The sequence below is a fragment of the Bombus affinis genome, unplaced genomic scaffold, assembly GCF_024516045.1.
Source record: "Bombus affinis isolate iyBomAffi1 unplaced genomic scaffold, iyBomAffi1.2 ctg00000080.1, whole genome shotgun sequence".
Lineage (NCBI taxonomy): Eukaryota > Metazoa > Arthropoda > Insecta > Hymenoptera > Apidae > Bombus > Bombus affinis.
In genome coordinates this window covers 240,852-385,030 of record NW_026108828.1, presented here as the reverse complement: position 1 = coordinate 385,030, position 144,179 = coordinate 240,852, and the positions used below count along the sequence as shown (strand labels likewise).

Sequence of the window (144,179 nt, the reverse complement as noted above, 5' to 3'; positions counted from 1 at the left end):
AGACACGTCTCGTTACATTGAAGTGAAGTGAAGAGAAACACTAACACACATAATATATATTCGCAAAAATCTTCTATCTAATATTTTCGTCAACTACTGTATACACATTTATTAGATATTTGTGTGAGATTAAAATCGACAGATACGATAAAAGAATATTGTAGAGGTATAGCAATAAGAAAATACAAGGAAAGTATAGCTCGTTAATTTGAATTACACCAGATTGTCAGTCATCTATTAGGTCGTGTTAATCTCTGAATAAATTCTTAAATAAATAAGTGTTAATAAAGATAAAGATAAAGAAGTGTTAATTAAACTAGAGACACTTAACATTTATTAGCATTTGTTCTTCCCCATTACTTCTTGAATAGGTCCTTTAGGGAAGAACAGAGAGACGGTTCGCTGGATTCCGTCTGATTCCGATTTTGATTCTTGGTATTTGAAAACCAATTTGTCACTTTGCCTGACATTGGTTTGTTCGGAGATACCGAGGGCTTTCCGCTCGACCCGGAAGCCCCCGTATCGTTTCCCTTTTCCGCCGTTAACATCTTCTCAATTGCGCTACCAAATACCTACGGACAAAATTGTTCTTATAAATTTATGAATATTATGTATTTACGTATTTGAATGAAAATTTTTATGAAACGAGATTTCGCGTTAAAATACGTAATAGTAAATACGATAATTTACACGTTCTTTTTACCAAGATGAAAATGTACATGTAAATTTACTTGATGTATATGTAAATAGAAATATTTATATGTAATATTTATATGCTTGTATTTAAAATATTTTCATGCTTAAAGAATAAAGGTCATAATGTTATAAATATTTAAATCCTTGCACCTCTCCTTTATCGCGTAAGAAAGAGAAACTAAAGGTTTCACTCCAGAGAATGAGCTTCGTTCTAAAACAAATCAAATAACATATATTTAAGTATTTAACTGTTATTTAATATTCCTAATATTCAAAATAATATTTAACATTTCTATATTATTAATATAGATGAGAAGTCGATAAGATAGTTTACAATCATTAAGTACAGTATCGCAGATCCACCATCAGAGGTCAGTAATATTAAAATAAAATTCATGTTGGATTAAAAGTGTGGTTAAGTTGGGGCTAACCCCAAATTTGCAAATTTTGACCTAAGTCAAAAAGTGGCCATTTTTGCACCTCCTCGCGAACGAAAAATTCTTGTGCGACGTTTAAGAGAATTTATCAAAAAAAAAACAAAGAATTATTAGCATTTATACGAAATGTGACATGGAAGTTGAAAAAGATGAGTGTATAGATGAAAAAATTAAGCAGAGGTAAAACTTACGCGCTACACTTGATCTTCATTTTCTTTAAATTTTGATCCAGCTGATAAATCAGTAATTAAACCAAAGGAACTAAGTTTGAAATCAAGCGAATCTGAAATACTATCAGACTGTTGCTACTGGAGAACAATAGCCATCTTGTACTTCGTACTTGCTCGATTCCAAACTCTAATCGATATACCAACAGAATTTACCAGCAAAATAATTATTCAGAGATTCTGTCGGTAAAACAATTGAAGTTTAAAATCGAACGAATCCGAATTACTGCGAGATCGTTGGTGACTATTGTTCTCGTAGCAACAAACTGATGGTACTTCAGATTCGTTTGATTTCAAACTACAATTGATTTATCAATAGAGTTGTCGAAGAATTATTTTGTCGATATCGGTGTAGAACAATAGTCAACAACGATCTCGCTGTACTTCATATTTCCTCTATTACAAACGTCGATTCATTTACCAGCAGAGCATCTGAAGAATTATTTCACATGGATCATGTAGAAAAAAAACGAACACGAAAATGGAACTGTAATAACATTTTTTATTCCTTGCTGAGAGCCGTTCTTAAACATTTTTCCCTTCGCAAGAAGATCGGAAAATAACCACTTTTGACGCTCTGTTTTCATCCCATATGAATTTTATCTTTAATATTACCGATTGATAATAATGTCACTGCGATATTGTCCGCAATGATTGCAAATTATCTTCTCCACGTTTCACCTATATCGATAATACAGAATATCAAACAACAATTATTTAATTTCACGTTGTTGTTGACTTTATTAATTTTTACGATAAAGTGCATTCTCTGGAAGAGATTTTACGATTTACGATTTTCTTTTTCATTCCCCCTTTCACCTACGATGGCTCTTAAACAAGAAACGATATCGTAACGAGAAATACAACTTACCTGAGCGTCCACTTTGGTTCCACTAGTGTTGTCCCATACGACTTTGTGTTTGACCTCGCTATTAGGGGACTTTTTACCCAACGTTTCCTTCACCGCCTTCACTACCTTCGATTTATCGAACTTGAGACTTAAACTGGCCGTTACTAAATCTTCCGGCTTCTTCGACATCGGTTGGTGTCTCTTCGTGAACCAATTCGACGGTGCCATAAAGGTCGAAATAGCGGCTTTCGAGGATCCGCTAAGCTTACTTTTAGCTCCGTGCAATGTCGACACGTCGAAGCTGTTGGAACGGAAGCTCTTCGATCGACTTCCTTTCTGTTCGGTCGTTTTTCCGGGCCAGTTTGAAGAAATTCCCTTCAGATCTCCGGTTACCGTTATCCACTTCATATATAGAGTTTGAAATCTTTCTCAAAATTTTGAAAGGTCCTTTCCTAATTTCTTCCAGCTTATTTCTATTCATTCTGTTTCCGTTGTGGGTGAAGACCGTATCACCAATTTTAAACTCGTGTTCTCGTCTTTTTTTGTCATATTTTTGTTTGTTGATTTCGAAATTTCTTGCTGAGATTTTAAATGCTTCTTCTCTGTCTCTTTTTAAGTTTATCTTCTTCTCTGTTATTCCCTTAGAGATGATTTCGATCATTTTCCCATACAGTAAGTGATTTGGGGCAAATCCCGTTACACTGTGTCTGGTGTGATTGTATTCTTCTACGCTTTTTTCTGCGATCTTTGTCCAGTTTCTTTTTTTTTTTCGAATTGATCTTGCATCTGATTCTGTTTACTAATGTTTGATTTACCCTCTCGTTTAGTCCATTGGAGGATGGACAGTCTGTCGAGGTGAAAATTAATTTAATGTTTTTCTCTCTCGCGTACTCTTGAATTTCCTTGGATGTCATCGCTGGGTATCGGTCTGCAAGGATAATTTTTATGGAGTCAGTTTCTCCTGTCGAGTTTATAAGTTTTATGATATCTTCCGCGCGTTGTGTTTTCGATGTGGACATAAAAACAGCCCTTGAAAAGTGATTTATGAGTATATGCATATACTTCTTTGGTGAGTTGTTGTTGGAAAAACCTCGGACCGTATCGAATGACATTATTTCAAACGGTTTCCTCGCTGGTCCTAGTCTCCACATAAGCCCGATCGGTCTTCTCGTTCTGCTTTTATTCCTAATGCAGGTTTCGCATTGTTTGCAGAATTTGTCGACAATTCGGTCCATATTTTTGAAATAATAAAAGGGTCGGATTTTTTTCAATATGTGATTCCTTCCAACATGGCCAAAGAAATCATGCACCGTCTTTATGATATGCTCGCCTAAACTAAACTCTTGTGAGACGAATATACGTTGGCGTCCTTTAATATTTTTAAAAAAAATCTCTGATTTTTTTATAAGGTCTTTCGTATTTTTAATATCTTCTCTGTTTTCTTTCTGATCTCGGATTATGTCTTGTTTTTTTATAATATTCGCTACTTTCAAAACCTCTTCTTCGTTCTCAAAACTTTCTAAGACGGGGTTCCTGGATAGTGCGACTGCCTCTATGTTGTGTTTTCCTGGTGAGTAGATGATTTTGAAGTCGTACTGCGATAAGTAGTGCATCAGGTCTCCTAAAGTTTCATCGGTTCTTGCTTTGATTCTCATTGATTCCAACGGTTTATGGTCTGAAAGGACAGTGAAGTATCTACCGATTAACCAATGCTGCCAGTACTGAATCGCCTCTTTGACCAGAACGCCGAATTAATGTCAAACGTTGAGAAGAAATAGCAATTTCCCGCTTTGACTATGATATCTTCAATTCTTGGGAATGGTTGTGGTTCCGGAACTACAATTTTGTTTATCTCTCTGAAATCAATACATAGTCTATCTCTACGATTCGACTCTTTTTTAAAGGCTAGTGTCACTGGTGCTGCAAATGGTGAACTTGATTCCTCTATGAGATCGTGTTCTAGTAGTTTCGTAATCTGGAATTCTATTTCTCTCTGATCTGGAATGCTACGTCTGTATGGTTTCTTTGATATGTATTTATTTTCGATTAGCTTAATAGAAGCTTCTTGTGATTTCCTGGTTCCCACATTGTGTTTAGCAAATACATCTCTCTATAAGTTGGCTTACCTCTATTTTTTGTAGGTTATTTAGGTGTTCTAGGTTGTCCATAGGCTTACCCGTCTCCTTGTGTTCGGTAACGTTTACCTTTCTTCTCTGGTTATTTCTTCTTTCTTCTTTTCTATTAAATATTACTTCCTCTTTGTCGTCTACTTTTTGGCTAACCCTCAAATTCTCGTCTTGTCTTAGTTTGAATTCCCTTATGGCGTCCAGCCCTAAGATGAGATCATATGTGAAGTTATTATTGCGTACTATATACACATCTATCTCTTTCTCTATCTTGTTTATCCTCATTTTTAGTCTTGCCCGGCTACTCGTGAAGTCTTCCCCATTGATGGTTTTGAACATGCTCTTGTCTTCTTTTATCTGATCAATGATCCTTTGATCGATAAAACTTGCATTCGCTCCCGTAAACACCTTTAATCTCTTTTTGATCGTTGACTTTAACTCGCAGTTTTATCAATGGTTCGTACTTCTCCGGGCATTTTAGTGTTTTTCTTCCTTCCCATCCGATGTTCCTGCTATTTCATTTTCTGATGTGAGCGCCTCCAGTGAATTTATTTGTTTGGGTTTCTTCTGGGGGTTTCTGTCTCTATTTCTACATAATTCCACTGGGTGGAATCGGCCCGGGAAGTTCAGTGCTTCACAGATTGTGCACGGTTTTTTTTTTGAATGGTGGATTTACCTTTCTAACCATGTCTATCTTTCTTTCTTGTGTTTCTTTCCTTTTTCTCCAGTCTTCATATTGTCCCAAAATTCCTATTAGGTCATTTGTTGTCTGTATATTATCGCTTTCGATTTTGTCTTGGACTTCGATAGGTAATCCAATGACAATCAGGTGTATCCTCACCTCTTCATCCATTTCCCTTTTTACTTCCAATATTAGTCGTTCTTTCTCTATTGCATATTCTACGAACGAACCTGAAAGGTATTTAAAGTTGTAAGCATATCGTATTGCAGGCCAACCTTTATTCTTAAAGGCGTTGAGAAATGCTTCTTTCCAATCTTCCCAGTTGTGTCCTCCAGCTTTCAGTAGATTTGTTTGGTACCACCTTTTTGCTGTTTTTCCTAGGTACTTTCTCAAACCTTTGACTTTTCCTCATCGCTTTTTATTTTGTATTTTTTGCATTCCTCTTCATACTCTGATATTCAGTTTGTGGCTTTCTGAGTTCCTTCTAATCGTTCTATATTGTTGTTTGTTTCAACTATTTCCCTCTTATCTCGTCTTTAAAGGGTCTCTAGAAGTTTTTCCATTTCCACGTTGAGTTCCTCGATTTCCGTCTTTGTTTTTCTTGTGGGTGTTCTTTATGCTTCCTCTAAGACAATGTCTCGGAAAACGAAGTTTGAATCCGTATCGGTATCAGTGCTGCTGTCTCATCGTCTGTTGTGAATTTAATATTTCCATATTGGCCTACCTTGGTTGGGATCGATGCTGAAGTCTGAAAATCGAGTTTTTTTTATTATGAAATGATTTGATAAAATACAAAAATGAACAACAATTAATATGCGTCTATAACAATCAATAACGATGATTATCTAAACGGGAAATTATAAGTCTTTGGTGCAATGTTTACCTGAAAATCGAGAATCGATTCCCCGCATACTTTGTTTTTTAATAATTTGTTATATATTATTATTTTTTTACAGTTGACGTTTGAAAACGATGAACGTTTTTGATATTAATTAATGAAGCTTCGCATTATGCAGCTGTATCGATTATATTAAATATATATGTTTTGAATAAATAGAATTAAAAAGTGAGAAGAAATTAAGAAATAAGAAATTAATCAAACTTACGAAAAAAGATCAATGTCTCTGTTAAATTATATACGTTGTTTATATTAAATAATATTACACCTGTATTGTTGATAGAATTTGTTTACTACACACACATATATATATATATGTAGTATCGTGGGCAAAAGGCCTAAGATATCTGCCGAATCGTAAACAATGTCGCGAGAGCCGCGGCATCGTCGGGTACATCAATGTGTCGTCGATCCTTTTTAAGTGGATAGTTTCGTGGAAAGAGCGCGCGTGACCCTGGCCACGGGCGTTTCGGGACGTGTCTCGAACGGCGGGAAAAGACAAAGAGACGTTAAAGTGAGTATTAGTTGAGAAGCCGGAGAGAACGGATGCAAAAGGTGTGCAGAGTGTGAATTGAGAAGCGAGAGCGAGCGAGTGTAGAAGCCGAAGAGTGTGAATCGGGAAGTCGAAAGCCGCGTCTGAAAATAAGACGTACGACAGCATTGTAATTATTTCGTTGCTTCGAATATTATTAATTAAAAATATTATTAATTAAATCAAAACATCATTACTTGTCCTTTCCTCTAAGACCCATTAAGATACTACATAATTTTGGGGGCTCAGCCGGGATCTAGAGCGCTAAGTGGCAAGTGAAAGTGATATTTCGGAACGATGAGTAACTACATTGCAGGAGAAGCATATTTGACTGACGAGCAGGTGGCTCAGATGCGAATACCTGAGTTAAAAGACGAGCTGAGAAAACGACGGCTGAGATTAACGGGTAGAATGCGCGAGCTGGTAGCGCGATTGCTGGCTGCGGTACGTTTAGATCGGTAACATGGTGCACGAGAAGAAGACGATGATGACGACGATGTTTTAGAAGACGACGACGACGACGAGATGGGCGTGATTGGGGACCGTTTAGACGGCAACGGTCCAGGGAATCACGATCTCAGTATTCATGACGGCGGAGTTCGGGTGACTCCAGTGGTAAGACGACGAGGGCAAGACGAGCCTAAGTGCACGGTGTTAACGTTTGAAGACGTAAAAGACTCGTTAGGAAAATTCAGCGGAGATGACCTACCGAATGTGAGCCAATGGATAAGGGATTTCGAGGAAATGGCGGAAGTGTGTGGCTGGTCGGACATCCACATGGTGGTTTTCGCCAGAAAGCTTCTCACAGGCTCTGCTCAAGCTTTCGCACGCCAAGAACGATGCACGAAGTCCTGGGCGAAGTTTAAAAAGGCGTTGGTAGATGAATTCCCAGACATAGTGAGTGACCGGGAGGTACATCAAGAATTAGCACATAGAACGAAAAGAACAGACGAGAGTCTGCTTCAGTATATGTATAATATGCGTGAGATTGCGGGACAAGGAAGAGTCGATACACAGTCGGTAATCGACTATATTATCCAGGGTATTCCCGATGAGGTCGCGAATAAAGCCATACTATACGGGGCCAGGAATATGCAGCAGCTGAAGGAACGCTTCAAGCGGTATGAAGCGATGAAAAGTGAGATGAGGACGAAAACAAAATTTGGGGAATGCAAGGACGATGAAGCGGAACGATCAGCAATACGGAAGCAGTCGAGGCAAACGAGCAGTGATCCCAAAAGGTGCTTCAATTGCGGCGGTGACGATCACTTAAGTGTTACGTGTCCAAAGAAAGAGAAAGGTGTGAAGTGCTTTAGCTGCAACGAATTTGGACATGTTGCGGCGAAGTGTACTGCACGACCAAAGGAGACTTACGTCATCTCGAGGCCCGAGAAGAAGGAGTACGTGAAAGAAGTGTCGATAGATGACTGTAAGATTACATCGTTAGTAGATACGGGTAGTGATCTCACGTTCATACGATCAGACGAGTATGCGAGGTTAGGATCACCACCGCTAGGAAATTGTAAACTTAAGTTTGATGGTTTGGGTTCCGCTGACAATGAGACCTCGGGTGAATTTACGAAGGTAATGACGGCCGACGGGCAGGCTGACGGTCACGAAGACGCGTCGGATATATTGAGGGTCAACGTGATAGAACAGTTTGACGAGATAGATGTAGCGCACATAGAGGAACCTCACTACCGTGAAGCGATTCGCGATATCTTTAGGGGGTATAAGCCAGAGAAGACGCGGGATGTCGGGATAACCGCGAAAATCGTGTTGAAAAGCGACAAACCCGTAGTACAAAGACCGCGAAGACTGGCGCCGTCTGAGAAAAGAGAAATAGACGACTTGGTGAAGTTGCGAAAAAACGAAGGCGATTTTAAATGTCAGGTATGTCATAGGCCGGGCAAAAATATGGAGTACGCGGATACCCCGAGTAGAAATTCACTGTCGGGTGCTGTGTATGTGGCTGAGTGTGAGGACGGGCTGATTGCACGGTTGAGAAGCGCACAGAAGAAGGGCATTGAAGTCCGTAAGATTTTAGATGCCGCAACGTGTAGTCAGGCCGATAGATATGTAACCAGAAGATTAATCGACGAAGAGTGGGGCGTGAATTTCGAAAAACAGCGTCGTGAGTTACGTGAGGACGCGAAAAGGAAGATCGCTGCGACGCAAGAAGAAAACAAAAGGAATTTCGACAAAAGACGGAAGAGTGCGAAGCAGTACCTAAGGGGAGATCTGGTAGCCATTAAGAGAACTCAATTTGGCCCAGGTTTAAAATTCGGGGGCAAATTTTTAGGTCCGTACCGGGTATTGCGAACAATGTGGAATGACCGATACATGGTGGAGAAAGTAGGGGAGCATGAGGGGCCTACGCACACGTCGGCGACCGCCGACTTCATGAAGCCTTGGGTCCTCAACGCCGAAGACGACGCATCCGACGATAGCGAAATTGAAGACCACATCTGAGGGCAGATGTTATTGCAGGATGGCCGAATGTAGTATCGTGGGCAAAAGGCCTAAGATATCTGCCAAATCGTAAATAATGTCGCGAGAGCCGCGGCATCGTCGGGTACATCAATGTGTCGTCGATCCTTTTTAAGTGGATAGTTTCGTGGAAAGGGCCCGCGTGACCCTGGCCATGGGCGTTTCGGGACACGTGTCTCGAACGGCGGGAAAAGACAAAGAGACGTTAAAGTGAGTATTAGTTGAGAAGCCGGAGAGAACGGATGCAAAAGGTGTGCAGAGTGTGAATTGAGAAGCGAGAGCGAGCGAGTGTAGAAGCCGAAGAGTGTGAATCGGGAAGTCGAAAGCCGCGTCTGAAAATAAGACGTACGACAGCATTGTAATTATTTCGTTGCTTCGAATATTATTAATTAAATCAAAACATCATTACTTGTCCTTTCCTCTAAGACCCATTAAGATACTACATATATATATATATATATAAATTATATATAATAACAATTGTACAGTGTATAAGTATAGCAAATGAAGATACAGTGTAGCCTGAAAAGTAGTATTAGACAGTAACTAGTCAGACGCGAGTGTTTCAATGATCGTTCGATGTTTCTTATTACTAAGGTGGATAGTTTCATAAATTTTTCCAAAGTAAATTAATATTTCTTTGTTATTTAGTAAAAAAATGGATCAGTGTTCCATCAATGATTAAGGAAAAGAATTAAATATTAATAAATTATGATATATATTAAATTAATTAAGAGTTAATTATTGTACTTTAATTACGATATGTAAAATAACGAATTAAAATTCACAATTTGTCCAATTTGGACATTTGGTAGAATTTTTTAACGGTTAAATTAGCATGTTGGTGGCTACCCCCAGCGGGGTACCATCCTCGTGTTTGTTAGGTTATGTCCTTTATAAGGTCTGCTGGGTGCTTCCTTTTTAGCTTTTTAGCTTCCTTTTTATATCATAATTTATTAATATTTAATTCTTTTCCTTAATCATTGATGGAACACTGATCCATTTTTTTACTAAATAACAAAGAAATATTAATTTACTTTGGAAAAATTTATGAAACTATCCACCTTAGTAATAAGAAACATCGAACGATCATTGAAACACTCGCGTCTGACTAGTTACTGCCTAATACTACTTTTCAGGCTACACTGTATCTTCATTTGCTATACTTATACACTGTACAATTGTTATTATATATAATTTATATATATATATATATGTAGTATCTTAATGGGTCTTAGAGGAAAGGACAAGTAATGATGTTTTGATTTAATTAATAATATTCGAAGCAACGAAATAATTACAATGCTGTCGTACGTCTTATTTTCAGACGCGGCTTTCGACTTCCCGATTCACACTCTTCGGCTTCTACACTCGCTCGCTCTCGCTTCTCAATTCACACTCTGCACACCTTTTGCATCCGTTCTCTCCGGCTTCTCAACTAATACTCACTTTAACGTCTCTTTGTCTTTTCCCGCCGTTCGAGACACGTGTCCCGAAACGCCCATGGCCAGGGTCACGCGGGCCCTTTCCACGAAACTATCCACTTAAAAAGGATCGACGACACATTGATGTACCCGACGATGCCGCGGCTCTCGCGACATTATTTACGATTCGGCAGATATCTTAGGCCTTTTGCCCACGATACTACATTCGGCCATCCTGCAATAACATCTGCCCTCAGATGTGGTCTTCAATTTCGCTATCGTCGGATGCGTCGTCTTCGGCGTTGAGGACCCAAGGCTTCATGAAGTCGGCGGTCGCCGACGTGTGCGTAGGCCCCTCATGCTCCCCTACTTTCTCCACCATGTATCGGTCATTCCACATTGTTCGCAATACCCGGTACGGACCTAAAAATTTGCCCCCGAATTTTAAACCTGGGCCAAATTGAGTTCTCTTAATGGCTACCAGATCTCCCCTTAGGTACTGCTTCGCACTCTTCCGTCTTTTGTCGAAATTCCTTTTGTTTTCTTCTTGCGTCGCAGCGATCTTCCTTTTCGCGTCCTCACGTAACTCACGACGCTGTTTTTCGAAATTCACGCCCCACTCTTCGTCGATTAATCTTCTGGTTACATATCTATCGGCCTGACTACACGTTGAGGCATCTAAAATCTTACGGACTTCAATGCCCTTCTTCTGTGCGCTTCTCAACCGTGCAATCAGCCCGTCCTCACACTCAGCCACATACACAGCACCCGGCAGTGAATTTCTACTCGGGGTATCCGCGTACTCCATATTTTTGCCCGGCCTATGACATACCTGACACTTAAAATCGCCTTCGTTTTTTCGCAACTTCACCAAGTCGTCTATTTCTCTTTTCTCAGACGGCGCCAGTCTTCGCGGTCTTTGTACTACGGGTTTGTCGCTTTTCAACACGATTTTCGCGGTTATCCCGACATCCCGCGTCTTCTCTGGCTTATACCCCCTAAAGATATCGCGAATCGCTTCACGGTAGTGAGGTTCCTCTATGTGCGCTACATCTATCTCGTCAAACTGTTCTATCACGTTGACCCTCAATATATCCGACGCGTCTTCGTGACCGTCAGCCTGCCCGTCGGCCGTCATTACCTTCGTAAATTCACCCGAGGTCTCAATGTCAGCGGAACCCAAACCATCAAACTTAAGTTTACAATTTCCTAGCGGTGGTGATCCTAACCTCGCATACTCTGATCGTATGAACGTGAGATCACTACCCGTATCTACTAACGATGTAATCTTACAGTCATCTACCGACACTTCTTTCACGTACTCCTTCTTCTCGGGCCTCGAGATGACGTAAGTCTCCTTTGGTCGTGTAGTACACTTCGCCGCAACATGTCCAAATTCGTTGCAGCTAAAGCACTTCACACCTTTCTCTTTCTTTGGACACGTAACACTTAAGTGATCGTCACCGCCGCAATTGAAGCACCATTTGGGATCACTGCTCGTTTGCCTCGATTGCTTCCGTATTGCTGATCGTTCCGCTTCATCGTCCTTGCATTCCCCAAATTTTGTTTTCGTCCTCATCTCACTTTTCATCGCTTCATACCGCTTGAAGCGTTCCTTCAGCTGCTGCATATTCCTGGCCCCGTATAGTATGGCTTTATTCGCGACCTCATCGGGAATACCCTGGATAATATAGTCGATTACCGACTGTGTATCGACTCTTCCTTGTCCCGCAATCTCACGCATATTATACATATACTGAAGCAGACTCTCGTCTGTTCTTTTCGTTCTATGTGCTAATTCTTGATGTACCTCCCGGTCACTCACTATGTCTGGGAATTCATCTACCAACGCCTTTTTAAACTTCGCCCAGGACTTCGTGCATCGTTCTTGGCGTGCGAAAGCTTGAGCAGAGCCTGTGAGAAGCTTTCTGGCGAAAACCACCATGTGGATGTCCGACCAGCCACACACTTCCGCCATTTCCTCGAAATCCCTTATCCATTGGCTCACATTCGGTAGGTCATCTCCGCTGAATTTTCCTAACGAGTCTTTTACGTCTTCAAACGTTAACACCGTGCACTTAGGCTCGTCTTGCCCTCGTCGTCTTACCACTGGAGTCACCCGAACTCCGCCGTCTTGACTACTGAGATCGTGATTCCCTGGACCGTTGCCGTCTAAACGGTCCCCAATCACGCCCATCTCATCGTCGTCGTCGTCTTCTAAAACATCGTCGTCATCGTCGTCTTCTTCTCGTGCACCATGTTACCGATCTAAACGTACCGCAGCCAGCAATCGCGCTACCAGCTCGCGCTTTCTACCCGTTAATCTCAGCCGTCGTTTTCTCAGCTCGTCTTTTAACTCAGGTATTCGCATCTGAGCCACCTGCTCGTCAGTCAAATATGCTTCTCCTGCAATGTAGTTACTCATCGTTCCGAAATATCACTTTCACTTGTCACTTAGCGCTCTAGATCCCGGCTGAGCCCCCAAAATTATGTAGTATCTTAATGGGTCTTAGAGGAAAGGACAAGTAATGATGTTTTGATTTAATTAATAATATTCGAAGCAACGAAATAATTACAATGCTGTCGTACGTCTTATTTTCAGACGCGGCTTTCGACTTCCCGATTCACACTCTTCGGCTTCTACACTCGCTCGCTCTCGCTTCTCAATTCACACTCTGCACACCTTTTGCATCCGTTCTCTCCGGCTTCTCAACTAATACTCACTTTAACGTCTCTTTGTCTTTTCCCGCCGTTCGAGACACGTGTCCCGAAACGCCCGTGGCCAGGGTCACGCGGGCCCTTTCCACGAAACTATCCACTTAAAAAGGATCGACGACACATTGATGTACCCGACGATGCCGCGGCTCTCGCGACATTGTTTACGATTCTGCAGATATCTTAGGCCTTTTGCCCACGATACTACATATATATATATATGTGTGTGTAGTAAACAAATTCTATCAACAATACAGGAGTAATATTATTTAATATAAACAACGTATATAATTTAACAGAGACATTGATCTTTTTTCGTAAGTTTGATTAATTTCTTATTTCTTAATTTCTTCTCACTTTTTAATTCTATTTATTCAAAACATATATATTTGTCGGAGATGGAAAAACACCGGAACCTCTCCTTGGATTCTTGGAATACCGTAATGTCGTAATTTAGATTAAACAAATGTTGCTCCGATTGTTCGAGGTTTATGATAGTGAGCTTGGGCTCGAGGCGACAACCAGTCGCCGAACGTAGCCGCGGTCAAGGGATGAACGTTTTATCTAACAAAGGCACAGAGTAACTCTATACCTCTCCTTTAAAGAAATAGCCGTAGCGACACGTGGCAGTAAATATTTCAAAGGTTTCTGTTCCGTGGCTCGCCACACGCAGATCCTATCCTTCGGGTAAGATGATCTCCAGATGTCAATATACCTCCGCAGTATGTTTAGCTAACTTGAGGACCCGCAATAAATCTTAAGATTTAGTCAAGCAAAGTTCTTCATTTAGACAAACAGTCCTTGTTGCAACTACGGGACGATAGGAGAAGCCTATCTTCCACGAACGATGCCCCCGTCAACAACCTCCCCTCAAGGGCGGCCAGCATCTCTTTCAAAACGCCGATATGGAGATCGACCAATTAGCAACAGCGCTAATTTCCCTCACCTTTGGAACGAAAGCTTTCTTTGACGAATCCGAGGATCTCATGTCCTTAGACCCACCCATTATAGTTTTCCTCGACGGCATCGTCGAGACGGAGAGTTACTATCCGGTACGATCTCGACGACGATTCAAGTAACTCTCGGATACATAGTGATGGCCCCATGCATTAACATTGAGTACAACTTAGACGCTAAAGAAGAGTAGAGTTCGTCATCCCGTTGACCGTGGATTCGTTATTGAGCCTAAGATCATTGTCATTAGCTTCTCGAGTATCAAATTATCGCGATTACTTGTCCAATTCCAACATGGTCATGTTTGCACTAGTAAATATCTCCTCTATTGCATAGTGATCACGTCTAGTGTCAATAGGGATTCGTTTACGCCCTTAACCCTAACTCTAATCGTAACGCCAACCCGACATCAGAAGTGGGATCAGTGCCGATTATAACAGTGCTAGAACTTACGACCATCGTGCGCGAGTAACCCAGTCGCTAGTGCAGAATCGAGTGTGAAACCGGAATCGAGTGAAAATGGAAAAACTTCTAGAGACCCTTTAAAGACGAGATAAGAGGGAAATAGTTGAAACAAACAACAATATAGAACGATTAGAAGGAACTCAGAAAGCCACAAACTGGATATCAGAGTATGAAGAGGAATGCAAAAAATACAAAATAAAAAGCGATGAGGAAAAGTCAAAGGTTTGAGAAAGTACCTAGGAAAAACAGCAAAAAGGTGGTACCAAACAAATCTACTGAAAGCTGGAGGACACAACTGGGAAGATTGGAAAGAAGCATTTCTCAAAGCCTTTAAGAATAAAGGTTGGCCTGCAATACGATATGCTTACAACTTTAAATACCTTTCAGGTTCGTTCGTAGAATATGCAATAGAGAAAGAACGACTAATATTGGAAGTAAAAAGGGAAATGGATGAAGAGGTGAGGATACACCTGATTGTCATTGGATTACCTATCGAAGTCCAAGACAAAATCGAAAGCGATAATATACAGACAATAAATGACCTAATAGGAATTTTGGGACAATATGAAGACTGGAGAAAAAGGAAAGAAACACAAGAAAGAAAGATAGACATGGTTAGAAAGGTAAATCCACCATTCAAAAAAAAAACCGTGCACAATCTGTGAAGCACTGAACTTCCCGGGCCGATTCCACCCAGTGGAATTATGTAGAAATAGAGACAGAAACCCCCAGAAGAAACCCAAACAAATAAATTCACTGGAGGCGCTCACATCAGAAAATGAAATAGCAGGAACATCGGATGGGAAGGAAGAAAAACACTAAAATGCCCGGAGAAGTACGAATCTTTTTCTTTAAATATATTATGCAAACGTTGAACAAAGTTATGTTTTGTTAAGCTAACAGGATACACTAAAAATACATTATCACATACATTATCCAGTTCGTTCGTGAGTGCCGAGGCGTGCAGACGTGTGTCCAGTGCCCGGCAATGTTCACAAAGCAGCACGTGAGCATCCAGTTGCTGCTGAGTGCCGAGACGTGCAGACGTGTGTCCAGTGCCCTGTGAAGTTCACAAAACTCCACGTGACGCCCATCTGTCGAAAGCGAATCCAACTAACCTAGCCAGGGGTTAACAGCCTCTCGACTAGTTCTTTCACACTGAATTAACTAGCTCGATGATGGCTCTATCATTCCCAACAGGCTCCCCGGAGCTAAATTATAACACCGCCATTTTTCCTCCCCCGTGGCAAGAGGGCAACACATCTATCCTGGTAAACGACCATCACACGAAAAAACGAAAGCTCGAACCAACCAAGACAAATGTAAACAAGAGTCAAACTAAACCATCAGCCAGCCAGGTGACCACCTACAATAGATTTTCAATACTGGAGTCCACGGAAGACTCCATGATTACAACCGAAAAGGTAAATAATCTCCATACTCAAAGAATTCCCCCTCCCCCACCGATATTCATTAACGACGTAATCGACATACAGTCAATGATTAAGACTATCGAAAAAGACATCAGCAAAGAGGACTACAAGTTAAAGATTAACAACAACCACGTGAAAATACTGCCGACCCACCCAAACGCCTATAGAAAGTTAACCAAGCTATTAAAAACGTTAAACGCTAAATTCCACACATACCAGCTCAAACAAGAAAGACCATTTCGAGTGGTGCTACGCAACATCCACCACTCAGTCGATCTAGACGAACTAAAGTGCGAACTGTTAAATCACGGCCACGAAGTAACTAACATCAGCAACATTAGGCATAGAATCACAAAAAACCCACTATCCTTATTTTTTATAGACTTAAAACAAAAAACAAACAACAAAGAAATCTACAACATCAATCGGCTGATGAACTCCATAGTTAAGTTCGAGCCACCTCTTGTAAAGAAAGAAATAATACAATGCAAAAGGTGCCAAAGGTACGGCCACACGCAGAAATACTGCAATCACAACTTCCGGTGCGTAAAATGTGCAGGTAATCACCGCACTGACCAATGCACTAAATCCCCGGAAACCCCCGCCAAGTGTATCCACTGTCAAGGAGAGCATCCTGCGAACTACAAAGGATGCTCAGCCTACAAAACACTACATAATATAAAGTATCCAAAACTGAGACCCAAGGACATAACCATACAAGAACCTAAACCCCAAAAACTCACCACACCAACAGTATCCTATGCGCAGGCAACGCAAGGAAACGTAAACAACTCGAAAACACACAGTGTACACACAGAAAATAGAATTCCCACCCCACAAAGCACAGACAACTTTACCAGACTCGAAAAACTTATCGAGAAGCAAACTGAGCAAATTAACAACTTGCTGTCACTACTCACACTCTTCATGGACAAATTCATACGCACAGAAGCAAAATAAAACCAATGCGAATAGCTCTGTGGAACGCCAACGGTCTAGCTCAGCACAAATCTGAACTAGAACTATTCTTAAAACAACAGCAAATCGATGTGATGCTCATATGCGAAACCCACTTCACCGACAAAAACTACCTCAAAATACACGTCTACAACTTCTACCACACCCAACACCCCAGCGGAAAGGCCCACGGCGGCACCGAAATCATAATCAAATCAAACATCAAGCACTACGAACTTCAACCATTCCAGAAAGACTACCTCCAAGCAACAAACGTAGCAATAGAAGACTGTCATGGTACAATCACCACTTCAGCTGTATACTGCCCTCCCAGACACTCCATCGCCAAAGAAGACTTTGACCACTTCCTGGACACCCTGGGCAACAGATACATAGCCGGAGGAGACTACAACGCTAAACACACCCAATGGGGTAGCAGACTGGTTACAGTAAGAGGCAAAAACCTCCTCAACAGCATAATAACCAACAACCTCAACTACCTTATCACATACGAACCCACACACTGGCCCACCGACACAAACAAAATACCCGATCTCCTTGATTTCTTCATAACTAAAAATATCTCGTCAAGACACGTCCAAATCAATTCCTCGGCTGATCTCTCCTCTGATCATTCCCTCGTGATAGTAACAGTCAGTTCAACTATCATCGAGAATACACCTAATGGCTCCATTCATAACCAACACACCAACTGGCAGCTCTTTAGAGAAGTCTTTACCCACACAACTTCAGCCTCATCCTCACTAAAAACCAATGATGAAATCGAAGCAGCCACGGAATACCTAAATGCGAGCATAATAAACGCTATCCGCGTCTCCACACCGGCAAATACGAGAACGGAATGTAGCATTAACTTGGTACATAAAATCCCACCCCACTTTGTCTCCAGCATATTGCTTGTACGGTTCTGCAACCATGTAACATTTGCCCCTAATGCGATACAAGTATGAGAGGAGCTTCGGTATGTTGCAGCCTAAGTATCGTGAATTACGAGCGCAATAAAAATGTTACACAAGGTACAATTGCTACAACAAGGAAAACAACGTTCCGATTTGTTTAATTCTTTTAATTCGAATCACGAAAAAAGCACATTGTTACGTCGCCTAAACATCTGCATGCCAGCCCTCGCGACCGGACAGCCAGCGGCCTGCGTAACGTCACTCCGACCCTCAATAAACCTAAGGACCCAATATATTCTTTCGCTGTCACTGTATTGTATCAACAGGCGTCTTCAGTCAACCCCTTTGTCCTGAAGAATTTCTTAAGCCAAAAAATATTTGTCGAAGCACATCTGGTTTTTAGAGAGGTCCTTGGGTTTATCAGGCGCGCTGAAAAAATACGGAGAAAGCAAACACGCACCCATCGGGAAGAATCGAATAGCTAGCTAATAAATCAATCAGGTTTTTCCATGAACAAGGTCTCCTATCAACCACGATGGTAGGAGGCCTTCTACCCATCCCTTCAAGCATCAGCGTAGGGCATAACCAATCGACATCGCGGATCATTACCCTCACTTTTCTTAACGAAAAGTGTGAACAACGAATCCGCGTTCGTCATGCAAAAGGGCACACCCACACTGAACTTTCTTCCATCTCAACGCAAGAGCGACCAATTAGTCAAAATTCTAACGCCTAACGTCTAACTCTGAACAGAACACCAATTCAAGTCGATCCGGGACATTGCCAAACATTCGCTTATTCTATTAAGTATCATATCGTGCTACGTCCACCAAGAGACTAAGTTCAATTGTAAGAGCCTTGCTCTATATTGTATACATCTACATTATCTGCGTGCGATAAAGTTGTTAATTGTTTATCTCTTCTCAATCGTGTAGACTAATTGTTGGAAATATACATTATTATAATTCTGTGACTCTCAGTGTTATACCGCATCAACCACCCCGATTATCCTAACCGAAATACGGGGATCGAACTATTCGTGGTGTCGATTATTCTAATCGTAACGGGAATTTACGACTCTCGTTGACGCGTATTCTAACGACCGCGTCTCCCCGCGATAGCTCGAAATTTACACACATGTTCATTCAAAATGATAGTAATCCGTGTTATGAAAGAAGCAAGGACGAGCATATAAATTGATTTGAATTTTTCAAAATATTTGTTCAGATGGCGAATCGAAGAGATGAAAGGCGAATCGAAAGTTGAAAGATTTCGGAATAAATTATTTTTTTAACGTTCTGTACGTGTGCGAATCTTCGAAAGATGTTCCAATTTCCGTTGCTCTAAACCCAGATAAAGAAAGCTTGAAAAATAAACCTCTACCTTGTTCATCGCAAAAACTCAAGTCGTTTGATCTGACCTTACGAAGAAATTATTCAATTGCGAAGGATGTTGCGATAGTATCGCCGTTCACTGTACATGACCATTCTATGGCAAATCGATCATTTTTTCGCGTCGCGATGTCAGGGATTCTTTTTTTTTTCCAACTTGCCAACTCGAGAAAGCGAAAAAACTTTCGACAGATCTAACTCACGAAGATGGAAGAGATCGATTTACGTAAATGGAAAGATGCGTAGCTATCTTTAAATAAATAAAAAACTTACATATTATTTAAACGAAAAAGGTCGTTTCAACAAAGATCCATTTTGAGACCAAAACAAAGATCCAAAATTTCTCCCTATCGCGCTCTCTTTTCTCTCATCTTTACACACTCATTGTGTAATATCATGGTCATATAGCAGTTTCAACAATGTTTCGACCATGTAACGAGCTATCCTAATCACATCGAACTACCACGGAAAATGCAGTCGAACAAGCAGACTAACGCCAATGATTCATAGACTCGTGGCAAACGAAAATTAATCGCTGCGAGTCTTTTTCCTGTCGTTGCTATATACTATGTATGTATGTATGTATGTATGTATATATGTACGTACATTTATATATGTAGCTTGCTCCGGACATACAGACTAACAGATAATAACCGAAGAGAAATATCCAGGCTGTGTCACACGACAAAAGCCACTAGCATGATTTAGGATGCCACCAGTGATAAAGGATATGCATCTATTATTTATAGTGATAAAAATTCTATTACTTTCTTCTCACAGTACTGTGTCTAACTAGACTGTGAATATTTATTGCGCGCTCATATTTCCACGAAAATAATTAAGAGAGACACTTGAACCGGAAGTTGCCGTTATTTGTTAAATATTATATTAGATCGTGGCAAAAGTTTCTTTCGTTCTATAAGGAAATCATAGACGCGCAACATTTTTCTGTTTTCTATTATTTTATCGAATTACGTACGATCCATTTTGTCCTATTAAGATGAAGATCGCATTGTTTGACTGAATTTTCGTGTTTGTATAAAGATGCGTTGTCGTAAAAGATATGTTTGTAAAACAAAGACGATTAGGGGACAACCTGCTGGTGTTACAAGCAACAGGTACTACGATATACATATTCCAACGAAAATAAATAAAAACGCGCTTCATTAACCAGGCACACGTCAACGCGTAAATTCAACAAATTGTGGAACTTTGAAATTGCACGCAGACAATACGTGGATGCGTATGGCGCAATTTTTATTTTCTGCCACAATTCACCCTCGGAGAGTGAAATCTACCTCTGACAATTTCCCGCTATTGCTGTAACATTGACGGATACTTTTATCGAACGATAGGCGCTGATCGAAAGATGTAACTCTCGTCCGAAAAGTTTCTTTCTATGTATACTTGTGGCTTGAAAGCTATAACGGAAAATCGGAAAGTAGGCCGATTCTCGGAGGTGAATTTCATCCCCTTAGAGCAACTTTGGACAGCGAAAGAATGTCCTGTACGCGTCTCGGAAGTTTCATAATTTTTCGAAACTTGTCTTGTAAGTAGAAAATTTGCTTATATCTGTTTTGAATATTTTATACGCTTCTGCATTATTTCGTACACTCTGTGTACTCGTTTTCGAATTTCTCATAAACGCAGAGAAAACGTACGCGACGACTGTTCAATGCATCTCGTTTTTTGAAAATGAACGATAATCGCAAGAACTTGTAACGTTGAAGAACGAGCCACTGACTGTCGTCGTTGATCTTTCAGATCATCCTCGCTTTTATTTAATTACAGCTAAGTGGAAGACATCGGTAGCGAACACAACGTCGTCGATATCCCGTACAATACGTCGTGTTACGATATTACGGTGAACATCATTTGTCAGCATCGGATTCCCGTTGCCTTCGGCTTGCGATCTGATCTTTACAATTCTTGCGAATACGCCTTTCAACGACGCTTTAAACTCGTGGCCGTTTTCCAGGACAACGCACACCGCGCCCGATAGAAATATCGAAAGCGAAAGCTTTCTCTTGTTGGCGGATAAATGCCCGTGAAAGCTCCGGATCGATAAGGGACACGGTATGTTAAATTCTTTTTCTTCGAAACAGGTCTGATGCAGCTTTCGATATCTCGGAGTAGCGATTCACGCGATAATCGTTTCCCTTTGCGACGATTCTGTGAAAAGCTTCACACGCTTTTCCGCTACACACAACAGATCGTCACTCTTTCTATCGAATAATCCAAGCCGAATCCAAGTTCGACAAGACCAATTCCGCAAAATTCCTGTCTCTCGCTATTCCTCGTGTAAAAGATTTACTAAGTTGAAATTTCACAGATTGAAATTTCACGTAGCTGCTAAGCTACTCGTAAGTTACTCGCAAATCCTCTCGTAACTTGTATCTCGTCCTTGCATCGTGTTTCTGCATATTCTTCCCAATAAATTCTGATTAAACCGCGGATCCATATTTTGGAGAATGTAAAAAGGTAGAATCTCGGTTGAAAATTGCCTTACCAACCAATTGCTGTAGAAAACGCTACTTTATATATTTTATATATTTTTTCGTGTTCCATTTCGAATTTCCTATGAATGGAATTCAGGAATCCTAGGAATGGAATAAATGGAGTATTAAAATCTTTCCGTTTAATTACAAGGTGGTCACAAAGCGGAAAGGTCAATGAAAATATTCTTGTTGCGCTTTTTCTCCTCTGCGATCTTCCGAGACGTTAAGAAAATCGAAATTGTAGGATTTTAAAAACGAACGTAAGACTTTGACGTTATTGAGAAAAATATTTTGACGTGAAACGATATCGCGATAAAGCCCGCTTAAGCTCGGTATTATCTTCGACGTAGAATAAACTTCTGCCCTTTTTTTAACTCGTCGAAGTTGCCTTAAGTTGTTTTAGCTGTCATCCTGCGCTACTTTCACTATCACTAAAAATTTCTCTCAGAAATTCCAACGAGAAGCAAAATTAAATAAATCGGCGTGCATAGTAATTGCGTTTTGTTATCACGACAAGAATCGCGTTAGTAGGAACGCAGTTTCAGCTTTTTTATTCGCCGCCAAAACGTTCATTTTTGATACTGTCAGTTTCGTTTGGATAGACAAAGGGAAAAAAGAAAGGGAGATAATTCGGACGTCTTACTCGGCAACTTTGTCTTCTTAATTAGCAGCGAGTCAACGACTTGTACGAAATTCTCCGCATTAGTCGGCGGCAGCTAATCGCGACAAATGGCGTGCAACGATGTGCAACTTGTCGTACAGCTGCGAAAAAAGCTATTCAGCTCGTTCGAGCAGGTTCAGTAATTTTAACGGCATAAGACATGTCCAACGTTTCGTGGAAAATTTTATCTGCGCTCTGTTTTTCTTTTATCGTTTTATTTCCGTGACTTGGAGATCACTTCCAGGCTGAGCAAAGGGAATATTTTAATACCAGATCAAAAAGGGAAACAGCCTATCAAATCGAACGATGGAAGGTTTTTTAAAATAGATGACAAATCTGCCAAGTTCTGGGTCCCGTTAAGAGCATAACTAACTTACAACTGCGTGATAACTAGATCGCTGGTGTTCACGCGTAAATTCATTCGTACCTTCATCGAAGCGATAAAAAATATTTTTTAATAACATTTCGGATCGATGGAATTACGAATTTCCATAAAAATATGCGAGCCAAATTAAAATTTGTTTCGTCCACTATCGATATTGCCACATCTACAATGTGTTTTCCGCTTCTCACGTTTCGCGTATATATATATATATTTTTTTTTTTTTTTTTTTTTCATGCTACGCGAATTTCCATAAATATATAAACATCGGCAGTCTAATTGAAACCCTGAAACCCTCGAACCGATGTATTTCGTTCGAAAATCAATTAAAGCGATGTTTTTCGATAATTCGAGAAATTAATTAACAACGAATTCGATTTGATATGTTTTCATTGGACGCGTTCGCTTTAATTGCCCTTTCATCGAACGCTTTGCCTCGGTCCCCTGTCTTAAACATTTCCTCGGAGGATGAACTTCTTAACGGACTTGATGAACGGTGTGGACTTAACGAAGGTAATTTTTTATACTCGCGGAATGATCTTTTTCAGAGAATCTTAACGATGGTCGAGCTGATAGAAGGAGCAATGCATGTCTTTTAAACGTCTTCGTTTAAATCATTACGAGATATTCGAATGAGTTGTAATCGACCATAAGCGTATCGTAATTGAATTATTAATTATTTATTAGAACAAACGATAATTAATATATATTTCTCGATGATACGTTTCTACGTGATATATCTCTTTTTCGTGAAAATTATCTCCTGAATTTTCCACCGTTTTGTACACCATGGTAAATATGTTCGTGAAATAGCTTTCACGATAAAAGTCTCTCGTACCTGCACGATAATAAAACTGTTTTTATTAAATCTCTTTCATTGTTTTCGAACAGAAAATCTATTCTCTGTTGTTTCTTATACGACGCGAAATACGTTCTACGACAGTGCGTTACCGTATAAAGGTTAAACTGTGTACCGTAAAAGGTCAGGCTACAAATGTTGAGAAAGTTGTTTTGAAAATAATGGAAAACGTCAAGATAAAATCAGCATTTCTATCGGTTTAATATCTTTGCATGGAATACAAATTTTATTAATTTTAAAACAATTGACGTTATTTTCAGCAAGTTATTCGGTAAAAAATTCAATCGATATTTCACAAACTGGTTGTTCAACGGATATTCCTTTCTCCGTGGTTGCACAGAATACACATTATTTTTTCATTTTTCTTTTTTTTCCTTATCGAACCTCTGAATTCGTATCACAGTTGCGCATAAATATGCACGACGTAAAATTGCGTTAGACGCTTAATTTGCAATTCTTTCGAAGAATAAAAACACGCGAGTAATCTCTGCAGTAAATTAATAAATTTACTTGAAGGGTACTTGCGCGAAGAAAACATTGTAAATTGCAAAATTGAATAATTTTGATGTTTTACCGGAGAACGTTCTACGTACCGATAAAAATACCGTATTATGAAATTTAACTGTGATTTCACTTACCAAATAAGCTACCACTAACACTGGAAGATTGTGTCGCAACGTCGTTTCTCTGAAAAAAGAATATAAATTTCAATAAACATTGGTCGATCGTTTCTTAGCTTTCGTCTATGCCATCGATCTCGACGAATAGAATTTCCTTTGCAAGTAACAGCCGACACACACACACGCCTCTCTACCCGTACGCTTCCCTCGTTCGTGAATCTGGATGTTATGTTAAGGCTGAACTACATCAAGTTTTCTCCTGCTGGCGAAAAAACTTGTTTCTTGGCACTCGAGGTGATTTCTACGAGAACTCTTAGCTTGGTACGTTAAGAGCTGTACAGGCTACGCCGCCAAACTATACGTCGCTTGATAACTCGAATCACTTTGAATCGCAAACAACTGCAACAACACGAGCCAGAGAAGCGTTAATGGATTGCCGATCCCCGAACCGAGTGCCAAAACGCACTCAACGCGCACTGTTTTTATTCTGCTCAAACCGAGGAGGAAAAAAAAAAAAGAAATAAAGGCACCTCATCCTCGTTGATCGATAGAATCGTTCTGTTTTGTGTCTGTTGGGGTAAACGAAGTAGCACAAGGTACGTTCCATCACGTTGCGAAACTCGTTCGCACATCGAAGGTAAATGAAGATACGTTTGAAGGAATGAATCCAATTAATTCCGCGAATTGGATGTGAATTCGAACAAAGCCAATAGGAAGCTGCGTCGATTCTCGAATTCTTCCAATAATTGGACAATAATGCCGGCCGCGGGTCAAAGATTGCCGCGCCGGGTTGAACGATAATCGATACTCGGCAATTTTATCAACGAACAATACGCAAACTGTTGTTTCGCGACGGACGCTATCGATAGAGCTGACGGTCGATGACGCCGCTCGAGAATCGTGCAAGGGACAGCAGTTATTTCTTTGCTATTTTTCGGATTAAAGGTTTCCATGCACTTCACCACATTCGAATTGTTAAATTGCACTGCTGTTGACGAACTTGCGTCCTCTGCTCCCATTGCCACGCGCTCGAGCGTCGCATCGAATTTTTGTTGTTCGCTGTTATTCAAAGTCACGTCAATCACAAAGGCTTTCGGCTGCTATTTCGCGTTAATTCAATTCGAGGATCAAAAAGCGGAATAACCGCGTACCAATGGCGACATTGACGCGAACGAGGCGAGTTATTGTTCCCTCGAGTTTGCCAGCAACCTATATGTTTGTTTTATATTCGCTTCTCATCATCCTCGCTCTCCTGGGTAGCACAGAATTTCAGTTACGTTTCTCCTTGGTTTACGTCCATGGTCTACTCTTTCAACCAACGACCTTCGCGTCTCTCCTACTGAACATCTACGCTCGAAGCTTGAAACTTGAACTTCACCTTCGAACGTACCTCTAACTACTTGTACTATCGCTGCGCCTAAACTTTGACAACGTACAGACGTACAAGATGTGAAACTCAGTGTGAGAATATGCAAAAGACGTATCAACACGACGGACCACGGACAGGCCACGGAGGTCTATTACGAAACTTCAAGACACAAACGGAAGTTGTGTAATTAAAAGAAAATAGTTCGACGTATTACTACGAAGTAGCTCACTCAATTTCCTTAACACTTTGACTGACACGCCGAAATCACATGTTTCACTCAGCACGCCACGGGAATATTTTTATTGTTCCAAGCATATAATGGCAAAATAATAATAAAATGACGATGTAAGACAACATTTTTCCCCAATGGACCATTTATCTTATTGGTGGTCAGGGGAGGCCACTGTGGCGCAATTGATAGCGACGCATTATAACAAGGCTTCGTTTATTTCAACAAACCAGTCGCATTCGTTATTTCGTCGCAAGCAAAACGTCCAGAATATATCGTTGAAACGTGTAGAAGATATTAGTAAACAGTATTTGCTCATTCTATATATAATAGTAAGGTATGTGCACACTTCTAACTTGAATTATATGATTATAAAGCAGCATTTACGATTATTTTCTAGTAATCTTAACTTAATGAAGAACGAAAAAGATTTCAATTTGAACGTTGAATCGCGAAAATGTTAAATATAATATAAATTAATATAAATTTTAAATCGCGAATTTGAAAAAGCAGGGAGGGCAGGGACACGGCGCAGCACGCGCTGGAGCTTTGTCCGGCGTGGGAGCTACACAGCTACTCCCTGCGGCACGTCATAGGTGAAAGATTGACACACCCTCGGCGATTCTAGAAACGATGTTGAGAGCGAACCATAGGAATACGAGGCTGTCCGCCTCTTTTGCGAGCGAGCAGAAAGGGAGAGAAAGAAGAACTCTCACCCTTGTAGGATCACGCATGCAGGGGGATGGCGTTCAGGCGGCCCTAGAACCGCTTCATCGCCGTCCCAACGGACCCACGACTAAAACAGGGGATAACGCTAGGGGCAATGCCCCCCTCCCTAGCATCAAATTCAACAGTCGGAGAATTGTTAGGATTGGCTCGAACAAGAGGACGACGGAAAAGGGTGCAACTGAAGACAATTCATGAGAGGTTCCTGGAGCACTCCTGTCGTACGCGTAGAATGATCATCGTGAAATTTTAGTCGGTAAGAGTCCGACACTACTCTACTGTTACCGATTATTAGCAGCAGCGGAGTGTTCATGAGGATTTCTTCACGTACAAAAAGAAAAAAAAGGTGGAAGAGTAATAAATAGCAAGAAGAAAAATACCGACTAAACAGTCGCAAATTCTTTTCATAGTTGCAACGTAAATCCCATAGAATTGGATAAAGTAGATTGATCGAAAAAATGACGAATGTTAATGTTACGCATCAACGCAACTATCCTGTTATCGGGTTCAAGAATGCGCATGGGTCGTGGCTTATTAACGCGTATATCGTCAGGCATATAGCTGTGCTGTGGTACTCCGGGGCGCAAGGACCTCTGTTTTCGTGTTACCTAAGGGTAGTTACGGTACAAACGGGTCGATTGAGCGGTCGATGAGAAATTTGAGTAAGTCTCTCCCTGCGGAAACGCGAGTTTGGCCGACTACTAGTCTGGGTCAAGGGTCGAGCGACGGATAAAATTTTCGCGTGCAAACGCAAAAATTTAATTGCGTAGATTGGTAAAACCTCGGTTCGGTAATAAATAGAGTTCGCTTAAAAATAAAGAGACCTCGTTTCAAACGAATCAATGTGCACAGTGCACGACGTCGTAGTAATGATCAGTGGCTTCATCTTTGCAACTTGTAGCGAGTTAGACAATGAGTTTCCACTATATCTCGTTTATCTCACGAGTAACCCGCGCATCTCGCGAATTAGAAACGTAGTTTAAAGTATCGATATGCAGTAAACCACTCGTGGCCATCAGCGACGTGTTTTTAACATTTTAGATCTTGTTTAGCAGATTCGCTTGTTTATGAGACTCTGTTGTCCTCTTTGATTTGTTCGCGCAGTATCGCCCGACGGAACGGAAATTGCAAGCTGCAAGCTGCTCTTGGCTTTATTTGCAAATTTATTCGTGCGCACATATTTCTAATTACGATTAACATCACCAAGCAAGAGCAACGCAATCGATTGTCACACGAATCTCTTGACACGTGCGTTTTATGGCGAGAAAGAGGCAAAACCGTGTCGGCGGATTTGGCACGACTTGCAAATTGCCAGCGTTACACGGTCAAGTGAATAAATATTCGCGTGTCTATTTCGTTCGTCGATGGAAAAATTTTATCAGCTCTGTAACTGATACGTTTTACGGCACGACGAACGATTTATAGCAAATTCTTAATGCTTACGATATAATTTACCAAGAGTTTATACCATCGAGTTTATAGGAGCTTGATCACCGGTCGAATATCCTGTCAAGGTATTTGATATTTCGAATTTACGTCTATATCGATAAAATCAGCAACACGGTAAAATGATACAGCAGTTGCCCTACGCGTTATTTTATATATTTCTATCAATTGCGTAGCATCGTTTTAGAAAATTACTGTAAGAAACTACTAGAATTATTTTCTGTTTATTATTTTACGTTTTTCTCTAATTTCAAACACCACGATCAAGTTGGAATAAAGTTAAATTGAAATATATCGATAAGGAGTGAAATTGCATGGCATATGTGAAAAAATAGACGAAATAGATTTTCATGATCTTGATGGCGTAAAGCGTCAAGCGTAATACTAGCAATGTCAATACTAATGTCGATACCGGCAGTAAATTGATCTTGGTGGTTTAACGCACGGACAATCAAGTGCAACCGTGCAACATGCGGATTTAATCAAATTACATTAGAAAATTATGTATGTACACGAACGATACATGGCATATTTAACCCTTTGTATTCCTGTGTGGAGTGTGACTCGACATCAGTTTTTACCTCAGAAACTCCTTTGTCGAGTCCCACTAGACATTCTTTCAGACCCACCTTTTTGTGAAACGCGCGAAAAAAAATCCAGGATTGCATCCTGGAAGTTGTTCCAAGATATACCATACACTTAAAAATTACAAGGTACGACAATAGTGTGAATAAAACTGGTATTTAAATGAATTTGTTTCTTCCTTTGTTTATTTAAATTGTCTTCTTTTTTAGTTAAAGTAAATTTCAAATTGAATTTAAAAGCGTTGCGAGCTGCTGGTAACGAAATTGAAATAAAATTCGGAGTGGAAAGGGTTAATATCAAAGTCACCTAAAGAAATCGAAGTACCCGATATGATTGAAACTTAAAGACAGCCTCTCGTTTGACAAAACAATATTTTACCACTAAGTTCTTTTCTATCAGGTAAAAGCTAATTCTTGGATTATCGAAATCCACAATTACAAATATTAATTTCGACAAACGTTCTCGAGATCGAGCCTCCGTTCATCGATTAAAATATAAACTGTGTTTATCTGAAATTGCTCGTACATGCTGCGACGTAGAATTTTTTTTCAACGATGCTCGACAATTTCACTTTCAATTGTAAAAAATGTTACGCATCGAGCGGAAACGCCTGACTCGAAACGATAACGTTTCATCAGAAAAATCGGAATGTTTCTATTTTTCTATGTTTCGTAGAACTGGCGTTTCTCGTTCGTCGTTTAATTCGTGTTTTGAATGATGTTGAGTTTGACGTTGACTGATCGAAGAACGAGTGGATGAATTTGTAATAGAAAAGTATACTGAAATGATTAAAGGTATAAATATAAGGTATAAATTAAAGGTATAAATAAATATAAAGGTATAAATATAATATAATACTGATTCAGATCCTTAATTTTTTAGTATTACTAGAAAATGGAAGGATAGGGAGCACGTTCATAAATTTATGCAAAAGAATAGTACCAAAAAAGGTAAGCTTCTGGCTTTGGCTAGAGGCTACAGGGAACATAAAGAGAAATCTGTTTATTAGTTTCTTTGTTCCTAGACCTTGCAACCCAGGACATAATATACATTCAAGGGTAGGATAATATGCGCCGCTCCTTATTTGCAATATATCTGCGTAATAGCAATCTCCAGGCCATGGATATACATAAATAAAGATATAGAGTTTTTCATGAAGTTACTTCAACAGATGAAATATACGATAAATCGCAAGTTAATCACTTCTAAAACAGCGTCTTTTTGTGATTTTTTTTTTAGAAGGAAAAGAAAGAAACGAAGTTATTGAATTTTGAGGTATGTTTTTATATATATTTAACGAATACAAAAAATTTCTTTTTATTTCTTTTAAAGTAAAAGAAAAATTATAACAGCGTAAAATTATTTCTAAGCCTATTTCATGGGCTGCATTTTTCAATCGGCGTGATCCTCCACTGAAACGAAGAACCAATAAAGGATTAAATTATTATATATTTTTCTTCTCGATGGACTAAAAAAAAAAGAAGGCGGAAAATAAAAAAATGTGTTTTTTAAGAAGAAAGAATAAACTTCAAGGTGCTATAACAATTATTTAAATCAACTTTTTGACAAACTTTTTTAGTTCATCGAGAAGAAAAATATATAATAATTTAATCCTTTCTAGTTTTTCCGTTTCAGTCAAGAATTACGAGGTGAATCTTTCACGCCGATTGAAAACGATTAGAAATCTGATATAATTTTTTTGTTAACATTAAAAAAAATTTGTTGTATTCGTTAAATATATATAAAGCCACACCTCAAAATTCAATAACTTTGTTTCTTTCTTTCCCTTCTAAAAAAAATCACAAAAAGACGCTGTTTTAGAACATTCTAATTCAGGACACCCCGTTAAATAATCATATCGTCGAAGTACGTAAGAATTTAAAGCGAGGATCAGCTTCGTGACAGAGCTCGTCTCTGCGTACGAGCGATGATAAGTCAGGAAAACGTTGATATTTAACTAAAAGTTATTACCGTATACGCGTAAACGTGTTCCTGTCGCATCTACTTCACGCGCTGCAACGCTAGGCGTTCTGACGCGTCATAATCTTTTAGTCGGCTAAATGTAATATCAATCGTTAGCAGAGACACGTGAAAGCATTTCGGAGTATTTCTATGTACGAGGATTTATCGAGAAAGATATTAAAAATACATTTATCAAACAGCTTACAGCTTAAACAACTGCACACGCCTCTCTGCCTGCGTCTTTACGTAGAAAATATTTTTTCTATCCAAGAGATGTACGCAGATTTTTCCAACTGGCCGTATTTTCACTGTATTAAAAGGCTCTATACTACGAAACACGTAATACTTTCTACGAAACCATTTAATAACAAAAGCGACGTAGAAACGTTCGTTCTGTTGCACAGGCGAACGATCAAAATGCGTTTCTTTCATTTCACAGTTTTTACGGGATTCAGAGAGACCGCTGCGGATGTTAAACCGCGTTCGACAAAAATGGCGGAAGACGATTTATCTAAAGTTGTCAGGAAACGAGAACAGTTTATATAATTGGAGTTCGTATAATGGAAGCTTACCAATTTTTCTCGCTACGTATCGCTCTTTGCTCGAATAATACCAGCAAACGTTCCGTTAATTGGGCGTTAATTAAAGTTTTGTTTCAATAAACGCATTTCTACTCTACTTGTATTTTTCTCGATAAATCCCGTGTACGCAGCGAACGCTGAAATGCTTCTACGTTTCCATGCTAACGGTCCATGTTACCATTTAGCCGACTAATTGTCAGTGATTAATAAATTGTGATAATTGGTCGATAAAAAGCGAGTGATAAGTGAATTTATGATACGATTAATCAGCTCTTCCAGATCTCTTTGAAAGCGTGTGCCTAGAATGTGTCGCAAAAGGTAAACGGTGACGAGTATACTCGTCAAACACGGAGTACGTGTGGCTGTTATAACGTAGAATGAAATTGCAACGAAACGACTGTTTTATCTTGTAATTTTATTAATGTCGGCCTAACATTTGGCAATGGCGTAACTCGTATGATGTAACTGAGTGAGAAAACGTTGTTTATAAAGCTTAAAGTGTCGTGTATGGTAATACCCCATACAAATTTTTTTATGGAAACATCGATGGATCTCGAAGAGGAGTTTCGCGTTTTATACCTTTCGCTGAAAAGGCGGATGCTAAAATAACGTTATAATCCACATTATATGCAGGTGAGAGGTCAGTGATAAAAGATAAAATGTGAAGACACGATGGATCTGCTATATTCTACGTTCCATCGAACCACGAAATATCTTGGAGCCTTTAAAGCGTACGGAACAGAAAATTTCGTTATCGAAGCAGATGAGAATGTAACAATGTAATGGTGCAAAATTACAATACATATATGCGATATAAAAGAATAAATCTGTTCGTTTCTCACTTGTCTTTTCAACAAAATCCATTATCTTTTATTATCGTAAGTCAGCAGCTAGAATATACGATTAATTCTAAAAATAGTGCAAGTGATTTAAGCATTTAAGAGGCACATTTTCGAACAAACTGCTCGTAAAATTGTACGACGCGTAAATCTCACTTTAGAAGATCGTATATTTTACGAAACGTTTTATTGCGTGTCGGAAAAATACTTTTTAACGCGCTCGAACGCCGAACGTCGAACGTCGAAACGCGTCTAAAAACGAGATACAGCGGCGATCGAAGGGAAGTTTAAAATTCACAAAACTGTGTACGATAACTGCACTAATTGCGACTTTCATCACCAACAACGTTGAAGACAGTCATCCGTATCAAGCTTGTTCGCAATCCAATTCTTCTTATCAATTACAACTTTTCTTTTTTTCTAAAACTGTCGCGTTTCTTTTATCCTTTTTTTTTTTTTAAACTTCCTCTCGTCCTCCATCGTATACGACTTGCTGCAATTTCACAGCCACCGGCACGTACGTGCCACAGAATAGACGACTATCGTCGACGATTTTGAACAAATTTTAGAAAGAAGAAAACTTAATAAAATTCGTGATGTATCAATTTGAAGCTGCCTCACCTTATCCGCCAACGTAGATGAAGCAGTAAATACACCGACGTACGGATACTGTTTGCAACCACTGGGCGTCTACATTTCTTTTCCACCCCTGTCTTTCCCATTCGCCCACACATTTTTTCCCCCGTCACGTATCTCGCACACACGCGTGCGCTATACGCACATACGGAGAATTACAGCACGCGAACCACACAAATCAGTCTCAATTACGAATTAATAAAGAAAGTCGATGTTTCCCGCGAAGATGGTCCGCGAACTATATCTTCCGGGTATTCGGACGTGATTTCCATTTCGAGATACGATTTGGAATGCCAAAATGAAATTAGCGTGGAGATTTACGTCCGCCAGCCGTGCGATCGACCGATTGCCTTGAAATTAGAGTTGATTGTGGAACAGATTGGAGTTTGTTACTGGCGACGGTTAGCAAACTGTGAGACGGATCGTAAAAAGGATTTCGTGCGGCGTATCCTCTGATTAATAGTCTTTTGAACTGCTCATTAAGACGAAACACTGCTGGATAATGGGCGGAGAGAATTTTCTTGAAATCTGTTTTGCTCCGCAGCGGGTAGACGATCCACGGATATTTTTGACTTGGACGAATTCTACCGACATCTATGGAGGCGTCTCCTAGCGAGCGATTCGTCGTAAGGTTGTTGGGGGCAGACCAATCGGATTCAAAAACCCGAGTACGACGAATTGAAAAATTTCGAAAGCGGAACAAAACCAATTTTCATATCAATGACTGAATCTTTCTGACGATTGGAAAATTGGACGGTTTCCCGAGAATTTCGTGAAACCACGTGTATATATGTCCGCGAATCTTTTCGTCGAGTCTGAAGAATAAATGCACGAATATAAAATTAGATAACAAACATTAGATCGAGGAAAGGCGTGGAAAACATTAAATATCTTTGCATAGACAATTTTTATCGGATTGTCGGGACGTTTTTATCGAAGTTTCAGTCCTTTTCTATTGCGATTATCTGTGTCGCGGAATGATTTACATAGAAATGAATTGAACAAAGGTGAATGTAGAATACGAAATTACCTTTTCCCCAACTTTCAAGCTTCCCCTGCAGTAATATAAAGATTCACGTTCCCTTCGTACATAAGATCGAATGTAAAACTTCTAAATAAGAAAGCCAAGCCCCATCTCTTTGAAATCAGAAATGGTCGATCACTTGAATCTGAATCTTAACAAATAAACATAGATGGTGGCTTCAAAGGTTATTCGATATAAAGAATCTTCGAGTTCGTCATCGAATCTACATGCAATCGCGAAAGGTTAATCGCTGTTCCACGGAGTCTTTCTCGCCCGAAACATTTTACCCGTATTTTATTATGCATCGCTTCTAATTTAACCGACTTATCGAAACAAACGAAATTTACCTATTGCGTAAACTCTCTCGAATAGGACGATGAAGTAGCCGCAGGTAGGTAACTCATTGTCGGCGCATTGAAATTCAAATTCTACGAGACACCCGTACATCCGTACACACCCGTGGACAGATGGAACATTGGAGGAGACAGAAACGCGAAATTATCGGTAGCGGGGAAAGGAGAAACGAGGTTAAAATGGAAATATAGAAAAAATGTATGAAAGAAGAATGAGTCTAAATATCACATGGCAGAATTGAACTCTTCAGGTAGGTTTCTCCTTTCGATAGACCAGAGGTTACGTGCACTGCATTTAAATGAAAATTGAATTTCCTGTATACGTACTACAAAGTATAGAGTAATTTGCCCATGCGAGATAAAATTTCAAAAGGAAATTCACCTTCATTCTCTTTCTATTTAGTTCATTAGTTTCGGGAATAAATAATACAGACAGGTAATTCTATTTTACTTTTCGATCATTCTTTCGACCTTTACGTATTAAGCTCTTTATGTTGCCTGAATTTTCAATACTTGGGAAAATTATTCCCACAATCATGCAATCCAGAATTTCGATTAGTTTTTATTTATTTATTTATTTGAGACGTTAAATATTTCCAACTCTAATTTACTGTCGTTCGAGAAGAAGGCGCGAAAAAGTCGGGTTTAAATCGAATAGACGAGAAGAAGAAGGAATTTTATAACGTTTAAAGCCACGTTTTATTTAATTCTATGGAATAGGTTCGCGGAATATTTTCAATTATTCGATAAACTTAGTTTCTCGTTCGAGCATAAACATGCACTTGCACGTTTCGTCCACGCATTTCCTGCGATACCACGCTCAACGATTAACTAATTATATCATTGTAGAGTATATAGGCTTATTAATTAATATAATAAATTATTATATACTTCAGGTGAACGTACAAGCGCGCGTGTGTGTGATGACTTTATTCGAAAAAAAGAATTTGTTCTTGTCGTTGCGTTGTTCGTTCATTCATTATTCATCTGATTAGTAACATCTGGTTCTTAATACTCGGTCCTAATAGTAATAGCAGTAAGCTGGCTTAATTTTCCTCTAATTTTTAAAATAGTTTTAATATTCAAAGCTGTTTAACATTTTAATATTCAAAGCTGTTTAACATTTCATCCTTGGAACACTCTCAGTACGTATGTATAAATAGTGTGTACGTGTGTATTTTTTATCGTAGTTTAGGGTATCTTCCACCTCAATTTCCAAATAGTTTCCTTTAAATTCATTTTTATGAAACAATACTGACACGCAAGAAGGGTACATCAAACAGTCTTCGACTGTTACTTCCTCGTCGATTATTCCACATCACTTAGAAATATTATTTGAAATTTTTATATTTACATTGTGGATATACGAATATTTATATTTTTACGGTCACACTAAAGTGTTAAAACCCGGACAGATATTTGTCGTACTTTTTAAATATCCTAACGAAGATTATACTTTGAATGTCCTATATATCGTTGCATATTCTGTGAATTCTATGCATCCTTAAATTCTATTACTCGCTTCTTTTATCTTCCGAATCTTTAAACATTTCCCACACGTATACGCGTCACAATCTGATTGTTTCGCACAGAACATGAAACCGGTATACCTGGTCGTTAAAACGTCACCAAATTAATAGTGAAACGAACGAATGATGATATTCGTCACATCGTTATTGCTACTTCAACCAACAACCAATCTCGTTCTTTCTGCTCGAGTAAAAAGTCTCGTTAAAAATACCAGTTTTCATTTTATATAAAAAGGAAAAAAATTCCGACCTTACGATATTAATTCTATGCTAATTGAACGTAGTTATCTTCGAAGAAATTGGCTTGCGCGCTTCTTATGCATAAATGCAGCATTTCCGCGTAAGCTGATTCGTTGTTTGCTAGGTCGCGATTTAGCGAGCCATCGAGAGTCAAAAAGCTTCCTTTCTTTGACCCTTGTTCCAATTGGACCGAAACTACGCTCGTTACATCGACGGAAAAAGTACGAAAGATTTCGCAAATCGGAGGAGACGACGCTGGGAACAACGGAAAAGTTCCTCGAAACGTTTATCCGTGGTCGTATCTCGTGCGAGTAATTCCAATCGATGCCCGGGATAAGCGTGACCCGTATTCCATACCGCCGGGTGTTCATCGATGTCACTGAAATTTTCTCTCGCTTTCAACTTCTCTACGCTAGTTAATAAAGCGCGGCAATCGTTGCAGGGTATCTCTCCCACGCGTTTACGCCGAATCGCCTACAACATGAACCGATATCGCGCCTTTTTTCCTTTACTATTGCGCAGCTTCAACTACGACCTTTCCGCGACACGTATTTCAATGCTAGCGGCTGCGACAAAAGCCGCATGAAGCACGGCGAATTAAAAGCGCGTCAGAGTAACGCGGAAAACATTGTTCGTAGTTTTCGTTAAAAAATGATTTGCAAAGGAATTTTACCGTTGCAAAAACGGTGTATGTAAATGGTGGAGATAGGAACAAATGGATAATAGATTTTTTCTTTTGTAGCGCGGGCGATAATATTTAACTTTATCAGGTAAATAGAATACCCGCTCGTTCGACGAATTTTGTTTTACGATCGAGCCCCTATGACTTCAAAAACCTGCACGAGGCTGCAACAATTTTCTTTGATTCCTTTCGTTTCGCTGCCTCCTATAAGTGAAAATAAAGCTTGCTTTAACTCGAATCATCTACACGTCCGGATACGTTATTTTAGCTCTGTAACTCGAGTTTAGAACACGATCTAACCCAGCCCAGACTTCTACATGGCCAAGTTTACCTGTGCGAGTACAACTTCCATATTGCCGCTACTCTAACAAGTTGCTCTCTGCAACTCTAACTTTTCCAGCTATACGTTACGAGCCGTCAGCAACCAATCTTTCTTTCTATTGTTGGCATTGTCTGGAATAACCATAAAGATATAGAGATACAGAGTACGAGGGTCGTACGTTACCGTGTAAATGGATGCGATATGAGAATGGCAAGAGAATGCCCTGTTAGACGGATAAAGGCGCCTTTTGTCCTTGTTCAACGCTAATCTTACCAAGCCCGGCGAAACGACATAGAAAATTCGATTTAAAATTGTGCATTTGCCCTTATTCATTTCGTCAAGAGTTAGTGTTAATCAGGTACGATGGTTAATCTGTGTTACACACTTACGTATGTAGCTGCGATAACAAAACTTTCCAACGGTTTCGTCGATACAAGTATAACATCGAAGCGTAAGTGCCAATAGGCCTAACCAGTCATCGATATCCCTACAATCCCTACAACGAATATTTGAAAAAAGGCGTGACGAAAATGACGTTCGAAGACGAAAATTCGTTTCCTTTTGTCGTCTCTCAATATCTCCACTGCGCACACGGTTGGTAGGCGTCCGCTACCATTGCCACGTGTAAACGGTCACGGACGAAAATGACGTTGGAAAAATTAAATTCCTTTCTTTTTGTCGTCTCTCAATGTCTCTACTGCGCACGCGGTTGGTAGGCGTCCGCTACCATTGCCACGTGTAAACGGTCTCGGACGAAAATGACGTTCGAAAAATAAAATTCGTTTCTTTTTGTCGTCTCTCAATATCCCCACTGCGCACGCGGTTGGTAGGCGTCCGCTACCATTGCCACGTGTAAACGGTCACGGACGAAAATGACGTTCGAAAAATAAAATTCCTTTCTTTTTGTCGTCTCTCAATATCTCTACTGCGCACGCGGTTGGTAGGCGTCCGCCACCATTGCCACGTGTAAACGGTCACGGACGAAAATGACGTTGGAAAAATTAAATTCCTTTCTTTTTGTCGTCTCTCAATATCCCCACTACGCACACGGTTGGTGGGCGTCCGTGACCGTTGTCGTGTAACAATGGTCGTGGACGAAAATGAAGTTTGAAAACTAAAATTCCTTTCTTTTTGTCGTCTCTCAATATCTCTACTGCGCACGCGGTTGGTAGGCGTCCGCTACCATTGCCACGTGTAAACGGTCACGGACGAAAGGACGTTCGAAAAGGAAAATTCCTTTCTTTTTGTCGCCTCTCAATATCTCCACTACGCACGCAGTTGGTAGGCGTCCGCTACCGTTGCCACGTGTCTACGGTCAAGGACGAAAGTGACGTTCGAAAACGATAATTCGTTTCTTTTTATCGTCTCTCAATATCCCCACTACGCACGCGGTTGGTAGGCGTCCGCTACCATTGCCACGTGTAAACGGTCACGGACGAAAGGACGTTCGAAAAGGAAAATTCCTTTCTTTTTGTCGCCTCTCAATATCTCCACTACGCACGCAGTTGGTAGGCGTCCGCTACCATTGCCACGTGTAAACGGTCACGGACGAAAATGACGTTCGAAAAATAAAATTCCTTTCTTTTTGTCGTCTCTCAATATCTCTACTGCGCACGCGGTTGGTAGGCGTCCGCTACCATTGCCACGTGTAAACGGTCACGGACGAAAGGACGTTCGAAAAGGAAAATTCCTTTCTTTTTGTCGCCTCTCAATATCTCCACTACGCACGCAGTTGGTAGGCGTCCGCTACCATTGCCACGTGTAAACGGTCACGGACGAAAATGACGTTCGAAAAATAAAATTCCTTTCTTTTTGTCGTCTCTCAATATCCCCACTGCGCACGCGGTTGGTAGGCGTCCGCGACCGTTGTTACGTGACAACGGTCACGCACGCCCACCAACCGCGTGCGTAGTGGGGATATTCAGAGGCGAAAAAAGAAAGGAATTTTAGTTTTCAAACGTCAGGTAACAATGGTCGCGAACGCCTACCAACCGCGTGCGTAGTGGGGATATTAAAGGGCGACAAAAAGAAACGAATCGGATCAAGAAAACATTTGTTGAATCGAGAGTTGTACGTAAAGAGTCGAAAACGAGAATTGTTAATAAATATACTATTAAACATCTACACATCCTGCACCAAATAACCTCACGTATTTACCGTACGAATGGGCGTGCGTTATTAGACGAACGCATTATATATATGTCGGAGATGAAAGAGCACCGGAGCCTTCCCCTCGGAACTTTGGGAAGACACCTAGTACCGTAATTTAGATTTCACCATAGCCGTATTAAGAAAGCCGTTGTCATTCGATCCGACTGTACTTATTCGAGATTTATGATAATGAGCTCGGGCTCGAGGCGACAACCAGTCGCCGAACGTAGTCGCGGTCAAGGGGATGAACGTTTTGTTTAACCAAGGCAGGAAGTAACTCTATACGATGGTAAACGATGGTAACGATGGTAAACGTTTCAATGGTTTCTGTCCCGTGGCTCGCCACACGCAGACTATGCTTCGAGTAAGACGATTACCAGATGTTGATGCGTCTCCACAGTACATGTTCGGCTAGCCCGAGGACCCGCTATAAATCTTAAGATCTATTTAACGAAAGTCCTTCAAACCGACAAACAACCTTTGTTCCAACTACGGGAAAATTGGAGAAGTCTATTTTTCTCACGAACGACGCGGCCCGATGGCGACTTTCTCTTAAGGGCGGCTAGCACCCTTCCCCTATTTCCTCCAACTAAGTAACTCCAATTTCCCTCACTTTCCGAATGAAGACTTTTCTCCGCGAATCCGATGATCCGGTGCCCTTAGACACACCCATCGTAGTTTTCCTCGACAGCGTCACCGTGATGGAGAGACACTCTATCGTACGATTTTAACGACGATACAAGTAATTCTCCGATACGTAGTGCTTGTTCTGTGGCGACCTGAATATAACTTAGATTTCCACGAAGTATACACGTTCGACATCCCGTTGACCGCGGATTCGTTACCGGACCCGAGGCCATTGTCATAACGCCGCGAGTATCTAACATTGTGATTAATTACCAACGCTGTAATACCACTCACTTGTGCCAATAAACTCTACCATTGTTACACCGCATCGATGGCCAATATCAACGAAGATTCATCGAACACCTCCACCCCCAATCCTATCATCTAGCCGACATATATATTTCGCATTTTCAGTCTTCGTCGTAGTCGATCCTTATCGTTTTAAAAGTCGTACGGTTCCAGAGCATTTGGTCGCAGTCGCAGACCTTTCGGTTAGCGAGCTCGTTAGCGACTGTCTTATGAAACTCATGGCGAAGAATGAACCTACAGTTTTAGGTCTGAATTTAGATCACGAACGATCGGAACCACACTGAGACAGACGTCTGTCTTTCTTTGTATATTTACGCAAATAAGATCATCAAGTAGTCAAACAATTTGATGCTCGGATCTCGATGATTGCGAACAATTACATTTCTGTTCTATTAACCGATCTGAGTGTTCCATATTTTACCTTTTCTGCGATGTCGATTCGATATTAAGAATTTATTTATAACGTTAGAGGTATAAGGCTAACACTTAGATGGAGCGTAATTACAAGAATCTTTTACATATCGCAACTGAGGCTAAAATAACAAAAAAAGAATAAAATAAAAGAATAATAAAAATAAGGTTTTGCGTGTGTGTGTATGATTAAGCGAGAATACAAGGCAAGAGGGAGGATAATTATTGTAAATCGAGTTTATGGCCAGCAGTCTGAACATAAAGTATACTACGTTGCAAGCTACGAGTGAACGTAAAAACTGTATTACTACCGTTACGTTACAAGGCACACGCACGAGCGAAATGACAAAGTTAGGATAAAAAGATTAGAAAATAAAACCAAGCACGCTGTAATGGTATTTCGCGACGTATTTTATTCTGTAACGTTATATCTGGTATGGTTATACCTTTCGATAAAAATCACAGATAATAAACCGAGTCTCCGTTTCAGTTGTAAGAAAATAAATTTCATTTTGTATTATGTGACGTTGCACTTTGTACAGCAAATCAACCGTTTCTCATATTTCGAAATATACACATAGCGTTTTATGCGTAAGGAGAGATAAGAAGCACACGGGACACTTGTGTACGTACGTTGTAAAGGACTTTCAATTTTGCATATGTGTCAGTCATCACGCATGAAATAACCGGACCAAAACAGTGGATACGGCGATACGTGTTTGACACGGCCAACCAGCGTTTGATTTGCGTTGAAATCAAATTTTTCGGTTCAACTTCACCGAAACTTCTTCTTATTCTAAAGTTATTAATACCGTTGAAGTGGATCTCACTTCAAACAAAACTTTACATCTTCTCTCTAGTGTTTAGTTTCCTTAGTCCTGCGAGAGATACAATTAGGCCTCGGCATAACGATCCTCTTTCAGAGGCTTCTTTGGTTTCAATTATAGCACCGCGAAAATCATCGCCGACATACAGACAACATAGACAATAAAGCGGAAATGCCAACAAACCGAAAGGATCAGAAAACTTCGATAGACCTAACGGCCATCAATATATTAGGTTGTGTTTTTCTTTTACAGGCACGTCTTTTACAACGATGCATCTTCATACAACATGAAACCTATTTTGACAGAACAAAATGGATCATACGTAATTCGATAAAATAATATAAAACGAAAAATGTTGTGCATCCATTATTTCCTTATAAAACGAAAGAAACTTTTCGAACGACCTAATATTTCGACATCACAGTCGTTGATCGTCAGTTAGCCACCGGAGAGTCAAGAGTGAAGAATCGCTAAAATCGAGAGTTGTCATATCGCACGACTGCTTTAAGATCAAGTTCGAGTTCAATGATCATCGTTTTCTGTTTAATCCACTGTAATTAATCCATCTATCGATACATCATTACATAGGATAGAAACTACTGGAAATCCTAATTTCTAATATTTCTCTCTTTAGTCCAAGATAAAAAATACATCAACAAATACCGTCGACATCTTTAGCTAATTATGCAATAACGACGATGAAATCATTGAATATATTCGTTTAACCGCATCGCAATTATGGTACAGATATCTCACGACATTGCATATACACAGCCCGTACGATGGCCACGAACAAGTTATTTCACGACGCAATACGTTTGTACGACGCTACGAATGCGTTATTTCGCAACACAATACCGTTCGTACATTCCCACGGACGAGATATTCCGCGCGTCTGTTTTTCCGCAATTAAGCACAGCCCTAATAAACAAACACTTGCTTTTATACGAGACGTTTTTATTACGTTCGGATACGTATTATAATTTATCTCACAAATTTCCTGCCTTTCTATCCACTGTATACGTCAGAGACGAAGATTTCTAGTAGAAACACAATTCCATTGATTTTACCATCCAGGTGAAATACGTACGATACACGTATTGCGTAATATTTGTATCATTATGTATGTATCATTATGTTAATACAAATCTATACAATATATTCTTACAGGATTTATCATAATCGACAACGTAACGATCTGCAATGTTCATGAAACTTCGAATCAAAACATCGATAAAAACGGGATCGACGAAGCAGAAAATACGAGTCCCGTCGGATGCAATCCGACAGTTTAAAATCTGTTGTTCTTGATATCCGATCCTACTTTAAAATCGAAGCGTTCGTAAACCGATTAAAATCATAACTGCTTAATTACGATAATCAGGTGAACTCATTGGCCAAGGATCAAGGGTCTAGAATTAATATCGAGCTTAGTTGTTGGGTCACAAATAGGTCGTATACACCCGCTTGATGGCTATTCGACGTGCTTTGACCATAAAGGTTCGCAATACTAGAGTATCTTCAACGAAACGCAGTGTAACGTTGCAGCAGACAATGAGAGGCACCGACGTGAAAACGTACATACTTCATGGCTGCTGTCCCTTCCATTCTCGCTTTCTTCTTAACTGACTAAGAACGAGGAAAGGAAAAAAGACTTGTTCTCGACTTTTCATTTCATCCCTTACGTTACACGAAGGCATTGTCAGCGTCTCTTTGAGATTTTGCTCGGCGCGTTTCTTTCGCGTCGCCTATCGTCGATGCGCGATATTATTCGATATCAACGAAACAACGCCATTAAGACACGTATGGTCTCGCCCTTGTAACGCCACTGTGGCTGAGAAACTATATTACGCGTGATATAAAACGTATTATAGCAACGTGATATAAAGCGATAAAAATTATGTGGTTTATATAGTTTGTATCTTCTACTTCTTTTAAGACAGGGAAATTTATAGCGGCGAGCATTTGTAGAGCGACAAGTAGGTACATACGTTGATTTTTAAAGGCTTGTACAAGATTTTTAAGCGGAAATTCAATTTCGTTGGATTCTGTTTAATTGGATTTGAATTTTTAAAAGGTAATGAATTTTCCCGATCGAACTGTTAGTTTAAGCGCGGCCTTTAATTGTATCACGAACATTATTTTACGTTACTCTGCAACGTTTCCTCTATGTAATATATTCAATGTTTGTATACGCGATCTTCGCCTTAAGAATTACTCAAATATTTGGTTTTAATACGAAGGATTGTTTTAAAGATCATTTTCACCTCTATAAATATTTATTGTGTAAACCGTGTGTATAATTTGCGTAAAGCTTAAAAGATTTCCAATTTAACATTCGCACGTGAATTAAGACTGTTACTTGGAAAAATCATCGAACTCAAGAACCACACTCTTCCTCGCGTTCAAACTTATCCGCCTGTGCAGTTCGTAAATTCACTTCTTAGGTTTCTAATGAATTTTCAAAATAAACCTTCAACCTATCTATGTATGTATCTATACGATTAAACAAACCGTGGATTTTTATGCATTTCTAAATAATTTGTAGATATTATTCTAAATATCCATGGAACTATCGATTAAAGAATTATTATTCACGAGAATATAAGAAACAAAGATTATTAAAGTTATTTTATCTGGTATTACATGCGTGTAATTCGCGAGTCAATAACTTTATTTAATTATTTTGCTAAATTGATTCCTCGTCTCCTATATTTGCAGAAAGATATTTCTGTTGCGTCAAATACGTTTCCATTTTATATTATCATCCACAGAGGTACTACATACGTATTATCTTTCTGTCTATCTTAACTTCAATTTTATTAACTCGTCGCTTGTTGACTTTGTCAAATGTCCTTTGTTTACTTTGAAGTTGCGAAGCACGGAAAGCTTCCTAGGTACGTGTCCCACTCAGTCTAATAAAAAACGTTCAGGTGCGCGAAAAAGAAAAACGCAAAGTTCAAACGCACGCTAATAGATGGCTATATTTAAAAAATTACTCATATTAAATATATTAAGGGCTAAGTGACTTCAATTTTATTAGCTCGTTTTCTGCTGTCTTTAATGTTGCGAAACAGGAAAAACCTTCCTATCGCTCTCATCTAATAATAAGCATTTGGGTGCACGAAAAAGTAGAAGATTCAAGCCAGGATCAACGGAAAGTTTTACTTAAAAAATCAAATATGAAGAATCGAAAAACTTTTATTCATCTCCGATATCTATTCATCTCTCCGAGATGTATCTTGTTAAGATTATCCTCCTTCGAGGATTAAACGCTTCATGGCTATATAAAATGGTAACGAGTAGCGCCCTCTTCTAAAGTATTTAAAAAACAGGAGTAGGTCAGTGTGAAATTAAATGGCTGGAATTTTCAGCGATTTCCATAGACAGTGTCTTTGAAATACCTAATTCTCGCTGTTTCACGTATAAGCGAAATAGCGCTCAGCTTTCCAGCAAAAAGCAAATAGCTATATTCTGTAGTATTTGAAGCATCGACTGGCGAACAAATGCGAGAGGAAAAGTTTCGTGAAATTTACATCTTGAATTTTGTTATTTCATTTAACGCAGAGGGATTGGCGTCCGCTACGATCGATACGTTGGCAGATTTGCCTGCGGTTTCTAGCGATTGTCGCGACGATTCTAATTGAGTTTTGCGAAAGAAATGAAATTAAACGTTGGCCGTTAATCGATGGCTGGAAAATAAAATGGATTGCCATGATTCGTCGTATCCCCCGCCTTTTGTTTCTTTCTCATCTTTCGCGTTTCACGGTCTTCACCAATTACTATATAGAGCCGTACTTTTCTGCTGGCAACTTCAGTTTACGAGATTAAACATTAGCTGGTCCCGTTTCGTTTGATAAAACTGACATCTCATATACGACCTGAGGCATTCTACGAGCTTGGCGCAGGTTTAATAGAAATGTTCGGTAAATATGGACACAGATAGCGAATGTTACTTGTATAAACATTCACTCTGATCGAGAACTAAAAAATCTGGAATTTTCTGCTCTTGTGCTGAATTACAGTGGTTCGCGAAAATATTTGAATATCCCTGCAAACTCCTTGTGGACATATTATTAAGAATATCTTGATATCCTATCGATACTGTGACAAGATTAACGTATTATTACAATTTCAAACGAGTATGACAATGTATGTAAGAGTCGCAGGACATTTACTGCGATTATTTGTATGTTTGAGACTACTACTAATATTGTATACTAATTTTTCGTTAAGCATATGTTTGCAATAAATGCCTTGCAACCTCTATATATATATCGAATTGGTTTCAAATTTTCCATAATGTATTAATAACAAGAGTTCTGTAGAAAACGTTCGAATAATGTATTCAATTACACGTAATTGATATTGCCTATTTAATATAATCGGAGAAATAGTCTCATTCATTTCATAGTCAATTCATTTTAAGAATTAGCGGGAATACGAGTACGTAATAGGAACTTTAATAATCCCAGAATCCCATAGGCAAGTAAAAAGAAATAATTTAATTGAATTTGCTTTAGTTCGACTTTATTTCTATTTCTTATTTAATGCAATTCTATTTTATTTAATTTTAATTTCCATTTTTCTTTCATTTTATTAATAATTTAATATAATCCTAGCTCAATAACATAAATCATATAAAAAAGGATATATAAATAAATCGGTACAATACGATGCAAGCTAAATTTATGTACCAAAACTTTGACAACACCTTATAGATACGATAACTAATTGGAAATTAAGTAAAAACTACTTGTAATAACCCGCATTGCTTGTCAGGTAGGAGAAGATATTCAATCAACAAATAATTTCGCTACGTTCGAAATCTTCTCGCTCCTTAATCCATTTTCTTTCTGATTACAATAAACAGCATTAATTCCGTTCTCGATTAATTAATTTTATCAGTAGTATACTTATATCATTCTATAAAACATTAAATAAGTGACATTTAAGTTAAAAAATTATTTGCATATTATTATTTATACACTTTTGTTTGCATATATCATTATAAAAATTAATGGAATAAACTAATAGGATAACATATTTCTTAAACAAATGGAAAAATGAAAAGTCGATGGATTTTCATTTAACAAGCGTGTATCATTTGTAGCATTATGACAACTTAGCGATCCATTTGCTCAGCAAGTACTATCTTCAATAACTAAATCCTTTTAAATTAGTTAAACCTTCAGTGTCCTATTTTCCTATTCACTAAACGACATTTTTAATACGAATCAATTCGTTTCGCTAAAGACACTAAAAATTGATTATTAAAATAGAACTATACATTTTATATATTTTACACTAGTTCTCGTTGTCATATGATTACAATGACCTTAATGAATAAACGATCCTAAACAGCAACAGCATAAACGAGCTTATCTCAAGTATATCAATATTATACCAATATGTAGAAGTTTATATTTCCAAAATACCTGTCTTTAAAAGTAAAATAATAGCAAACAAGGCAGTAAATAAAGTAAACGATCGTATTGCTCAACAGTCTTAACAAATAAAGCAACGATGCTAAAAGTAACAAAAATTGCTCCATAGCATATGTCCTCACAATTAAATTACGAATTAAAAAGGAGAATAAGAGTAAAATTAACAAATCGAATGTAAGCAAATGAAAGAATCATTCTGTATTATGTTTCCCTCGCTAGTGGCGGGATATTCAAACTTTTAATAATGATAGCGTCTCTTCAATCAAGAAATCACACATCCAAAAACTTTTACCTCGTAATAACGGTATTATTATACCATCGAATAAGTAAAAAATTAACACTCACCAAGAAAACGGTATAAGCAACGAAGATTTACAGCTTGGCCTTCGCGAGACAATAGTGGTGGTTGGCGCCAGACAAGTGGTCGAGAAGAGTATGCCCTACTGCACAATCATAGGCGTAGATCGTGCACCCGAATTGTCCCGTCTGTCGATGGATATTACCTGCAACGACCTCCGTGATACATTTCTTGCGCTACGCGAATAGGTGCACCTGTTTGCGTGCCACTTAATATCGCGTACGCACGAAACAGCTCGAGAATTATCCACGAATTTTACGAATTCGCAGTTACTAATCGCTTACCAAACGTCGATTATGTCGTTAGCGCTTGAAAAGACATTCGAATGTAATTGTTGCAAAAGATAAAGGACCTTTGTAAAATAGACGATCCAATTCCTATCGCGTTCACAGTCGAAGCGGTACTGTGAGGCTCGTTGCGACCCGGCGTCCCTTTATACGATCGACCCCCGAGCTCAATAGCCAATCACCGTTACGCATTCTCCAACGTTCAAAATCCTTCCGTTGGATCCACGGACGGCCGATGTCAGTTATGTGAGGGGGTAAACATGGACGATCTGAATTTGATTCAATTATCCAAAGCGAGAGAAACGGTGTTTGAGTGGTGGCGCGAAAATTACCGATTTCGTTGCGCATATTGACAAAGTTATGGCGAGGGATCTGTATGGTATGTACTATATAGCTTTTCTCGCGGGCTATGTTTCTTTATATTGTATATCGAAGTACGCACCTAACGTTTCAAGAGAAGCTTTGCATGCCTTGTATAACTTGAACTGTAGTTTAGATTTACAACTTTACTTTAGTCTTTATGTTTTCTTACTTTTCAAGAGGTAATCTGCGATACTTGTAAATAGATACTACATATATATGTACGTTAACTTGTAATGTGTAATATTCCTCTTTGGTTAGGTCTATATTTTCTAATGTGACAAATATGTGTATGGTGGCCATCTTGTACAAGTAAACTGATATTTTTAGCGTAATTTTACAAATTACAAGTCATAAATTATTCCTTTTTCCAAACAAGGAAATATACGAGAAAAAATAGAACAGATTCTTACGATTATTTTTGTGAAGTTTTGTAATATACGAATTAGCATTTTTTTTTTATTTTTTTTTTTTTTTATTGCATTTGAAAAAATTATGTATTTAAGTATTCACGAGAAAGGGGAGACAGAAAAGAAATGCAAAGATGGAAAGTTTCGAATATGTAAAACGTAGTGAAATCCGTAAATGATTTCATAACTGCTCTTGAACATTTCTTACAAACAAACGAGTCATCTCATACTTTCCTACAGGAGAAGTACATATTCATCAGAAAAAATTCCATTGATGTTGTCTATGAATGCTTATGCATCCAGCGAAGTCTGTGATCATTTTCTTTATCTGGAAACATACGTTATAGTTTTGAAGTTATAGTTTTACATTATTTGTTCACAATCGTTATAAAAAGACCGGAAATGTATTCAGGTCACGCACATGCTTTACTGCTTTATACGTACTATCGATGTTAAAAAACAACTCGTACCGAAAGGATTAATATAATTTTTATTTAAATTTTTTATTTCGTATTCATAGACGAAAACTGTGTTGTGTTGTTTGTCCGCAAATATGTAAAACGATTCCATTATATTATAAAGTTCTGAAAATCGATAGTTTTCGTTATACATTTCGTTAGTTAAAATAGTTAAATGACTTTCCAGAAACAAATCATGCTTCATGGACATTTTGAGCTTAGTTAGCGTAAAAGTTAAACCTTGTTCTGTAATTAGTTGTTACATGAAATTAAATGGATTTCAAGTAGCTGGTATGTAAATGATACTTAAACTAACATGTAATGCTTAAATCGTAAAATAGATATACATGTAAAATCAGTTAAATTTAGGGAATCAATATCGAATCAATATCAATAGGGAATATATTAAGTCAAAGATTATTTGAAAGAATTTCAATTTCACTTCAAACTTGAAAGGATATTTCAGATCAAGTAAATAACAAATTTATACCGGTATAGTGATCTCATGTTTCTTGAATTCAAACAATTTGTGTAATCGGTACGAGAATGTATGCAATATGGGATATTAAAGAGAATCGCATTAGGCATTATTGCACCATGTACGTCATAAATCGTCGATGAAAGCTCTGAAGCGGGCAAAAAAGTTTATAGCTTCGATAAATAAACTGTTCTTTGTAAATGATAGGTTAAAAAGTAGGTAATCAGCATTAATATCAATAGGATATTCCATCGAATAATTTTAAGGATCTTTGTATTATAACATATCCTTTAGATGAAAGATAATTGTTAGTTTTATAACGAAGAATCCACAAGTGTTTCTACAGTAACAAAGTAATTAACGTTTCCTTAAGGGACTAATTCTTGTTACAGATTTCTTTCACCTTCATCTTTGAAACTATTCATAAATTATATTTATATCTTTCAAAATATCACATCCTAATCCTTAATAATGCTCACAGTTTTGTAGTATTTAATATCTTTTGATTTATTCGAGATTTCTTCAAATCTAATACAGAATTCAAAATGTTTCACGTATTTATTATAGTCTATAGATTATGCTTACAGACTTGGTTCATGTATGTACGTATGTGTATTATACATTATTGTATTTAAGAATTTATATGATCGTCCCATGAAATACCTCTAGTCTGTAGGAAACAGTCTGTTGCTACTATGGTTTAGATGAAAGAATATTATGACATGTCGTTTAACTGTATGATACCATCTATTAATGTATCAACGATGACTTTAATGACAGTCTAATAGATATTGCGCTACAACTTTGATCGACGTGACTTATTTCTATGATGCACTTCGACAAGCTGATTTCAGCCAAATCAAGTCAAACGAAGTTTCTTATGTTTAATATTCATATAAACTTACTATGCATGTACGTAGTTTGTTTCAATAGCATCTACATAGTTTAAGAAACTAGTTGATGACGTTGTTTCAATAACACAATCATAGTGGTTTTTAGAATAATCATGATTCGAACGCAGACTATTAGGGGATGATATGTTTTAAGAACAAAAATTATAGTTTTCCCTTCTAAAACATGAGATTGAGATTGAAATAATTTTGAAAGAAGAGCAAAATAATTTTAATTCTTTAACCATTTAACTCTACCTTAATAACAAAATACAAGAACGTGTTAAGTATACATTATTACTAATTTAATTATTTATATCACTAATAAACAATATTCTTAATTCGCAATTCTTATATCATTGAACTATACTATTAATGAAATGATTTTATATAACTTGCAATTCAATGGAATAAAAACATGAATGAAATATTTAAACATACCTACGTACATAGATTTCCAATAATTTTACGTAACTTTATGAATTAACACGTTACAATATATTTTGCATATATATACGGTATATATCTGTTACATTTATCAAAAATGATTCTTGTTCAATTACATTCGCCACTTATATCGCGGAAGCGTAAAATTATTTCAAACAATATGAAAATAATTTATCGTGAAAAATATTTTACGTATTGTTTCTCGTTTTTATCGTAAATTAAGCACGTTCCCATTTCTTGCCATAAGAAATAATGGATAATAGATAACAACAGCGTAACGAAAGTAAAAATTATTGTTCATTCACGTTTTGAACGTAATTTTATCAGCTGTACTTTTTCAGCTACTTTGATTTTACTTAATTTCAAAGAACATATTTAAATAATAGCTGGCTTAACGTATGAAATATAACGTCGAAATATTACCGCGACTGTCTTGAACAGATTTCCGCCTGTAGATGACTTTAAACGTTTCCGTATCTCGTAATTTGCGAGAAACGAATCTCACATACATTTCTACGAGACCTTGCTCTGTCCATCTTGCAGTTCCTTCCTTGATTGACTTTCAAATTTCCCCCTGGATTCTAGGCTGTTTCTGTCATATAGAGTGAAGAGTTCGCTGGCCCTCGAAGCAAAGAGACAAGCACATAGAAAGTCTGCCTTTGGGGTTGGAAGTAAGCATAATTTACGATACGATGATCTAATCCCTTCATCACGCTTGGAATATACATGGTTGCCTGTAAAAGGACGCAGTTTTATATTCAGCAAGTTGCAAAGAAAAGATCTATGTCATTTTGTGATCTTATAGTACTCACTCGAGAGAAAAGTAAATTTTAATCAACGTTATATAATATTGATGAAATCCAATTGCTGGGTCAAGAAGAAGAGAAAAATATCCTTCGCCATTCATAACAAATATTTGACTTTCTGTTTTAATATACTGCGGGCACGAGAAAATATTTGCGCGTGTCCATATTTTCCAATGAACCGTTTTCCTATCAGCTTTTATATTTCAAATCAAATCCTTATAATCGTATGAAAGTACCATTAAATAATACCAAGTTTAATACGTGTATCATGTATTTATATTCATATTATTTAAATACCTTTCCTAGTCACTGTATAACTGCCATCTGTGGATAATACATAATTCTCTATTTATTCCTTCTGTAGCCGATATTCCACGACATGCATTATTTATTGATTTGTACGTGTGTCCACAATAGGTAGATTTCTCTCTATGTGTATTCATAAAAAAAAATTCGTTGGATTCAAATCAGATGATGGACGAGATTATTTTATTGGACACGTTTATTCTATCTATTCTATCGAGGGTTCGATTTAAACGTTCGATTTAAATGTTAAATAAAAAGTACGGTATATCAAGTAAATAGGATTATTGGATCTACGCTTATCAGATATTTTATACTTCTCTCATTAAACATGTATTACAAATTTACGGAGTTTTAGATTACTTCCTTGTAACATTCTCTCTCTCTCTCTCTCTATATATATATATATACAAATATGTACATATATGTAAGATAGTAATCCGGGGATAATTCAGGGATCTATTCTGTAGTCTGAAAATCGAGTTTTTATTATGGAGTAAATAATAAAATACAAAAATAAACAACAATTAATATGCGTCTATAACAATAAATAATACTTATATAAACGGGAAATAAAAAGTCTTTAGTACAATGTTTACCTGAAAATCGAGAATCGATTTTCAACGTCCTGAGCTACCGATCTTCCTTCTTCAGTCTTTAAAATTTTAAATAACTATTCTGTAACCTTGTCTGTCTCTAATGTAACTCTCTGTCCGTCCGTTCGCGAAAAATTTGCTTCTTAAAATGGTCGTCCATAAAATAAAAGAAGGTCTGTCCGTGAAACACAGCCTGTCGTGCAACCCGTAAAACAAAAAGAATCCCTATCCTACAGGAACTCTAGGGAGTTTACACCGCCCCTCGAATGGGGAGTGAAACAGATTCCCTTCAGATCCCCGATTACCGTTATCCACTTCATATATGGAGTTTGAAATCCTTCTTAGAATTATGAAAGGTCCTTTCCTCATTTCTTCCAGCTTATTTCTATTCATTTTTTTTCCGTTATGGGTGAAGACCATATCACCGATTTTAAATTCGTGTTCTCTTCTTTTTTTATCGTATTTTTGTTTGTTGATTTCGAAATTTCTTGTTGAGTTTTTGAATGCTTCTTCTCTGTCTCTTTTTAGGTTTATCTTATTCTCCATTATTTCCTTAGGGACGATTTCAATCATTTTTCCATTCAGTAAATGATTTGGGGCAAACCCCGTTACACTGTGTCTGGTGTTATTGTTTTCTTCTACGCTTTCTTCTGTGATTTCTGTCGAGTTTCTCTTATTTTTGTCTGAATTACATCTGATCCTGTTTACTAATGTTTGATTTACCCTTTTGTTCAGTCCATTGGAGGATGGGCAGTCTGTCGAGGTGAAAATTAATTTAATGTTCCTTTTCCTCCTATACTCTTGAATTTCTTTGGATGTCATTACTGGGTATCGGTCTGCAAGGATAATTTTTATGGAATCAGTTTCTCCTGTCGAGTCTATAAGTTTTATGATATCTTCTGTGTGTTGTGTTTTCGATGTGGACATAAAAACAACCCTTGAAAAATGATCGATGAGTATGTGCATGTATTTCTTTGGTGAGTTGTTATTGGGTGAAATCGACCTGGGAAATTCAGTGCTTCATAAATCACACAAGGTTGTTTCTTGGGCAGTGGCTCTGGCTTTCTGTCCAATCTTGCGTTACTCCCTTGTGTTTTTTTTCCCTTCGTCTGATATTGCCCCAAGAATCCGATTAACTCATTTGTTGATTGTACTGTTTCTTTATCCATTTTATCTTGAATGTGTATGGGTAATCCAATAACAATTAGATTTATCCCTGTCTCTTCAGAAGTCTTCCTTCTTACTTCCAATATTAATCATTCCTTTTTTATGGCATATTCAGTGAATGAACCTGAAATGTATTTAAAGTTATAAGTGTATCGTACTGCAGACCAACCTTTATTGCCAGAAGCTTTTTGAACTGCCACCTTCCAATTTTCCCAGTTGTATTCTTCATCCTTCAGCAGATTTGCTTGGTACCATTCTGATGCTGTTTTTCCCAAATATTTCTTCAAATTCTTGATCCTTTTTTCATCAGTTTGGATTTCGTATTTTTCGTATTCGGTTTCATACTCATATTAGAGTATGGAAGGGATCCGTATGTGAAATATGAATATTTCATACTCCAATCTGTGGCTTTTTGCCTTCCATCAAATTGTTTTATGACAAAGTCTGTGCCTTCTCTCTCATGCATGTTTTGTTTCTGGAAGATCTCTAATAATGTTTCTGTTTGAAGATTGGGCTTTTCGACTTCGGTCTTTATTTTCCTTGTGGGGATGATCTCCGATTCTTCTAAGTAAATATCTCGAAACACGAAGTTTAAACTTGTACCGATGTATGACGCTGCCGTTGCGTCATCCATCGTGAGTGCAATGTTTCTGTAATGGCTTACCTTGGTTAAGCTGTTTGCGGCTTTCTTCACTATCGATAAACTGAATAATCGCGGACGATGATCTCTTGCTTGATATTCTGGAGGAAAGACATCACATACTTCATCTTCTGGTTTTCTTATGGATTCTTATGCATTCTATTTTCTCCCCCTTGCGTTCTCGTTCATGGCGATACGTAGCTTCACTTCTAACGGCATGGCGTAGTGAAAATCGATTTGTAAGATCGTAATTTGGTGATAATTCAGGGATCGATTCTGTAGTCTGAAAATCGAGTTTTTATTATAAAGTAAATAATAAAATACAAAAATAAACGACAATTAATATGCGTTTATAACAATAAATAACAATAATTATATAAACGGGAAATAACAAGTCTTTAGTACAATGTTTACCTGAAAATTGAGAATCGATTTTCAACGTCCTGAGCTACCGATCTTTCTTCTTCAGTCTTTAAAATCTTAAATAACTATTCCGTAACCTTGTTTGTCTCTGATGTAACTCTCTGTCCGTCCGTTCGGGAAAAACGTGCTTCTTAAAATGGTCGTCCGTAAAACAAGGGAAGATCGGTCTGTCCGTGAAACACAGCCTGTCGTGCTACCCGCGAAACAAAAAGAATCCCTATCCTACATGAAATCTAGGGAGCTTGCATATATATATGTATCCTTTTAAAATTCTAACAAATTATACAGATTCATAAAAATATAGTTAAAGACTTTGTAATATAGTGGTTTTTAAATACACATATATAATTTTTAAATAAATGTTAAATTTCTTCCGACTATTCGTATCACATTACGATTATGCTCTTTTAGTTCTATAGCTTACGAAGTTAGTTTAGAAGTCGAGGCTTACCTCACAGGCTTACACAAAAGTATTGGTTGAAGTTTTCCTATCAAAAAAAAAAAAAGTAAAAAAAAGGAAAAAGATGTAATCGCTTTAATCCGCAGGTTGTAGTTAACACGTTTGTGTTTCGATTTAAAAGTTAATTCAATTAATCCATAATATCGAAATGTTGCTAACTGTTATTTTATATTTATTTTATATTATTTCATATTCAATCGTTTGATGAATACCGTAGATATCTGATATTTAATCATTTAGATGAATTTCATAGATATGTAATATTTAATCGTTAGATGCGTTCCATCAAAGTTTAATATTCATCTGCCCACGTTCTCTAAGGGAAGATTTGATATAAAATAATTTTCATAACGTTTTAAGACATTTATAAAATGATTACGTAACACTTTATGTTAATTTGGAAATTTAAATAAATTAGAGAATTATCAACACCATTCGTTGTTATAACGATGCTTAATAACTCGGAATACAAACAGCTTTCAAGTAATCGGATAAAATTTATTATGCTGCCAAAATAAAAGTATGATTTATACAAGGTAAAATCTCCTTTGTAAGTAGTGTGATGCTCGCAATGTCAGGCACACGAAGTATACGCGCATATTATATCACGTAATTTCAGCTTTATTCCATCTCTTAATCGCTTGGTTTGAAGAAGCCGTAAGTAACAAGCGAAGCCATAGCGTAAAATAGTTTTATTAAACTTGTAAACAGATATAAGAAATATAGTCGTAGTATCCAACTGCAAGTTCAAATGCGAAAAATAACGTTCGGGAAAATTTGTGACATGGTGAGAAATTTTATACTCATATCCTAAATTGATAACATATATATTATTTGTAGAAAATTATATTTATTTGTATATATGTAAACATAATATCTATTAATGAAAAAGTTAATTAAGAAATATCCTATTATTATTACTATTCGTATCTATTATTTTTCATTTAATAAAAAACTAGTGTACACCAACTCATGTTCATTCTACTGATCTTATTTTTACGGTTCGAAATATATATATCGAATTTCGATTTTCCATCGTGTTTCGCTTATGATTCATAAATATTAATTAGCATGCGATTAATTGGTGTTATAATTCAGAATGTTCGATATTCATTTACATTTATATTACTTTCACGTTATAGTTCAATATTTAACGTTGGTTAAATATTTTATTATTTGAAAGACTTGTGTCTATACTTCATATGCGACAAAAATTGAGAATTATTCACGTTTTTTAATTTAACGATCCTACTTTTATTTCAATTAAATCTCGATTCTTAAACTTTCATTTATTCGCGTCAAAATTAAATCCTAAGCTTCAATCCTACGCTTCCCTATGTAAAAACCTTTTAATCCTTATTTTTCGAATAGTTTGCGAGAATTGATCTTCGCGCAAGAATTAACGCCACTCAAGTACTAATTGATTCCATCTCCAGAGCGCTTAAGTGACATTCGATTGTCGCTTGAGTAGTTCTTATCCTCGCTGTAAAATACGACAGAATTTCGATTCCTCGATCATTAATTACATTATGAGACTACTTTCTCACGCTTTTCCATTCCACGCCGTGATTCCGCTCGCCTAACTACTCTTTCGTTATAGCGCCGATCAGACTTTCAACAAGCTCACGATTAATCTCGATAATGAAATTTCCATCACTATCGCAATAAAAAAGATTATTCTACGTTAAGCTATATCTTCTTTTTTTAATTGACAGAATGCATCGATACGTTGATCGCCACGTGTATTTTATAGATTTTGGCCAATAGATCGAATAGAAACACAGAGTGTGATTCTACGTGAAAAATAAGAAAGATAGGAAAAACACCTGGTATGATTTATTACAATTAATTTTTTTTTCATCCGAGGATCGAAATTGAGGATTTAACCGGTGTACTGAAATTTTTACAAATTTTATTCCACATTTTCCACTCGGTTTTTCACGTAGAATCAGTAATTGCTCGCTTCTGCCGCAATATTTTTCAGCCCATTTACATTATTAAAAGAAACGTTTTACTTTTCCAAGGTATTGTATTACATTCGCGCACTCTTCTCCGACAACGTTACCTAATTCTTCATATCGTCGGAAATTCCTTGGCCCATTATTCGCGTTTCATTCGTTGGAAACTTGCGTTAATTTGTTCGCCAACTGGAAGTTACATAAGTCCGTCGATTTTTATTTCCACGAACTGTTAGAATAGGATAAAATTTTGTTGCCATAAATTGTATTTAACGCGGAGTTATCAACCACGAGCTATTGTATAAAGCTTATTACTTATTGTATAGAACTTTTACTATATCGTAGATCAATAACGTACTAAGATTATGAAAATTTATGATTTATTTATGACTTATTTATGACTTATTATTTATTATTATAATATTAAGACTTATGTACGCGACTCGAATATTTATGTATTCTCCTTCAATATCCTTAATCCCTTCGATATGACGTATAAAATTTACAAATTGCCATTTTAACACAATTCAAATATAGTTCGCGTGGACTACACGCGAACGATGTGGTTTCGAATTTATTAACTAAGCGTTATACTTCCTCAATGTGGACATTACTTATGTACATGGAATGTACGATTATAGTTAGAAACGTGGCTGAAAATACAGATTTGTTAATGCTATAAGTTACAGTTGCACAATGATGAGTCATAGCAGAAGAGATTACCATAACTTCGAATATAACTTTTATCGTTACAATTCTATGTTAACGTTGTATTTGCATCTGACAGTTTGTTGAATTGCGTAATATCACGAAGATGGCGAACTAAGTTTAACTTGCTTTAAGAATATAAGTTTAACGATAAGTGAAATCTACCAGTTTCTTCTCTTTTTTCTTCTTTTTTTCTTTTTATTTTGCTTATTTCCTTATTTCGTGAGTTTCGTATAATTCTCATCTATCCAGGAATAATTTAAATGTAGAAAACAATTCAACGAAATGAGAAATATACGTTTGTTTCATGTGCGATTAAAAAATTGCATCCGACGAATTTAATATATCAATTAATAAGTATTATATTTGTTTGGAATGTTATTTCTGCAAAATTGTTTAGAATTGTTCTTTGGATATTTAATAATACGTATCTTGTAAGTTAACGAAGATACTCGCGATTTGTTGTTGTTCTTTTTTTTTTTTATTCATTAATGTAACTTTTACATACTGCTGTGTCCGCTAAAATAAGTTCAGATATTATGGAGGTTTCAAATACGTAACGACAAGAAGATATTGTGCCTGGAAAATAGTAGTAAATGTTGAATATGTCGATGTTAAAACGTCTTTAATATATTCGGTATAAATATATCGAATTTAATTTATTTTCAAATTACATTATTATTTAATGCTCGCGATTAACAACCATTTCCAATTACATATTTAATGATGCATCTATTATCAGAACTTATTAAAACATCGCATCTCATCGAAGATCACGTTATTCTGTGATTGTTTCGTACTCGCTACGTTTTATGTACGTACACGTAATGAGAATTAAAATTTATCGAAGGAGGAGCTGCGGTCTGCGAATAATTTTTTAACAAAAGCGAAAAAAAGAATCGTGTTAAATCTAACTAAGTATCTCTGTCTGTTGTTACAAATATTACGTTAAAATTGTGTACGAGACGAATAAATCGTAGAGAAATGGGGAATCGAAGAGGCAATTATGGCATAGAAATTAACAGGAAAAAATAATCTTATCTGTTAATTTTTATAGGATAGTTTGCTTTTTAATTTTTATCTATAGGCATAAGAGTAACCATTAGAAATACTTATAGAAATTTAATGGAATTTTCTGTTAAAATTACATCTACCTTGATTGAAGGAAATTTTAATTAATTTCATTCTTAAAACTCAACGAATCAAAGTAAATGCTTAACATTCGTCATACATTAATTGAATTCGCTAAAATTGATGTACCAAATACATTTCACCATGATGAAAATGTTTTAACGTTTGCATCGATATAATAGCGTTTGTACTGGTGTATTTATCGATGATATGTTTACTTGAAATACGTGAAAACAAAGTATAGCTACAACAGACTGTGTAAAAACAGAATGTAAATTATTGAACGTACTTTCGTACTGTGACGATAAATCGTGGGGATTGTTAATGAATTATTATGCACTCGGTAATAAAATACGCTTGCAAAATACAACATCTTTTTGCATGGAAGCTTTGATATTAATATTAAATATGCAAACAGGATATACAGCGTGATGAAGGCTATTCATTTAGTTTGCTTATTACTTTATAGAATGTTATAAACGTTAACTTCATATAGTTTAAGAAAATTATCACGGAATACACGTCACGTTGCACATGGAACATTTGCGGTGACATTTCAAAGGCTGATTAACAGAATGTTATTATTGTGCCGTAGAGAAATACGATTAGTGCGCGGAATTTACTCGAAACTATAGTAGAAAAATGGTAATACGGCGTTTATTTAATTAGAATTTCATTTTACGTTTTAATCATTCTTAAGCAACCTTCCTCTTCTATATTTGTAAAAGAGGAAACGAACACCTCGCTTTTTTTCTTCTGGTAACTTCAATCTTGTAATTTTGCTAATAACTTAACGTTATAATAACTAAGATTAATATATTGTATAATAAAAATCCGTAATTCTTTCGAAGATTGACGTTATGTAAGGGTAAAGCTGTAAGTAAACGTTGGTTTATAGATATGAACGTTAACGGTATAGCAAACGTTTATTAAAGTAATAACGCAAATAATAAATGAAACATTTCCTTAAAAATGAAAGCATGCGTTGATCGAATGCAGTTGATTGTTACGTTTGACAGCCTATAAAATTTTTCTGAGAGTCGTGTTAAATAATGAACGTAAAAAATATTACTTTTTGCATGATTTATCATTAAACATGTTTGTTTAATAGAGCGAGTAAAACAGTCCCGGAAGGATTTGAGTTCTCATCGACCCTTTTTTCCCAGAAATTACGCTCTTGGTGCAACAATTTCAACAATTTTCAGCAGTTGCCAAAATTATTTTAATACAACTTTCAGCTGAAAAATTATAAGAAATTGTTAGAATTTAATATTAGGAAAAAACGTAATATCGATGTTAAAAGAATTTATAAAGCGACACAGAAAGGACTTATTAATTTCTCGAAGGCAATTGAAAAGAAAAGCATGTTTCTGTTTTTGGGAAGCTTTTAAAGTCAGGTGTTCCATATTAAGTGCAATTAACTTGCAAATATTTATATTTGCGCAGTTCCTTCATTTTGAAATATTCGCAAAATTTGCTGCATATTTCGTGTTCGTTCCATCTTCCGAAATGAAAATAAAAATTTTTATTCAATGTCTGAATATATTTCATTATATTCCATCTTTCTCATGATTGAAAGTTTCTTCTTCTTTTTAATAATTATATCGTAGCAAATACACAAAGATATTCATATTCATACACAAAGATATAGATATTCATACACACAAATCATAAGATATTCATACACAAACATATTCAAGATATATATAGATAAGATTTATTTCATCCTCTACGTTTCCTAAACGTTTCATGGACTTTTGCATTTTTAAAATTCCCACAAATGCACGAACATCCGCGATCTAATAATCTAACGATGAGTCCGCTATTTCGGAAGATATTTCTATATTTTGGGTAAATCGTTGCTTTGTAATATTTGACATAAGAGAAGCTCGTTAACGAACGCGTAACGTCAGATATCCACGTTTACCGCGACTCTTTCAGGAGAAGAACTTTGCAGCTAGGAGAGTTTTAAGGAACTTTTAATTTAGAAGAATTTTAAAGAACGACCGTAACATGTATATTCCGACGCAAATGTCGTTCCTGATAGGAGAATCACACAGTCGAGTTCAGCAATCGAATCGATGTTCAACAGATGCGAGGGCAGAAGCAGACGAAGAATAAAGAGAGAATAAACACGCACTCGTTAAATCAGCGCAACGAGTAAAGTAGATCTAGCCATTATTCCGTTCTGAAAAGGAAGACGAATGGAAGAGGAAAGGAAGGTTCAAAAGAGCATCGTTCGCTTTGATTATTGACACACGCTCACGCTAATAACGGTCATTGAAAGGCGAACGGAGAATGAGAATTATTGAAACTTGGAAATATCGAAAGCTTGAAGCTTCGCTAATTAAGAGAAGTCAACTGTCATAAACATCGATGAAGATCCTATCGACGGAAAGTTAGGAAATTTAATCTTTTCCCTTTACTTTTGACTCGAACGCGAACAGTTTGATCTGTTTCTCGTTTGAGGAACGACCTAACGAGTATACAGAGTCTTTCGCGTACATTACTCGTCGGAAGTTTCGAGTCATTGCGCGTTTCATCAAATTTTGCAGAATTTAAAGAATCGAAGACTTCGCTTTGATAAATTTTTAATTAAAGAAACGTATAGTCGAGTGCAGGCGATTATTGCTGATAACTGTAACATTTATTTTAGTAACGAAATTGACAGGAGATTTGGCATAGATAATACAGGAAAAGTATTTTAAGCTTTCCATATACGAGGGAGAAAAAGTTTAATTATTTATATCGTAAAGTGGCGTCAGGGAAAACCGGTGTCTTATTTCATGAATCTGAGTCTTCTATCGAGTAAACGTTCCTCTTTAATAAAGTCTATAACGTGTTAGAACGATACAACAATTTTAGTTATTCCGTAGAGTATTACGACAACAGTCTTAGACCATTTGCATGATGATCAGGATCGCATGGTCAAGCAGACAAGTAAGTGTCACAGTGTAAAAGAAAAATAGTATCGGTGCATGACGTAGGGATGATGTACGGTGGTAAAGCGAAAGCTGAAGGACATTCGAATAAAAAGAAATAATAAAAAGAAAATAGTTATCGGTTATACAATGTGAACAAAATTACGTACGTGTTTAGAGCAACGACGTTGCCTACTACAGTTGTACGGTAACGAGCCTTTAGAATTTAAAGCCTGGATATTACTCTCGCGATGCTCGTCGATTATACGATGGACATTTTTCTAATAGTTTACAGTAAAAATATTCCTACGTCCAATAGATTGAATTTCAAGTTGAAAAATAATATTAGAAAAGACTGAAAACTTCACGATTCCTAGGATTACGTGTAACATTGCGTCTGCGGAGCCAGAAAATTGATCCACCGATTGGTCTCAAAGGAAAGTTATTTATAAGTCAAAGAGTATCGTATTGCATCGTTCTTTCTTTATTCGAAGCACTCGGGAACGTTCGCTGTAAACATTTCCATTGTATCGCGATCAACGAAGAATGATTCGTTTCGTAACTATAATCGCATTTTCATCCATAATGGACAAGACGAAACAAAGCGAAAGGAAAGTTGTACGTTCTCAATTACTCCTATACGGAACAAAGATCAGAAGTTATAAGTTATAGTCATAAGGGGCGACTTAATTGAAAATTACTTGACATCACGCGTTGCTCGAGAGCGAAGTTACGCGGATGTTTATATCGTCTGGGAGTCCCAGAGCAGCAGTTAAGGGTTAATATCGAGAGCGCAGCGATGGTAAACGTTATAATAATACAAAGTTCCGATATTCTCTAACTCTAACCATTCTACAAATTTCATCTTTAAACGGTATCGTGATCTGGTCCTGGTTTAACCAATTGGCTGTTTTCCACGAGTATACTCGTCACGAAGAGATGGCAGTATTTTACGTTACGACGAGCCCCGTCAGTACTAAATTGAAAAATAAAACAGTCGTTTCGTAACAACTTAATTCTATATTATAACAGCCACCCGTACTCCGTGTTCGACGAGTATACTCGCCATCGCTTACTGTTCGCGACACACTTTTAGGTACACGCTTTTCAAAGAGGTCGCAACCGCTAACTACTAAACTTTTTTATTCTGACATTGAAATTTAACAAGAATAAATCAATATTAGCGGCAATTTCAGTTCTATCCTTGGCACGTAAATACAATATAATTTACCTTTAACGAAAATGAATGCAATTATTCGTAATTATTCGCGATACTATTTACTTATATATTTTCCTATGTTGTCTTACGACAAGAGGATCAGCAGCAGGGTTAATTTATCAGTGTAAAAATATGCGCAAACTTCCACGATCCAGTTATAACACGCGATATAATTCGCTATTTGCTTAGCTCGCTTCGCCAACTGCCAGCCTCGCTATCTTTGTCCATGAGGATCTATTAAGAGTATCATTTTAATTACACGTTGGTCGATCGAACGGCCAACGAGAAACGCGGCCGACAATTTTGATTAAATAGCCGCTAGCGTTACCGAGAACACGGCTCGTGTAAAACAATTTCGTCAGACAATTTTGGTTATCGGATTTGTTCGGCGAGACGCGCAAACAAACCGGCTTTCACCTCGTCAAAGGCTACGTTTCACGCGAAACTCGCGCCAGTTACAGCGTTAACTTCCTTTGTAGTATTCATGGTGAAATCGCCAATTCATTTCCACCGTCTAACGAGAAAGACGAAACGGACGTATTCTCGGTGAACGCTTCCCTTTCGCGTCTCTCCCGTTCTTCGCATCGCTCTGCTTCAACGCAGTACAACCAGCCAGCTCTCTCGTTCGACAGCTGACAAATTGCCTGCGTAACTTGTTTGCCGCGACCGCGAGAACTATGTTTTAAGTCGAATGATCGTCAGATGTTACGAACAATTGGAAATTATCTTCATTTCCCATATCGCTGGCCGATGCTCACGATCTGTTCAGTTTGGAAAACATGGAACAGCTCGCTGGACGATTAGTTTGAATTTTACGGAATCGCGTTTGAGGTGGAATATGCCGAGATCGTTGATGTTCGACTGCTCCCACGAATACTCTGGTGTCTGTACGTTTTATCAGTCGAACCTAACATTTCTCAGTGACGGATAAGTTTCTTTTTAAAAAATCTACACATTCTTTTCTCTGTTCGATAGAATAGAATTCCGATAAATAAGAATTTGGTATGAAACTAACAACGTTCCAGTCGTACAGAAAGAAAATAGAATTTAATTAAAAAGGTGGGAGGTGGTGTAAGAATCGGCGATAGAATTCATCAAGAGTACGTGACGTTGGAAAAGCTACAGTCACAGATGTTAGAAAATGGAAACGTGATATTGAGAATTATGTAAAGCACGTGGATTGCTCGAATGATGGGGTAACTGTGGGGAAACCTTAAATACACTAATGTAATGGGATGGTTTCGTTGTGATAAAGACGATAATAACGACGATTTTATACAAATGGAAACAGCCAGCTAAAACGATAATGGAGAGGCACTTTCCCATGCCGAAGCACCCATGCCATTCGAAAAAGGGGCTTCGATCGTATAAAATTCACCGCGCAAAAGCTCCCAGGTACAGAGAAAATGTAATTTTACGCAGTTATTAAATTTACGCAGTTATTTCTACCGAAAGAATCGTGTGACGTGGTGCTTAAAAAGATATGGAATGTATAAATATTCAAAAAATCAATTTTATAAAATTAAATCTATCGATCCATTAATAGGATTAAAAGAAAGGAATACATCCGAAATGTACACAAAATTGAAGGAAAGGAAGATTTGTATAAAAATTGTAATAATACGATGCAGCAATTTCACGATACCATTTAATTAAAGTGGGTGTATATTTTTTTGAGAGCATCCTCTGTACATCAGAAATATATTACGAAATAGAAATATGTTATTACTGGTTTTCCGATGAGAATCCGAAGTGTATCAAACATTTAATCGGCGTAGATATTTATCGACGCAACAGTTGCAATTTCACAGATACAAATATCTTGCGAGTTCTCTCATCGTCGTAATTTGTATCTCCTTTATATACATCGTCTGTCTGAATATTCTTTCTAATATTCTAATTGGACTGTAGATTTTGATGCAAATTCATATTTTTGAGAATATGATTGAAAAAAAAAAGAGAAGTAAAGAGTATTTTGTATATTTTATATTTTCTTTCGTATCACGTGCATTTTGTACAATTTTATTGAAATTGGATTACAAGAGCCAAGCAAATCGAACATCAAACGGACTACGCGCCGTGTGTTACTTTATAGGAAAATCACGACAATGTCTGTAACATTCGTAGTATTTTACGATCCTATCTACGATAGCAATTAAAAGTTCATCAAACAGATGATTACATCACGTACAAGCCATTTGAAAGTCAAATTGTTCCATTTTCCGAAAATTTATTCTTTCTAACTTTTTAAGGGTATTGTACATCGTGGCTTATTAACATACTAAATAATAATTGACTGTTCGAATAGTTTGATGATTTTTGGAAAGTACGTGTCCCTGGTAAATATAACTTCTATGCACACTTCCAAATCCGTTTGAAATTTCACCGATACGATCAAGTTAGGCGTGTCTCGCTACAGTGCTGCAATGATCATTTCGAAATGCTTCGTATATCATATACGCAAAAAGTTTCCAGCAACGTTGAAACAGCTTCGCGAGCCACGTGTAATTTATTTATAAAAGATTTTTGCAACTGTCGAGACATCTTGGTATCTGTTAATAATCGTTGAGATATCATTGCAATCAAGTAATTGCACTGTATCATACGCGATAACGAAGTTACTCGATTATTCGAATGGTATGTACTGGGATTAGTTTCGATGGATGTTTGAATGATGACGGAATATTTGGCCAGCATAAGGACTGATCCCTTCCATATCGATCGCGTTTATCGATATTTGATAAAGAGGTCGTTTGCAAATTACATTTACCGTCTACTGTTGCTCACGAAATTATTCCAACTCTGATACGTGCTTCTTTATAAATATATCGCGTGTGTACGTGTATGTTACATATTATATTACATATCGCATATTACATATTATATTGTATTTTAAGTAACAAGATATTTAGTGCGAGTGTATATTTCGCAGAGATTCCAAAAGTGATTAAACAGTCAATTATCCATCACATCGATGCATCTCAATGTTCAATGGGACAGTATTTCGCGTCTATAACATGTTGAAGATAGCTCTTTATGGTGTATCTCGTGGAGGAAATTAATTTCACGAAATTAATTAAACAGTCAATTATCTGTTGTACCGATACGTCTTGATATTCAATGGAATAATTTTTGATATTTATTGTACGCTCAAAATACCTATCTATACTATGTACTATTTTTCCCCCCAAATATTCGCCACAACTATTTTCTGCCTTTTACATTTGCACTTTCAGGATGATTTCAAATTCTACCAATGTGATCTGGATAGTCGTGTTTCGTTACAAAACGAACAAAATCCCGAAGTCTCGTGTAACGGGCTATAGGAGGCGTTGGTGCGTTCTTTAAAACAGAATAACTTTTCAAAAATTGAGTCAAACAATTTGTTTCTTTCCTTTTTTCTTTTTTTTTTTTTTTTTTTTTTTTACGAGTTAGAAGAATTGGAAAGATTAACAATAGGTGACGTGTAAAGAAATGTTGAAAGAAGTACAATTAGTCGGAATAGCGAAGAAGAAAGTAAAGGTAGCTTTTTACAACTTTTCTAGCTGGACCTGTAACGAAGATTTAAATAACACATTTCGAAGATTTCCTCTAACTCGTCGAGCAAAATTCAAATGGTTCGGTCCACAGTTGCAGACGAGTTATTTCGTTCGAATGAACGTACGAAACGAAAGATATTTTTACGGCGAGTGTCGGACTATTTTAGCTTTCGAGGCATTGTAAGTTGAATTTTAGTTGCGGTGTCGACAAATCATTGATTCAGTGACAGTGAATTTTCTTTTTTCTGGGTGTGATGCGAATGCGCAGAAACTTTGACGTCAAACGTTCCCGCTGAACGAACAGGACCTTCCGGCTGCCATGGATATTGATTTTCCTTGGGCTTCAAGGTTTCTGGAGCAGCTGTACCCATCCAGCGCAGACTCCGGCTATTCTCAATATGGCTGCCTATTGTACCCAAATCCGCTCGTTTTGCGTCGCAACGCGCTCGCCGCCATACACCAGCATGCGATCAATGCGCCAATGACATCAGCCGAATTTATTTTCGAATGTGACGCGCTAGACGTTATCAACATGGCCGATACATGTACCCTGTCACGTACTTCCTGATCGTCGTGTCTATCTCCATGGTCGTAAGCATCAATGGTAAGCCTCGCATTTCACTCGCTTTGTCGGGCTGCTTAAACCTTCGCCTCTTTAATTCGACGCGTTTCTCACACGTTTCGCCACGAATCAAATTACATTTTTCTGAAATTAAAAATTCGCCGATACGCGTTGTCCATCTTCGGTATTTGCGAGAGAAGAAAACGATTCTTGCGCCTTATTCGTCACGCCGATTTTCACGTCGATACGATCGGAATACCAAAGTTGATCGACTCGACAATGTATTGACCAGTTAGCCGTTGCGACTAATGCGACTAAAATGCGTTAGAAAGGACAGAACAACTACTTTGTTCACGCTGTATTATAGTTTTTTCATAATAATTATTTATATCTCTTCATTTGTTCGTTTTACCTGGTCCTGGCTTCCAAATGGTCGAAACGTCTTCAAATTTACGAATATATTTTAGTTTTCGCTGAAATTGCAGTTTAAACAGCAAAAACTGCTTTTTACGCGTGACGAGTATACTCGTCAAGAGTAGGTAACTGGTTAAGACGGAAGATAATTTGCCAGGATAGACAATGGCGGTATTTCGTCTTTGAGAATTTTTAATTTGAGGAATTTTTCTTTCAACAAAGAGCGTTTCTGTAATGGAAAATGGAAGTTTCTGTTTCTTCCCATTTTTCTCTTTCTTTCTCGAGGTTCCTTTCAGTTACATGGCCCTATTTGTTTTACGAGCAAGTTGCGTTTTAGGAGCGTGTTTCGTTGAGGGAGTTTTCACTAGATGTCTGAAGGAACGATGTTTCGTCTATTTATAGCGAAGATCTTTCTCTACATATAAACTGCATATAGAGGAAAGTGCACCTGTTGAAGCCTTCACTCGTAGGTGTTAGCCATTTGTGTTACGAATCGTGTAAACAACGATCATCGTACACGGTGCATTTAATTGACTTTTCTTCCGTGATAAGCTTCGCGATGAATTCTCATTTCGAGGCTACCTTTTTCATTTACCGTCTTGCCTATGTTTCCTATGTATAAAATAAATAATTCATACTGAATACATCTATTTCTATTTTCTCTTTTTCTTTAGATAAGAAGAATATTACAATCAACTTTCACAGAGAATTTTTAACATTAGACCGTCCCAAAAGTGTCTTTTATCTTATAAGGAAATAATAGACGCACAACATTTTTTGTTTTAAATTATTTTATTGAATTACGTTTAATCCATCTTATTCTATTGGAACCAGATGTGAAATAAAACAGTATAATTTTTAACTTCATGAAATATACATAGAATATTTCGTGGATATCGAATCTGCAGTCTTGCGTAGATCCAATTGTCGTGTAGATGCAAACGTAGTCGTATACCGTCTGTTTAGTCTTCGGAGATGATCGAATCTGTTAAGAAGCTGAAACTCTAGAGGATTGGTACGATTGATCAAACTTGCGTGGAAGCGTTTTTCCGAACTTGGAAATATCTTTCATAACTGTAGGTATTTTTAAGTACCCGTGTATGATTTCGTTGATTACCTGCCAATGGATAAGGAATACGTTTGCTGCTCTCGGAATACGTTTAATTGAAATAAATCGAAATAAATTTTTCGTAATTTCCGGATACGTTTACGATATTTTGCTTGCCAAGTCTTACCGTCGGACGTATCGCAAGAACAGCAGGAAAATTTGGCGAAATATCGTTAGAGACGCTATTCGACGGAAAAGCTAAACATCCGAAGAATTCCGTTCTAAATAAGAAACCTAAACCGATGTTTCACCTTATTAGACGATTTCCTCGATGATATCCCTTTCCGCAATCTTCCTAGCAATCTTGTCAACGAACGCGACGAAATTTCATCTTACGCATATCGCCGATGTGTCTGTAAATGTCAAGACTAATATCTATTTATTTGTACAAAAATGTACAAAAATCTGACGTTAATGAAAGCACGACACATTTGTTTGAAAAATGAAAGAAAGGAAGAAGTAGAAGGAAGTAATTTCTAAGAAATAAAAGAGAGAAAGATGCGAAGCATTAAAAAGTAGACAACGATTTGCCCAACGTCTTACGTCCGATTCCTACGTCGATTTTAATAATCTTTAGAAATCTAGGATAAATCACGATTTCTATTAATTAATACGTATTTGTCGGTTGATTGTGTCCGATGATCAGGCCAACTGTTAACTACGGAACATCGAACTCACGCAGCGTCGGAACGAGCAAACGATTTATGGTGTCATCAGTGTGATACAATGGAAGATGGAGAGAGATGCGCCAATCTGACTGGAAACTTCACCACTTTCGGGCACAAGTGCACTGGTGATAAAAGGACCTGTATGGTAATGACAAATGATAACAGCGATTCCAACGCTTGTTGATTATACACAGGTCACGCACGTGTTTCAGCAGATGTTTGATATTTTGCTTTGATCGCGTGCTTTTAAAGCAAACAGAATATAGCAAACAGCTAGCTAAAAGCGATATTAGTTATCGTCAACACGAGAGCGAGAGAAGGCTGTTCAAGATAGAGCCACAGTTTCATTTCGTTCATAACGCGATTTTAGTGTTTGGAAATGTTCAATATAGTCGATCAATTCAGTTTCATAATAATTACGTACTTTATTGAAATTGAATCCGCTTTATAGGAACATATGTACATGGTGTACACATTTGAGGGAATATGCAAATGCAATTTTTTATTTGTTCTTCTTATTTATTGGTAATCAACAATGATATTGGATATGATATAATTGTACAGTTTGCACATACACGGCAAAAATTTTACGAAATCCGTAATCGATATTAACCGACCGAATTAACCATGAACGAGCCGTATTCTCTGGAAATGATGCGAGATATTCTGGAAAATTGATATTCCCTTGACTAAAAATATGTTACGTTCACACTCACTCGTGTTCGTTACAAGTTCCAATGTGAAATGTCATACAGAGTGAAACAAGGAATTGTTGCAAATATTAATTTAATTTTAGTATCAAGAATCATTCTACGTACATGTAGAATTCTTTCTCATCTTTTCTTTTCAGTCTTCTTTTTTCTCTTTTCGCTCGATACTATCAAGTTCGTGGTTTAATGCCGCCCAAAATGAGCTCGTACTCGGACAAAATTAAAAGAAATACTATATTTTAGCGTACGAGTGTCTCTTGCGATCCGCTAGGACATGTCATATAACGAACATCGTGAAAGTTTAAAATCTGCAAATATTCCTTTCACGTTTGCTTCTTTCTCTTCAGGTAAAGCGATTTTCTTACACTACCAGCACCGAAGATTCAACGTCTAGTCCACAAACTTGGTCGGTGGAGAGAAAGTGTACTAACAAATGCGACTCCGGATGTATAGTGGTCGGTGAACGAACAAAACTCTCCGCTTGCACCACTTGCTGCGAGAAATCGTTTTGCAATATCGGTACCGGTGCTGCGAACGATCTGACGATAAGAGGGATCGATCTGTTTCTAGCTTTAGTATTACAAATTACATTAACAATTATCATGTATCCGTCCTGACATTGCAGACGAAGTAACACACGATCGTGAATCATTTTAGTCGCCGATGAGAATAATTGGTTCTATTAACGCGTTTATACGTACATTGTAACATACACTGTAATATTACACAACAACACGATACATAAGATTTATCGCATTACCAATGAAAATGCTGTTTTCATTTTATAAATGTGTACATGGAGTTTCATTCCTTATGTGTTTCATAATAATATTACGATGAATATTGATTAATAAATCAATAAAATTACGACGATATCGATAATACGAAGCTCAGAAATAAGAAAATAATAATGATGTTCTCGTTCTAATGATGTCGATAAATCAAAGAACAATTGATAATATAAAAAGGGGATGTTCTTAAGAATACGATGCTCATAATTATAATAATTACAAATACAATCAAATCTACGAGAATGAGATTTAAAACACTGCTAAGTTATTACTCGATCGTTCAACGAACCAATGTAATTTAAATTGTAAATTTTAGAAAAATTGTTATAGCAATACACTACCAATAAATTGTATAAAGTAACAAACTTTTCTAAAAAAAAAATTCATTAAAACTCTCGATTTAATAATAAATACTTTTTATCGATTTCCATTTTTCCATTATCCTCTACTTAATTCCCAAGGATGTCAATGAGAAACATATTAGGTTGTTCCAAAAGTCTCTGTCTGTTTTATAAGAAAATAATAGATGCACAACATTTTTTCTTTTATATTATTTTATTGAATTTTGTATGATCCGTTTTCTACTAATAGAACAAAATGAATCATAATGTAAAACAAAAAATGATGTGCATCTGTCACTTCCTTATAAAACGAAAGAAACTTTTGAGAAAACCCAATAGAATGGGAATTTTCTCGTGGACACATAACATTAGAAAATTGTACACAACATTGTCGCCAAGGCCGCCACATCTCTATCTCCATCATCGGTCCATCGGATTTGAAGTATGCCGGTCGTGACAAGAGCAACGTTCAAGATGAAATCCTCGGCCCTTGTTAAATCGTCTCGGTCGGGTTCGAACAATGCGTTCGCCAGCATCCTCGTTTCTCGGTGATTGCACATAAAGCTGCCATTATAGAACTTCAGTGGGCGGTAAGCGCTGGTGCTTTTTCCAGTCTCGCGTTCGCGCTTACTCTTACGCACAATTCGCCGCTGCACTCGCGTGCGTTTCCAGCCGCGTTCATCCGTCCATGTGGCTGCCAGTCGTAACGCGAAGCTCGTTCGTCGCGTTTACTCCACTTTTTTCATCGAAAAGTTTTATCCGGAATATCACGTTCGACTCGACGACCAATTAATTATCGTATTTTACTTTCATCAATGGTGCATCATTTTCATGGGAAACGTTTAAATTTCCACGTGGTGCCACGTGGTGGAAAAATTGGCCACCGGTTGCTGCACGACGCTCCTTCGTCGCGTTTATTCCACCTCTTCGGCGAAACGTTCCATCCGGAACGTCGCGATCGACACGAGATCGAAATTAATTATATTCTACTTTCTCCGATGGTGGATCGTTCTTGCGCGAAAGAAAATTAAATTCCTACGGCACGTGGTGAATAAATTGGCCACCAGTTGCTGCACGACGCTCCTTCGTCGCGTCTACTCCACTTTTTCGTCGAAACCTTCTGTCCGGGGGTATCGCGATCGACCCGAGATCCGATCGATCGTCTTATCCTTCCGTCCTTTTCGCGAAAGTCGTTCGAATTTGTGTGACGCGCGCGTGGAAAATACTGGCGCGAATCTTCGAGTTAGTGAGAATCTTTGGCTCGAATTTGATGATTCGTTCGCGTGGGAATCGCAGGGCGAGGCGTGCGATTGTCGCGATCGCTCTTATCGCTCGCTCCACTTACGTTCCGCTTCGTTCTACCGATTACTAGTTTGCTGCATTCCCGGTTACTTTACTGGTGGTGAATCGTTAATCGACGCGAGTTACCGCCGACGAGTTTGTTACGATACGCAAGTACAGTGGAAAAAGGAGTTTAGCGAAACAGTTTCGTAAAGCTAAACGATTGGACGAATCGAAAGGAATTGGAAGTCGTTCTAAGAATTCTGTTCGAAGACAGCTTTGAGAAGGCGAACGGCGATTGAAAAAAGAAGAAATTGAAAGACGTCGAAGGAAATCGAGAAACGTTCGAATTCAACGAGGCAGTTTCGTACGCCTAGAGACGATGATCGAAGGAAATTGAGAAAGATTCGTCTGTATTTTAAGATACTGTATCAATTTGGTATAAATAGGTCGAGCAAATATTCACGGTTAATCTTTTCGATAAAGCACTACCTACAAAACCACTGCATTCTATGATTTCATTTCATCTCTGGTGTACCGTAGAATCGTTCCCTTCTCCATTATACGATCGATTAAACAACACCCTGTGTATTAAAACCAACGATTCACCTTCGTATTACTTCCGCGCTAGCTACGTGATAAAGCGCGAGACATTGAAAATGTTAGAACGCGAGAGTATGGTCGCATCCGCGTCTATATGACACGGCGTTTCGAACGCGTTACGAACCGGCGAAATGAAATGAGAATATCGGGTCTGCGAATTAGCTGCTTTCATCGCGATAACTACGTCTGCGAGTGAACGAGCATGCCTGGCGAGTTTTGGGTAGCCAGAAAATCCTATTGAAATTTCGATCAAAGCGCGCGAGACATGACGCGATCGAAACTTCCCAGTTTTCTCCTCGCCACGTGGCTGCTCGGCACGATCGCTACTAAGTCGCGAATGAGCGACTTTTTGCAAAGCTTGCAGGAGTACGAGATCGTTTACCCTCGAGTGATCCCGAATGAGAGCGCGCGGAACAGAAGATCGACCCACGAAGACCGAGAAACTTAGCGCGAGTATCTCCACCAAGAGCCGGTGTTCCTCGAGATCAGCAACTGGACCTTAAGGACCATGTTCAACGATCGATTGATACTGTCGTCGAATTTCACCGTGAATTGGGTGCGCCAGGGTAAAACCAAGTCCGAGCGACGTAACGCCAAGGCGAACTGCGATCTTCGACAAGGCAGCTTGGAAGGAGACGCGAGTTCCTTCGTCGTCGTGACGATATGCGAAGAAGAAGTGTACGCCTTGATGTTGATCGGGCAGAGATCGTTCTTCGTTCAGCCGCTGACGAATGGCCAGCATGTGATGTTTCAGCCGAAAAACGAAAAGTGGTGGTCGATCAGGAATAATTCGAGCTTCGTGTCTGTGAATCCGGAAAATCCTGCAGGTGAGAAGGATCGTTATCGCGATGGCTTTTCATCTTTCGTTAGACGGTTGGATGTAGGTGATTGGTTGATCGATTTACCGACTTCCTTGCCAATTATGTTATAAGCTTCTTACTTTGCGATCCGCCGTTAATTGCTTCTTCTATTCTAAAATTGACTCTGATCGTGATACTGTAAGAACTGATAGCGTCGATATTATAATACCATACATAGAGTATGAGAGTAATCGTAGTACAAACGAATATATATATATATATATATATATATATATATATATATATTCGGTTTAATAAATTTAATTTAATAAATTTAAACCGTCAAACAGGGAGGGCTTAATCTGCAGGCAAAAAGGAGAAAAAGAAATAATCATTTACAAAGCGAACGACCATTAGCTAATTCCAATTTAAAAATATAGCTAAAGTCAAAGTCATTTTGAACAAATGTTTCCTGTACGCGTTACCGTTTGGCATGGACGAACGTCTCGGACGTTGATGTCCGTACATTTATATATATATATATATATGCAGTTCTGATAATCATTTTCAACTCGCACAGGGAAGAAACATCACTGAGGCTACCTCGAATTAAATTCGCGTATCAAGTAACAGGATAGATACGATTCATACGAAGCTTTGCGTCGTTATTCGAGGTAGGAAAAGCTTTAGCAGTGATATCGAGAAAAGCGAAACTACGAAATCATCGCTGTCGTCGAGACAGAAATTGCTGCGAATATCGCGGAAAGCAGAGCGACGGTAAAGAGTATTACAGGAAAAAGTTGTTCGGAATATTAGCCTTGGCAAACATATTTCAAAGCCGTTGAATATGGCGAGATTGTCCGCTTTGTAAATATTTACCGAAAAACATGTCGTACGAAGCTGGGCAATAAACGCGTTTTTCCACAGTTACAAACAAGTATCGTACGTATGAAACAAGTAACGACGAATTTTCCATTCCACGGCACGCGACAATTGACCGTATTATCAGCGTTTCGTCAGAGTTTCAAGAACTGCACTTTCTTTTCTGTATTTATGGTTTCGCAACTGTAAAACGGAAGGTTTATTCTGGAGATGCGAGTTCGCGTGAACAACTAGCGCAACGAGTAAAAACACGCGGTTTTTGCAACTCGATCGAATTGTTAGCAACTGTGTGTACGAGATCGTATTACTCCCATCGTTGATCGATGTCAGGCTTCTATCCGAGCACGCGGACAACGTTCTCCAACGACCAATCAAACATACCAGATAATAATTTTTCATTGTATCATTATTGTAGCTATTAACGACACGGGCTTGTTGTCGCATGATGAAAAGCATGCAACTGCGCTGACACGATAATACAGCGAACTTTTGCACGCTGCGATGGAAAACGCGTCGTTACCTGTTTCGTACGAACGATACTCGTTTGTAATTCTGTAAAGAAACGTCCGTTGACGAACATTATATAAAGTTCTTCCTTCTTCTTCTTCTTGTCTGTAAATCAACTACTTACAATTTGACGGTTTAAATTTGGCACACCCCGTATATACAGGATGCAACGGAACAATGTCTGAAAGCGAGAACAACGCGAATCCTTGTGGAAAAATGAAGAAAAAGTATAGGATAAAACGTTCTCATTTTCGACTTGGAGAATCGAGTCTGAAAATTTATCAAGTATACTCGAACTGTATCTGAATATCGGTTCGAATAATAAATTTATTTAATTATATAATTAATTTATTACAAAGGAAATACAATCTGGATGTGAATGTTAAATGGAAACAAATTTTGCTAAGTTGAAAATCGATCGTATCGTAATTACCACGACTCGTTGTTTACAGATTAAAAATCTGTTTTACGAATACGAGGAGCTATATATCTACTATTATTAATCAATTTTTATGAAAAATTTCGTACGATGCGCGGATAAATTCTAATTTGATAAATTGTTGGAAACGTGGAAAATTGAATGCAATAAAATTACGTGGCACGGTTTACACGGTTGCAACTTTATGACCCACTCAGGTCAAGTAGCAATGAAATTTATTGCATATATCGGAAATTCAAGGCACGTAATTGGCAGTTTATAAACAAATTATTTGTTCTCTTAATTAAATTGCCCGCGTCGAAAGCTGTGAAACGTTTTTGTATCGAAATCGAAGAATCCAACATCGCGATCCTATGAATCGAAGAATGCGACGTAAATGTTCGAAGTATGGTTGAGAAACGATAGAAAATTCCAAGTGTTACGCTGTATTTCTCGTTCGATTTAAATCGAAATTTTAATGAGGAACAGCGCCGATTGATATTTAAAAGTGAAACGGTTAAGAGCAACGATACAGGTTTTGTTAAAAGTAATTGGTCTCTTTACCTCGCTGTTTAAACGGGTTTGCTTGACGTTACTTTGATCAATTTCCATTGACACTTTTATAGATAGCATTCTTTTTTACGGATGGAAAGCCGTCTGATGAAAATTTGTCTGAAATGTCCGTCGTAAAATTGCATTTTCGCGGGCAACAGAAAACATTGGAATTTTGTACAAAAGCGCAATACTTTAATTAGCGCAAAATTCCATTTTCCCCGCTGGGAAATTGAATTTTCTATTAAAGCGTGATACGTTTAATCAGCGGTGGCGTAAATTCAACAAACTAACAACTGGAATATTGACTTGTCACAATTTTGTGACACCGTATTTGTCGTTGATACGTTCCAGTCTGGTCGTATTTACAATTTCAGAAATTTTGCAACTATTTTTTCATTTTATCCGTAACGAGAATAGCGAAGATAAGACAGACAAACGTGGTAAAACGTTGATAATTCGGTTACAGGGAAATCGAATAAATTTGAAGTTGAAGAAAGTAAGAGAAAGTCGAAACGAAGCAAACGCGATTCCTTAAGCCACGATGTTCAGGGATTTTATAATCTTTCCGGTGACGTCTTCGACGTGGAATACCCAGAAGCTGAGAAATTGATTCTGTACGATGAAAAAGACGATGTCTGCACAGAATACAACGATACAATAGTGGAAAAATTATCGATCGACGTAAATCCTGTTGAGAAATGCTCAGTTGGTATGACCGCTAGTTACTAAAAGGTTACTAGGGTTATGTTGGTACGACTCCTAACGACGCTCTTTTGTCATAGGAGTCGACCACGCCTTATTTGCTAAGACGCATTGGGAGAGTTTAGACGTTTGCTGTGTGATTTGGTGTTTTGTATAAGAGAGAAAATAAAAGGTGTGATAACCAATCCGAGTGGATCCGAGATTGATTATCAACCCCAACCTATATAAAATAACAAATCCCGAGGAAATTGGATACTTCTCTGGTCCTAAATTGCAAAGGAACAGATTATCAAGTAAGTCAAATATTTTTCCAAATGCCATTCTTGTACAATCGTTGCTTTTCTACTTACCACGTACAATATAGCGGTTAATAAATTAACGAATCATCGAATATTACTGAAAGAAAGAAATTGTACTGATATTCCAATCTATCGTGTACAAAAGTAATAATAACAGCATGTAATATAAGAATAGCTTATCTTCAGCCTTAAAAGGAACTCGGTTTACAATTATTCTCCCTATTGCGTTCCACTCTCGCTTCATCTTCTACACGTGCATCTATATTTCGCTGTTTTTAATTTATTTTATTATTCCCTGTCTATTACACATATGTATATTGTCCATTGCACGAATCTTTATCTATCTTGCCTAATTTAATGTAAAAAATAGAAAAATAGACAAATTTGCTGGAGGAATACGTTTACCAAAATTTGTCAAGAATTTTAAAGAAATTTGCAGGATGAAATTCACGGTGATACCGAATTGATATTTTTGAAATTATACTTTTGAAATAATTATTTATATCATAATAATTATTTCACGAATACTTGCTCGTAGATATTAATTTATGCTTTTAATAATCATGCGTTTAAGCTATCAAGTCGAGTCGAGTAGACTTTCTAATTTCGTGGAAGATAAGTCGATTTCTAAGATAAGTCATTTCATAGAGAAAAGACCAGCTGCTAAGGATTCGTCGCCACGATGGCTAGAGCTTGGAATAGCTGCTGATTACTCCGTTTTCATGGAATTCGAGTACAGCAATATATCTTGGCTCTTTTAAACATCGTAAGTAATACCAAACGAAATTCTGTTATTATACTTAGATATAGAATACCTCCAACTACATATGTACGCAAGCAACCGGGAAACATAGGGCAGAGTTATGCGTATCTCTGTATTTTCAAGGTACGCTATTTGCTTTCAAACATCTCGATCGTATATTCGGATGGAAGCTCTGTATTTTCTGTTTACACTGTTCAAAGCTTACACGTATCTTTTAAAAAGTTCAGCGAATAATTTATCCGTAATGGAATTTTGTAATCGATTAATTTCAGCCATTCGGTAATTGATTTTCCAATGCTGTTGAGATTAATAACGTACATTTCCTAAGATAAATATAACGAATAAAATTAATTTTTTAGGAAAATTATATAAGATACGATGTATTTACGAGAGTTTTCAATAATAATTTATTTGTAAGGCTGTAATACTGTTTTAACGCCTGTTACATTTTCGTACGTATTTTAATCCTAGGTCAGTGCAATTTACATGGACCCATCGCTCGAATCCAACATGATTCTAGTGATCGTACGAATGATTTTATACGCGGGAAAACGAGACGTTATGGTAAGCGATTTCCATTAAATTAAATCATTTAACTAAAGTAGTAACTATCTGAGATACGCATATGCGAGTGTCAATTATTTTATTTTCTACTTATCTGTACAGTGTATGGTATATAAATTATATAGGTCAAAATATCTGCGCATGACGTTTTAGATCGATAAAATGCAACGAGTTCCATTTTGTTAAATTGGACAACCGTGAACGATCCCTTGGAAACAAATTTCCAAACAAACAATTTTCACGGACCATTGACAAACCTCGCATTTATCGTGTATCCGAAATATCTGTATAATCGACTATTAAACCTTTTTCATCTCTTAAGAATCTTAATTTAATGTTATAGACCTATGATAATATCATTAATATACGACACTTGCGATTCCTTTTACTTTTCTATTTCTGCTATTCTTCTCTGCTGTCGAATCAACATTTCAACATTTTTCAGGAAGATTAAAATACTAATAGCGTTACAAGTTACATTTGATTACAATCAACAACACGATTACTTGCACGTATATTTATTATCATTGACGAATATTTATATATAGTATATAATGCATGATGTAATAATAAATATAATATATTCGTAATATTTGCTAGCTTTTATTAAGAAAATATTAATAAATCGTCGTAGGTCCGCCGTGGCGATGCCAGACGATCTCTCGAGAACGTGAACAAATGGAACAGAAAGATGCTGTCCTCGAAGGACGTAAATCACGATGTTGCTGTATGGTTGACGCGATTAGATATAGGAGGTCCTTCGAGATCGTGCGCGTTAATTCGAGACGAAGGCTTGACCAGCGCCTTTATCATCGCTCACGAAGTAGCACACATGTGAGTGTCCCACATGTTGAGATATCGTTGGCAAACTGAAATATTTATAACTGGCCTGGGTATTTACGCAGAGACCGTGTGTTATTTATTTATGCAAATACGTACTTGTACGAGAATAATTTGAAAAATGAAATCTCCATAGGAGAACTTATTATCTTTACCGAATATCACAACGCGTACTGTACTTTGAATCTGCCATAGATTTTTGCGTAATATGTGCGTTCTTGCATTCCTTCTTTCACCTACGATGGCTCTTAAACAAGAAACGATATCGTAACGAGAAATACAACTTAGCTGAGCGTCCACTTTGGTTCCACTAGTGTTGTCCCATACGACTTTGTGTTTGACCTCGCTATTAGGGGACTTTTTACCCAACGTTTCCTTCACCGCCTTCACTACTTTCGATTTATCGAACTTGAGACTTAAACTGGCCGTTACTAAATCTTCCGGCTTCTTCGACATCGGTTGGTGTCTCTTCGTGAACCAATTCGACGGTGCCATAAAGGTCGAAATAGCGGCTTTCGAGGATCCGCTAAGCTTACTTTTAGCTCCGTGCAATGTCGACACGTCGAAGCTGTTGGAACGGAAGCTCTTCGATCGACTTCCTTTCTGTTCGGTCGTTTTTCCGGGCCAGTTTGATTTGCTACCGTCCCGCGAACTCGGCGCTTCCTCGCCGCATCGGTTGATTTCCGTCGCGGAAGACGCTAACGAGCTTAGGATCGATATCAGATCCGTATTAGAGCAGGCAATGCCCGCAGCACCGGAAACGGATGCACTCGCGGCTCTTGGCAGTTCCGAGACGCGCTTTCGGAGAGAAGACGTCGGCGAAACCGACGGAGTAGGCATTTCAGAGAATCGTTGTTTCGGCTGTTGAGTGTAACGTTGAGCGGAACTGTTACCCTCCAGCGGCTGTATTTCGTACACTTGCTCCGTCGACGTCCTGTACATCCTTAAGCGCACCTGGCAAACGGATTGCTTTTATTCGAAAGACAGTTTCTTTTTTATCATAATTCGTGCGTTATGATACATGTTTCGATGATTGAGCCGTTAAGCGTGACAAAGCGATGGAATTGTTTTGCACAGAAATTCTGGTTCTAAAATTATGTTAGGGATTCTAGGGCGTAATAACATCTTGGAACGCAAAGTTATCGATGTGTCGATGAAAGTTAAGCGAGCTTTATCGAAGCACACGTTCGAGTCTTTGGGCGATTGCTAGGAATACGCGTAATGTTTTTTTCCGTGAGCTGAAAAGTTGAACGACTATAAATGGCGTTTGTAGAGGATTTCAAAGCGGAAGAAGAGGCAGATTATTTAATACATAATATCTTCCTTTATAATATATCTAATATCCTAATAATTAGATGAACGTAATACAAATGTTTAGAATCAGAAATTATCTGTTTATATAGAGATCTGTTTGATGCAAGATCTAAAATCAATCAAATCGGATTGTATGGATTATGTATTTGACTGTGTTAATCCTTTGACGTCGATAGCAACGATGTATATAGCGAATGGCGGTTATCAGCCAAGATTATGAGCACGTACGCAAATAGACTAGAATATTTTGCAAGAATGAAATGTCTTGGTATGGTACGCTTTAATCTATCTATCCAAGTCAAAATAAGTATAAAAATCGCGTGGCAATCAACATATTAAAAAAAAAAAAAAAAAAAAGAAAAAGAAAAGGAGAAACAGATGTTTCTGATTGTTTAGTGCATTTTCATAAAATCTTCTAAATGTTTAATTCTCATAGAATAAAAGGGAGAGCATACGTTTGAATCTCAGCAGATTTTATTAATTCTTTGAAACCATAAATATAATATGAGTATTACATCAACTTTAGTTCATACATGTAACAACATATTATTCTGCGCGTAACAGTTACATTTAATGAAACATTTATTTATCCAGTAAATCCATATTCTCTATTAAACGTTCGTTTATTAATAAAACTGCCATAATCGTCCACGCATTGTTCGCTTCCTTAATTATTTTTCAAAGTATAACGATAATCAATGATGCAACAGAAATATCATGTAACATCCCAACAATCTTACATGAGATTTTAGCTGTTTTTACTATACAAATTAAGTCATTATTAAAATAAGTCATTATAATAATATATATATGTCGGAGATGACAGAACACCGGAACCTTCCCTTTGGAACTTTGGGAAGACCCCTAGTATTGAAATTTAGATTTCACCATAGCCGTATTAAGAAACTGTTGTCATTCGATCCGACTGTATTTATTTGAGATTTATGATAGTGAGCTCGGGCTCGAGACGACAATCAGTCGCCGAACGTAGCCGCGGTCAAAGGGATGAACGTTTTGTCTAACAAAGGCATGAATTAATTCTATAGCTCTTCTTAAAAGAAATACTTGGGACGGGGCACGACGGTAAACGTTTCAATGGTTTCTGCCACGTGGCTCGCCACACGCAGACTTTGTCCTTCGGGTAAGATGATTGCCAGATGCCAACGCATCTTCACAGTATATGTTTAGCTGGTCAAAGTATATATTTGACTTGATAATGAAATACAGGAATACAATTTGAGCTGGTCCAGATCCGCACGCTAGCAGTGTTACCTTATGACTGAAAAACCCCGAAGCCAACGTCGCCTGTCTACAGTTTATGGTCTGCCTCCCTGCTATTCTTTTGTCTATGTGCTGTCGATGGCTTCAGCGCTTGAGGAAGCTAAAAAGACCAGATGTGGAGTTTTCCTAGAAGTGGTGACCACTTCAATAGCTATAATACGTTTTATATCACGCGTAATATAGTTTCGTAATATAGTAATATAGTTTCTCAGCCACAGTGGCGTTACAAGGGCGAGACCATACGTGTCTTAATGGCGTTGTTTCGTTGACATTGTCACGTAAAATAAAAAGCAGGAGGCTCGTACGAAAAGAAAAAATTAAGATAACAAAAAAACAAGAGAATTTATTTCTGAATTTACACTGACTGCGATTTTGTTCTGAGCTCCAGCCGTGACTTTCCAAGACTGAAACTCTTACAATTTGACTTTCGGTAACATCTGTTTCTTCTTTGTTTGTCATCCCTCAATATCCCCACTACCCTGCAGGCGTACGTGACCGTTGTCACACTTCTAGGACATTCGGTGGAAGGACCGTTAGGATACAGATGACTCATTAGGCACTTCGGCGATATACATTGTCGCCAAGGCCGCCACATCTCTATCTCCATCATCGGTCCATCGGATTTGAAGTATGCCGGTCGTGACATACCCCCCAGTTTAGATTGATCTTGGTCCTCTAAGATCGTAGTAGAATTGGTTGGATTTGTTTATAAATCGTAATTCCTATCCTGTGAATTTAAGACAACTAACCAAGGGTATTGTTACTAGTGCCAGGGTCAGCATTATCCTGGAAAAAGTACGTTTTCAATCGGTTACCATGTATCTTTTTCTTAATATTGTCGATAGATATAATGTAGTAAGGAGTTTTCACATCATTGATTCTATAGGGTCCTAACCATTCAATGTCCAACTTATCTCTTTTATGGTCATTGTGAATTAAAACAAAGTCTCCTTTCCTAAACACGGTCCGAGTTTTAACAATCTTTTTTTCTTGGTCTCGCTTGTAGCGTTGCTTATTTTGAATAAGTGTTTTGTGAGCTGTTTCCCAATATTTATTTAACTGTTTTTGCCAAAGTGAGTACATATCGTCATAGGTAAATGCGGGGAATTTGGATATTGCGGAAGGTAAGTTCGCTTTTCGCCCAAAAGTCAATTCGAAGGGGGAGAATCCTGTTCCTTCATGTTTTGCAGTGTTGTATCCTAAACAAATGAAATTAAGTACTTCGTCCCATTCTTTGTCATTGCCGTGTAACGCAGTACGAATTAAATCTTTAACCGAGGCATGTGTTCTTTCGAGGAATCCGTTACTCTGTGGGTGAAATGAAGTTGTTTTGACTTGTTTGATTTTAAAGGCCTCTTCAAATTTCGTCATTAAATCGCTAACAAAATTTTGTCCTTGGTCTGTCAGAATCGTCTTTGGTGCCGAAAATATGTAAATATAGTGCTCAATGAGCGCGTTAATTATAGATTCAGTTCGTTGCGTTTTAAGGGGAACAAGGATTAGATATTTCGTAAGTTCGTCGTGAATTGAAAGTATATATTGATTTCCGCGTTTGGTTTTCGTCATCGGTCCTATGATGTCCATAGCGATTTTGTCGTTAGGGTGAAGTGGTGTGTCTGAGATCTGTGGGGACTCTTTGGGTCTGATACGTGTTAGTTTCTCCTTTTGACATGTGTCGCATGTCTTCACGAAGTTTTCTACTCTTTCAAAAAGGCCGGGGATTTTGAACTTATCCTTAATCCGTTGATACGTTTTCTGTATCCCTAAATGTCCTACGGTGTCGTTATGGTTTTCCTTTATTGCTTGTAGTATTTCGCTTTCGTCTAGTTTTAAGATGGGGTTGGGCGCATAAGTGACTTCCTTGTATGTGTCGTTAAAATATATTAGCATGAGTTTAATCTGTGTTTTCTCTAATTCAGTTTTTTTTATTTATTTATTTATTTATTAGAATATTTACAATCAATTCTCGTTGAGAATTTTCAGTAACTTAATTTGGCGTGATACAATGACATGGATTATAATAGCTTTATATTGTTGGTTCTAGTAGGACTAAGGATTTAATCTAGTGGGTATTTTCTTTTTAGTCTGCGGATCTGGTCCGTCGTGTCCAGTAGTTGGGTGACTAGTGGGTTGTGGTGGTTGTTGACTCTTGTGTTATATCTGCTTCTGGACTTGTGTATTTCATCTTTGACTGTAGATATCTTGAGGTCGCGGTGGATTGTTTCGTTGGTAACATATCAGGGTGCATTTAATAGGGATCTTAGCGTTTTCGATTGGAAGCGTTGGAGTATTTCAATGTTGGAGTTACTTGTGTTCCCCATAGTTGGATTCCGTAGGTCCAGACAGGTTTTATTACGGCCTTGTAGAGGGTTATTTTGTTCTGTATGTTTAGTTTGGAGCGTCGGCCCGTGAGCCAATAGAATTTTCTTAGTTTTTCCTTTAGTTGCTTTGTTTCTTCCGAGATATGTTTTTTCCAAGTTAGTCTCCTGTCCAGGGTCATGCCCAGGTATCTTACGGAGTCCTTGCTTGGGATTATTGTGTTGTTAATGGTGACCTGGGGGCAGGTTTGTTTTCGGAGCGTGAAGGTTACATGGGAGGATTTTTTTTCGTTTATTTTAAAACCCCATTTTTGGAACCACTTTTCCATGGAGTCGAGACTTCGCTGGAGAGTGGATGAGGCAATTGCCGGGTCTGCGTGAGTAGATAATAGTGCTGTGTCGTCGGCAAATGTTGCTATTGTTACCTCGTTTGATATGGGTAAGTCGGCAGTGTAGATGGAGAATAGTAGGGGTCCGAGGACACTACCTTGCGGTATGCCGGATTCTATTGGAAATGTTGCGGAAGTGGCGCCTAGACATTTAACTATGAATTGTCTGTTGGTAAGGTAGGATTTTAAGATGGAGTAGTATGGGTGGGGTAGGATTTTTTTAAGCTTGTAGAGTAGCCCTTCATGCCATACTTTATCGAATGCCTGTTGGATGTCTAGGAATACGGCTGAGCAGTATTTTTTCTTTTCAAGGGTTTGGCTGATCATGTGGGTTATGCGGTGGGTTTGCTCTACTGTTGAGTGTTGTTTTCGGAAGCCGAATTGGTGATCTGGGAGAGTTTTCAATTCTTCTAGGAGTGGAAGGAGACGATTCGTGAGCATCCTCTCGAATAGTTTAGACAGGGTAGGTAAGAGACTGATTGGGCGATAGGAGCTGGCTTCATATATTGGTTTACAGGGTTTGGGGATGAGGGTGATTAGTGAGATTTTCCACGCCTTAGGAAAGTGTTCAAGGCGGAGGATGGCGTTAAAGATTGATGCGATGAGTGCGATCCCTTTTATGGGGAGTTCCTTGATTGCTTTATTTCCTATTAGGTCGTGACCTGCTGCTTTCTTGGGGTTTAGGCGACTGATTGCTTCTATGATCTCTGCAGAAATGAAGGGTTGAATAGGAGGGGACATTTGGAAGGGAGTGTGCAGGTATTCGGTGACGTCCGCTGCAGCTATGGAGGAATGGGGTTGGAATACTTCAGTAAAGTGTTTGGCAAATAGGTTGGCTTTTTCTATAGGGCTACGCGCCCATCCATCCTGCGGGCGGCGGATTGGAGGTATTATTTGTGGGGGGCGCGTGAGTTTCCTGGAGGCTTTCCATAGTGAGTAGTTTGAGTCGGCTGTGGGGGACAGGCTGGCGAGATATTTGTGAAAACGGTCATTATTGTAGTTCTTTATGGTTTTGGATAGTTTTCTAGTTGCGTTGTTTAGTTTGCGTTTGTCCTCCGGTGTTCTATGGGTCTGCCATATCCTTCTTAGTCTACGTTTTTCTGCTATTTTTTTTAATATGTACTGGGGGTATTCGTGATTGCTGATGGACGTTATTGCCGGTGTGGAGAAGCGGATAGCGTTTATTATGCTCGTGTTTAGGTATTCCGTGGCTGCTTCGATTTCTTCATTGGTTTTTAGTGAGGTTGAGGCTGAAGTTGTGCGGGTAAAGACTACTCTAAGGAGCTGCCAGTTGGTGTGTTGGTTATGAATGGAGCCATTAGGTGTATTCTCGATGATAGTTGAACTGACTGTTACTATCACGGGGGAATGATCAGAGGAGAGATCAGCCGAGGAATTGATTTGGACGTGTCTTGACGAGATATTTTTAGTTATGAAGAAATCAAGGAGATCGGGTATTTTGTTTGTGTCGGTGGGCCAGTGTGTGGGTTCGTATGTGGTAAGGTAGTTGAGGTTGTTGGTTGTTATGCTGTTGAGGAGGTTTTTGCCTCTTACTGTAACCAGTCTGCTACCCCATTGGGTGTGTTTAGCGTTGTAGTCTCCTCCGGCTATGTATCTGTTGCCCAGGGTGTCCAGGAAGTGGTCAAAGTCTTCTTTGGCGATGGAGTGTCTGGGAGGGCAGTATACAGCTGAAGTGGTGATTGTACCATGACAGTCTTCTATTGCTACGTTTGTTGCTTGGAGGTAGTCTTTCTGGAATGGTTGAAGTTCGTAGTGCTTGATGTTTGATTTGATTATGATTCCGGTGCCGCCGTGGGCCTTTCCGCTGGGGTGTTGGGTGTGGTAGAAGTTGTAGACGTGTATTTTGAGGTAGTTTTTGTCGGTGAAGTGGGTTTCGTATATGAGCATCACATCGATTTGCTGTTGTTTTAAGAATAGTTCTTGTTCAGATTTGTGCTGAGCTAGACCGTTGGCGTTCCACAAAGCTATTCGCATTGGTTTTATTTTGCTTCTGTGCGTATGAATTTGTCCATGAAGAGTGTGAGTAGTGACAGCAAGTTGTTAATTTGCTCAGTTTGCTTCTCGATAAGTTTTTCGAGTCTGGTAAAGTTGTCTGTGCTTTGTGGGGTGGGAATTCTATTTTCTGTGTGTACACTGTGTGTTTTCGAGTTGTTTACGTTTCCTTGCGTTGCCTGCGCATAGGATACTGTTGGTGTGGTGAGTTTTTGGGGTTTAGGTTCTTGTATGGTTATGTCCTTGGGTCTCAGTTTTGGATACTTTATATTATGTAGTGTTTTGTAGGCTGAGCATCCTTTGTAGTTCGCAGGATGCTCTCCTTGACAGTGGATACATTTGGCGGGGGTTTCCGGGGATTTAGTGCATTGGTCAGTGGGGTGATTACCTGCACATTTTACGCACCGGAAGTTATGATTGCAGTATTTCTGCGTGTGGCCGTACCTTTGACACCTTTTGCATTGTATTATTTCTTTCTTTACAAGAGGTGGCTCGAACTTAACTATGGAGTTCATCAGCCGATTGATGTTGTAGATTTCTTTGTTGTTTGTTTTTTGTTTTAAGTCTATAAAAAATAAGGATAGTGGGTTTTTTGTGATTCTATGCCTAATGTTGCTGATGTTAGTTACTTCGTGGCCGTGATTTAACAGTTCGCACTTTAGTTCGTCTAGATCGGCTGAGTGGTGGATGTTGCGTAGCACCACTCGAAATGGTCTTTCTTGTTTGAGCTGGTATGTGTGGAATTTAGCGTTTAACGTTTTTAATAGCTTGGTTAACTTTCTATAGGCGTCTGGGTGGGTCGGCAGTATTTTCACGTGGTTGTTGTTAATCTTTAACTTGTAGTCCTCTTTGCTGATGTCTTTTTCGATAGTCTTAATCATTGACTGTATGTCGATTACGTCGTTAATGAATATCGGTGGGGGAGGGGGAATTCTTTGAGTATGGAGATTGTATTTTCGAGCTATCGCGGGGAGACGTAATCGCGAGGAAACACGTCAACGGGAGTCGTAAATTCCCGTTACGATCCTAATGATCGACGCCGCGAGTAGATCGATCCCCTGATTTCCGTTAAGATAATAGGGGTGGTTGAATTAATATAACTCCGTGATTGGTAGGGTTATGATTATATTTTTCTCCAACAGCTTCGTTTAATCACACACAATAGTAACGTCGTTGAGTCTGAAGATTGCCTGGATCTTGCTCAGATTCTGACTGCCAATCTGAGAGAGGAAGGCTCGTGGGTCGTAGTAGATGTGGCGATTGATCAGATCCAACCTTGACTGAATCGAATCAACAGGATCAACCGAAAGACTGAATGAAGAGACGTCGACTGCTTGACTCCGACTGTTTGACTTGGGTGGCTTGCACTGACGACTGACTCGAACGATTTCCGTTATGAATGTGAGGACACAGATCCCCGTTACCATTAGCTAAGACGTTAACGGTTGAAGTTGGGATATGGAAGTATCCTAACGGCATGACTCGTGGGAAAACCCAGATGTTTCTAATCTCTAAATGCCTGATTTTCCCTGTCATATAATTAACAATTTTTCCCGTCATAACTACCAGCTTACTCCGTAATATTTAAGAACGTTCAATAAACCTAAGGACCTTTTAAGTACCCGCTATAAACCGAAAATGCTTGCAGGATTCAAGGTTTCTGCAAGCTAATGAGAATCGGTTTATGGTGGGCCTTAGTTTTATTGAGGGTTCTCTAATGACGTTTGGGTCTGGACGGTCAGACATTAAAGTACGTCGCGCGGACCTTTTCACGCGACGTAACAGAGATTATTTACCTTTTCGGTTGTAATCATGGAGTCTTCCGTGGACTCCAGTATTGAAAATCTATTGTAGGTGGTCACCTGGCTGGCTGATGGTTTAGTTTGACTCTCGTTTACATTTGTCTTGGTTGGTTCGAGCTTTCGTTTTTTCGTGTGATGGTCGTTTACGAGGATAGATGTGTTGCCCTCTTGCCACGGGGGAGGAAAAATGGCGGTGTTATAATTTAGCTCCGGGGAGCCTGTTGGGAATGATAGAGCCATCATCGAGCTAGTTAGTTCAGTGTGAAAGAACTAGTCGAGAGGCTGTTAACCCCTGGCTAGGTTAGTTGGATTCGCTTTCGACAGATGGGCGTCACGTGGAGTTTTGTGAACTTCACAGGGCACTGGACACACGTCTGCACGTCTCGGCACTCAGCAGCAACTGGATGGTCACGTGCTGCTTTGTGAACATTGCCGGGCACTGGACACACGTCTGCACGCCTCGGCACTCACGAACGAACTGGATAATGTATGTGATAATGTATTTTTAGTGTATCCTGTTAGCTTAACAAAACATAACGTTGTTCAACGTTTGCATAATATATTTAAAGAAAAAGATTGATCGTACTTTCTGATCTGAAAAAATAGCTCTGTTTATACATTATACATTATACATGGGAATTAACATTATGTATGGGAATTAACTAGTGTCTATATAGTTTCACACTGACAAAATAGTTTCGAGTTACTTAAAAATAGTTGCTTGATTCAAGCAACTGTACGCGTTAACAAAATAATTCCAACTTACTTGAAAATAGTTGCCTGATTCAAGCAACTGTACGCGTTAACAAAATAGCTTCGAGTTATTTGAAAATACTTGCTTCACTCAACTGCACACATTAATAAAATAGTTTCAAGTTACTTGAAAATAGTTGCTTGATTGAGGTAACTTGACCAATCTGAATCATCATAAAAACTTGGAAGGATATTTCAGGCAAAATTACAGGTTCACATTGGCAAAATGATTTTAACTTACTTGAAAATAGTTGCTTGATTCAGGTAACTTGAGCAATCTGAAACATCATAAAAACTTGGAAGGATATTTCAAGCAAAATTACAGGTTCACATTGGCAAAATGATTCTAACTTACTTGAAAATAGTTGCTTGATTCAAGCAACTGTACACGTTAACAAAATAGTTTCAAGTAACTTGAAAATAGTTGCTTGATTCAGGTAACTTGACCAATCTGAATCATCATAAAAACTTGGAAGGATATTTCAAGCAAAATTACAGATTCACATTGGTAAAATAATAGGTTCACATTGACAAAATGGTTTCGAATTGCTTGAATTCAAATCGTTTGACGAAGCAACATGACTAATCTGAATAGTTTAATTGTCATCTTTATCCAAGACTCGCATAGTCAATCGAGCCATTCGGAAATCACATTGACCAACTCCAAAATTGAAAAGTAGAGAAAAGTAATTACAAGTATCGCAAGTGGTGAGACAATATGCGATAAAAATGAAAAGATGAGCGTGGCGTTAAGCTCTAAGGAACTAGAGGTTTTGTGAGAATCAATCGTGTACTTGGACGATGAAATTGCGAAATTATGAGATTGTCCAAAGATGAAGTTGGTCAATTTGACTTTCGCCAAGCTCGATCGTCACTACGACAGCTCTCGCGTATCGAAACTATCTTGATGTTTGTGTCGACAGGTGAGACGAATGAGCGATCGTGGCGGAGAAGGATCAGGACATTCGGTCGTTACGATGGAATCAGTGTTACCGACTTTATTTGGCCGTCGCGAATCAGTCGCCTGTTTTCCTTTTGGAGGCGTGACGAGAATATTGCCAAATCGTCGAGACCCAGCGTCCAGAATGTCCGCACCACTGAGCGGTAGAGGAAATACGCACTATCTTCGGTTGGACATTATGGACGACATCCCATACCTAAGAGCGAGGGAGGTAAGGATCTTTCGTTTATTCTTTTTCACTTTCTACCGTAATAGATCAGCCACAGATAGTCCATTTCGACGAATAGTTTCTTTCGATCGACGTGGAAACCGTCGAAAAGAAAGATTTAGGATATTGTAGCCGTTCGCCGATAAGGAGCGCCATTTACGCCGAAGGAGATCCGTTCTCTTAGAACGTTCATAGAGTCGCCTGTCTACCGTATTGGGTCTGCCTCCCTGCTATTCCTTTGTCTATATGCTGTCGATGGCTTCAGCGCTTGAGAAAGCTAAAAAGACCAGATGTGGAGTTTTCCTAGAAGTGGTGAACACTTCAACAAAAATAAACGAAAGATCCTTACCTCCCTCGCTCTTAGGTATGCGATGTCGTCCATAATGTCCAACCGAAGATAGTGCGTATTTCCTCTACCGCTCAGTGGTGCGGACATTCTGGACGCTGGGTCTCGACGATTTGGCAATATTCTCGTCACGCCTCCAAAAGGAAAACAGGCGACTGATTCGCGACGGCCAAATAAAGTCGGTAACACTGATTCCATCGTAACGACCGAATGTCCTGATCCTTCTCCGCCACGATCGCTCATTCGTCTCACCTGTCGACACAAACATCAAGATAGTTTCGATACGCGAGAACTGTCGTAGTGACGATCGAGCCTGGCGAAAGTCAAATTGACCAACTTCATCTTTGGACAATCTCATAATTTCGCAATTTCATCGTCCAAGTACACGATTGATTCTCACAAAACCTCTAGTTCCTTAGAGCTTAACGCCACGCTCATCTTTTCATTTTTATCGCATATTGTCTCACCACTTGCGATACTTGTAATTACTTTTCTCTACTTTTCAATTTTGGAGTTGGTCAATGTGATTTCCGAATGGCTCGATTGACTATGCGAGTCTTGGATAAAGATGACAATTGAACTATTCAGATTAGTCATGTTGCTTCGTCAAACGATTTGAATTCAAGCAATTCGAAACCATTTTGTCAATGTGAACCTATTATTTTACCAATGTGAATCTGTAATTTTGCTTGAAATATCCTTCCAAGTTTTTATGATGATTCAGATTGGTCAAGTTACCTGAATCAAGCAACTATTTTCAAGTTACTTGAAACTATTTTGTTAACGTGTACAGTTGCTTGAATCAAGCAACTATTTTCAAGTAAGTTAGAATCATTTTGCCAATGTGAACCTGTAATTTTGCTTGAAATATCCTTCCAAGTTTTTATGATGTTTCAGATTGCTCAAGTTACCTGAATCAAGCAACTATTTTCAAGTAAGTTAAAATCATTTTGCCAATGTGAACCTGTAATTTTGCCTGAAATATCCTTCCAAGTTTTTATGATGATTCAGATTGGTCAAGTTACCTCAATCAAGCAACTATTTTCAAGTAACTTGAAACTATTTTATTAATGTGTGCAGTTGAGTGAAGCAAGTATTTTCAAATAACTTGAAGCTATTTTGTTAACGCGTACAGTTGCTTGAATCAAGCAACTATTTTCAAGTAAGTTGGAACTATTTTGTTAACGCGTACAGTTTTTTTTTAATTTATTTATTAAAATTCACAATTCGTCCAATTTGGACATTTGGTGGAATTTTTTAACGGTTAAATTAGCATGTTTGTGGCTACCCCCAGCGGGGTACCATCCTCGTGTTTGTTAGATTATGTCCTTTATAAGGTCTGCTGGGTGCTTCCTTTTTAGCCTTCTGTCCATGTTTATGGTATTGTATGTTTCCGCAGCTAGCCGGTTTGGGTGTGTTGCTATTCTTGATTTGTATTTCTCGGAGTATCTGCTAATGTCTTCCTTGACCGTTGGCATTCCCAGGTCCCTCCGTATATCTTCGTTTCTGACGTACCAAGGTCCGTTTACTATTGTTCTGAGGATTTTAGCCTGTATTACCTCTATTTTGTTTATATGGCTCATTGCTGCTGTCCCCCATAATGGTATTCCGTACGTCCAGATTGGTTTTATGATCGTTTTATATATTTTTAATTTATTTTCTATGTTTAGTTTGGATTTTCGGCTTGTTAGCCAATGCATTTGTCTCCTTGTTTTCTGTATTTTTTCTACTATTGATTTGATGTGTAGTTTCCATGTGAGTTGTGTATCTAAGTGGAGTCCTAGGTATTTGACATGCTTTGTTTGCGTTATATGCGTGCCGTTTAATAGGATGTTTGGTGGTATCTTTTTTCGTAGCGTGAATGTAATATGGTTGCATTTATTGGGCTTCGCTTTTATTTGTTTTTCTTGTAGCCAATTTTCTATTTTTATGATATGTTCTTGTAGTATTTTGACTGCCGTTTCTGGGTTAGTATGCCTGACTAGTATAGCTGTGTCGTCCGCGAATGTCAATACTGTGCTGTTGGTAGTTGTTGGTATGTTCGCCGTATATAATGTGTATAGTATTGGGCCTAGGACGCTTCCTTGTGGTACCCCGGCCTTGATGTCTTTAACTTGAGAATGTGTGTCCTTGATTTTTATTACGAAGGTTCTGCTGCTTAGGTAGGATTTTATTAATTGGTGTATTTGCTCCGGGAATTGTTTCCTAATTGTTTGTAGTAGACTTTCATGGTTAATTTTATCGAATGCTTTCCCTATGTCTATAAAGAGGGCTGTGCAGTATTCCTTGTTTTCTAGTGCTACTATTATTTCGTTTATAAGCCTGTACATTTGCTCTATCGTGGAGTGTTTGTTTCCGAAACCAAAGTTCCCAGTTGTGTCCTCCAGCTTTCAGTAGATTTGTTTGGTACCTCCTTTTTGCTGTTTTTCCTAGGTACTTTCTCAAACCTTTGACTTTTTCCTCATCGCTTTTTATTTTGTATTTTTTGCATTCCTCTTCATACTCTGATATCCAGTTTGTAGCTTTCTCAGTTCCTTCAAATCAGAGATTTTTTTTAAAAATATTAAAGGACGCCAACGTATATTCGTCTCACAAGAGTTTGGCGAGCATATCATAAAGACGGTGCATGATTTCTTTGGCCATGTTGGAAGGAATCACATATTGAAAAAAATCCGACCCTTTTATTATTTCAAAAATATGGACCGAATTGTCGACAAGTTCTGCAAACAATGCGAAACTTGCATTAGGAATAAAAGCAGAACGAGAAGACCGATCGGGCTTATGTGGAGACTAGGACCAGCGAGGAAACCGTTTGAAATAATGTCATTCGATACGGTCCGAGGTTTTTCCAACAACAACTCACCAAAGAAGTATATCCATATACTCATAAATCACTTTTCAAGGGCTGTTTTTATGTCCACATCGAAAACACAACGCGCGGAAGATATCATAAAACTTATAAACTCGACAGGAGAAACTGACTCCATAAAAATTATCCTTGCAGACCGATACCCAGCGATGACATCCAAGGAAATTCAAGAGTACGCGAGAGAGAAAAACATTAAATTAATTTTCACCTCGACAGACTGTCCATCCTCCAATGGACTAAACGAGAGGGTAAATCAAACATTAGTAAACAGAATCAGATGCAAGATCAATTCGAAAAAAAAAAGAAACTGGACAAAGATCGCAGAAAAAAGCGTAGAAGAATACAATCACACCAGACACAGTGTAATGGGATTTGCCCCAAATCACTTACTGTATGGGAAAATGATCGAAATCATCCCTAAGGGAATGACAGAGAAGAAGATAAACTTAAAAAGAGACAGAGAAGAAGCATTTAAAAACTCAGCAAGAAATTTCGAAATCAACAAACAAAAATATGACAAAAAAAGACGAGAACACGAGTTTAAAATTGGTGATACGGTCTTCACCCACAACGGAAACAGAATGAATAGAAGTAAGCTGGAAGAAATTAGGAAAGGACCTTTCAAAATTTTGAGAAAGATTTCAAACTCTATATATGAAGTGGATAACGGTAACCGGAGATCTGAAGGGAATTTCTTCAAACTGGCCCGGAAAAACGACCGAACAGAAAGGAAGTCGATCGAAGAGCTTCCGTTCCAACAGCTTCGACGTGTCGACATTGCACGGAGCTAAAAGTAAGCTTAGCGGATCCTCGAAAGCCGCTATTTCGACCTTTATGGCACCGTCGAATTGGTTCACGAAGAGACACCAATCGATGTCGAAGAAGCCGGAAGATTTAGTAACGGCCAGTTTAAGTCTCAAGTTCGATAAATCGAAGGTAGTGAAGGCGGTGAAGGAAACGTTGGGTAAAAAGTCCCCTAATAGCGAGGTCAAACACAAAGTCGTATGGGACAACACTAGTGGAACCAAAGTGGACGCTCAGGTAAGTTGTATTTCTCATTACGATATCGTTTCTTGTTTAAGAGCCATCGTAGGTGAAAGGGGGAATGAAAAAGAAAATCGTAAATCGTAAAATCTCTTCCAGAGAATGCACTTTATCGTAAAAATTAATAAAGTCAACAACAACGTGAAATTAAATAATTGTTGTTTGATATTCTGTATTATCGATATAGGTGAAACGTGGAGAAGATAATTTGCAATCATTGCGGACAATATCGCAGTGACATTATTATCAATCGGTAATATTAAAGATAAAATTCATATGGGATGAAAACAGAGCGTCAAAAGTGGTTATTTTTCGATCTTCTTGCGAAGGGAAAATTCCTGCAAAATGTTTAAGAACGGCTCTCAACAAGGAATGAAAAATGTTATTACAGTTCCATTTTCGTGTTCGTTTTTTTTTCTACATGATCCATGTGAAATAATTCTTCAGATGCTCTGCTGGTAAATGAATCGACGTTTGTAATAGATGAAATATGAAGTACAGCGAGATCGTTGTTGGCTATTGTTCTACACCGATATCGACAAAATAATTCTTCGACAACTCTATTGATAAATCAATTGTAGTTTGAAATCAGACGAATCTGAAGTACCATCAGTTTGTTGCTACGAGAACAATAGCCACCAACGATCTCGCAGTAATTCGGATTCGTTCGATTTTAAACTTCAATTGTTTTATCGACAGAATCTCTGAATAATTATTTTGCTGGTAAATTCTGCTGGTATATCGATTAGAGTTTGGAATCGAGCAAATACGAAGTACAAGATGGCTATTGTTCTCACGTAGCAACAGTCTGATAGTATTTCAGATTCGCTTGATTTCAAACTTAGTTCCCTTGGTTTAATTACTGATTTATCAGCTGGATCAAAATTTAAAGAAAATGAAGATCAAGTGTAGCGCGTAAGTTTGACCTCTGCTTAATTTTTTCATCTCTACACTCATCTTTTTCAACTTCCATGTCACATTTCGTATAAATGCTAATAATTCTTTGTTTTTTTTTTTTTTGATAAATTCTCTTAAACGTCGCACAAGAATTTTTCGTTCGCGAGGAGGTGCAAAAATGGCCACTTTTTGACTTAGGTCAAAATTTGCAAATTTGGGGTTAGCCCCAACTTAACCACACTTTTAATCCAACATGAATTTTATTTTAATATTACTGACCTCTGATGGTGGATCTGCGATACTGTACTTAATGATTGTAAACTATCTTATCGAGACTTCTCATCTATATTAATAATATAGGAATGTTAAATATTATTTTGAATATTAGGAATATTAAATAACAGTTAAATACTTTTAACTGTTTATAATAATTTACTATTACGTATTTTAACGCGAAATCTCGTTTCATAAAAATTTTCATTCAAATACGTAAATACATAATATTCATAAATTTATAAGAACAATTTTGTCCGTAGGTATTTGGTAGCGCAATTGAGAAGATGTTAACGGCGCAAAAGGGAAACGATACGGGGGCTTCCGGGTCGAGCGGAAAGCCCTCGGTATCTCCGAACAAACCAATGTCAGGCAAAGTGACAAATTGGTTTTCAAATATCAAGAATCAAAATCGGAATCAGACGGAATCCAGCGAACCGTCTCTCTGTTCTTCCCTAAAGGACCTATTCAAGAAGTAATGGGGAAGAACAAATGCTAATAAATGTTAAGTGTCTCTAGTTTAATTAACACTTCTTTATCTTTATCTTTATTAACACTTATTTATTTAAGAATTTATTCAGAGATTAACACGACCTAATAGATGACTGACAATCTGGTGTAATTCAAATTAACGAGCTATACTTTCCTTGTACTTTCTTATTGCTATACCTCTACAATATTCTTTTATCGTATCTGTCGATTTTAATCTCACACAAATATATAATAAATGTGTATACAGTAGTTGACGAAAATATTAGATAGAAGATTTTTGCGAATATATATTATGTGTGTTAGTGTTTTTCTTCACTTCACTTCAATGTAACGAGACGTGTCTATCATGATTACACCGGTAAAAATTGAGACTAATTTGGAAATATATATATGGAAGCTAGAAGATGCTTATTGCAGACGTACACATAGCAAAAAACTAATGTACAATGTAAAGAGTATTTTTAAACATGTGATTGATTAGGGGTAAAAATGCTCCTACTAAAAATATTGTGACTTATTTATACAATACATAATTAACTGTCCAAATACCGATGGTAATCAATAAGCATCTTATAATTCCTATTTACATTTGTTTCAAAAGTTTCTTTCGTTTCATAAGGAAATAATAGATGCACGACACTTTTTGTTTTATATTATTCTATCGATTTATGTATGATCTATTTTGTAGTAATAGAACAAAACGAAAGAAACTTTTGAGACAGCCTAATGCATCTTGAAATTCATGAAAAGCTTCAACAAAATATTCATGGAAAGTTTCTGTAAGCGTCCGAGTACTTTCGTGAGCCGTTATATGTATAATAATTCGTTACAATGTTAGTGATAGCTTGGAAAGTGAACTATTTTTATTATACATCTTTTTACTTTCCATATTACGCTCATAGATACTTTAAAACGCCGCGATACTAACTCTTATCTATCATGTTTACGAATGCCTATAATTTGTGAAACCGCTTCTGATTTTACGGAAATTTTGCAGTTGCTTGATGAATGAAACAGATTTGTTAAGAGAATCACATGTTATAGATACCTGAACTGTGATTTATTTAATATATCTTTTCTGATTTGTTATCCTGCAACATTTCCATGTTTTACGAAGCTTTAAATTAAATTTCACAAGTTTATTTTCCTTAAGCTAAAGACGATGCTGGTGAAATATTTATTTCTGAAGTAAAAAGTAAAAATATAGCTTACATATTGCTTGTATTTAATCATGTATTACGATTAATCCTGTTGCGATACTCGTATATTTCAGTTAGGCTCTGGTTTTAGTAAACAAGAAAGATTTATAATATCTTAAGAAGATGTTTAGCATGAAATCATGCTAATAAGAAGTTTTTCATGTTTTTCTTCAGGCTTAAAATATTTTTCAATGTTGTGAAAAAATTGGGTTGAAAATGAATAAAAGGGTGCAACAGGGTATTTAAACAAACTAATATCTCTTATATGAATAAGTCGAGTGATATGCTGTAAATTATTTTCACAAAAAGACACCCATTTTTATTATTGTTTTCTAAACAAAATTCAATATGATTTGTTATACCTGTAATAGGAAGTTTCTTTAACTAACATTTAGTTATCGATCCTATTTTTATTGAAGTTTAACAATACTGTTCAATGTTAATAATTATTAATTTACAAGTGAAGGGTAATTCCAACGAAGAAAGATATCATTTGCAAACAAATAGTTTCAGATAAAATCAGCATTGGTACTGTAAATTTAAGATATTATAAATCTAATATGTATTGTATCGCAAAGCGGGATTCATGATGAAAAATTAAATATAAAAGTCCATGAAATTTTGCAAATTTAAGCATCTCAGTTGATACAGCTTTAATAAATGTGAACAAAAGTTTAGTCTATCTCTATATTTAAATAACGCATGATATTTAATTCTACAGTATAATTAAACAAAGATTCGAAGCTGAAAATTTCGAAATATAATTGAACAATATATCGTACAATAAATGTTATATGATGTTCTGTAAAGGAGAATTGCATTTTTATGAAGAGGATCAAAGATAAAGGAGATTTTTGTTGAACGATACGACCGTTTCGAAATTCCATTTTGATCTTGTGTATGTATAGTGTATCTCGTACAAAAGATATTACAACAAGCGTCCAGTCATAATGTGAAACATTAATCAAAATTTCTAATCTCGAGTGTTTCAAGCCCCAGAACTCATCTTAATAAATATAAGAAGGACAGATTAAATTCAATCTGATTTTTCTAATTTTCTCGTTAATAATTAAATATGAGCATCAATCAATCAATAGTTCATAATGCACGGTATAATGCGTATATAACATTCATCTGATTTCAATTAACTTACGTTTAAGCAAAATAATTATTCGAACTGGTTTATCATTCACATTATTACACATTTTAATTGTATATATATCTAGTACAACATAGAAAGGATGTTTTAGGATTATGAGTATTCCTTTAATTTTTAAGAAGAACAATAAGTATGCATAGTATTTCTTTTATCTCATATTCTAATTTCACCACATTGAATTTTCTAAAGAAAGATGATCTATTTATTTTAGATAACGCAAATCCTTTATTTTAGATATGCAAAGTCAAATATATTTTTGTCAATAAAGACACAAAAAATCTTAGATGTCTAAATGTCAGCTTTAAGAACAGTAGACTTGCCTGCCTTCAAACTTAAATGTCCTTTCCAGTAGTAAAACTTAAAATGACATTAACAACGGCAGTAATATTTACGCCTACAGATGGAGGATATTAGACTTCGATTAAAATACAAGTAGCTCAATAAATATGTGTCTAAGTACGATGGTTAAAGAATAACGATTCGTCATTCTTTATTCCAGCGCTTAATGCTATCCTTCTTTCAACAAATACAATCCTAGAACAATGCCGCTGAAGAGAAATGTTATGCGTGAATTTATTTGCCTTTGCGGGACGAAGGTTTATTAAATTATTAAATGAAAATATTAAATGAAAATGAATATGTATAATTGTGTGTATAAAAATTGATATATGTATGTATGTATAAAATATATATATGTATGTATATATATATGTCGGGTTGGCGTTAAGATTAGAGTTAGGGATAAGGGCGTGAAACGAATCCCTATTGGCGCTAGACGTGATCGTTATGCAATAGAGGAGATATTTACTAGTGCAAATATGACTATGATGGAATTGGACAAGTAATCGCGATAATTAGATACTCGAGAAGCAAATGACGATGATCCTAGGCTCAATAACGAATCCGCGGTGAACGGGATGACGAACTTTACCCTTCGTTAGCGTCTAAGTTACACTGTATGTTAGAGCAAGGGGCAATTATTACGTATACGAAAGACAGGTCGATTGCCGATGAGATCGCACTAGAGTGAGTGGCTCTCCGTCGCGGTGACGCTGTCGAAGAAATCTATGATGGGTGTGCCTAAGGGAACGAGATCTCGGAGTCGTCATCGACTCCAGTCGGAGGTTCGGTGCGCATATCGAGATGGTGTGTAATAGAGCCGACAAGTTAATAGGAGCCCTTAGGGGAATTCTACCCAACATCAACGGGCCGCCCAGCTTGGCTCGTAGGCTCTACTACAACGTGTGGGAGTCCATCGTAACTTACGGAGCACCGGTGTGGGCTAGAGCAGCGAATACCGATAAGAACAGGAAAAAGCTGAAACGAGCACAACGAACGGCCCTGTGCATAACAACGACGGCATACCGTACCGTCTCCCACGCGGCACTTTGCGTGTTGACCGGGAATCTCCCGATTTGCATAAGGATAAAGATGCTCGGAGAGACCTACGAGAGGAACAAGATCCATGGGTCCAGGATTGGCACGGATGACGGCAGCAAGCTGAAGGAGGAACTGGAGGCGATTCGCAAGAAGGCCCAAGAGGACTGTCAGAAGGAGTGGAACAACTACAAAAAGGAAAATATCACAAAGAAATTAATACCGAGTGCGCTGCTATTTACCAAAAAGAAGATGGACATCGATCACCACACCATGCAGCTGCTAACCGGGCATGGGAGCTTCGATGTCTATAGGAAAAGGATTGGCAGGGACAGCGACAGCAACTGTCTCGACTGTGGAGATTCGAACGACGATGCAGAGCACGCCCTCTTCGCGTGCCCGAAGTGGACGGACAGAAGGATCGAGCTGGAGAACGCTCTGGGCGGGAAGATAGACGTGGGCAATCTGATCGCCACGGTGACCGCCAAGGACGAGAGCTGGAACAAATTCAGGCAATTCTGCAAGACCGTCATGTGTCACAGGAGGGTGACAGCGAAGGCCTGGGAAGAGGCAAGGAGGAGAACGAGCGAAACAACAACTACGTGGAGCAATGAGGGCAAGAACACGAAACAACGAAAAACCGCAGAAGGAGACCAGTCCAGTATTCTGAACTGGCTGAGAGGACGACATGAGCAGTAACTGCCCGAAGAAGTAGATACAACGGGGCACGAAAGGACAACCCTGATGACTGCCGACAGGTTTTACCGGGGTTGTCTGCCCTCTAAGCGGAGGAAGAAGGAGGAGGGGTTTTTAGTGGGTATGGCAACGACAACCGACCGACTCCCACATAACCCAGTGATGCGGGTCACTGGGCATGCGTAATTGCATTTTCCGCTCCCCACGCAAAAAGAAAGACACGAGATCATCGGATTCGCGGAGAAAAGTCTCCGTTCGAAGGGTGTGGGAAATTGACGTTGCTGTTAATTGGTCAATTTCCATGTTGGTGGTTAGAGAAAGATATTAGCTGTCCTTGGGAAAAGTTGCTAGCGGGAAGCGTCGTTCGTGGAAGGATAGATTTCTCTTATCTTCCCGTAGTTGGGGCACAGGCCATTTGTCTATTTGAGAGACTTTGTGTAATTGAAATTTAATATTCGTAGCGGGTCCTCGCCCAGCTAAACATATACTGCGAAGATGCGTTGGCATCTGGCAATCGTCTTACCCGAAGGACAAAGTCTGCGTGTGGCGAGCCACGGGACAGAAATCGTTGAAATGTTTACCGTCGTGCCCCGTCCCAAGTATTTTTTTTTTATGGAAAGCTATAGAGTTACTTCATGCCTTTGTTAGATAAAACGTTCATCCCTTGACCGCGACTACGTTCGGCGACCGGTTGTCGCCTCGAGCCCGAGCTCACTATCATAAATCTCAAATAAATACAGTCGGATCGAATGACAACAGTTTCTTAATACGGCTATGGTGAAATCTAAATTTCAATACTAGGGGTCTTCCCAAAGTTCCAAAGGGAACGTTCCGGTATTCTTTCATCTCCGACATATATATATATTATTATAATGACTTATTTTAATAATGACTTAATTTGTATAGTAAAAACAGCTAAAATCTCATGTAAGATTGTTGGGATGTTACGTGATATTTCTGTTGCATCATTGATTATCGTTATACTTTGAAAAATAATTAAGGAAGCGAACAATGCGTGGATTATGGCAGTTTTATTAATAAACGAACGTTTAGTAGAGAATATGGATTTATTGGATAAGTAAATGTTTCATTATATGTAACTGCTACATGCAGAATAATATGTTGTTACATGTATGAACTAAAGTTGATGTAATACTCATATTGTATTTATGGTTTCAAAGAATTAATAAAATCTGCTGAGATTCAAACGTATGCTCTCCCTTTTATTCTATGAGAATTAAACATTTAGAAGATTTTATGAAAATGCACTAAACAATCAGAAGCATCTGTTTCTCCTTTTCTTTTTCTTTTTTTTTTTTTTTTTTTTTTTTTAATATGTTGATTGCCACCCGATTTTTATACTTATTTTGACTTGGATAGATAGAATAAGCGTACCATACCAAGACATTTCATTCTTGCAAAATATTCTAGTCTATTTGCGTACGTGCTCATAATCTTGGCTGATAACCGCCATTCGCTATATACATCGTTGGTATCGACGTCAAAGGATTAACACAGACAAATACACAATCCATACAATCCGATTTGATTGATTTTAGATCTTGCATCAAACAGATCTCTATATAAAAAGATAATTTCTGATTCTAAACATTTGTATTACGTTCATCTAATTATTAGGATATTAGATATATTATAAAGGAAGATATTATGTATTAAATAATCTGCCTCTTCTTCCGCTTTGAAATCCTCTACAAACGCCATTTATAGTCGTTCAACTTTTCAGCTCACAGAAAAAAACATTACGCGTATTCCTAGCAATCGCCCAAAGACTCGAACGTGTGCTTCGATAAAGCTCGCTTAACTTTCATCGACACGTCGATAACTTTGCGTTCCAAGATGTTATTACGCCCTAGAATCCCTAACATAATTTTAGAACCAGAATTTCTGTGCAAAACAATTCCATCGCTTTGTCACGCTTAACGGCTCAATCATCGAAACATGTATCATTTTTTTTTTATTTTTATTTATTAGAATATTTACAATCAATTCTCGTTGAGAATTTTCAGTAACCTAGTTTGGCGTGATACAATGACATGGATTATAATAGTTTTATATTGTTGGTTCTGGTAGAAACTAAGGATTTAATCTAGAGGGTATTTTCTTTTTAGTCTGCGGATCTGGTCCGTCGTGTCCAGTAGTTGGGTGACTAGTGGGTTGTGGTGGTTGTTGACTCTTGTGTTATATCTGCTTCTGGACTTGTGTATTTCATCTTTGACTGTAGGTATCTTGAGGTCACGGTGGATTGTTTCGTTGGTAACATACCAGGGTGCATTTAATAGAGATCTTAGCGTTTTCGATTGGAAGCGTTGGAGTATTTCAATGTTGGAGTTACTTGCTGTTCCCCATAGTTGGATTCCGTAGGTCCAGACAGGTTTTATTACGGCCTCGTAGAGGGTTATTTTGTTTTGTATGTTTAGTTTGGAGCGTCGGCCCGTGAGCCAATAGAATTTTCTTAGTTTTTCCTTTAGTTGCTTTGTTTTTTCGGAGATATGTTTTTTCCAAGTTAGTCTCCTGTCCAGGGTCATGCCCAGGTATCTTACGGAGTCCTTGCTTGGGATTATTGCGTTGTTAATGGTGACCTGGGGGCAGGTTTGTCTTCTTCTTTGTTTGTCATCCCTCAATATCCCCACTACCCTGTAGGCGTACGTGACCGTTGTCACACTTCTAGGACATTCGGTGGAAGGACCGTTAGGATACAGATGACTCATTAGGCACTTCGGCGATATACATTGTCGCCAAGGCCGCCACATCTCTATCTCCATCATCGGTCCATCGGATTTGAAGTATGCCGGTCGTGACAAGAGCAAGGTCGTTCAAGATGAAATCCTCGGCCCTTGTTAAATCGTCTCGGTCGGGGTCGAACAATGCGTTCGCCAGCATCCTCGTTTCTCGGTGATTGCACATAAAGCTGCCATTACTAGAACTTCAGTGGGCGGTAAGCGCTGGTGCTTTTTTCAGTCTCGCGTTCGCGCTTACTCTTACGCACAGTTCGCCGCTGCACTCGCGTGCGTTTGCAGCTGCGTTCATCCGTCTATGTGGCTGCCAGTCGTAGCACGAAGCTCGTTCATCGCGTTTACTCCACTTTATCGTCGAAACCTTCTGTCCGGGGGTATCGCGATCGACCCGAGATCCGATCGATCGTCTTATCCTTCCGTCCTTTTCGCGAAAGTCGTTCGAATTTGTGTGACGCGCGCGTGGAAAATACTGGCGCGAATCTTCGAGTTAGTGAGAATCTTTGGCTCGAATTTAATGATTCGTTCGCGTGGGAATCGCACGGCGAGGCGTGCGATTGTCGCGATCGCTCTTATCGCTCGCTCCACTTACGTTCCGCTTCGTTCTACCGACTACTAGTTTGCTGCATTCCCGGTTACTTTACTAGTGGTGAATCGTTAATCGACGCGAGTTACCGCCGACGAGTTTGTTACGATACGCAAGTACAGTGGAAAAAGGAGTTTAGCGAAACAGTTTCGTAAAGCTAAACGATTGGACGAATCGAAAGGAATTGGAAGTCGTTCTAAGAATTCTGTTCGAAGACAGCTTTGAGAAGGCGAACGGCGATTGAAAAAAGAAGAAATTGAAAGACGTCGAAGGAAATCGAGAAACGTTCGAATTCAACGAGGCAGTTTCGTACGCCTAGAGAGGATGATCGAAGGAAATTGAGAAAGATTCGTCTGTAATTTAAGATTCTGTATCAATTTGGTATAAATAGGTCGAGCAAATATTCACGGTTAATCTTTTCGATAAAACACTACCTACAAAACCACTGCATTCTATGATTTCATTTCATCTCTGGTGTACCGTAGAATCGTTCCCTTTTCCATTATTTCGATCGATTAAACAACACCCTGTGTATTAAAACCAACGATTCACCTTCGTATTACTTCCGCGCGAGCTACGTGATAAAGCGCGAGACATTGAAAATGTTAGAACGCGAGAGTATCGTCGCATCCGCGTCTATATGACACGGCGTTTCGAACGCGTTACGAACCGGCGAAATGAAATGAGAATATCGGGTCTGCGAATTAGCTGCTTTCATCGCGATAACTACGTCTGCGAGTGAACGAGCATGCCTGGCAAGTTTTGGGTAGCCAGAAAATCCTATTGAAATTTCGATCAAAGCGCGCGAGACATGACGCGATCGAAACTTCCCAGTTTTCTCCTCGCCACGTGGCTGCTCGGCACGATCGCTACTAAGTCGCGAATGAGCGACTTTCTGCAAAGCTTGCAGGAGTACGAGATCGTTTACCCTCGAGTGATCCCGAATGAGAGCGCGCGGAACAGAAGATCGACCCACGAAGACCGAGAAACTTGGCGCGAGTATCTCCACTAAGAGCCGGTGTTCCTCGAGATCAGCAACTGGACCTTAAGGACCATGGCCAACGATCGATTGATACTGTCGTCGAATTTCACCGTGAATTGGGTGCGCCAGGGTAAAACCAAGTCCGAGCGACGTAACGCCAAGGCGAACTGCGATCTTCGACAAGGTAGCTTGGAAGGAGACGCGAGTTCCTTCGTCGTCGTGACGATATGCGAAGAAGAAGTGTACGCCTTGATGTTGATCGGGCAGAGATCGTTCTTCGTTCAGCCGCTGACGAATGGCCAGCATGTGATGTTTCAGCCGAAAAACGAAAAGTGGTGGTCGATCAGGAATAATTCGAGCTTCGTGTCTGTGAATCCGGAAAATCCTGCAGGTGAGAAGGATCGTTATCGCGATGGCTTTTCATCTTTCGTTAGACGGTTGGATGTAGGTGATTGGTTGATCGATTTACCGACTTCCTTGCCAATTATGTTATAAGCTTCTTACTTTGCGATCCGCCGTTAATTGCTTCTTCTATTCTAAAATTGACTCTGATCGTGATACTGTAAGAACTGATAGCGTCGATATGATAACACCATACATAGAGTATGAGAGTAATCGTAGTACAAACGAATATATATATATTCGGTTTAATAAATTTAATTTAATAAATTTAAACCGTCAAACAGGAAGGGCTTAATCTGCAGGCAAAAAGAATAAAAAGAAATAATCATTTACAAAGCGAACGACCATTAGCTAATTCCAATTTGAAAATATAGCTAAAGTCAAAGTCATTTTGAACAAATGTTTCCTGTACGCGTTACCGTTTGGCATGGACGAACGTCTCGGACGTTGATGTCCGTACATTTATATATATATATGTCGGAGATGAAAGAGCACCGGAGCCTTCTCCTCGGAATTTTGGGAAGACACCTAGTACTGTAATTTAGATTTCACCATAGCCGTATTAAGAAAACCGTTGTCATTCGATCCGACTGTACTTATTCGAGATTTATGATAGTGAGCTCGGGCTCGAGGCGACAACCAGTCGCCGAACGTAGTCGCGGTCAAGGGGATGAACGTTTTGTTTAACCAAGGCAGGAAGTAACTCTATAACTCTCCTTAAAAGAAATGCTTGGGACAGGGTGCGATGGTAAATGTCTCAATGGTTTCTGTCCCGTGGCTCGCCACACGCAGACTATGCTTCGAGTAAGACGATTACCAGATGTTGATGTGTCTCCACAGTACATGTTCGGCTAGCCCGAGCACCCGCTATAAATCTTAAGATCTATTTAACGAAAGTCCTTCAAACCGACAAACAAAGGGCGGCCAGCACCCTTCCCCAACCATCAACATGGAAATTGACCAATTAACAGTAACTCCAATTTCCCTCACTTTCCGAATGAAGACTTTTCTCCACGAATCCGATGATCTCGTGCCCTTAGTCACACCCATCATAGTTTTCCTCGACAGCGTCACCGTGATGGAGAGACACACTTTCGTACGATTTGAACGACGATACAAGTAATTCTCCGGTACGTAGTGCTTGTTCTGTGGCGACCTGAATATAACTTAGACTTCCACGAAATATACACGTTCGACATCCCGTTGACCGCGGATTCGTTACCGGACGCGAGGCCATTGTCATAGCGCCGCGAGTATCTAACATTGTGATTAATTACCAACGCTGTAATACCACTCACTTGTGCCAATAAACTCTACCATTGTTACACCGCATCGATGGCCAATATCAACGAAGATTCATCGAACACCTCCACCCCCAATCCTATCGTCCAGCCGACATATATATATATGCATTTCTGATAATCATTTTCAACTCGCACAGGAAAGAAACATCACTGAGGCTACCGCGAATTAAATTCGCGTATCAAGTAACAGGATAGATACGATTCATACGAAGCTTTGCGTCGTTATTCGAGGTAGGAAAAGCTTTAGCAGTGATATCGAGAAAAGCGAAACTACGAAATCATCGCTGTCGTCGAGACAGAAATTGCTGCGAATATCGCGGAAAGCAGAGCGACGGTAAAGAGTATTACAGGAAAAAGTTGTTCGGAATATTAGCCTTGGCAAACATATTTCAAAGCCGTTGAATATGGCGAGATTGTCCGCTTTGTAAATATTTACCGAAAAACATGTCGTATGAAGCTGGGCAATAAACGCGTTTTTCCACAGTTACAAACAAGTATCGTACGTATGAAACAAGTAACGACGAATTTTCCATTTCACAGCACGCGACAATTGACCGTATTATCAGCGTTTCGTCAGAGTTTCAAGAACTGCGTTTTCTTTTCTGTATTTATGGTTTCGCAACTGTAAAACGGAAGGTTTATTCTGGAGATGCGAGTTCGCGTGAACAACTAGCGCAACGAGTAAAAACACGCGGTTTTTGCTACTCGATCGAATTGTTAGCAACTGTGTGTACGAGATCGTATTACTCCCATCGTTGATCGATGTCAGGCTTCTATCCGAGCACACGGACAACGTTCTCCAACGACCAATCAAACATACCAGATAATAATTTTTCATTGTATCATTATTGTAGCTATTAACGACACGGGCTTGTTGTCGCATGATAAAAAGCATGCAACTGCGCTGACACGATAATACAGCGAACTTTTGCACGCTGCGATGGAAAACGCGTCGTTACCTGTTTCGTACGAACGATACTCGTTTGTAATTCTGTAAAGAAACGTCCGTTGACGAACATTATATAAAATTCTTCCTTCTTCTTCTTCTTCTTCTTGTCTGTAAATCAACTCCTTACAATTTGGCGGTTTAAATTTGGCACACCCCGTATATACAGGATGCAACGGAACAACGTCTGAAAGCGAGAACAACGCGAATCCTTGTGGAAAAATGAAGAAAAAGTATAGGATAAAACGTTCTCATTTTCGATTTGGAGAATCGAGTCTGAAAATTTATCAAGTATACTCGAACTGTATCTGAATATCGGTTCGAATAATAAATTTATTTAATTATATAATTAATTTATTACAAAGGAAATACAATCTGGATGTGAATGTTAAATGGAAACAAATTTTGCTAAGTTGAAAATCGATCGTATCGTAATTACCACGACTCGTTGTTTACAGATTAAAAATCTGTTTTACGAATACGAGGAGCTATATATCTACTGTTATTAATCAATTTTTATGAAAAATTTCGTACGATGCGCGGATAAATTCTAATTTGATAAATTGTTGGAAACGTGGAAAATTGAATGCAATAAAATTACGTGGCACGGTTTACACGGTTGCAACTTTATGACCCACTTAGGTCAAGTAGCAATGAAATTTATTGCATATATCGGAAATTCAAGGCACGTAATTGGCAGTTTATAAACAAATTATTTGTTCTCTTAATTAAATTTCCCGCGTCGAAAGCTGTGAAACGTTTTTGTATCGAAATCGAAGAATCCAACATCGCGATCCTATGAATCGAAGAATGCGACGTAAATGTTCGAAGTATGGTTGAGAAACGATAGAAAATTCCAAGTGTTACGCTGTATTTCTCGTTCGATTTAAATCGAAATTTTAATGAGGAACAGCGCCGATTGATATTTAAAAGTGAAACGGTTAAGAGCAACGATACAGGTTTTGTTAAAAGCAATTGGTCTACTTACCTCGCTGTTTAAACGGGTTTGTTTGACGTTACTTTGATCAATTTCCATTGACACTTTTATAGATAGCATTCTTTTTTACGGATGGAAAGCCGTCTGATGGAAATTTGTCTGAAATGTCCGTCGTAAAATTGCATTTTCGCGGGCAACAGAAAACAATGGAATTTTGTACAAAAGCGCAATACTTTAATTAGCGCAAAATTCCATTTTCCCCGCTGGGAAATTGAATTTTCTATTAAAGCGTGATACGTTTAATCAGCGGTGGCGTAATTTCAACAAACTAACAACTGGAATATTGACTTGTCACAATTTTGTGACACCGTATATGTCGTTGATACGTTCCAGTCTGGTCGTATTTACAATTTCAGAAATTTTGCAACTATTTTTTCATTTTATCCGTAACGAGAATAGCGAAGATAAGACAGGCAAACGTGGTAAAACGTTGATAATTCGGTTACAGGGAAATCGAATAAATTTGAAGTTGAAGAAAGTAAGAGAAAGTCGAAACGAAGCAAACGCGATTCCTTAAGCCACGATGTTCAGGGATTTTATAATCTTTCCGGTGACGTCTTCGACGTGGAATACCCAGAAGCTGAGAAATTGATTCTGTACGATGAAAAAGACGATGTCTCCACAGAATACAACGATACAATAGTGGAAGAATTATCGATCGACGTAAATCCTGTTGAGAAATGCTCAGTTGGTATGACCGCTAGTTACTAAAAGGTTACTAGGGTTATGTTGGTACGACTCCTAACGACGCTCTTTTGCCATAGGAGTCGACCACGCCTTAATTGCTAAGACGCATTGGGAGAGTTTAGACGTTTGCTGTGTGATTTGGTGTTTTGTATAAGAGAGAAAATAAAAGGTGTGATAACCAATCCGAGTGGATCCGAGATTGATTATCAACCCCAACCTATATAAAATAACAAATCCCGAGGAAATTGGATACTTCTCTGGTCCTAAATGGCAAAGGAACAGATTATCAAGTAAGTCAAATATTTTTCCAAATGCCATTCTTGTACAATCGTTGCTTTTCTACTTACCACGTACAATATAGCGGTTAATAAATTAACGAATCATCGAATATTACTGAAAGAAAGAAATTGTACTGATATTCCAATCTATCGTGTACAAAAGTAATAATAACAGCATGTAATATAAGAATAGCTTATCTTCAGCCTTAAAAGGAACTCGGTTTACAATTATTCTCCCTATTGCGTTCCACTCTCGCTTCATCTTCTACACGTTCATCTATATTTCGCTGTTTTTAATTTATTTTATTATTCCCTGTCTATTACACATATGTATATTGTCCATTGCACGAATCTTTATCTATCTTGCCTAATTTAATGTAAAAAAATAGAAAAATAGAAAAATTTGCTGGAGGAATACGTTTACCAAAATTTGTCAAGAATTTTAAAGAAATTTGCAGGATGAAATTCACGGTGATACCGAATTGATATTTTTGAAATTATACTTTTGAAATAATTATTTATATCGTAATAATTATTCCACGAATACTTGCTCGTAGATATTAATTTATGCTTTTAATAATCATGCGTTTAAGCTATCAAGTCGAGTCGAGTAGACTTTCTAATTTCGTGGAAGATAAGTCGATTTCTAAGATAAGTCATTTCATAGAGAAAAGACCAGCTGCTAAGGATTCGCCGCCACGATGGCTAGAGCTTGGAATAGCTGCTGATTACTCCGTTTTCATGGAATTCGAGTACAGCAATATATCTTGGCTCTTTTAAACATCGTAAGTAATACCAAACGAAATTCTGTTATTATACTTCGATATAGAATACCTCCTCCTACATATGTACGCAAGCAACCGGGAAACATAGGGCAGAGTTATGCGTATCTCTGTATTTTCAAGGTACGCTACTTGCTTTCAAACATCTCGATCGTATATTCGGACGGAAGCTCTGTATTTTCTGTTTACACTGTTCAAAGCTTGCACGTATCTTTTAAAAAGTTCAGCGAATAATTTATCCGTAATGGAATTTTGTAATCGATTAATTTCAGCCATTCGGTAATTGGTTTTCCAATGCTGTTGAGATTAATAACGTACATTTCCTAAGATAAATATAACGAATAAAATTAATTTTTTAGGAAAATTATATAAGATACGATGTATTTACGAGAGTTTTGAATAATAATTTATTTGTAAGGCTGTAATACTGTTTTAACGCCTGTTACATTTTCGTACGTATTTTAATCCTAGGTCAGTGCAATTTACATGGACCCATCGCTCGAATCCAACATGATTCTAGTGATCGTACGAATGATTTTATACGCGGAAAAACGAGACGTTATGGTAAGCGATTTCCATTAAATTAAATCATTTAACTAAAGTAGTAACTATCTGAGATACGCCTATGCGAGTGTCAATTATTTTATTTTCTACTTATCTGTACAGTGTATGGTATATAAATTATATAGGTCAAAATATCTGCGCATGACGTTTTAGATCGATAAAATGCAACGAGTTCCATTTTGTTAAATTGGACAACCGTGAACGATCCCTTGGAAACAAATTTCCAAACAAACAATTTTCACGGATCATTGACAAACCTCGCATTTATCGTGTATCCGAAATATCTGTATAATCGACTATTAAACCTTTTTCATCTCTTAGGAATCTTAATTTAATGTTATAGACCTATGATAATATCATTGATATACGACACTTGCGATTCCTTTTACTTTTCTTTTTCTGCTATTCTTCTCTGCTGTCGAATCAACATTTCAACATTTTTCAGGAAGATTAAAATACTAATAGCGTTACAAGTTACATTTGATTACAATCAACAACACGATTACTTGCACATATATTTATTATCATTGACGAATATTTATATATAGTATATAATGCATGATGTAATAATAAATATAATATATTCGTAATATTAGCTAGCTTTTATTAAGAAAATATTAAACGTTGTCGTAGGTCCGCCGTGGCGATGCCAGACGATCTCTCGAGAACGTGAACAAATGGAACAGAAAGATGCTGTCCTCGAAGGGCGTAAATCTCGATGTTGCTGTATGGTTGACGCGGTTAGATATAGGAGGTCCTTCCGGTTACGCACCTGTGTCAGGAGTATGCGATCCCGCGAGATCGTGCGCGTTAAATCGAGACGAAGGCTTGACCAGCGCCTTTAACATCGCTCACGAAGTAGCACACATGTGAGTGTCCCACATGTTGAGATATCGTTGGCAAACTGAAATATTTATAACTGGCCTGGGTATTTACGCAGAGACCGTGTGTTATTTATTTATGCAAACACGTACCTGTACGAGAATAATTTGAAAAATGAAATCTCCATAGGAGAACTTATTATCTTTACCGAATATCACAACGAGTACTGTACTTTGAATCTGCCATAGATTTTTGCGTATTATGTGCGTTCTTGCATTCCTCCTTTCACCTACGATGGCTCTTAAACAAGAAACGATATCGTAACGAGCAATACAACTTAGCTGAGCGTCCACTTTGGTTCCACTAGTGTTGTCCCATACGACTTTGTGTTTGACCTCGCTATTAGGGGACTTTTTACCCAACGTTTCCTTCACCGCCTTCACTACCTTCGATTTATCGAACTTGAGACTTAAACTGGCCGTTACTAAATCTTCCGGCTTCTTCGACATCGGTTGGTGTCTCTTCGTGAACCAATTCGACGGTGCCATAAAGGTCGAAATAGCGGCTTTCGAGGATCCGCTAAGCTTACTTTTAGCTCCGTGCAATGTCGACACGTCGAAGCTATTGGAACGGAAGCTCTTCGATCGTCTTCCTTTCTGTTCGGTCGTTTTTCCGGGCCAGTTTGATTTGCTATCGTCCCGGGAACTCGGCGCTTCCTCGCCGCATCGGTTGATTTCCGTCGCGGAAGACGCTAACGAGCTTAGGATCGATATCAGATCCGTATTAGAGCAGACAATGCCCGCAGCACCGGAAACGGATGCACTCGCGGCTCTTGGCAGTTCCGAGACGCGCTTTCGGAGAGAAGACGTCGGCGAAACCGACGGAGTAGGCATTTCAGAGAATCGTTGTTTCGGCTGTTGAGTGTAACGTTGAGCGGAACTGTTACCCTCCAGCGGCTGTATTTCGTACACTTGCTCCGTCGACGTCCTGTACATCCTTAAGCGCACCTGGCAAACGGATTGCTTTTATTCGAAAGACAGTTTCTTTTTTATCATAATTCGTGCGTTATGATACATGTTTCGATGATTGAGCCGTTAAGCGTGACAAAGCGATGGAATTGTTTTGCACAGAAATTCTGGTTCTAAAATTATGTTAGGGATTCTAGGGCGTAATAACATCTTGGAACGCAAAGTTATCGATGTGTCGATGAAAGTTAAGCGAGCTTTATCGAAGCACACGTTCGAGTCTTTGGGCGATTGCTAGGAATACGCGTAATGTTCTTTTCTGTGAGCTGAAAAGTTGAACGACTATAAAAGGCGTTTGTAGAGGATTTCAAAGCGGAAGAAGAAGCGATACAAATGTTTAGAATCAGAAATTATCTGTTTATATAGAGATCTGTTTGATGCAAGATCTAAAATCAATCAAATCGGATTGTATGGATTGTGTATTTGACTGTGTTAATCCTTTGACGTCGATAGCAACGATGTATATAGCGAATGGCGGTTATCAGCCAAGATTATGAGTACGTAGGGAAGAACAGAACTGAACGCTTGCTGTTCCAATAATGACGATCCATAAAAGTCTGAACTCTAATAAAAAAAAACGCATGATAACGAATACAGCGCGTATTCTTTCGTATGTCTTCAATGAATATGTATAAGTTTCCTCGTAACAGAGTTGAAAAATGCCTGTAGCGTTCCAAGTTTGAACAACGTTTGTGTCGCGCGAAAATTGAACAATATCTGAACCGCTTGAACGTTAACAAGTATCTTTTTCTGTGTTCGAGGTGTGAATGCCGCGAGTGTCATGACCAACCTTTCACGTGCTCTTGGCGCGCCTTCTACTGGCAAAGATGGGACGCTACTTGAACTAACACGAGATGTTAGTTTTCCGAGAAGATCACGATATCTGTGCGGGTGAGGAAGTTCGGCAACTTGTACCGCTGTAATATAATTCCAAATTACCCTGCGGAGATACCTAGTTTACGACACGTCCCTGGCGATTGAGCGCGGGATGAAGCAAATTTCTATGTTATTGCTTAATAATTTATGATTCCAATTGAAAAATAAGCTTCTTCGCGACCATGCTATAAGCTTCACCGACGAAGACGTGCTTCCTTAGCGAGGCTCCTGACGAACAAGGAATGAAAACCATAGCGACTCGATTCGTCCGTAATTTTAACTGTTAATTCTCGCCTAATTAATAATTGTTCTAACTCCACCTAAAAAAGAAGAAAAAAAAGTAATTGATGAATCCACGTATGCGTACATTGTTATAAAGAACGATATGATGTGTAAATAATTATAAGTTACAAAGAATAAAATAATAAATAATACGATGAAAATTGTATACCTGGAGAGCAACGAATATTTGGTTCTTTCAAATCTTAACTTCGCACGATCGTATAGAAGTTCGTCAACTTTAAACTCGGTTCTTCTTAGTCTGCAAACTAGCGGAGATAGAGCGGCTAAAATTGTTGAGGTTATTCAGTATATAAAGAGAGAAAAACGCGTGGATAAAGTGTAAGATACAAAGTATATATTTGACTTAATAATGAAATACAGGAATACAATTTGAGCTGGTCCAGATCCGCACGCTAGCAGTGTTACTTTATGACTGAGAACCCCGAAGCCAACGTCGCCTGTCTACCGTTTATGGTCTGCCTCCCTGCTATTCTTTGTTTATATGCTGTCGATGGCTTCAGCGCTTGAGAAAGCTAAAAAGACCAAATGTGGAGTTTTCCTAGAAGTGGTGACCACTTCAACACCCTCCCTAAAACTCTACATCCCAACAAACAATTATATCTGAATATTTTCTAACTCTCGTCGTAAATATCTGAACCTTGATTTTGTCAATGTCTTCACAAATACATTTGCCAACTGCCTTTCTCTTTTCCATTCAAATTAATTTATTACTAAAAAAACTACGAGAAGACTAAACAGATCATGTAGAGTTTTTTTTTTATATTAGAAGTGATAGTCACTTCGACACCCTCCCTAAAAACTCTACATCTCTATAAGCAATTACCTCTTAACATCTTTTTTATTTTTCAAACCTAACTTTTGTCTTAAATATTCAAATCTTGGTTTTGGCAACGCTTTTGTACATATATCTGCCAGTTGCTCTTCGCTTGTTACATATGTTACATCAATTTCGCCTCTATTGTATAAATCTCGCAAAAAGTGGTATCTTATATCAATATGCTTACTTCTTTGATGGAATTCAGGATTCTTAATTAATTTTACAACACTAGTATTATCTACACATAGCGTATACTTAAATATCTCTATTTTGCATTCGAGAAATATTTTCTTTAGCCACATAATTTCTTTCTTTTCGGATCTCATCGTTTCGTTAAAATCCACTGGTAATTTTTTCGCTACGTACGTTACTGGGTTACCATAAAAATCGGTTCGCTTGATCTTATCTCTATCTCTCAATTGTCTCACATTCTCGCTAGTTATAAAAGGTTGTTTTTCAGTTTCACTCTCTGCACTTTCATACGTACATACTCTCAGTTGACCGTAATCCTCCGAGCAGGTCGGACCTCTCGGCCCTAAGGGATAAACAGGCGTAGGCCCTAACAGTGAGCGCGGCAAGCTATACAGTGCACAGTAGACAGTGAGAGAGCAAAAAAAAAAAAAGAAAAACAAAAAGAGTGCTAAACAGTGAAAAAATAATGATAACATCAACCTCTCTACAAACAATTTAAAAATAGAAGAAGAAAGGAATGAAATCGAAACCAAGGAGGCAGAACCCGCCATAAGCTCGTCAAAAAAAGGAATCAAAAGAAAAATAGAAAAACAACAAATAATTAAAGATAGCAGCATAAGAACTGCTACACAAAAGACGCGGAAACTCAATCCGCCCCCAAACCTGGTAACCAGGAACAAAATAAACACAAAACAAGAAAATTTAAAAGGAGAAGAAAGCGACTCACAAGAAGAGCACGACGATAAAAACGAAAATATGAAACAAAAAAGAAGCCCACAACCTCAACCAATGGCAATCACATTAAAAAACAGATTCGAAGCCCTCCAAGCCCAAGACCCCTGCACACCGCAACCGCATGAAACCATTATCGAAAACATTAAAAAAAAAACGACGTATTAAGGGAAAAGGCAACCAGACAGCCCACTCTCCCGGACACGTCACCAATAACCACAAGCAAAAGCTATACCGTCCGGACAAGCACCCCCCCACCCCGCCGCTCCGCCAAAAAAAAACAACACCACATCCTTCAACATTACTGAAAAACCAAACTCATAAGGGCCTGCCACCCAGCCACCCAGCTGAAGACCAGGCAGACCCCCCCACATCAGCAAATGGGGCCAGGCCACCCCCCATCAACATAACATTACAAGACCCAAAAGACACAATAGCACTCATGGAAAATTCCCTCAAAATCAAGAATTTCCATATCAAAAGAATCCATTCAGGTAAGCACGTGCTTTATCTTCAAAACATAAATGACTACGCGAATGCAAAAAAAATACTGACCGCAGCCAACACGGCCTATTTCACATATACCCCAAAATCTCAAAAACCCCACACGTACCTACTAAAAGGGCTAGGAAACAGCTACACAGAAGCGGAAATACTAGAAGACCTAAAAGCCCTGAAAATAGAAGAAGTTAATTTCACCAAAGTGACTCGATTCACAACAAGAAAATCAAGGGAGAACAACACATTGCTCCCAATCTATATAATTCAAGTCTCCCCCGATAGCAACATTGGGAACCTACTAAAAATAAACAGACTTAACTATCTAAAAATAGCATGGGAAAAAATTTAAAAAAACGATATCACGCAGTGCTACAAATGCCAGCGAATAGGCCACACAGCACAAAACTGTAATCTAAACTATCGCTGTGTAAAATGCACTGAACCGCACGGGCCAGGCGAGTGCAAAATAAAAAAAGAAGCAGCAATAAGCAAAGAAAAAATCTACTGCGTAAACTGCAAAAACTACGGACATCCTGCATCATACAAAGGATGCCCAAAACTCGTCGAATTACCCAAAAAGATTAATGAAAAAATCATCAAAGCAAAAACAGCAAAAGCCGAAAGAATCGCCAAAATAAGCCGTAAGTACGTCCCCGAGCTAAAATTCGCGGACATAGTAAAACAAAGAACAAGTATAAACGAGACAAGCCCACAAGTAACAAACATAGCGGCACAAGTCAAACAAAACCCCAACCCAACAATAGACTCACCCCGAATAAGCATAATAAATGTCATTGAAGACTTCAAAAAAAGCATTCTAAAAGCTCTAAGCGAACAACAAACACAACTAAACGAAATAAAAAAAGCACTAAATACACATGAAGAAAGAATCGATTCCATCTTCAACATCATCGAAAATATAGACGAAGATTAGCCAAAACCCACCCGTCCACCAATCACAGCAAAAAATAAACCAGATAAAAGTTAAACATCTGAAAATCATCTCAATAAACGCCAACTCACTAATCTCAAACCAAAAAAGATACAGCATGCTAACACTAATTAAGAAAGAAACCCCCGACATAGTACTTATCTCAGAAACCAAACTGAACTATAGACATAAAGTGCAATACAAAAACTACTCTATAATAAGACACGACAGACCAAACGCTACCCAAGGAGGAGGAACGGCAATCCTCATAAAAAACCCCCTGAAGTTCAAAACAATACAAAACGACAAAATAACAAAATTCAAAATCCTAGAGACGACGATCATAAAAATAAAAATAAACAATAAGGAAAACTTATTTATCTCCGCAGCCTACGCAGCCCACGGAAACCAGAATCAATTTAACGACGAATTCGACGATCTCTTCCAACTTTTACAGCTCGACAAACAGGAAAACTACTACATAATAGCCGGTGACCTTAACGCTAAACATACCAGCTGGAAAAGCGAAACAAACAACACGAGAGGAAACTCCGTCAGAACCTGGCTAGACAATAAAAGCATTTTCTACAAAACAAACCTCTATGGCTCCGAGCTACCCTCTTACCCAAAAGGACGCTCCTACCTAGACATATGCCTAGCAGACGCCCGAATAAAATTCCAAAACTTACGACCAAATAACACTCTCAAAACCATAGACTACGACAGCGACCATAACGCCATAGTATTTCAGATAAGCAAAAACACATCCGACTACCTAACACTCGAAACGCAGACCGAAACACCCAGGTTCAACTATAAAAAGACATACTGGAAAAAGTTCCAAAACCTGCTCGAACAGAACTGCGACCTAAAAATCTACAACAATGTCAACCTAACAGACAGACAAATCGACTCGTTCATAGACGAAATAGAAAAACATATACAAGAATCCGTACCGACATTTAAAAAAAAAGACTCCTGCGAGCCATATATAAACTATAAAATAAAAAAACTACAACGAGATAAAAGTTACATACTATCGAAATTAAACAACCTAAGACACAACTACTCTTACGACAAAAGAGAAGACATAGAATTCCTAAAGTACCTGCTACACGAAATAAAATCACAACTAAAACAAGAATTCGCAAACTCTATAAATCAATACTGGACAAATAAAATAAAAAATATCTCCAAAAAGACTCTGCTAGCAAGTTCCCGCAGATAAATCAAATTTTCAGACCAAAGGAACAAAACTCCATCCCGCCCCTCAAACTGCCTCCAGAAAAAGCCTCCCTCATCCAAGAAGCAGGCATCGAGATACACAACACCAACAAAGACACAGAGGGCAACTTCATAATATCAAAAACAACGGAAAAACTAGACATTATCGGCACCCACTTCGCCAAAACTCACACACAAAACGAACACATGGGCCGAGAACAATTAAACAGAATTATCATCGCCGAAACAAACATACTAAAAAATAAAATAAAACAAGACATAGCGCTAAACAAAACAGTCTGCACATTCTCAAACGAAAACACATCGGACGACCCCAAACAGCCCGACCCAGAAATAAACTACTTTACAAACTTCAATCAACTAAGTACAATCTTCTCCACGCTAAACAACAAAAAATCCGCCGGCTTCGATGGCATTCCAAACATCTCGCTCAAACGCCTACCAAACAAAATAAAATGGTACTACACAGTACTGTTTAATAACGCACTGAACAACACGTACTTCCCCCAAAAATGGAAAAAAGCCAAACTCATAGCCATTACAAAGAAAAAAATAAAGACGGCTCATCACCTGGAAACCTGCGACCCATAAGCCTCCTCCCCAACATAAGCAAAGTATACGAAATGATCATAAACAACCCCCTAGCAGCCTTCTGCTCAAAAAATAAGATAATCCCGGAAAACCAATTCGGCTTCCGCCACAAACACTCCACAATCCACGCAATAAACAAACTTACGTCGGATATCTGCTGGGCACTTAACGCAAATCAACGAGTAGCCGCCTGCCTAATAGACATCGAAAAAGCCTTCGACACCGTCTGGATCCCAGGGCTCATTTATAAAATAATTAAAAAGAACTTCCCCGAATACCTAATCAAAATAGTATGGGACATGATAACAAACAAAACGTTCATAATGACCGACGGCTCGCACACTTCAAGCAAAGAATTCTCCATAGAGAACGGCCTGCAACAAGGAACAGTAAATTCCCCGCTACTCTTCAGCATCTACAATAACGACTTACTAAACCTCTTTAACCTCAACGCATCCACACATAAACGCTCCATAGCCTTCGCGGATGACCTAATCATCTACGTAACAGGCCGCAAAACCAAAACGATAAGAACAGAACTGCAAGAACTCTTTAACAAAATCAGCGATTACTATCATACATGGAAACTAAAAATTAACGCAAGCAAATGCGAAACCATACTATTCAGACCCATGACAAGCAAAATCGGCCCAGCAGAAAGGGAACAAATCAGGAAATTCCGCCTAAAAGAAAAAGCAAACGAAGAGAACCTCATACCACACAAAAATTGCGTAAAATACCTAGGAATAAACATAGATGAAAAACTAAATTACAAGCAACATATCGAAATCCAACTCTCCAAAGCCAGCAAAGCTTTTTGGAATACAAAAAGGCTGTTTTATTCCAGACTTCTCGATAGCAAAGTAAAAATCATGTGCTACCAATCGCTAATAAGACCCATTATAACCTACGGCTGTCCAATATGGTACAACATACCAGCGTCAATAATGGAAAAAATTCGCATATTTGAAAGAAAATGCATCAGAGCTTGCCTGAGCATTTACAGATCTGAACACAGCGGATACAGAAAATACGTAAAAAACAAAAAAATATACGACTTAGCCAACATCCACCGCATCGACTGTCACATCCTAAAACTAACGAGAAATCACTTCTCGCAAGCCGCGAAGATCAAAGAAAACAGCCTAATCTTCGGCTGCTTATACCCAAACGACGCATACTTCAAAATCACTCTGTTAACAGGCTACATCCCCCCCGAAGCCTTTATATACCTAGACGAAAGAAACTGTCTCCAAGACCAAAACAACATACCCATAATTTATCATATGCAAAGGAAAATAGGAATGAAATCTATTCAATACGAGGAAAACCTAGATAGCCGTACTGCAGACACTAGGTGGAGATACGACATGGCCCTCCCCCAAAAGGATACAGAAGACAAACACAGAAAAAACACAAAAAAATATTGGTGGATACGGAACCCATAACAAAAAACAACAAGATAAAGAGCCACAAAACGGCAACGCCCACTGAATTAAGTGTAAATATGTAAATATGTAAATAGATATACGAATACTATACTAATCCCACAGAACACCCCTCCCCTCCCCTCCCAGTCCATCCCCTCCCATCCTGTAGTATAATATAATGTAATATTGTAATATCGTTACACGTGTATCACGTGTACCTGTATATGTGTGTACAATATGTATATAGAGTTCGTTCGTGAGCGCCGAGGCGTGCAGACGTGCCCGGCAAAGTCCACAAAATAGCAAGTACCATCCAGTTGCTGCTGAGTGCCGAGACGTGCAGACGTGTGTCCAGTGCCCTGTGAAGTTCACAAAACTCCACGTGACGCCCAGCTGACGAAAGCAAATCCAACTAACCTAGCCAGGGGTTAACAGCCTCTCGACTAGTTCTTTCACACTGAACTAACTAGCTCGATGATGGCTCTATCATTTCCAACAGGCTCCCCGGAGCAAAATTATAACACCGCCATGTTTCCTCCCCCGTGGCAAGAGGGCAACGCAACTATCCTGGTAAATGACCACCACACGAAAAAACGAAAGCTCGAACCGACCAAGACAAATGTAAACAAGATTCAAACCAAACCATCAGCCAGCCAAGTGACTACCTACAATAGATTCTCAATTCTGGAGTCCACGGAAGACTCCATGATTACAACCGAAGAGGTAAATAATCTCCATACTCAAAGAATTCCCCCTCCCCCACCGATATTCATTAACGACGTAATCGACATACAGTCAATGATTAAAACTATCGAAAAAGACATCAGCAAAGAAGACTACAAGCTAAAGATTAACAACAACCAAGTGAAAATACTGCCGTCCCACCCAGACGCCTATAGAAAGTTAACCAAGCTATTAAAAACGTTAAACGCCAAATTCCACACATACCAGCTCAAACAAGAAAGACCATTTCGAGTGGTGCTACGCAATATCCATCACTCAGTCGATCTAGACGAACTAAAATGCGAACTGTCAAATCACGGCCACGAAGTAACTAACATCAGTAACATTAGGCATAGAATCACAAAAAACCCACTATCCTTATTTTTTATAGACCTAAAACAAAAAACAAACAATAAAGAAATCTACAATATCAATCGGCTGATGAACTCCATAGTTAAGTTCGAGCCACCTCTTGTAAAGAAAGAAATAATACAATGCAAGAGGTGCCAAAGGTACGGCCACACGCAGAAATACTGCAATCACAACTTCCGGTGCGTAAAATGTGCAGGTAATCACCCCACTGACCAATGCACTAAATCCCCGGAAACCCCCGCCAAGTGTATCCACTGTCAAGGAGAGCATCCTGCGAACTACAAAGGATGCTCAGCCTACAAATCGCTACATAATATAAAGTATCCAAAACTGAGACCCAAGGACATAAACATACAAGAACCTAAACCCCAAAAACTCACCACACCAACAGTATCCTATGCGCAGGCAACGCAAGGAAACGCATACAACTCGAAAACACACAGTGTACACACAGAAAATAGAATTCCCACCCCACCAAGCACTGACAACTTTACCAGACTCGAAAAACTTATCGAGAAGCAAACTGAGCAAATTAACAACTTGCTGTCACTACTCACACGCTTCATGGACAAATTCATAAGCACAGAAGCAAAATAAAACCAATGCGAATAGCTCTGTGGAACGCCAACGGTCTAGCTCAGCACAAAGCCGAACTAGAACTATTCTTAAAACAACAGCAAATCGATGTGATGCTCATATCCGAAACCCACTTCACCGACAAAAACTACCTCAAAATACACGGCTACAACTTCTACCACACCCAACACCCCAGCGGAAAGGCTCACGGCGGCACCGGAATCATAATCAAGTCAAACATCAAGCATTACGAACTTCAACCATTCCAGAAAGACTACCTCCAAGCAACAAACGTAGCAATAGAAGACTGTCATGGTACAATCACCACCTCAGCTGTATACTGCCCTCCCAGACACTCCATCGCCAAAGAAGACTTTGACCACTTCCTGGACACCCTGGCCAGCAAATTCATAGCCGGAGGAGACTACAACGCTAAACACACCCAATGGGGCAGCAGACTGGTTACAGTAAGAGGCAAAAACCTCCTCAACAGCATATTAACCAACAACCTCAACTACCTTACCACGTACGAACCCACACATTGGCCCACCGACACAAACAAAATACCCGATCTCCTTGATTTCTTCATAACTAAAAATATCTCGTCAAGACACGTCCAAATCAATTCCTCGGCTGATCTCTCCTCTGATCATTCCCCCGTGATAGTAACAGTCAGTTCAACTATCATCGAGAATACACCTAATGGCTCCATTCATAACCAACACACCAACTGGCAGCTCTTTAGAGAAGTCTTTACCCACACAACTTCAGCCTCAACCTCACTAAAAACCAATGATGAAATCGAAGCAGCCACGGAATACCTAAATGCGAGCATAATAAACGCTATCCGCGTCTCCACACCGGCAAAAACGTCCACCAGCAACCACGAATACCCCCAGTACATACTAAAAAAAATAGCAGAAAAACGTAGACTAAGAAGGATATGGCAGACCCATAGAACACCGGAGGACAAACGCAAACTAAACAACGCAACTAGAAAACTATCCAAAACCATAAAGAACTACAATAATGACCGTTTTCACAAATATCTCGCCAGCTTGTCCCCCACAGCCGACTCAAACTACTCACTATGGAGAGCCTCCAGGAAACTCACGCGCCCCCCACAAATAATACCTCCAATCCGCCGCCCGCAGGGTGGATGGGCGCGTAGCCTTATAGAAAAAGCCAACCTATTTGCCAAACATTTGACTGAAGTATTCCAACCCCATTCCTCCATAGCCGCAGCGGACGTCACCGAATACCTGCACACTCCCTTCCAAATGTCCCCTCCTATTCAACCTTTCACTTCTGCAGAGATCATAGAAGCAATCAGTCGCCTAAACCCCAAGAAAGCAGCAGGTCACGACCAAATAGGAAATAAAGCAATCAAGGAACTTCCCATAAAAGGGATTGCACTCATCGCATCAATCTTTAACGCCATCCTCCGCCTTGAACACTTTCCTAAGGCGTGGAAAATCTCACTAATCACCCTCATCCCCAAACCCGGTAAACCAATATATGAAACCAGCTCCTATCGCCCAATCAGTCTCTTACCTACCCTGTCTAAACTATTCGAGAGGATGCTCACGAATCGTCTCCTTCCACTCTTAGAAGAATTGAAGACTCTCCCAGATCACCAATTCGGCTTCCGAAAACAACACTCAACAGTAGAGCAAATCCACCGCATAACCCACATAATCAGCCAAACCCTTGAAAAGAAAAAATACTGCTCAGCCGTATTCCTAGACATCCAACAGGCATTCGATAAAGTATGGCATGAAGGGCTACTCTACAAGCTTAAAAAAATCCTACCCCACCCATACTACTCCATCTTAAAATCCTACCTAACCAACAGACAATTCATAGTTAAATGTCTAGGCGCCACTTCCGCAACATTCCCAATAAAATCCGGCATACCGCAAGGTAGTGTCCTCGGACCCCTACTATTCTCCATCTACACTGCCGACTTACCCATATCAAACGAGGTAACAATAGCAACATTTGCCGACGACACAGCACTATTAGCTACCCACGCAGACCCAGCAATTGCCTCATCCACTCTCCAGCGAAGTCTCGACTCCATGGAAAAGTGGTTCCAAAAATGGGGTTTTAAAATAAACGAAAAAAAATCCTCCCATGTAACCTTCACGCTCCGAAAACAAACCTGTCCCCAGGTCACCATTAACAACACAATAATCCCAAGCAAGGACTCCGTAAGATACCTGGGCATGACCCTGGACAGGAGGCTAACTTGGGAAAAACATATCTCCGAAAAAACAAAGCAACTAAAGGAAAAACTAAGAAAATTCTATTGGCTCACGGGCCGACGCTCCAAACTAAACATACAGAACAAAATAACCCTCTACAAGGCCGTAATAAAACCTGTCTGGACCTACGGAATCCAACTATGGGGAACAGCAAGTAACTCCAACAGTGAAATACTCCAACGCTTCCAATCGAAAACGCTAAGATCCCTATTAAATGCACCCTGGTATGTTACGAACGAAACAATCCACCGAGACCTCAAGATACCTACAGTCAAAGATGAAATACACAAGTTCAGAAGCAGATATAGCACAAGAGTCAACAACCACCACAACCCACTAGTCACCCAACTACTGGACACGACGGACCAGATCCGCAGACTAAAAAGAAAATACCCACTAGATTAAACCATTAGTCCTACTAAAATCAACAATATAAAACTATTATAATCCATGTCATTGTATCACGCCAAACTAAGTTACTGAAAATTCTCAACGAGAATTGATTGTAAATATTCTAATAAATAAATAAAAAAAAAAAAAAAAAAAAACTCTGCGAACGGTCTTTACACCAGGGGATACAAAAAGGTATCTGAATGGCGACGGTGACAGTATCTTTTCATTCCATTTCCGTTTGTCTCGTTTAGCGAGAACGACGTGAATCCCACCGACAAAAATAAATAAAGGAAAGCGCATTATATTAAATATTGTACATTTATCGTGACCGATGCAGTGTTGGATCAGGATTCGAGGGGCTGTATCGAGAGAAAATTCTCATTGTCCCTCTCGAGACTTTTTTCCTTAGGAAAAGAAAAAGAGACTGGGATGAAGAACGGTGTGAGTTCTTTCTTTTTTTACCTGGGAGGAGCGAGGGGGATAAATGTTACACTTGCGTCTCATTAATCTTTAATTAGATAATCAATTCACTAGTTACGAAATGTCATAATAAAAAGTAGTACTCTATAGTTGGTATTTCAATAATAATAGCGTAATAATAATAATTATATTCCATAGTTTTGTTTGCAATTATCGTCTATCGAATAATTAATTAATTAATTAATTAATTAATTAACGTTTACTCCATCATGATATAACCGCGACCTATATTGTGTTTGATAATATAAAAAGAAAAACAAATCGTATAATACATATATAGTATATATATTATATATATATAATACATATAGTATATATATATAATATATGTAATACATATATAGTATATATAGTACATATATAATATATATATAGTGTTGTATCGTTCACTTTTCGTTACAATAATAAATTGTCCACGAACGCTGACGTGCCAACAAATCCGACGTGCAAACCGCTTCCGTTTCATTCGTTTCTTTCTTTTTATTTTTTATCATCTACGGAAGTAATCTTTCGCGAATCTACAATCCATCTCTTTCTCGATGTTCGAACACACTAAGACCCATTTTTACACTCGCAATTATGTGCTCGAACTATCTTCAGAAAGAGAAAACTCATTTTTCTTTATATCTGTTGCACACACACACACCCATCACATATCGTATTTTTACGATTCGTTCGCAAATGAACGCCGATTCTTAGCAATTGTGTCATCTTCGTTAGTAATTAATTATTAATAAAATCAAACGATAAAATGACTCGTGTAGATCGCGATCGTCGGATTGGTACACAATAGCGTTCGATTGTTCGCTCTTAAAGAGTTTACTACCAAAAAAGGTATACCACTTTCAGATTTACAACACTGCCCTAAACACAGCCATACTAAGCCAAATACTTTTGGGTCTTCGTCGTTACGTTTATTCTTTTTACTAGTAAAATCGTTTACTTAAATCTACAGTCGATAACCATCCGCATTTCGTAGATTGTTATTTTTTGTTCTTTGTATTACTCTGTTTCTTATCGTTTTCATCTCACTTTTAGAAATTTCAGACGCACGACAAGATTTGTTTCTCAACCGATTTATAGTTGACCCGCTCGATTTAACTGCTATCACATAATTCTACATAATTATCTTTTTTTCTCTTTCTTTTTGTCCTTTTATATGACGATCTTGGAAAGACGAATCTACGACGTTCTTTCTATAAAACTAGTCCGAGGGACGAAGGACGTAGAGAAAAACCGGTGGATGGAGGAAAGAAAGGGCGAGAAAGAGAATACATAACAAAAGGAATGTTTCGGAATCGATTGACGATTCACATTAACCGATTTATAAAAGAATTTAAAATAGTCTAAAAATAACAAAAAGCGATCTTTCGAATTTGGAACTTAATTGAGTGAAAGAAAACCGGTTATCTTAAACGAACCATTCTCGTTAAACTTACCCCCGTCCAACCCCGCGATTAAAATTTTCAAGGCAAAAAACATTCGCCAATCGTTCGTTAGATTCTTTCTTTATTTTTATAAAAAAAAAAGAAAAATGCTTTTTGCCTTCTTTTATAACGAATTCAAAGGGTACCGATGTATATAAGACAAATGGAAATGTACGATGTTATATGTATATAGATATATCTGATGATAAATGTATCAGAATGAGTCAAATACATTTTTCAAGAGGTAACGTGTCTCTCAAACGGGTCATGATTTCTCTGGCTTTTTGTTTCGAATCGGACCGCGCTTTCGTCGACGGAAACGCCACGTTTAAATATGAATCTTACACCGGTTGCATGTGCCATTAATGATTCTGATTATGATTAAATCGGTTATAGCTTGGTTACATGGTGGCTACATTGTACATCGTGTATTTAAAAAATATCCGACGAAACGGACTTCAGAAGTACACCTTCACGCATCATTCGTTACCAACTAGTCATTTAAATAGGTATCGAAGAAAAAAGAGAGAGGAAAAGTTACACTTACAGTTTACTATGATACAGCACTGGCATAGTCACATACTTCGGTATGTATGTGTACTTGTATCTGTATTTGTATTTCCTTTTCTCGGGTTTATCGTGCACAGAGATATCCTATTATAATTATAACGCGTGTGTGTGGATCCCTTTCTCGCTTTTTTCCCGAATATTAACACTATACTTATATGTTTTGAATTTTTCTTTCGTGATAATATTAATAGTAATAATGGTAATAATAATAAGAAGAATAATAATAAAAATAATATTATTAATAATAATAGTAGTAGTAGTAGAGTAATAATAGTAATTATAATAATTAAGAATCAATAAGAATTATATATAATAGCAATAATAATAATAATAATAAATTCATAATAGACAGGGAAATTAATAATAATCGTTATTATTATCGTAATAATAGTATAGTATGTACAGAACGATTTTCATGCGAGGGTCCTTTTCGATTACGCTTCGTAGCTACATATTTTGATTGAACTGTACATGTTGGACCCTCGGTTTGAAAAACTTTTGTTGTCAAAATTAACACGATTTATAAATCCTCCCATTAGTAAGCTTGTGAATTTCTACTTTTTGGTTGCGACACCGTTAATCCGCGTTGTCTCGCCTGTCCTGTTATTAGGTTTCTTTCCCATAGGACAATTTAGCAGATTATTTTGAAGGTTAATTTCAGAATGATCCATAAAATTTAATGGTGCTAAGGTTTCGGCACAACCTTCGGCAACCGTTGCGATCTCTTAATAACAAATTAACCTAAGTTAACATTACTTAACTTTCCACTAAATTCTTTTCTCCCTTCCTTACATACAATGTTGTTGATTTCTTTTTCAATATCTTTCCATTTTCATACAGTTCGTTTTTTTTTCTTGTTATATACTTTGCATCTTGTCACGATAATAATAATAGTGGTATATAATAACTGCATATAATCGCTACGCTAATAATATTTGAACTATTAATTATTAATTAACGTTAAGTATACACAACACATTTGTACGATTTCACTCAGCCTGCACGAGCAGCAGCGAGGGAAGGTGATATAGATGAAAAAGTCATGTGTAAGGGGAATAAAAGTTTGGGCAGAGACATAGTGTGTGTTTCTTTTGTATATGTATGTGTATTAGGGGATAAAGTATTAATAGTCTCTCTTGATTTCATGTGTGTATAGTTTCAAATTAATTGTTTCTCGTCGTTCCACTGGTTCGCAATTGGGGAGCCGAGGTTGAGATACGAGAATACAATAACGTAAGTTCAAATGTCCATTGAGCCAGCTGTAGAATCTTCGCGGAGCATCTAAGCAGCACCACAACACGCTGTATCGCTCCTGCACCTTAACTCGGAGATAGAAAAAGGAAACGCGTCATCCGGGATTAATTTGGTCGCACCAGTGGTACTCTGACCCGTCTCTGAACATCAGCACTTGGTCAGTGTACCGGACGTAAGTAGTTGTACCTGATCTCCACGAAGCTAGGAACGCAGAACGGATGGAAGTTACTCTCTCTGTTCTCATGACAGAGAGGTGGAACAGCGACCGTTCTTTCTAAACGGTTGACATACGATGCAAGATCATCGTTCGCCCACTAACATAGTCACTCGTGTTAACCGACTTCACTAATAGTCACTACAATCCTTCGACAAATTTTGAAAGTTGATCTTGTGGCGTCATGGGCGTCACTTCACTCGAGTCTGTGCCACTAGTGGGTGGTGGAACTGGAGATGGATGATGTGGCATGGTACCCGGGTGACCAGTCGGTGCACCAGTTCCACCACTCAGCTGCGAAAGCATCATTTCACTTGGCCCACCGAGTTCATGAGCCGGTGAATGTGTTGGTGTACCATGAGGTGGATGGTGATGAGGCGATGGCACCGGCCCTGATCGAGGAGAAGGAACTGGCTGATTACGTGGAGAAGGAACCGGTCGTGGGGAAGGATTTGGTTGAGGAGAACGAATTGGCGGTGGAGATCGAACGGACTGCATTAATTGTTGCTGTACAGAAATCCCTGGAGGCCCCATCACACCTTGCGGAGAAGGTACCGGAGGTGGTGTTGGTTTTAAGCCAGGTTGACCGTATCCTTGTTCGCTAAAGCCACCATAACCTGGAGAAGAATACGCGGAATCGTGGCAAGCGTTAGACCACGAACCAAGCGGCTCGACGAATCTCGTTTTCTCCAGAATTAAATAATTCTTACCGAGAAGGGGCGGCCTTATATGTCGCTGTTGACCGTAAGGCGGTGCTGGTGGTTGTGTAAATTGTTGTTGTTGTTGTTGCTGCTGCTGTTGCTGCTGCTGCGGGTGTTGTTGCTGCTGCGACGGGTGCTGGTGCCTTTGCAATACTAGCATTTGCTGTTTATACCATTGTGGTGGTTGCTGTTGAACAGGTTGCTGCTGTTGCTGCTGTTGTTGCTGCTGTTGATTTAGCATTGCCTGTATTTGCATTCTGCCTTGCTGTTGTTGTTGTTGTTGGTGGTGGTGGTGGTGGTGCTGCTGCTGCTGCTGAGACATTATATGCTGCAGAGCAGGTTGTTGCTGCGGCTGATTAGGACCCAAAGGTCCGCCCACTCCTCCACCGTATTGACCACTTTGTTGTTGATTTAGAGCGAGTGCCTATTAATTTAAAAAATTATATGGTAATAGAAATTATTAAAATCGAAAATGTCAGCAGACAAATAATATAGAAGAAATTAATCGTCATACCCGTTGTTTGATAAAAGCAGCCATAATCGGTGGATTGCTTTTGAGTATTTGAAGTATTTGGTTTTGTTGTTCAGGAGTATGGGGATTCTTTAGAGTTTGCATAAGTTGCTGCAATACATGCTTGTGCATGTTGCTTTGAGTTTGAGGACCAACTTGATTAACCGGACCACCGAGAACTCCAGCTTGCCTAGGCATCTGTCCTCCCATAGCTATTGCTGGCAGCCCTTGATGTTGTTGCTGCTGTTGCATTAACTGTTGCGGCGTTTGCTGTCTCAAACCAGGATTCTGTTGCATCAGTGCACTTGGCTGATACCTACTGTAAATAAAGGTGTAGCTTTAATACCTCTTTTTATATACATATATGTGTACGGTATTTTAATTATTATATTCAATAACTCACCTTGCTGTCCATTGATCCATTGGAATAAGATGTGTACCGCCAGGATTTGGCATTTGTACAGGCATTGGACGTTGCATAGGAGGTGGTGGCATTACGCCACCTGTTTGTCCTCCTACGCCAACTCCAGCACCAACTCCACCACCTGGCGTTACTTTACCATAACCATGCGGTACTTGTTGCCGTGCAGCTTCTTCTTGTACTTGCTTAACAACTTGGAGAACGTGAGCAGGTGGCGTTTGAGTTTCAGGTTTCAATCCTATTCCAGGTTGATGTGGCGAAGGTAAATTGGTAGGACTGACACCTGGTTTCATAGCAACACCTGTGGTCATAGTAACATTTGAACTCTGTTGTCCGGATTGCATCGCTCCCACTGGACCTGTGGGTCTGCTATTCATTGCAGCCATTCGTCTCCTGAAACACATTAAAAAGAAAGATATACACCTAACTTATATACATAGGATATACATACACCTAGTTATCTTTGGAAATTATTATTCTAACGTTGCTGCTGTTGTTATTATTATTATTATTATTATTATTATTATTATTATTATTATTATTATTATTATTATTATTATTATTATTACTATTACTACTAATACTACTATTACTACTACTACTACTACTACTACTACTACTACTACTACTGCTACTGCTACTACTACTACTACTACTACTACTACTACTACTACCACTACCACTACTACTGACGTATTTACCTTAACAACTGCGCTTGCTGTAGCCACTGTTGAAGCTGTTGTTGTTTCAGCTTATGTTTGATGTTCGAACAGAATGGAACAAGACATTTAGTCTCTTGGCAGTGTTTAGCATGATAACAGCACAACGCTATTAATTGTTTACAGATTGGACAGCCACCGTTCGTTTTTCGTTTGCAAACTTTAGTATGCGTTACTACTCTCTTCATCTTTTGACAACTTGTTAAACGACAGTTAGCATCTCTACATTGGCACGCGTGCACCAACGATTGAATACATCTTTGAATTGAAAGTTTACGCGCCTCCTATTATAAAATAAGAATATTTATTATAAATATTCATAGCAAAATTATTAATATATTCAGTTAATAAAAATATATTTTTACCTGTGGATTAGCTTGTTTAGCATCGGCCGGCGATGAACCATCATCCAAATCTAAACCAAGTTTTTCCATATGATGAGGATGACCGTCTTTTTCTTTACAGCTTATACACAGATCAAAATCCTAGCATAATAAATAATAACATTAGATTGTTTGAAAATTGGATGATACATGTTTACAGATGATTGTTTTAATACTTACATCACAAACCGTACAATGATATCTTGTTTCTACATGGCTCTTACAATTATTGCAAGTATAGACAAACTTGTCTTGACCTTGATTGTGCAATTCGTATAGCATAGACATAGAACTAAATTTCGCGCGCCTTAAGGAAAAGAATTCATAATGTCTTTCTCTAGCCATTGTAAGGAAAGCATCGCGGCCATCCATAAGGTCACAATTAATAACTGGATCAGGATCTTGAATAGGCTAAAACGTGCATTATTTTCAAACGTAAGAATACGATTCGATTATTAAAAAAAATAATAAATATAAATTAATCCTAAATACTTACTGCTAATATTACATCCCATTATATTATATATGGCCCTGGGCCCATAACCTGTTGAGAAGAGAGAAAAACGTGTGGATAAAGTGTAAGATACAAAGTATATATTTGACTTAATAATGAAATACAGGAATACAATTTGAGCTGGTCCAGATCCGCACGCTAGCAGTGTTACTTTATGACTGAGAACCCCGAAGCCAACGTCGCCTGTCTACCGTATTGGGTCTGCCTCCCTGCTATTCCTTTGTCTATATGCTGTCGATGGCTTCAGCGCTTGAGAAAGCTAAAAAGACCAGATGTGGAGTTTTCCTAGAAGTGGTGATCACTTCAACAAAAATAAACGAAAGATCCTTACCTCCCTCGCTCTTAGGTATGCGATGTCGTCCATAATGTCCAACCGAAGATAGTGCGTATTTCTTCTACCGCTCGGTGGTGCGGACATTCTGGACGCTGGGTCTCGCCGAGTTGGTAATATTCTAGTCACGCCTCCAAAAGGAAAACAGGCGACTGATTCGCGACGGCGAAACAAAGTCGGTAGCTCTGCTTCCATCGTAACGACCGAATGTCCCGATCCTTCTCCGCCACGATCGCTCATTCGTCTCACCTGTCCACACAAACATCAAGATAGTTTCGATACGCGAGAACTGTCGTAGTGACGATCGAGCCTGGCGAAAGTCAAATTGACCAACTTCATCTTTGGACAATCTCACAATTTCGCAATTTCATCGTCCAAGTACACGATTGATTCTCACAAAACCTCTAGTTCCTTAGAGCTTAATGCCACGCTCATCTTTTCATTTTTATCGCATATTGTCTCACCACTTGCGATACTTGTAATTACTTTTCTCTACTTTTCAATTTTGGAGTTGGTCAATGTGATTTCCGAATGGCTCGATGGACTATGCGAGTCTTGGATAAAGATGACAATTAAACTATTCAGATTAGTCATGTTGCTTCGTCAAACGATTTGAATTCAAGCAATTCGAAACCATTTTGTCAATGTGAACCTATTATTTTACCAATGTGAATCTGTAATTTTGCTTGAAATATCCTTCCAAGTTTTTATGATGATTCAGATTGGTCAAGTTACCTGAATCAAGCAACTATTTTCAAGTTACTTGAAACTATTTTGTTAACGCGTACAGTTGCTTGAATCAAGCAACTATTTTTAAGTAACTCGAAACTATTTTGTCAGTGTGAAACTATATAGACACTAGTTAATTCCCATACACATGTATAATGTATAATGTATAAACAGAGCTATTTTTTCAGATCAGAAAGTACGATCAATCTTTTTCTTTAAATATATTATGCAAACGTTGAACAACGTTATGTTTTGTTAAGCTAACAGGATACACTAAAAATACATTATCACATACATTATCCGGTTCGTTCGTGAGTGCCGAGGCGTGCAGACGTGTGTCCAGTGCCCGGCAATGTTCACAAAGCAGCACGTGACCATCCAGTTGCTGCTGAGTGCCGAGACGTGCAGACGTGTGTCCAGTGCCCTGTGAAGTTCACAAAATTCCACGTGACGCCCATCTGTCGAAAGCGAATCCAACTAACCTAGCCAGGGGTTAACAGCCTCTCGACTAGTTCTTTCACACTGAATTAACTAGCTCGATGATGGCTCTATCATTCCCAACAGGCTCCCCGGAGCTAAATTATAACACCGCCATTTTTCCTCCCCCGTGGCAAGAGGGCAACACATCTATCCTGGTAAACGACCATCACACGAAAAAACGAAAGCTCGAACCAACCAAGACAAATGTAAACAAGAGTCAAACTAAACCATCAGCCAGCCAGGTGACCACCTACAATAGATTTTCAATACTGGAGTCCACGGAAGACTCCATGATTACAACCGAAAAGGTAAATAATCTCCATACTCAAAGAATTCCCCCTCCCCCACCGATATTCATTAACGACGTAATCGACATACAGTCAATGATTAAGACTATCGAAAAAGACATCAGCAAAGAGGACTACAAGTTAAAGATTAACAACAACCACGTGAAAATACTGCCGACCCACCCAGACGCCTATAGAAAGTTAACCAAGCTATTAAAAACGTTAAACGCTAAATTCCACACATACCAGCTCAAACAAGAAAGACCATTTCGAGTGGTGCTACGCAATATCCATCACTCAGTCGATCTAGACGAACTAAAATGCGAATTGTCAAATCACGGCCACGAAGTAACTAACATCAGTAACATTAGGCATAGAATCACAAAAAACCCACTATCCTTATTTTTTATAGACCTAAAACAAAAAACAAACAATAAAGAAATCTACAATATCAATCGGCTGATGAACTCCATAGTTAAGTTCGAGCCACCTCTTGTAAAGAAAGAAATAATACAATGCAAGAGGTGCCAAAGGTACGGCCACACGCAGAAATACTGCAATCACAACTTCCGGTGCGTAAAATGTGCAGGTAATCACCCCACTGACCAATGCACTAAATCCCCGGAAACCCCCGCCAAGTGTATCCACTGTCAAGGAGAGCATCCTGCGAACTACAAAGGATGCTCAGCCTACAAACACTACATAATATAGTGTATCCAAAACTGAGACCCAAGGACATAACCATACAAGAACCTAAACCCCAAAAACTCACTACACCAACAGTATCCTATGCGCAGGCAACGCAAGGAAACGTAAACAACTCGAAAACACACATTGTACACACAGAAAATAGAATTCCCACCCCACAAAACACAGACAACTTTACCAGACTCGAAAAACTTATCGAGAAGCAAACTGAGCAAATTAACAACTTGCTGTCACTACTCACACTCTTCATGGACAAATTCATACGCACAGAAGCAAAATAAAACCAATGCGAATAGCTCTGTGGAACGCCAACGGTCTAGCTCAGCACAAATTTGAACTAGAACTATTCTTAAAACAACAGCAAATCGATGTGATGCTCATATCCGAAACCCACTTCACCGACAAAAACTACGTCAAAATACACGGCTACAACTTCTACCACACACAACACCCCAGCGGAAAGGCCCACGGCGGCACCGGAATAATAATCAAATCAAACATCAAGCACTACGAACTTCCACCATTCCAGAAAGACTACCTCCAAGCAACAAACGTAGCAATAGAAGACTGTCATGGTACAATCACCACTTCAGCTGTATACTGCCCTCCCAGACGCTCCATCGCCAAAGAAGACTTTGACGACTTCCTGGACACCCTGGGCAATAGATTCATAGCTGGAGGAGACTACAACGCCAAACACACCCAATGGGGCAGCAGACTGGTTACAGTAAGAAGCAAAAACCTCCTCAACAGCGTAATAACCAACAACCTCAACTACCTTACCACATACGAACCCACACACTGGCCCACCGACACAAACAAAATACCCGATCTCCTTGATTTCATCATAACTAAAAATATCTCGTCAAGACACGTCCAAATCAATTCCTCGGCTGATCTCTCCTCTGATCATTCCCCCGTGATAGTAACAGTCAGTTCAACTATCATCGAGAATACACCTAATGGCTCCATTCATAACCAACACACCAACTGGCAGCTCTTTAGAGAAATCTTCACACACACAACTTCAGCCTCAACTTCACTAAAAGCCAACGAAGAAATCGAAGCAGCCACGGAATACCTAAACACGAGCATAATAAACGCTATCCGCTTCTCCACACCGGCAATAACGTCCATCAGCAAACACGAATATCCCCAGTACATATTAAAAAAAATAGCAGAAAAACGTAGACTAAGAAGAGTATGGCAGACCCATAGAACACCGGAGGACAAACGCAAACTAAACAACGCAACTAGAAAACTATCCAAAACCATAAAAAACTACAATAATGACTGTTTTCACAAATATCTCGCCAGCTTGTCCCCCACAGCCGACTCCAACTACTCACTATGGAAGGCCTCCAGGAAACTCACGCGCCCCCCACAAATAATACCTCCAATCCGCCGCCCGCAAGGCGGATGGGCGCGTAGCCTTATAGAAAAAGCCAACCTATTTGCCAAACACTTGTCTGAAGTATTCAAACTCCATTCCTCCGTAGCTGCTGCAGACGTTACCGAATACCTGCACACTCCCTTCCAAATGTCCCCTCCTATTGAGCCCATCACTTCTGCAGAGATTATACAAGCAATCAGTCGGCCAAACCCCAAGAAAGCAGCAGGTCACGACCTAATAGGAAATAAAGCAATCAAGGAACTTCCCATAAAAGGGATTGCACTCGTCGCATCAATCTTTAACGCTATCCTCCGCCTTCAACACTTTTCCAAGGCTTGGAAAATCTCACTAATCACCCTCATCCCTAAACCCGGTAAACCAAAATATGAAACCACCTCCTATCGCCCAATCAGTCTTTTACCTACCCTGTCTAAACTATTCGAGAGAATGCTCAGGAATCGTCTCCTCCCACTCCTAGAAGAATTGAAAACACTCCCAAACCACCAAATCGGCTTCCGAAAACAACACTCAACAGTAGAGCAAATCCACTGCATAATCCACATGATCAGCCAAACCCTTGAAAAGAAAAAATACTGTTCAGCGGTATTCTTAGACATCCAACAGGCATTCGACAAAGTATGGCATGTGGGGCTACTCTACAAGATCAAAAAGATCCTACCCCATCCATACTACTCCATCTTAAAATCCTACCTAACCAACAGACAATTCATAGTTAAATGCCTAGGCGCCTCTTCCGTAACATTCCCAATAGAATCCGGCATACCCCAAGGTAGTGTCCTCGGACCCCTACTGTTCTCCATCTACACTGCCGACTTACCTATATCAAACGAGGTAACAATAGCAACATTTGCCGACGATACAGCACTATTAGCTACCCACGCAGACCCGACAATTGCCTCATCCACTCTCCAGCGAAGTCTCGACACCATGGAAAAGTGGTTCCAAAAATGGGGCTTCAAAATAAACGAAAAAAAATCCTCTCATGTAACCTTCACGCTCCGAAAACAAACCTGCCCCCAGGTCACCATTAACAACACAATAATCCCAAGCAAGGACTCCGTAAAATACCTGGGCATGACCCTGGACAGGAGGCTAACTTGGAAAAAACATATCTCAGAGAAATCAAAGCAATTAAAGGAAAAACTAAGAAAATTCTATTGGCTCACGGGCCGACGCTCCAAACTAAACATACAGAACAAAATAACCCTCTACAAGGCCGTAATAAAACCTGTCTGGACCTACGGAATCCAACTATGGGGAACAGCAAGTAATTCCAACATTGAAATACTCCAACGCTTCCAATCGAAAACGCTAAGATCCCTATTAAATGCACCCTGGTATGTTACCAACGAAACAATCCACCGCGACCTCAAGATACCTACAGTCAAAGATGAAATACACAAGTTCAGAAGCAGATATAACACAAGAGTCAACAACCACCACAACCCACTAGTCACCCAACTACTGGACACGACGGACCAGATCCGCAGACTAAAAAGAAAATACCCTCTAGATTAAATCCTTAGTTTCTACTAGAACCAACAATATAAAACTATTATAATCCATGTCATTGTATCACGCCAAACTAAGTTACTGAAAATTCTCAACGAGAATTGATTGTAAATATTCTAATAAATAAAAAGAAAAAAAAACATACATTATCCATGCCACGCGGAGGCGACTCGTTCCTTCGCCCTTCCTCTTCCTCTTCGCCCGATGTGCTTTCCTCTATGACGATTTGAAGCTCGCCATAGTTTGCCGTCACATTCACATTCGGGCTTCTCATCTTGATTTAGGTAAATTCTCACTTGAACATAAATAAAACGTTTCTTCGTTGAAACCGTATCATAGTGGAGAACGATCGAACAGTACAAAAGAATGAATAAAAATAAGTCACATTTTTATTAATTTTCTTTTGTATCTAAAAACAAATCTGATAGATTCAAAGATACAAGATCTTTGAAAATATCGTATGGAATTTAATACTAATTTAGTGTGCAATTAAAAAATTACTATACTATTTTATTTCTCCTATATACATGTTGGAGATAAAAGGACATCGGGGCCTTTCTTTTGGAATTTTTGGGAAGACCCCCAATACTTTAGTCTAGACTTTTTATTATAGCTGCACTTAAATAATAAAACTCAGAAGTAGTTGTTTATGATTTAATCCGACTATGTTTACCCGAGATTTATGACAGTAGGCTTGGGCTCGAAGTGACACAACTGGTCGCTAAACGTAGCCACGGTCATGGCATGGACGTTTTTACCTAACAAAGCTATGGAGTAATTGTATAGATCTCCTTAAAAATATAGTTGACCCGAGGGGTACAGAGACGAGTATATAAGTGCAGTTCCATTTGGACTGAGGGAGTTCTACTTATACTGTAGACAAGTAAGTTGAGTTCTACTTATATCGTAGACAAGTAAGTTGAGTTACACTTGAATTGTGGACAAGTAAGCTCAGTACGACTTAGACTTTGGAAGAAGACGTATTTGTTATCCCTTTGACCGTGGATTCGTTATTGAACCTAAGATCATTGTCATTGGCATCTCGAGTATCTAATTGCCACGGTTACTTGTCAAACTCTGTACCATATCGGTACTGTAATCATATCGGTACCAGTAAATATCATGCATATCGTATAACAACAATGGTTAATCTAAATGAAGATTCGTTACACGCCCCTAATCCCAATGAGAACTCGAGATATATGTATTTTTTTTTTCTTTTTGCTTAAAAGATTTCCTGTTTATTGTCACATTAGAATGTCAGATTCTTTTGGCACACGAAGGCTTCGTAAATATCAGAAGGAATATAACGTGGAAAAATGTTGTTTTATTTTTAAAGTTCTACGCTTCGCTACTTTTTTCCTAGTACGTTCGTTTTAGCAATAACACTGACTTTTTCGCCCGTTAAAAACGGATTACGCAGACGCGCTCACGCAGCACGTGCCCAGAACGAATGTTGCGAGTCGATATTTTCTTTTGCGAATCGCTCTCGTTATTTCGTTGGAAATGTTACCGTGCGGATATCAGACAGCCATTGGAAGTTATTAGACGTTAAAATCGAACCTACAAATTGCTTCCGTATCTCGCCAACAGCTAGTCCTCGTATCTTACGCAGACGTCGATTAGAAGTAGAATTTTCGATAAAATTTAAATTTCCCTCTTCAGTTCGTACTTCGATTTATGGACTCGTACATACGTTTTTCTCTTATATATTACGTGCATTTGCATATATATCTGTTTCTCTATCCCATGCGTCGTAGTTTTTGGATGAAACCAACAGCTTGTACACACGTGCAAGATTTTATTTTTCGTGATAAATCGAACAAGAATATATTCTTTCGTGCTTCTTAATAGAGTGACATTACACCAGGTGAATAATGTACTCGAATAAACGATTTTTCTTAATACTTATAAATTACGCGACGCGTTAACATTCAATTAATTCATAAAAGAAAGCATGATAATTATATGAATCAACTTTAAGAAAATAAGTGTAATTTTTAATATTAAATAACGAATAATAGAAAAGATGGAATAAATAAGTTAACAATAAAATGATAAACAATACGCGTTTGCTTATTTTCAAAAATCAAAATATAAGCAGCTTAAGTAACTCAATATTTTATGGAACGTTCTTCAAAATCAATAACTACATTGTGTTCTTTCCATTCGAAAAAATTCTGTAACGTAATTTCCGCACTAAAGGACCTTCTATCGTATCATTTTCGTCAGAGAATTTCAAATAATCTAGTTCTGCTTCGAAATCTTTTTATTACCTTTTTTTATTACGCCTTTGAATCCATCGAAAGATTTACATTAAAATTTTTACTTTGCCACAACTTTCTTTATTTCGCTGCATATCAATTATTTATTGAAGCTACTTCGTTCTAACGTGGCAATCATTCACCAGCTCAGCACAGGCTAGCGCACATTTTGCGAGACGGATTTTCCATGCGTCGAAGTCGCAAATGTCGTTACACGTGTACCGGGCTGTATCGACAAATATCAAAGTCATACGAGTAGCATTGAATCGGTGGAAATATCGAATTTCGAAAGTTTGATTCGACGTGTCCAAGATACGAGATTCCAAAGAGAAAGTTCGCCCTCAGGTCGACGATATCGATTTAATATTACATGCGATTTATTTTCGTTCGCTGAATCAGTGAACTTCTACATTTCACGCGGTTCATCGGGTCGAATGATTTTTCTGCATACAAAGGGCTGGAAATTTGAAACATACTGTAGCCTAAACCGGTCGCCGGATTAAACTCGACGAAGCTTCGAATCGAGAAAAACGTGCAATCGTAATCTGGCTTTTACGAAAATGGACACAACGACGTTACCGGACAAATAACGAAATTCTTGTCCATTATTGAAATTCTATTGAAATTCTATTAAATCGCCAACTACGTTCTTATTGAAATTTTCATTTATTTCTTTTTAAACGCACGATCGAATTTATCGCACGCGTACTCTTCTGATTATATTCTATCGTTGATATTATTACGACGAACATTGTACATAAAAATTTAGAAAGTTACTATGCACAATATTTGATTTTTCCTCAATTTTACTTTAACGAATTTCGAGTTTTAGTTTACGTTACTTAGAAAGTTCGAATTTTCTCCGTTTATGGCAATACGAAACTATTAGGTAGTCCGAAAAGTTTCTTTCGTTCCATAAGGAAATAATGGATGCACATTTTCCGTTTTATATTATTTTATCGAATTACCTATGATCCGTTTTGTTTTATCAAACTAAAGATCACAATGTTCGACAGATTAGGTTTTATGTTTGTATAAAGATGCGTCGTTGAAAAAGACGTCTCTTTGAAAGAAAGACACTTTCCGGACAACCCAACATACAGGGTGGTTGGTAACTGGTGGTACAAGCGGGAAGGGGGTGATTCTACGCGAAAAAAGAAGTCGAAAATATAGAATAAAAATTTTTCGTTCGAGGTTTTATTTTCGAGCAATTGAAAGAAAAGATTATTGTAGCCTTTCATACTTTAAAACAAACGAATGCGTTAGAAAGTGTTCATAGAAATTTAATTAGAAGAGCAGAAGTATGTGTTGGACAGAATGGGCAACACTTTCAGCAATTTTTGTAACAATAAACTTTATGATTACTTCATGTTATTTCATTATGTATTCCTAATTTTCCGTTACGGCAAAAACAAACTTAAACTGCGATAATATCCATCGAGACAACGATGTACAGTGAGGTCCGTTATAACGAGACGTGATAAAGTGCACGCGTACCGAGCGAAAATTCAAAGTCGATTTTCTCGAAAACGAAGCCTCAAACGAAAAATTTTTATTCTATATTTTCGACTTCTTTTTCGCGTAGAATCACCCCCTTTCCGTTTGTACCACCAGTTACCAACCAACCTGTATAATATTACTGGAAACATTGTACTCGGACACAAGGTTTAATACGATGCTTTAAATAATAGAAGTTTCAGATGGAACGATAATATTGGGTTGGCAACTAAGTGATTGCGGATTTTGTCAGTGCCACCTAATGATAAAATCCGCAACCACTTAGTTGCCAACCCAATATAAAATATTAGGAGGAAAAAGTCCGAAATAGTAAAAGTTCGTGGTCGACTAAGTGCAGACCAGCATTTTCATGGCGATAAATTAAGTTGAAGCACAATATCATTAATTCTCGATGCTGCAGCGCTCGCCAAGTTTTATACCCCAATTTCGTCCTCGTTTCGACAAATGAAAATACTCCTGATGCTTGAAGAAAATTTCGAACTTTTAACGTTCGAAGAAGGAAACTTGCATATAAAGTAACGGTTCTCTCATATTTTCCTCAAACTCGAGAAAGTTTGTTAACGAAAGGAAGATACGACCGAGTGGAAACTGTGGACAGAATGAAAAATATCTAAACACCCAGAATAACAATCAATTACGAAATTACGAAGAAAAAGTCACACAAATATAAGTCGTGTAATAAATAAATTTCGTAAAACATCGATAAACATTGCTTTGTTTGCTGTTAGTTTGTTATCAACTAAACTGTACATGTAAATGATACTATATCGCGTTAATTTGAATCCAAATTTTCAAAGTTTGAAGAGAAATCGTAAGAAATTTCTACGTGCAACATATTTTTCAGTTTTTACTTTTCCACCTTTTTATTTCTTTTTGCAATGCTTTGTTACGTTACGCGAGATTATAAAAGTTGAGAATCGCGCGGAATAAAACGAACAATAGTACATTTTACTTTCTCGTATAATCTCTATGAGAAAAACAAAATTGTAGCGTATATCGAAAAACAAATTTTCGTTCTGCGTAAAATCTCGAGAAATTCTTCCTTTCTTCGTCCGTGTCAGATGATAGACGAATGACGCATCAGATGACTCGTGCGATTCCTTAGCATAGAAGAGTGAATTGAAATATTCACGAAGCGCGATGTACTGTTAACCAGTTAACCGTGGAATTTAGTTTTAGAAATCAACGTGAATAAAATGCAAATAAAAATAAGCGACGACGAGTATACACGTCGAACACAAAGAAAATGTGTTACGTGTTCCTGTTATAAGTTTTACGACGACGTTAAACCAAAATGACGATGGCTTACATTTTTCTTCGAAAAAATGAATTATTTCCCACATAAAATGTTAAAATTGTAACAAAATAACAAAATTCGTAAACAAGAAAAATGTGAAAAGATAGAAGAAATTCAGTGGATCCTCCCAGTGTGGTATTTCTCGAAACAGAATATCGCACAAAGTGGCACTTGGCAAATCTAACACCAGCAACGTGAAGTGGATCCGATCAATGATATAACTGGTATAAAATTGGGGAAATGTTTTTTGATAGGAAGCGTAGGTTTTACGGTTGAACTCGTAGATGGTGGAGCAACTTTCGAAGCTCGTGTTCGTGGAATTGCATATTCGATAATTTATTCAACACACATTCGACCAAAAAACTGAATCGCATTATATTTTCTGTATTATATTTCGATCGTTATCGGGGAATACCGGACACACGCAGTAAAACATCCACTCAATTTGCAAGCAGACAAAATTGCGTAAACAATTCGGGCATTGCCGATATATCGGTGAAAATAATCAACTGAGTTTATAAAAAGGAATACGTTGTACAGGGAATAACCGATATAACAAAGGAACAAATCAAATTTTTCAGTTTTACTGACAAAGCGAACGTACCACTAAATAACATTCTTAGCGCTTCTTACTAAAATTTGGAATTTTTATGGTAAATGGTAATGTTTTATATTATACGACAGATGAAACACACCGAGATTAACATTTTTCTCGACCTGTTTAATTCATGAAACGCGGTTAACTGTTTAAAAACGCTATCGACGATAGCTTTTCGAAAGATGTATAAATAAAACGAGGAGATAGAGCGAAATGAAATAACAACGAGTCGTTCGATTTCTCGTTATGTCGTGTTGTTAAGAAGCAACAGAAATGAAATTTCAATTTTCCATTAGAATCGACGGAAGGATCAAACGACGATACGGTAAGAGAAATCGCATGATTCCACTCAAGTGGCACCGTTTTGTCAACGCAGGCTAACGCGTGACCTTTCGTCGTTTCGATCAACATGGTTCAACATGGGTCATACCGCCTGTGCTGTCAGATGTTCAGCCCAATGGTTTTTTTTTTTATTTATTTATTAAAATTCACAATTTGTCCAATTTGCATTCGATGCATTTTTGACGTCACGTGTTGTTTGCAGTATCGAGAACAGCGTGGTCTGAACGATCGTCGCGATGTTGCACGAACGAGACCTGTCGACTATTTTACTTCCACATCGTCGTTTATCAATTTCCCCAATGAAAAACAACACGACCCATTTAGGACTCGAGCAAGTTTCTTCGTAATAAGTACTCGATATTAAACGCCAAGTACAACGTAGCGACGTTATCGACTTTCGTAATAAAAATTATCTCTATTTCTTGTTTCAAAGGAAACTCGAAAAGACGAAAAAGAAGTTGTCTCAGCGTAGTTTTAATATGTAGATAGATATGAGAAAGACAAAAATAGCGGAGATAGTTCAACGTGCGAGTTTGATGTACGGAGCCCGAGCCGAGTGATACGAAGAAGCAAGCACCGCGTGATTCTTCGTGGAAATATAAATGAAATATATATAGCATAAAAATTTTTGCATTCTCGACGTGGTTGTCGAGAAAATTGAGTTTGAAAATTTATCAAGCATACCGGAACGTGGGTAATTCCGGACTGGACGGGACTGAATAATCGACATGGAGGTCATTTTACGTGTGAAAACAAGTCGAAAATGTGGAGTAACATGTTCCCGTTTAAGGCTTCATTTTCGAGATAATAAATGTTAACGAATAAATGAGAAATTTTCAAATTTATTTTTCTGGGAAACAAAGCGTTCTACGAAGAAATGTTATTTTACGTTTTCGACTTATTTTCACACGTGAAACCACCTCCTGTCGATTATCTAGTCCTACTTATTCCGGAACATACCGTCGTTTAAGTATACTTGATAAATTTGCAAATTCGATTTTTTCGCGAACTAAGTCGAGTTAAAACTAGCAAAATGTTATTTTTAAAATAAAAATTAGATAATAGAAAGTAGATAGAAAATAACATTTTGTCAGTATATATATAATTATATATATAATTTATTAAATTTCATCTGTCGGCTACAAAATGAAATTCATT

General features: G+C 38.3%; 4 protein-coding genes and 4 long non-coding RNA genes across 11 annotated transcripts; 3 read left to right on the top strand and 5 right to left on the bottom strand.

Annotated features, from left to right (window-relative positions):
* Positions 1–48,397: 48,397 nt before the first annotated feature.
* LOC126927254 (uncharacterized) lies at positions 48,398–51,091 on the bottom strand. The gene is made up of 3 exons (XR_007715326.1): positions 51,013–51,091; positions 50,624–50,934; positions 48,398–48,511 (listed from the first exon to the last, which is right to left on the bottom strand). It is a non-coding gene; the product is annotated as an uncharacterized LOC126927254 (long non-coding RNA).
* A 30-nt stretch (positions 51,092–51,121) lies between these two features.
* On the bottom strand, positions 51,122–51,953 carry LOC126927267 (uncharacterized). Its single transcript, XR_007715340.1, has 2 exons — positions 51,909–51,953; positions 51,122–51,435 (listed from the first exon to the last, which is right to left on the bottom strand). It is a non-coding gene; the product is annotated as an uncharacterized LOC126927267 (long non-coding RNA).
* A 21,104-nt stretch (positions 51,954–73,057) lies between these two features.
* Positions 73,058–109,217, top strand: LOC126927223 (uncharacterized). Its single transcript, XM_050743504.1, has 3 exons — positions 73,058–73,376; positions 108,689–108,931; positions 109,005–109,217. The coding sequence occupies exons 1-3, from the start codon at positions 73,058–73,060 to the stop codon at positions 109,079–109,081; spliced, it is 639 nt and encodes a 212-aa protein (XP_050599461.1). The 3' UTR covers positions 109,082–109,217.
* Positions 78,801–96,235, top strand: LOC126927229 (uncharacterized). Of its 4 annotated transcripts, none has more exons than XR_007715296.1 (3): positions 78,857–78,873; positions 94,365–95,092; positions 95,611–96,235. XR_007715296.1 is itself a non-coding variant. In XM_050743509.1 (3 exons), exons 1-3 carry the CDS (start codon positions 93,788–93,790, stop codon positions 95,639–95,641), a joined length of 372 nt encoding a protein of 123 aa, XP_050599466.1. In that variant the 5' UTR covers positions 93,148–93,787; the 3' UTR covers positions 95,642–96,235. The 4 variants fall into 4 exon arrangements, 1 of the variants encoding a protein (XP_050599466.1); XM_050743509.1 differs by lacking the exons at positions 78,857–78,873; positions 94,365–95,092 and adding exons at positions 93,148–94,087; positions 94,134–94,174; XR_007715295.1 differs by lacking the exon at positions 78,857–78,873 and adding an exon at positions 94,158–94,174.
* LOC126927240 (uncharacterized) lies at positions 90,457–91,454 on the bottom strand. Its single transcript, XR_007715305.1, has 2 exons — positions 91,229–91,454; positions 90,457–91,114 (listed from the first exon to the last, which is right to left on the bottom strand). It is a non-coding gene; the product is annotated as an uncharacterized LOC126927240 (long non-coding RNA).
* Positions 109,218–109,943: 726 nt separating the features above from the next.
* LOC126927232 (A disintegrin and metalloproteinase with thrombospondin motifs 3-like) lies at positions 109,944–111,512 on the top strand. Its single transcript, XM_050743513.1, has 3 exons — positions 109,944–109,990; positions 110,459–110,551; positions 111,185–111,512. The coding sequence occupies exons 2-3, from the start codon at positions 110,474–110,476 to the stop codon at positions 111,422–111,424; spliced, it is 318 nt and encodes a 105-aa protein (XP_050599470.1). The 5' UTR covers positions 109,944–109,990; positions 110,459–110,473; the 3' UTR covers positions 111,425–111,512.
* Positions 111,513–125,093: 13,581 nt separating this feature from the next.
* On the bottom strand, positions 125,094–131,387 carry LOC126927212 (CREB-binding protein-like). Its single transcript, XM_050743486.1, has 7 exons — positions 131,208–131,387; positions 131,010–131,129; positions 130,627–130,928; positions 129,908–130,318; positions 129,508–129,820; positions 129,003–129,417; positions 125,094–128,909 (listed from the first exon to the last, which is right to left on the bottom strand). The coding sequence occupies exons 1-7, from the start codon at positions 131,370–131,372 to the stop codon at positions 128,434–128,436; spliced, it is 2,202 nt and encodes a 733-aa protein (XP_050599443.1). The 5' UTR covers positions 131,373–131,387; the 3' UTR covers positions 125,094–128,433.
* Positions 131,388–131,599: 212 nt separating this feature from the next.
* Positions 131,600–131,976, bottom strand: LOC126927268 (uncharacterized). The gene is made up of 2 exons (XR_007715341.1): positions 131,873–131,976; positions 131,600–131,800 (listed from the first exon to the last, which is right to left on the bottom strand). It is a non-coding gene; the product is annotated as an uncharacterized LOC126927268 (long non-coding RNA).
* Between the last annotated feature and the right edge of the window lie 12,203 nt (positions 131,977–144,179).

What these genes read in the sequence shown, in the direction of transcription:
- LOC126927212 (XM_050743486.1), bottom strand. Translation starts at nt 131,372, where the DNA reads ATGGCTAGAGAAAGACATTATGAATTCTTTTCCTTAAGGCGCGCGAAA. An exon ending in ATCATTGTACGGTTTGTGAT is followed by an intron (nt 131,130 to 131,207) that starts GTAAGTATTAAA and finishes TTATTATGCTAG; the next exon opens with GATTTTGATCTGTGTATAAG. An exon ending in CAGCAAGCGCAGTTGTTAAG is followed by an intron (nt 130,319 to 130,626) that starts GTAAATACGTCA and finishes AATGTGTTTCAG; the next exon opens with GAGACGAATGGCTGCAATGA.
- LOC126927223 (XM_050743504.1), top strand. Translation starts at nt 73,058, where the DNA reads ATGTTCAACGATCGATTGATACTGTCGTCGAATTTCACCGTGAATTGG. An exon ending in GAATCCGGAAAATCCTGCAG is followed by an intron (nt 73,377 to 108,688) that starts GTGAGAAGGATC and finishes ATTCGGTTACAG; the next exon opens with GGAAATCGAATAAATTTGAA. An exon ending in TGTTGAGAAATGCTCAGTTG is followed by an intron (nt 108,932 to 109,004) that starts GTATGACCGCTA and finishes CTTTTGCCATAG; the next exon opens with GAGTCGACCACGCCTTAATT.
- LOC126927232 (XM_050743513.1), top strand. Translation starts at nt 110,474, where the DNA reads ATGGACCCATCGCTCGAATCCAACATGATTCTAGTGATCGTACGAATG. An exon ending in CGGAAAAACGAGACGTTATG is followed by an intron (nt 110,552 to 111,184) that starts GTAAGCGATTTC and finishes ACGTTGTCGTAG; the next exon opens with GTCCGCCGTGGCGATGCCAG.
- LOC126927229 (XM_050743509.1), top strand. Translation starts at nt 93,788, where the DNA reads ATGAAGTGGATAACGGTAACCGGAGATCTGAAGGGAATTTCTTCAAAC. An exon ending in AGGTAGTGAAGGCGGTGAAG is followed by an intron (nt 94,088 to 94,133) that starts GAAACGTTGGGT and finishes TCAAACACAAAG; the next exon opens with TCGTATGGGACAACACTAGT. An exon ending in GAACCAAAGTGGACGCTCAG is followed by an intron (nt 94,175 to 95,610) that starts GTAAGTTGTATT and finishes TTTTGTCCGTAG; the next exon opens with GTATTTGGTAGCGCAATTGA.